Raw genomic sequence first — 144,179 nt, 5'->3', positions numbered from 1 at the left:
CCCTAGTATCCAAATGTTGGAAGTATAGTTGAATTCCAGTTCTTCTTGCTCTGAAATACCTTGACTGTGGTTGTTTGGTTTATTTGTAAGATGGTGTCTAAAAGTAGGGAGAATTGGCCAAAGCTTTCAAGTCATGTTTTTCTACCTTGAATCTTGAGCTAAATACTTAATCTTAAATTGCAACTTAAATGGGAAAATTAAAACTAATAGGATACATGGGATATAAAGTGCTGATATAAAAATTTTTTGTCATGTTTTTTAAATATCTGCACTATCTTAACTAGACAGATAAAGGGATTGGAAGGGCTAGATGTAGTGTCACAGGCCTGAGGATCACAAATTGGAGGCTGACCTGGGCAATTTAGTAAATCATTTCTCAAAATAAAAAGGGCTGGGGATGTAGCTCAGTGCTAGAGCACCCGTGGCTTCAAACCCTAGTACTGTGCCAAGAGGAAAAGACAAAGGGGCAGTTAGATGGGTTTGCCAATTTGAAGTTAAAATGAACATTTGAGGTAGTCAAGGATAAACAAACTGAAATCAATACCAGAATGGGTGCTACACTTTCAAAATTGGATACTGTGATTTGATGTAGTTAGGAAACAAATAAAGATGCACCTACATTTAATATAAAGTGTGATTTTTCAACGTTAGCTGGGCTTGGTGGCACATGCCTGTAATCCCAAGGACTCAGGAGGCTGAAGCAGAAGGATCACAAGGCCAATCTTGGCAATTTAGTGAGACCCTGCCTTAAAAAAAAAAAAAAAGTGAAAGAAAGAAAAAAAGTAAAAAGAAATGCTCTAAAGGTTGAAAATTTTCCTACTAAGCCCGGAAGAAAGCATACCTTAAGAAACTCGCGTAGTAGTCAGGCATGGTGTTACTTACCTATAATCTCAGTGAGTGGAGACTGAGGCTGGAAGATCACAAGTTCAAGGCCAGCCTCAGCAATTTAGCGAAGCCCTTAAACAATTTAGGGAGACCATGTCTCAAAATAAAAAGGGATAGGGATGTAGCTAAGTGTTAAATTGACCCTGGGTTAAATCCCCGGTAAACACCCCCCCCCCCAAAAAAAAAAAAAAAAAGAAAGAAAGAAAAGAGGCAATAACTGAGTAACTGAAAGGCAGGGATTAACAGGACAAAAGAAGGGACAGAGCTGAAAGTAGAAGTATAGCAAAGGCAAAGCTGATAATGACCTTTGGAGAGCTGTGTTTACCAGCATTGTGTAGCTCAGTGATAGAGTGTATGCTTGGAATCCTGGATTCAGTCCCAAGCACTGCAAAAACAAAAACAAAAAAACAAAAAACAATTGTTTAAAAAAATTGAAATGGGGAGCCCAGGATATACTCAGTGTTAGAGGGCTTGCCTGGCATGCACAAGAACCTGGGTTCAATCCCTAATACTACAAAAAAAAAAAAGAAAAGAAAAACAAAATTGAAATGGGAATGAGTACAGATTAGGCTATGTGTGTGTATAGTATATACAAACTGTGTAGCAGGTGCCAGGAAGTTAGGGAGCACTTCAACTATAGCTGAAAAAACATTCAGGACCACTTTTTAAGACTCTTGTGTCCCTGTAACTTGGGCTTTTTATTGTCAGAACATAATTTAGCAAGGATATCGGTTGATCGTTGGATCCACCTTTTTTTTTGTTTTTGTTTTTGTTTTTGGAGACAGTCTCATTGAGTTGTTTAGGGCCTAGCTAAGTTCTGAGGCTGGCTTTGAATTCAAAATCCTCCTGCCTCAGCCTCCTGAGCCACTAGGATTGCAGGATTGCACCACCCTACTCAACTGGATCCATGTTTTAAATTTTGTGTATGTATATATTTGTGTGTGTGTATATGTATGTATATATATATATATAATTAATTTTTATTCTCTAGAATGTCTCTGTGAAAACTATAAGCTGACCACAGACTGCTTTATGAATGAAAATGATGAATGCCAGTGTACATCCATTGGTACAAAAAATACTATCATTTGTTCCAAACGTGAGTAAGATATTCTTATTGCCTCTAAGCTTATCTTGATAAGAGTTTTTTAATTGATGTGCTTCAAGTTGGGAAGAGTTTTATTGGCTCAAAACTGAATTATGTTGTTTTGTCATAATTATCCTACATCTGAAGCTTCTTATCTTCAGTAAGTAATTAAGTGTGGGAAAATGGAGGTATGAAATAATCTTTGGCCTGGGAGTTTAGTGTTAAATTAAAAGCGTTTTTCCCTGTGCAAGTAAAACTACAGTTATTTTTCAGTTTGACATTAAACTTTCTTTTCAGTGGCTTCCAAATGTTTGGTGATGAAGGCAGAAATGACTTACTCTAAGTCTGGGAGAAGAGTGAAACCTGAAGGGGCAATCCAGGACAATGATGGGCTTTATGACCCTGACTGTGACGAGAAAGGGCTCTTTAAAGCCAAGCAGTGCAATGGCACTGCCACATGCTGGTGCGTGAACACTGCAGGGGTCCGAAGAACTGATAAGGACACTGAAATAACCTGCTCTGAACGAGTGAGGACCTTGTAAGTGGAGCTGCCAGTATTAGTTTCCTTACATTTCAGATTCATTTAGTTAAGTTTGTTTTTGAATATGCAATATGATTTCGTGGTTTAGAATTCAAAAGATAGGAAAGGGTGTAATCCTTTCTGTCCCATCCCAGCTCCTCATGTACCCAGTGTACTTACCTGGAACTGTTGTCATCAATTTAGTCCATCACCTTCCAGAGACAGTGTATGAATTTAATATGTAGACATATATATATGTTTTTGGTACTGGGAATTGAACCCAGGGGTACTTAACCACTGAGCCACATCCCCAGCCTTTTTTTATATTTTATCTTGAGACGGGGTGTTACTGAGTTGCTTGGGTTGCTGAGGCTGGCTTTGAACTCAAAATCCTCTTGCCTCAGCCTCAGAGCCACTGGGATTACAGGTGTTAAATGTATGTAACTTAAACTTTTTACATATTTGCTTATTTATTGTTGTAAAAGTGAGATACGAGGGCTGGAGCTCAGTGTAGAAAGGCTGTAGGTCCAATCCCCAAGAAAAGGTTGGTGGGGAGAGATGGTTGCCTCCAGGATTATTTAATGGAAAGGAATAGCAACACACTCAAGCTGGCTTAGGCTAACAAGCCTTTATTGGAAGGAGCTGGAACCTGGAAAGGTGTCAAGCCCAAAGCACTGACTCTCCAGTTCTGTCATGGTCAATTTTCTCGGGTTCTTTCAGTCCCCTTTTGTCTTTTTACTTGAATAGGGCCCGATACAGCTAGTTTAGCTTTCACTTTCATGTGACTTTATATGTTGTAGCCAGAAGTTGGGGGATCAATATTAGAAAGGGTGTTCTCTCTGGATGGGTGCTATATGAAGGATGTGTGAGAGTAAGGGAAAAAATTATGGGCATATTTATTTACTGTAACAATCCTTGTTTTGTGAGCTCCATGGTAATTCCACTTGGGAATTTTACTATTTTTTTTGCTTATTAGGAAATTAGTGTGGAAGATTAAGTTATAGACTGTTGTCACTGTCTTTTTACTTTACAGCAGGATCACCATTGAATTAAAACACAAAGCAAGGGAAAAACCTTACAATGCTCAAAGTTTGCAGACGTAAGTACAATTATATGGATCCTAATTCCTTACACAATTGCTTCTCAAATCTTTTCATTCTGCACCATTAGAAAAACCAAGTCTAAATGCCTTTTCTTATTTTCTTGAAATAAATTTTTGAAATAGATTTGTAATGATTGTATAGTAATTCCTGTATTCCCTTCACTCAGATTCACCAGTTAACATTTTGCCACATTGTCTTTTATGTGTTTGTGTGTGCGCTTTATATCTATCTGTACATATACAGATATTTTTCCTAGAACCACTTGAGAGCAAGTTGTAGGTGTCATGTCCCTGTCCCCTACTTTAGTGTATCTTTTCCTAAGAACAAAAGGCATTATCTTATGTAATAAGATCACTGTATAATGATCAAATTTAGGAAGTTGACCAAAATCTTATATCATGTCAGTTTTCCCATTGAAATTCTTTGTAGTAGACTCCCCCACTCCAGTCCTGGGGATCGAATCCTAGGGTACTTTACCACTGAGTGGTATTCCGATTTTTTTTTTTTTTTTAAATTTTGAGACAGAGTCTTGCTAAGTTACTCAGGCTGGCCTTGAACTTGGAATACTCCTGCTTTAGCCTGCCTGGTAACTGGGATTACAGGTGCCACCACACCAGGCAGGGTTTACATTTTTGATAGAAAAACTACTTAAGTGATCTCATGTCCTTTCTAGTACTCACATCAGGAGGTCCATGGTGTTAACCTTGCCCCTTCACTGGTAATGTTAACCACTTAAAGTGATGTCCCCAGGTTTCTCCACTGGTAGAGTTAACATTTTCCTCCTTGTAAGTAATAAACTATTGGCAGATACTTGGATACTCTGTGAATATTCTCTTTCTATTCAGACTGTTTTGTTAATAATGGATGATGCTAGCCAGAACCAATTATTATTGTTGCAGTAGTTGCAAAATGCCATGAAAATCTTAACACTGCCAGGCATAGTGGCTTAAGGCTGTGATTCCAGCAACTCAGGAGGCTGAAACAGGAGGATCACAAGTTTAAGGCCAGCCTGGGCAATTTAGCTAGACCCTGTGTCAAAAAATAAAAACTATAGGGGATGTATGTAACTCAATGGTAGAGCATCCCTGGTTCAATCCCCAGTACTAACCAAAATAATAACAACAACAACAACTTTGAAACAATGACCATAGACCTCAAGCTACCTGCTTAGTTAAAAAATTGTACACAATTTTTTTAAAAACACGGATTTTTTATTATTTACAGTGCACTTCAGGAAATGATGTCCACTCGTTATCTGCTGGATCCAAAATTTATCACAAATATTCTGGTATGATTTTTTTGATAAATGAGCTTTAGCTGAAAATTGGTGGGACAGTATTGTTTGGGCATAAGGGCAGTCAATAAATGCATTTGAGTAGCAGCAAAAGTCCTGGATACTTAATGTGAAATCCTTGTTGGTATTTACCTTCCATAGCTTTTGAAAGCCCCAGTTTTGCTGTCTTATTCCCTTGGATATGTTTTTCAGCTATTAGTGATATATTTACCTAGTAATGGAAAGGAACACTGGTACACGTAGATTACAGAAAACCAAACCCTAAATATTCTACTGAATGATGATATTTTTGTATGCCTTTGATTACATTAATAATTTTGTATTTTCTGATGTTTCCCTCAGTATGAGGATAATGTTATCATTATTGATCTGGTGCAAAATTCTTCTCAGAAAACTCAAAATGATGTGGACATAGCTGATGTGGCTTATTATTTTGAAAAAGATGTAAGTATAAACTTATTTTATTCAAGATCTTTATTACCTTTTTCTCGATAAACAGTTCAACCATATCTCTAAGTGATTCTTCTATCATAATGAAGTTTGTCCTCTCTGTCATTCACATATACTGTTCTTACTTGTTTGTATATTTTTATGTCTTTATCAGATTTTTCTGCCTAGATTTCTTCCTTTTTTTTTTTTTTTTTTTTTTTTTTTTGTAGTGCTGTGATCAAACCCAAGGCCTTGAGCACACCAGAAAAACAATCTACCACTGATCTATACCCCTAGGCCTCTTCTCTCTTATATTTATTACCTCCCTGGTAGTTACCTCGTGTGTATATTCTCCCCCATTCAACTAATAATTTGCATGGGCCAGAGTTTACATTTTTAAAAAAGCTATGTAACTAGTGTGATTGAAATATTTTGTTTACAAAAAGTTTTGTTTAAACTTTAATATGTGATAATGAGGTATTTCTATCGAATCTGAGATTTTGTTTGTTTTTTTTGTTTTGTTTTTTGTTTTGTTTTTTGTTTTGGGTACCAGGGATTGAACTCAGGGGTACTCAACCACTGAGCCACATCCGTAGCCTATTTTGTGTTTTATTTAGAGACAGGGCTTGCCAAGTTGCTTAGCACCTCACTTTTGCTGAGGCTAGCTTTGAACTCATAATCCTCCTGCCTCAGCCTCCTGAGCTACTAGGATTACAGGCATGTATCACCATGCCAGGCTTTTGTTTAAAATCTGGGCTTGAGTGGGGAACAGGAATAGAAGGATGAATACATGAAATAGGATTGGTTATATGTTAATATTTTTTAATTAGGGTGTTAGGTACATAAGCTTCATTATATGAATCTAACTTTGTATATGTTTGAAATTTTACTGTAATTTTTCAAAGATTTCAGTGGATCAGATAATTATTACTGGGACCATGACCCAGTAATAATTTGCTGCAGTCCTTTTGGTATATAATTGCATATAATTGTAAGTAACTGAAATTTGTTTTCTTAAATGTTTTTGTTTTTCTCCTTTTTATTATAGGTAAAAGGGCAATCCTTGTTCCGTACATCAAAAATAGACCTGAAAGTAGATGGGGAACAACTAGATCTGGATCCTGGTCAAACATTTATTTACTATCTTGATGAAAAACCCCCAGAATTTTCAATGCAGGGCCTAAAAGCTGGTATTATAGCTGTCATTGTGGTTGTGACAATAGCAGTTATTGCTGGTATTGTTGTGCTGGTAAGTACAGAACAAGTAAAATTTCATTTAAGGATATAGCCTTTTTTTTTTTTTTTTTTTCTCCCGGTACTGGGGATTGAACCCTGGGGGCTCTTAACCACTGAGCCACATCCCCAGACCTTTCATTTTTTATTTTGAGATATTATCTCACTAAGTTGCTGAGGCTGGCTTCTAACTTGCAATCCTCCTACCTCAGCCTCTCAAGTTGCTGGGATTACAGGCATATGCCACTACACCGGCAAGGATCTATTCTCATATTTTTGTACTGGGGATTGAACCCAGGGGCACTCAACCACTGAACCACATCCCCAGCTGTTTTGTTTCTTTTTTTTTTTTTTTTTTTTTTTTGCATTTTATTTAGAATCCAGGTCTAACTGAGTTGCTTAGGGCTATTATCACTATTGATCTAGTGCAAAATTGCTGAGGCTGGACTTTGAACTTGCAATCCTCCTTCCTTAGCTTCCTGAGCTGCTGGGATTACAGTTGTGTGTTGAGGCACCCAGCAAGGATATATTGTTTTACTTAATCTTTTGCCCCCAGTCCTGGGAATTGAACTCAGGGTCTCATGTATATGTTTAAGAATATATTCCTTTATTTTATTTTTTTAAGTACTGGGGGCACTTTACCATTGAGCTAGTCTCCAATCCTTTTTTATTTTGAGATAGGATTTCACTGAGTTGCTTAGAGTCTTGCTAAATTACTGAGGCTGGCCTTGAACTTGTGATCCTCCTACCTCAGCCTCCCAAATTGCTGAGATTACAGGTGTGCACCATGTCATGGGCTTAAGGATGTATTGTTAAAAATTATGAGCTATGCATGTAGCTTGGTGGGAGAGTACTTGCCTTGCATCTATGAAACCCTGGGTTCAATCCTTAGCATGGCAATAAAAGAAAAAAAAAAGTTAATTAAAAAAAAATACAGAGCATAGTGGCACACACTTGTAATCGCAGCACTCAGGAGGCTGAGGCAGGAAGATTGAGAGTTAAAAGCCAGTCTTAGCAATTTAGTGAGGTCCAAAGCAACTAGTGAGACCCTGTCTCAAAATAAAAAAGGGGCTGGGGACGTGGCTCAGTGGTTTAGTTCCCCTGGGTTCAATTCCTGGTACCCAAAAAAAAAAAAAAAAAAAAAAAAAAAATTGCATTCATGTTCTAAAACATTAAATGAAGCAAAGTCTTAATTTTCCCCCCTACTTTTATAATTCTGTAGTGAATGAATGCCAAGCAGGATGGTGCACTCTGTAATCCCAGTAACTTGGAAGGCTTGCTCAGCATCAATAAAGTTCAACACAACAGAATTCAGAAATAGATTTGAGGGTATATGGGAACTTATATTTTTAATTTTTTTTTTAGTTGTAGATGGACATAATAACTTTATTTTTATGTGGTGCTGAGGATTGAACCCAGTGCCTCACACATGTTAGGCAAGTGCTCTGCCTCTGAGCTATAGCCCTAGCCCTATATTTTTAATTCAGTGGAGTAACCATGCTCCATCTGAACAAAATAAAAGTTGAATTCCTGTGTCACCCCATCACTGTGTGTGACAGGTGTATCCAGAGCCCAGTAAGGTGAAAGGAATTTGGCAATGTACCCATGTTTATACACAAAATGTAAAAAGATAAGTTTCAAGAAAATCAATTTAGAAAATGCTTGTGTAACTTTGTGGTAAGGAAAGCCATCTAAGTCAAGAAATAAAAAATCTATAATAGAATATATATATATATATATATAAATTAAACGTTTTTGTTTTCTTTTTTTGATACCAGGGATTGAACCCAGGGGTGCATTCCCAGTCCCTTTTTCTTTTTCTCTTTTTAAGAAAGGGTCTCACTGAATTGCTTAGGCTAGCCTAGATTTTTTTTTTGGTGGCGGGGGGGTACCAGGGATTGAACCCAGGGGTGCTGAACCACTGAGTCACATCTCAGCCCTATTTTTTATTTTTTATTTTAAGACAGGGTCTCGCAAAGTTGCCTTGGACTTCGCTAAATTGCTCGGGACTGTCTTTGAACTTGGGATCCTCCTGCCTAAGCCTCACAAGTGCTGCATGCACCACTGCACTTGGCTGACCTGGAACTGGGATTGAACCCAGGGGCACTTACCCACTGAGCCACATCCCCAGCCCTTTTTTCTATTTTATTTAAAGACAGGGTTTCACTGAGTTGCTTAGGGGCCCACTAAATTGCTGAGGCTGGCTTTGAACTACTTCTGCCTCAGCCTCCCGAACTGATAGGAACCCTACAGAAAGGATGGCAACTGGTATGGACAGACATTTTATAGAAGAGTAATTTCAGATGGCAAAGTAAACACAGGAAAAGATTCATAGAAATCTCTTTGTCCTGTAGAAATGAAATTGCAAGTTGCAAAAAGGAAGCACAAAGTTGTCTTGCAGCACTTGTAAGGATGAATCGGGAAAACAACCTGAGTGTATATTAGCAGGAGGATGCATGAGTAAATAATAGTATATCCATGCCATGCTCTTTTGTGAATGAGTTCAGTCTAGACCTTTTGATCTGGAAGGTTCCTCTGATGTTGATCAGGCTGTTCCAAGATGGAACTGGTATCACATGATCTCATTTTTAGACCCCCAAACTTACATACATGTGTTTGTATGTTTGTTTTAATATGGAAAAAAGAAGAATGCACATCAGACTGTTAAATTGCATTAAAAGATGATTCTTTGTTTTCTTATTTATTTTTTGGTTTGTTTCAATGGTTGTGGTAGCCTTTTTTTAGGTTAGTAGTCAATTTTTTTAAGAAACATGACTCAGTGGTACAGCGCTTGCCTAGCATGCATGAGACACTGGGTTCAATTCTCAGCACCACATATAAATAAATAAATTTATAAATTAGTATATAAATAAAAGGTCCATCAACAATAAAAAATATTAAAAAGAAAAGAAGAAACATGTTTGTAGACAGGTTTTGAAATTGTTCAGATGGATTTATGGTACATTAAAAGCATATATGTCTGGGCTGGGTTTGTGGCTCAGTAGTGGGGTGCTTTCCTAGCATGAGTGATGCACTGGGTTCAGTTCTCAGCAGCACAGATAAATCAATCAATAAAAAATAAAGATCTGTCAACAACTAAAAATTTAAAAAATTTTTTTTTTAAAAAGCATATGTCAATTTAGATTTTAATGTGTGAGTAGCAGTTCTAAAGTAGTAATCATTTTTCTTCCATTCAGGTTATTTCCAGGAGGAAAAAAACAGCAAAGTATGAGAAGGCTGAGGTAAGTGGATTGTTTACATAGTAAAAAGGCCCTATTTAGTCTCTCATTCCTTAGTAATAACTGTTCTTTCCTGGACACAGATGTATCTCATTTACACTGAAGGTCCTTAGGGCCTTAGAGATAGTCTTAGAATAAAGTCAGTGTCAGATTGTTAGTGTGTTGTAGTCACTTGGAATTAGAATGGAACACATTTGTCCTTGAACTCTATCAATAACATTTTCTGCATACTCACCAGTTTTTGTATATCTATGTACTTATTTGTAATTGTAGAGGTGCCACTTACTAATATTTTATAAAATAACAAAAACAGAAATGTAAAAGATTATTAAAAAAAATCTAATAAAATCATTAAGTTCTAACATTTTCTTCCCATTCCATAGGAGATATCTGGCTTATCTGATTCGTGACCACAGGCCCTGGTTACTATCCCTGAACTGAATTTTAACATACAGGCAAAATGATGATATAGTATATATTTAAGAGCAATATAGACCTGAATTTGGCCACTTATTGGCTAGGCAGTACAATTTCTTTAAACCTCCATGTTTTCTCATCTGAAAATTGGGGCTTATAATACAGAGCTGCTGTCATTGTGTTTCAGTTCTGCCCCACAACTAATAGTGAGATCTGGGACAGGTCACTTAATTCTGAACTTCAGTTTCCTGCCAGACACAGTGGCATATCCCTTAATCACAGCAACTTGGGAGACAGAAGCAGGATGATTCCAAGTTTGAGACCAGCCGCAGTAATTTAGTGAGACCTTGTCTCAAAATAAAAGAAATTGGTGGGGGTAGGGGTTGACTAGGAAGGTAGTTCACTTGTAAAGTACCCCTTGGTTCAGTCCCCAGTATCCCTCCCCCCCTAAAAGAAGTTCAATTTCCTCACTTGTACAATGAAAGATTAATAATAGAAAATGATTTGATTCTTCTAGGTAAAAAAATAGCATGCATTTAGTAAAATCTATTCTTAAAGGTCTAGCATACTGCTATTCCCAGTCAATTTTGGCCATTTTATTTTTAAAACTATTTCACAGTGAACAAAATTTCTTCTGTACTTTCTCCCTCTGTTTCAGATAAAAGAGATGGGTGAGATGCATAGGGAACTCAGTACATAACTACTGTAGTGTGAAGATTAACTACAAGAAAGGAAATTATCAAAGGAACTCGGATTACATATGAAGATGGAACAAAAGGAAGACCTTTGAGGATTACTATTTTGTTGGTTAACATCATATATTTGTAATAATGAGCCCGTACTCACAATGTAAGCAGCTTGAAATTGGCATTACCAATCTTGAAATTTCACCAGTGTCTTATATGTGCAAATCTAATAATATAAAACCAGGAACTTTGGCTGCATAAAATTATTTATGCATAATATTGAAGTGTGCATTAAATATGCTTCCACAGTAGTGTTTGAATGACCACTGTCTCATTCATGACTGACGTTGCCTTTCCATTTACTTTAAGACTTGTACATAAAAACTTTTTTTATGAAGTGTGAAATAAAACATTTTGAATTTCCTAACTGTTTGAATCAAATTTTCTGGCATGCACATCAGATTTTAAAAATGCTCTGAGAGCTGGGGTTATAGTTCAGTGGCAGTGCATGCTTAGCATGCACAAGGCCCTGGGTTCAATCCCCAGCACCAATAACTAGAGCAAAACAAAAATGCTCAGAGTGCTAATTATCAATTAGAGTTCTGCACAAATACATACATGTATAATATATATAATGCATTATAATATAGAACTATTACATAGAAAAACAATTTTATTTTGAATGAATTTTAAGATTGTTTTTTGGCCTGTGCCCTGAAGAGGATTTGACAGACAGTGTTGTGAAATGATTTCTCTGGTTGAGTTAGAGTAGCTTTAAATACACCACTTTATCAGTCTATCTTTTATCTATCACCCAGGAGTGCCACATCCCTAGGCCTTTTTATTTTTTGAGACAGGAACTCACTAAGTTCTCTAGGATCTCACTAAATTGCTGATACTTGGTTTGAACTTGTGATCTTCCTGCCACAGTCTCAAGCTGCTGGGGTTACAGGCGTGTGCCACCATCTCCTGGCCACGTTATCAATATCTTAATAAACGATTATGGTACAAACACAGGCCTTCACACTAGCTCTAGGAAAGGATTCTTTCCTGCAGTGCCTCTCTAGTGCCCTCTGCTGACCAAGCTGCAGATTCACTTCCAGAGCAGGCAAAAAGGGTGAATTTGAAAGGGGTAATAAATAACTGGCAGTCTTCAACACTTTGCCTCCTAGTCTGTTTCTTCTGAAGATATTCTTACTAAGGTCAACACTGGCTAACTGGTAATGAATACTCTCCATGGCTGTCACTGCTAAATGTTCATATGATTCCACTGACCATATGATTTTTTTTCTTCATATTGATATGGCTATTCCCAGGATTTGTCCTTTTTTTTTCTGTCCTTCCTTCTAGAGAATTTCATCCATTCCCTTGCCTCAGTTACCATCTAAACCTAGATAATAACAAATGTACCATTACCATTTCTGTTCATCTTAAATTTCAGACTTTCATGTAGGTAGTGTTCAGTGATCTCACCTCTTCTACAAACCTATTTCATCTCTCCCTCTTTTTAAGAGAGGGTCTCGTGCATCTTAGCCAAGTGCTGTACCACTGAACTATATCCTCAGCCCTATTTCACTATTGTATTCTCAAAATCAGTTAATGCCGATACCATGAACCAAGTCCAAAATTCCTTTCCTTTTCAATTCCATTCTTCTAGTTGCCAGACCCTGTGAGTCCTCAGAAATAAATGTTTCTCTAATGTCTTTTAAACATTTTCAATGATCTCTGCCACCAATTATTCCTTCTCTCCTGAACAATACAGTGACCCCAAAATTATCTGCCTAAAGTTGATCATTTATATATTTATTTTCAATTCTGGACATAGAACCTCATGTGTGCTAGGCAAGTATTCTACACTAAGCTATAGCCCTACTCCCTTGCCAGTTATGTTTAGAAATTCAGTTTCCCAAGTGGGATGGGGAAATACATGAAACTTAAGTAAGACACAATTATTAACATTACATAGGAATTTATCATCAGCACTTACTACAGCTATATGGTTGAATAAACACGGTTTTAAAACAACTTCTTAAGGGGTTGAGATAGCTCAGTCGGTAGAGTGCTTACCTTGCAAGCACAAGGCCCTGGGTTCGATCCCTGGCACTGCAAAAAAAAAAAAAAAAAAAAACTTCTTAGACAAAATGATTACAAGCACATATCCAATTCTAATTTGAGCATGACAAATCCTCAATGATATTTTGTAGGAAAAAGTAAGGGTCATTGTTATTAATCTCATGAGAAGAATGGGAAACTCTGCTGGACTTAAATTTTTTTTTTTTTTTTAAGGTTACAGGTCATGTAATACTTGAGCGTACGTTTTCTATTGTGTATTCACAACAGCCTAGGAAGAAAAAAATGGGAACTGTTCTCATTTTGCAGCCTACAGTGACTGACCTAAGTCGTTAGGATTACGGCCTGAGCTGGGATATGAACTCAAACTCAAGACCACTGCTTTCAACAGCATCATAAGCACCTGCTCGGTTTGCATTCACAAAAGGAAAGGAAGCTGGATTGACATTTTACATGACTTTGGTGCAAGTTTAACTCCTGGCTATTACATTCATATTTCAGCCAGTGTGAAGGAGAACAGTGCAGAGGAGGCAAACTCTCTTAAAGCCTTCAGAACCTGGAAAGAAGTTGGCACTGAGCTGCTGAGGTCTGGTGCAATCCTGGAGGGCATAGCCCAGTATTTAGAGCTGCAACACAGAACTGCAACATGCTGCTGTATAGTAGTAAAGAGTCTGATTTTGCCAGCTGTGACCCTAGGAATTGATGCAGGTAGGCCTTGCTGTGATTAGCTGTTAATACTAAAGGGGCTTTCTCTGTTGAAGACCACATCCACCAGCAGAAGTGGAGAATGGAGTTTGTCTCAAACTCCAGTTTCATTACCACAGTCTCAGAAGCAATAGAGCCAGCTGAATAGGGAGACTGAAACTTCTAAAACTTTGAGCCAAAATAATCATTTCAACTTTTTAAGTATTTGTTACAGTGGCAAAAAATAACAGTATTCTTTTGAGTCTGTTTTCTTTGCTTAGTATTAACATTTCTGTGATTCATCTGTGCTATTGTATGTACCAACATTCATCCACCAGCATATAAATACACTACAGTTTGTTTGTTTGGAAAAAAAAGAATATTTGGAATCATCAGCTATCTTCTAAGTTTGGCTTAAAGGTCACTGACCTCTGTTAAGGCTAATAGCCAGCTGGATGAATTTTCTAGATTTTATGCCAATTAAAGTCTTATCAGAAATGTAACGACTTCCCCAAACAGGAACCATATATAAAAACTTAAGGCATTGGCAGGAGGATCCCAAGTTTGAGATGAGCCTCATCAATTTAGCAAGACCCTGTCTCAAAATTAGATAAGCAAACAAACAAACAAAAAGAATTGGGGATGTGACTCAGTGATTAAGGCTCCCTGGGTTAAATCTCTGGTACCACACACAGACAAAAAACAGATCCCAGGGGGCTGAAGCAGGAGGATCACAAGTTCAAGTCCAGCCTGGACAACTTAGCAAGACCCTGTCTCAAAAAATACAAAGGGCAGGGGATATAGCTCCTTGATAAAGTACCCCTGGTTTCAAACCTCAATACCATAAAAACCCCCAAAACAAAACAAAACCCCTAAATCAGTAGACGTTGATAAAATGTTTGCCAATATTATTAACTATGAATATTCCTACATAAGTATCCATTCCTGTCCTTTCCAGGTATTTGGTTAAGAAAGATATAGTCCTAAAACAATATGGCAAGTATTGTAATAAAAACTATGAATTAAGTGGGACCTTGAAATGCAACTAAATTACACTGTGGAAGCTGTGCACGCTTTCCTAAGATGTCCACAGAGGACAGAAGGAAGATCCAGAGTTGGCAACCAAAGGACAGAGAGGGTCAAGTGTGTGTAGAAGACACAAGGTACAAAGGAAAGGAAATTCATGGCCCCAGGTCTGAGGTGGGAAAAGAAGCCTGAGGTACTGCCAAGTTAGTCACCTTGCTGCGAAGGTCATGTGCAGTCAGATGGTCCAGATTTCCTCAATTCACCAAAGCATCTGAATTCTAACCCACAGGCCATTGGTTTCTGAGTTTAACTGATTATCAGGAATACTGAGGGAGTTTTTTGTTTTGTTTTTTGTTTTTGTTTTTTGGTACTTCTTGGGGATTGAAAGCAGGGGGCTTTACCACTGGAATTACATCCCCCACCCCTTTATAGAAATAATTCGACACAGCATCTCACTAAATTGCCCATGCTCGCATTGAACTTGGGATTCTCCACTAAAACTTCCAGGGCCGCTGGGACTACAGGCGCGCCAGTACCACTCCTCTGGGCCACAAAAGCTTTTTAAAAAAGACTGGAAGGATTTTCTCCAGAAATTACAACTCATTTATATATTACTGGGCATCAGAAATGTGTTTGAAAATTTCCTAGGGTGATTTTGCTGCTTAGTATTTGAGGGCTCCTTCTTTGGGGGAAGAGTTGAGCCATTAGGAGAATGCAACACTTTCTAAGGTAGTTAAGTCAGCAGGAAGAATACTGACTTCCTCCAGGTCATTGCTTAAGGTTTAAAAAGATTTTGAATACCTTCACCTCCTATATATTTCTTACCCAACCACTTGGCAACATTTAGGTTATCTAGTACATTATCTGAACCCATTTATTAGAATGTAAGCACAACAAAGGCATGAGTTTTCTACTTCCTGGTGATCCTCAGAACCAAGAACACAATGGCAATTAGCAGGACTCATAGATGTTTTCCTTCGCCCCGACCCCCGCCTTTCCGGCGTTGGGCATTGAACCCAGGGTCTCCCACATGCTAGTCAAACACTTTACCATCGAAAGATACGCCACGTCCCGGCCCCTAAATTAATTTTTTGGTGGGTAGCGGGGACTGAACCCAGAGCGCTTAACCACTACGTCCCCAAGCCCTATTTTTTGAGACAGGGCCTCGCTTAGTTGCGGAGGCTAGTCTTCAACTTGCTATCCTTCTTTCCTCAGCCTCCAGGCACTAGGATTAAAGGCATGAGCCACCCCGCCCGGTGTAAATCAATGTTTCTGAATGAATTCAACGGATGGGCTAATAGAAAAAATCTGGCTAACAGGGAGCAGTAAAAAGGTTGTGGAGTATAAACCTGTAATCTTGACGTGGCAGGTTTGCTTAGAGAGAAAAAGAGAGTCCGGGGAATAAGTTTAAAAAAAACATACTGAGAGAAGGCAGGCTAGGTTTTGTTTTCAAGCTTCTTAGGGATTTTATCCCCAAGCTTCACGACACAAAATGAACTCGACACCTGCCCGGAACTTCCCAGCTGGTCACCGCCCATCCTAGCTGCTCGCCCCACCTGGGCTGCAAGCCGGGCAGCCAGGAAGACCCGGAGGAGAGCTGATCTATTTTAAGGATTCGCTTCGGAGGGTCTGCGTACAACCTAGCGCAGGCCATGCGCAGTAAGCAGAGTCCTCAGCGTGCGCGGGAAGCTGGACGGCGTCCGTTTATGATTGGCTACAGCGGCGGACTCCCACCCACCGAGGCACAAGCGCTGGATGCTGATTGACGTGTCCGCAGAGTCCGGACGCCGCCGGGGGCCGAGGGAGGGGAGGCGGGAAACATCCTGGTGGGTGTGCGGGGGTCGCGCGGTTCTCTCAACCAGTCTGTAGAGAGGTTCCGAATGGCGGTGCAACCGAAGGAGGAGGAGCCGCTGCAGCTGGAAAGCGCGGCCGAGGGTCGGCTTCGTGCGCTTCTTCCAGAGCATGCCGGAGAAACCAACCACCACCGTGCGCCTCTTCGACCGGGGCGACTTCTACACTGCTCACGGCGACGGACGCGCTGCTGGCCGCCCGCGAGGTGTTCAAGACCCAGGGGGTGATCAAGTACTTGGGACCAACCGGTTGAGACTGGGCGGTGCGGGCTCGGGAGGACCGGGCTCCCCAGGCCTGTGGGCGGCTCCCGTGCCCGGTCGGGAAGTGGGCGGCGGGCGTCTTCCCTGCGCCGAACCCGGGGGGGCGCGAACGTTGCTTCCCAAGGCGAATTCCAGGTCCTACCGGTGCCTGCACGGCCAGGAGGCGCGGGCGCTCATCCCGAAACCCATTCTCCCCGCACCTGGACTCCTATCGAATCCTCCTGGAGTATTTCTTGAGCCAGCTTGTTCTGTTTATCCCCTGCAGTCTCGGCTTGGCGGGATGATAGAGCTCTTTTAATTACAGCCAACAGCCCGGGAAGGAGGTTTACAGTGGTGGCGGGAGGCGTTGGGAGACTTCTTTATGCTACCCACTTCATTTTGCTCACACGGACACTCCATTTTTTTCCGTTAGTTCCCGCTGGGGGACCTATGATGAACCACTTCAGTTGAAGGGAAGTATGGCGGAGCGCTCAACCTGGACTCCCGGCTCCCTGGATTCTAGCTGCGGCTCCCCCACTTCATGGCTGTGTGGTTTTTTGAGGGAGTCGTGGAAGCTGTGTGCTTCAGCTCGGCATTCAGTGCTCTTTTGTCTCCTGGCCGCACCTACGCAGCGTCATTTTCTTCCTGAAGGGCTACAAACTTCACCGTGTGTGGGCTGGATGTTCTGGATAGTTCATGCTGATCTCTTTCCTTCCTGACTTTCTTGCTTTTTTCTTTGAGTTATGATAACGGAAAGAAACATTCTGGGGGAATTAAGGATCTCTGTTCTGATCCTTATGCGCTCGGTTGCAAATGGAATGTTACTGAAAATGTTCGTTCCTTAGGTAGAAATTTATTGTTCAGTCAAGGTTATGGCGCTAGGTGAAAGACCGTCTTGATTTTCATAGAGCTCACTTTAGTGGAGGAAAAAGGCAGAAATAATTGCAGTTCAAAGTGAAGCTAAATAGAGGGTGGAAGTGAATGCCACAGTAAGTTGGTCAGGAGTCATAGAAGCAGGATCATCAAAGACTGGAGACAGCAGAAGAAGCATTACCCAATATGCCGAATTTCACTTGAGACTTGGTTTGACTGGGAGTTTGCTGGGAAAGAGGGCCTTGAGAGGAGGTTCGATTGGTCTTGCTGGTGTAGTAAATTATGGGTGAGGAACTGGTGCAGGTTAGATGGGATCAAGATCATGGACTGGGAATGTGCCTCGGTGGCAGGCTTAAGGCCCTGGGTTTGATCCTCAACACCAAAGTGAGGATCACAAAAGCTTTTTATTTATCTTTTTTTTGTGTGTGGTACTGGGAATGGAATCCAGGGCCTCTTGGATGCTCAGTAGGTGCTCTAACAGTGAGCTATATCCCCAGACCATAAAAAACTTTTGAAAATATCATAGGCAATGAGAGATGTGAAGACTTAAGTAAATACCCAGTGGAGTATTGGGTTACTTTGGCTGTGGTGTGAAGGATGGGTCAGAAGGGGGCAAGTGTAGAAGCATACAAAGAGTTAAAATACCAACCAGAAAGCTTACAGGTGGCTTCATAATTAATTAATGATGGTCCAAGATGCTTTCTAACTTTAAAGTAGCTATTTTATGCTTGAATTCCTTTTAAAGTAGTTTTTAGCATTAGATGTGAAAAGTTCTCTTTTTTTGTACATGGGATTAAACCTAGGGGTGCTTAACTACTGAGCTACATCCCTCGTCTTTTTTATTCTTTGAGACAGGATCTCACAAGGTGCTTAAGACCTCTCTAAGTTGCTGAAGCAGGCTTTTCAATTTGCAATCCTCCTGCTTTAACCTCCTAAGTGCCTGGGATTACAGGCATGCACTACCACGCCTGGCTCACCTATATGTGGCTTCTTAAAAAGTGAACTACAGGGCTGGGGATGTAGCTCAGTTGGTAGAGTGCTTGCCTTGCATGTACAAGGCCCTGGATCAACCACCAGCACCACCACCACGCACACAAAAAGTCAACTACATAGAAACAGTAGAATGATGATTACTAGGAGCAGAAGGAAATGGGAAGATGTAGATGTAGGTCAAGGGTACCAAGTTGTAGTTACACAGAATGAACTACCACTCGAGATCTAATGTGCTACCTCTAGACTTACTCTAGAGGACTATAGTTAATATTGTATTGTATCCTGCAGATTTACCAAGAGAGTAAATTTTAGGTGCTTTCCCCACAACGGTAACTATGTGAATTAATGGCTGTGTTAGTTGCTTGACTATAGTAAATCATTTCACTATGGATATGTATATCAAAACATGTTGAAACTCCTGTTCGTAATCCCAGCTACTCAGGAAGATCTGTCTCAAGTTCAAGGCGTCCTGGACAACTTAGACCCTGTCTCAAAATAAGAAAGAGATGGAGGGCTGGAGATCTGGCTCAGATGGTAGAGTGCTTGCCTTGCAAGCACAAGGCCCTGGGGTCTAATCCCCCAGCAACACAAAAAAATAAAATAAAATAAAAGCTGGAGATATAATTCAGTTGTACAGCATCTCTGTGTTTAGTTCCAGTACCACAAACAAGTGTTGTATACAATTTAACGATAATGAACAGAAGGAAATAGTTCTTTAACTTATGGCACCAAATATTTAAAATCCCTCCATACCTGTTCCACAGGAGACTGACTTCTCAATATATTTCTGCAACCCTCAATTCATCTAAACTTTCTGCTCCAAAGTCTTCACACTACTTTGCTTAAGCTCGTTCTCCCTCCTTGACTCCTAACAATTTTGTTGCTCTTTTTCTAAACTCTTCTGCTGTCTATGCTCAGTCTCAGTTCCTATTCCATGGATAACACTTTCTCTTACTTCTGGCCTCTCACTGACCATACCTGAAACCCAGTGCTCTCTTGAGAAAACTATTCAGTATCATACAGAACAGAGCATTAGCATCACTTGGGTGTTGTTAGAGCTTTGGAATGAGAGGTCCCACTCCAGACTTGCTAAATCAGAATTTTTATTTAAGGGTATCCTCAGTGGTTCCTATATATCTCAGTTTCTGAGGAGCCTTTCAGAGTACACTGATTAGCTGGTTGAGGCTGTATTTCCATTCTTAACAAAATCATAGACCTGTACCCTTTTCTTGTCTCTTCCTTCCTTCCTTCCTTCTTTCCTTCCTTCCTTCCTTCCTTCTTCTTTCTTCTTTCTTCTCTTATTTCTTTATTTCTTTCTTTCTTTCTTTCTTCTTTCTTTCTTTCTTTCTTTCTCTTCGTATCTCTTTCTTCTCTCTTTCTCTCTTCTTTTCTTTTTTTCCTTCCTTCCTGTCGTTCCTTCCTTCAAATTTTTCCTATGTTGCCCAGACTGGTTCAAACTCAAGATCCTCCTGCCTCAATTCTAGAGTAGCTGGTAGTACAGGTGCATGCCACCACACCCAGTTCTTTTCCCTTTTAAAGGGTACTGGAATTGACTTTAGGGCCTTGCTACGCAAGTACTCCACCCCTGGGCTATGTCCCAGCTTCACAGTAAATTTACAAATTTTCATCTTTAGAAAGAAACCCATACCCTTATTAGTTAGTCCTGTATCTCCCAAAATCTTCCCAGCCTAGGTAGCCAATAATCTACTTGGTGTGTAAATAGAATCATATAATATGTGATCTTTTGTTTAAAGGTTCATCTGTGTTATCAATGTTTCATTCCTTGTGTGGGGGGGGGATTGGGGATTGAACTTAGGGACTCTCTACCACTGAACTACACCCCTAGCTATTTTATTTTTACTTTGAGAGAGGGTCTTACTAAGTTCCCCCAGCTGACCTTGAACTTGGGATCCTCTTGTCTTAGACTGGAGTAGCTGGAATTACAGGCATGTGCCACCACACCTGGATGAATTTTTTTAAATATAATATTTTGTCATATGCATAATAAAATTTCAGTGGAGTTCAACTAGTTGGGTTAATGGAATAATCAGTCATTCTAGTTTGCCTGAGACTTATGGGTTCCTGAAACACAGGACTTTGTAGTAAAACTGGGGAAGGCTTAAGCAAACCCAGATGAGTTGTTACCTTATGTGCTATGCAAAAATGGAAAGCAATTTAAATGGGGCCTGCCAATTCTACTCTGAAGTTCTGGACCACAGCGAATGCTAGTTGGAATATTTAAATCTGCTGCAACCTAGATAGGCCTCTGAGAATTTGAGTACTGACTTTGCTGAATGAAAATCTAGAAAAGGTATTTGTAATTTTCATGTAGCTTGCTTTCTAAATGCAAGGTATAGAAATAGTAGATTTTTTTCAATTCCAAGAAAACATGAGTGTGTGATATTCCTGAGTTGAAAACTGATGACCTAAAAAGTGCCTTGACAAGAATTTGAATTAGTTGATTATTTTATAAATTGGGAGATTTCATGAAAAATTCATATTGTGAGTTTCTTTTGAAAAATCTGGGACTGGGGGGTGTGGCTTAGTGGTAGAGTGCTTGCCTAGTGTGCATAAGACCCAGAGCTAAGCACTGCAACAAAAATAAAAATCCACCAAGTTGGAAACTTTGGACAGAATATTCCTGTAGTTAAGCAGTAAAGTGGAACTGAATAGCTAGCTGTTCCCTGACCTAATGCGTCCAGAGTCTTCCTTTATCCCCTCTTTGTTCCAGGTCCCATCATTACTTAGGTCTTTCTTTAAGCTATTTGCCATCTCTCAGATCGTTACCTTGGGCCTCTATTGCTCATTTGTTACCTGCCTGTTCTGTAGATATTGCAATTTGCCAGACCTGGATTAGATTATAAGAAATGTTCTAAGGGAACTTCCAACCTAGAAATTTGAGATTTAGGCGAGTTTAGGATGTCTGTTGACAGTAGGGATTTCTGTCTGGTACTTAAAATTAATTGTTATGTATTTTCTTTTTTCTTTTCTTTTCACCTTTTTTTGGGGGGTGGGGTGGGATGAGGGGGTTACCAGAGATTGAACTCAAGGGCATACTCAACCACTACATCCCTGCCTTTTTTAATTTTTTGAGACAGGGTCTCTCTGGATAGCTTACATCTTTACTAGGTTGCTAAGACTGACTACCAATCTGCAATCCTCCTGCCTCAGCCTCCTGAGCTTCTGCAAATACAGGCACGTGCCAGCATGGTCACCTGCCATTTACTCTTTATTTATGCTTATTTATATTTGTTATTTGTATATTACACCCAGCCCTGCCATCATCTTTTTATTTGGGTGCAGGGGGGTGGTGGTAACAGGAATTGAATATAGGGAAGCTGACCCAGTGAGCCACATTCCCAGCACCCCCCCCCCCCCTTTTTTTTTTTTAATATTGAGACAGGGTCTCTCTAAATTACTGAGGCTGGCCTCAAACTTGTGATTCTTCTGCCTCAGCCTCCCAAGTCATTAGGATTAGAGATGTGCGCCACCAGACCCAGCTGCAAGTGATGCTCTAAATGAAGGATTGATATTATCTGTGTTTATGAAAATTGAACCCTTACCCCCCAATATTAGGATTGAACCAGGGACCCTCTACCACTGATCTACAACCCCAGCCCTTTTATTTTTTAGTTTGAGATGTGGTTTCACTAAGTTGCCTAGGCTGGCTTGGAATTTGTGATCCTCCTGCCTCAGCCTTCTGAGGGATTATAGGCATGGGCCACCATGTCTGGAGAAAATTGAGTCTTTATTTTACTTGATGGCGTGGGTGGTTTTATTTATTTTAAAAAGAAATTATATCTATCAATCAGAACCAATCATGGAAAACATTGATTTTCCATGTAAGACTGCTTCTCCACCTTGGAATGTTGACATTTAGACTAAACAAATAATTTGATGTTGTGAGGGGGTGTCAAGTGGGATGCTAAAGAACTCAGTGAGACCCTGTCTCTAAATAAAAAAATACAAAATAGGGCTGGGGATGTAGTGCTCAGTGGTTGAGTGCTCCTGAGTTCAATCCTGGTACTAAAAAAAAAAAAAAAAAAAAAAAAAAAGGCGGGGGCAGGAGATAAAGCTCAAAGCACCCCTGGGTTTAATTCCCCAGCACTAAAACAAAGAAAAGAAAAAACAAAACAAACAAAAAAAAAAAAAAAAAAAAAACTTTGAGATGGTGACAACAGGGCATTAAGTGCAGGGCGCTTCTACACACAGGTTCCTGTGAGATTGCACAGGTTGTGTGATCATTCAGTCGTCCTTGAATTCTAGAATAGGCAAAGTAATTTACTGTGGGGGGTGGGAATCAGAATTTGGGTGGAGAAGGCAGGGATTGACTGGGAAGGGGAGAATGGAACTTTCTGAAAAAATTAGTTATGTGTACCTTGATAGAAGGAATATGCATTTGTCAAAATCATTTAATGTTACACTTCAAAATTTTCTTTTGGGGCTAGAATGTAGCTCAATGGCAGAATGCTTGTCTCACATGCACAAGGGACTGGGTTTGATCCCTAGCACTGAAATTTTTTTTTTCTTTCTTAAAAGTTTTACCTCAAAAGAAAAACAAAAAGATTCTAAACAAATATCAATCTTTAGGTAATGATATACATACTAATGTATTTAAAGAGAAGTATACTGAGGTCTACAATTGACCTTGTTTTTTTTGTTTGTTTGATTTGGTACTGGGGATTGAACCCAGGGATGCTTTACCACTGAGCCACATCTTCAGTTTTTATTTTTGTTTTTTTTTGGTACTGGGGATTGAAACCTAGTGGGTTGAGCCACATTCCCAGCCCTTTTTTATATTTTATTTAGAGACAGGGTCTTGCTGAATTGCTGAGGCTGGCTTTACCTCCTGCCTCAGTCTCCTGAGCCACTGGGATTACAAGTGTACGCCATGGTGCCTGGCTACAATTGACTTTTTAAAAGTAGTTGTAGATGGACGACATGACTTTATTTTATTTATTTATTGTTTTGCGGTGCTAAGGATCGAACCCAGGGCCTCACTTGTGCTAGGCAAGTGCTCTGTTGCTGAGCTATAGTCCCAGTCCTACAACTGACATTTTTTTTTTCCCCTGCTGGTGCTGGGGATTGAACCCAGGGCCTCATGCATGCTAGGCAAGAACTCCACCATCTGAGCTATCCCCAGCCTACAAAAGGCTTCTAAGTACATCAAAATAATAAGACAGACAGGTAGGTACATGATTCAGCAAGTATGGGAAACATTATATGTATACTCATAGGTAGGTATACAATTTGATTTTAAAATTTTTTCAAATTTTCTCTACATTTGAAAAATTTCATAATAAATATTGAAAACATGTATACATCTAATGTAACAGTTTTGAAATACATAAACAAAAATCGATAGAACTGAAAGGGAAAATAGATTTGTTCATAATAAATTTGGTTATAATATCCCCAATTATAGTTGGATATTTAACATTCTCCTTTCAATTCTACTAACAGACAGAATTGGGCAGAAAGCTAAAAGATCTGAACAACACTACCAACCAGTTTGTCTCAGTTGGTATTTACCTAACACTCCACCTACCAAATATTCAGTGTCAAGTACATATGAAACATTAAACAATATGTACCATATGGTGGGTTATAAAACACTTTTTTTTTGGTGTTGGGGATGGAACATAGGCCCTCAAGCAAGCTAAGCAGGTACTCTACTTAGCTATATTCCAAGTCCCATAAAACAAGTTTTGATAAATTTAGGATTAAAATCACCCAGTTTGTTGTTGAAATTAATTTAGAAATCAATAGCAAAGATGTATATGGACAATCTCTAAATATTTGGAAATTAAACAACACATTATTAAGTGATCTATGGATCAATGAAACATCATAAAGGAAACTAGAAACCATCTGGAACTGGATGATGATTAAAAACAACATATCAAAATTTATAGGAAACAGCTAAAGTAGTGATATAAGCTTAAATGGTTAGGATATGGGGAAGAAAGGTCTAAAATCATTGTCATAAGTTTTCACCTTAGAAAGTTAGGAAAAAAGTTCAATCCACTGTAAAAAGAAGATAGAAATAATAAAAATAAGAGGACAGCGGGTATAGACCAGTGGTAGAGTGCTTGCTTAGCATGCATGTAGTCCTGGGTTCAATCCCCAGCACCAAAAGCAAGAAAATCCATGAAATAAAAACCGTGCACACCTGAAATACCAGCAGCTTGGGAGGCTGAGAAAGGAGGATCTTGAGTTCAAAGCCAGACTCACCAAAAGCAAGGTACTAAGCAACTCAGTGAGACCCTGTCTCAAAACAACAATTAATGAAAACCAATAAAATCCCAAATTAGTTCTTTTACAAAAATAATATAAAATTAGAAATCTATAACTAGATTGACAATATAAAGGAGGGGTGATACAAATTACTCATAAAAGGAATAAAAGAAACATGTACTTATTCAACAGATATTCAAAACACATTGGGAAATATTATGAACAATTTTATGCCAATAAATTTGAGAATTTAGACATAATGAAAAAAGTTTTAAAAACACAAACAGACTGGGCAGTGTAGGCTCTGTAGTAATGCACACATGCTTAGCATGTTCAAAGTCCCGGGTTCAATTCCCAGAACCAAAAAAAGTAAATAAACAAAATTCAAGCAAGCTGTTTTGAAGAAATTGATCAGATGATACTAAAATTAATATGGGAATACAAAGGACCAAGGATAGCCAAAACAGCTTTGAAAAACAACCACAAAAGGATTTCTATTATTTGATTATAAGACTCAGTGATCAACGTAGCGTAGTACTAGAGCAAGGACAGACATATGTGGATGAAACAAGAGTTCAGAAACAGACTTATAAAAGGTTAACTGACTTCTTTTTTGGTAGTGGGGAAATAACCACTGAGCTACATTTAATTTTGAGACAGGGTCTCACTTAGTTGCTGGGGGCTGGCTTTGAACTTGTGATCCTCCTGCCTCAGCCTCCTAAGCAGCTGTGATCACAGGTGAGTCCCACAGGTGCCCCTGGCTAAAAGCATTCTTTAACATTAAAGAGAAAGTCATTATCAATATCCCAAGTCTATTGCCTCCACACCCGGCTGGCAATTTTTTTTTTTTCTTTTGGTATTGGGGATTGAATCCAGGGCACTTTACCACTGAGCAACATCCCCATTTCTTTTTATTGTGAGACAGGATCTCACTGTTTTGCTGAGGTTGCCCAAGAGCCTGCCCTTCTCCTCAGACTCTCAAAGGCTGGGATTACAGGTGGTGCACTGGGTTGGCTTTCTAATTGGGTTAGTTGATGGACTGCAGAAGTTGGGGTAGAAAAGCTTAACTACAATATTTAATATTGTCATATTTATTTCTTAGTCAAATACTATTATCCAACTGCTATTAAAATTAAAAAACTACCCATAAAATCTGAGAATAATTTTTAAAATATATTTATTTATTTTATGTGGTGATGAGGATGGAACCCAGTGCCTTGCACAGGCAAGGCAAGTGCTCTACTACTGAGCTACAGCCCTAGCCCCTTGAGAATAATTTTAAGAGCATACTTAGGTAGGAAGTCCTATAAAAATATTAACAAATGTTTTAAGATATGGTGCTGGAATTACAAAATGTTCAAATCAAAGCATAGAATGAGAGCAATTTTCAGCAATGAATGACAAATTGAGAAGGCATTAAAGAGCTAAAAACAAACAATACCTAGGATGTTGTGAATCAGAGAATGATTAGATTTTCTCATTTAATAATCATGTTTACTGTCAGTTCACTTTATTGTAACAAATAATTTAGTAAACAGCTGTCAAATTTTAAGACGGTGAGTTTCTCCTTGATTAGGTAATTGATGTAGACCTGACAGTGGAACATTTTGCAAATAGAGCCAAAATAACTAGTTAGATTATTTTTGAGAAAAGTATGTGTACTTAGGAGCCAAAGGGTTCAACTTCCTTAAGTCATTACAAATTTAGCAGACAACAAAAATCTGTTAACTTGTTCCTGGTTTATTAGTAATATTCTTTTCATGGAAACAGCTTGCTCAACAGATCACAACGTTCCAAAACCAGATCTAGCAGTTCACTTTAGATTTAAAACACCGAACAGGATTTCCTTAAGATGTCAGCCATGGGGGGTGGCGGCACATGTCTGTAGTCCCAGCTACTTGGGAGGCTGAGGGGAGAGATAACTTGAGCCCACCAGGTAGGAACCTAGAAAGTGAAACCCCAACTAGGGAGAAAATGTCAATCATTTAAAAATTAGATAGTTTAATTAATGTACCAGGTAAAATTCAAATTACAGGGGTACTTATAACTGTAATTATTTACACTAATCAATTTTTCTTGCACTTCAACAGAATACAACTTTAGTTATTGTTCAATAAAAGCATAATCTTTGACTTAACATAGCTATATGAAAACTAATCAAATTTAGTTGAATCTTTAATTTGCTTTTTAATTTTTCCTCTTTTGAACTTACTCCCAGGATTTAAGCAGATAAAAAGTTTCTTTTCAACAGGTTATAACGATAGATAGTACAACTTTTAAAAAAAGTATTAAAAAAACCTATGCTTTAATAGTTATTAAAAACTTCAAATAGTACAATTAAGACTAATAATAGTTTGAATTCATTTGCATTGAAACATTATTGTCTTTTGTTTCCACTTTCCTAAATTTTTTTTCTCTAATATTAATCAAAACTGAAGCAATTTCGGTTCCCATCATTAGGCTCCAAGGGAATACCTTTTCTTATATCATCAAGAGCCCAAAATGCTTACGTGAAAAGGGATCACTGAGAGTTTTAAAGAACACACGAATTTGTCATCGTCAGGGAGCCAGGGAAATTCTTTGTCTAGTTTCAAAGGAGTACAATAAACCGCCAGGCAAAGCTCAAAGGTCATCTTTTTTATTGCGCTTCGGGTGGTTCTCCGTTTCCTCCGTATTCCATTTTAGTTTCTATGTCACGCTCCCAGTCCCCGCAACCCCCCACCCACCCCCGTTCTCAAGTACACAAAGGCTCCTTTGGACGAAAGGAGGATTTTCTAACCTACTCGGGGCCACCAAGAGACCTATCTTCTTTCGCAGGTGGGAAGCTCTGGGCAGCCGCACGCGGGGCACACTGGGGTGGGGGCCGCACGCCGACGGCCGCCGGGGCTGGGGAAGGGGAGCCTGCCGCTTTCCCCGCCCCCAGGCGGTGACTCACCTCCCGGTACTGGCGGACCAAGGTGAGCGGCCCCGGGAGGGGGCCGAGGGGCGGGGCCGCCAGGTCTGGCGGATCTGCGCTCCACCCCGCCCAGAGCGCGCAGTCCTTGGCGAGTTCGCACCTGAGTCCGGTCCATCCGCGCGCCCAGGCCTCGCGCCGCCCGGCCGTCCAGTGGCTTCCGGAGCCCCACTCCCTCCACCGAGCCTTCGGCGAGTCCCGGAACAACCCCGCGCCCCTCTAATCGGCGCGCACGCAACATGGCGCCCCCTCAGGTCCTCGCGTTCGGACTCCTGCTCGCAGCCGCGACGGCCGCGGCTCAGAAAGGTGAGGCGCGGACCTGGAGCGGAGTTGCGCAGTTGGGCCGGGCGGTATTGGGCCCGGAGGGGCTCCGCGGCCTTCGGCGCCGGACTCGAGGAGTGAGGAGGAGACCGAGAGCCCACGCGTTCCCGCCCGAAAGCCGGACGGCGCGGGCAGTGCGCGGGCCCAGGTCCTCCGCACCCAGGAGGCGGTGAGAAGGCGCCCACTCGCTGCGGACGGGAGAGAGAAGCCGCCCTTTGCACTTCTTTAGAGAAAGGACCCGGGTTGGGGCGAAGGGGCTGGCGGGGATCGGAGTGAGCACGTTTGGGGCTCCAGAGGCCGCAGAACCCGTACCTCAAGCCGGGGCGCGCCCACCTCCCCCGGCTCCAGCCGACTTTGGATTCGAAAGCTGTCGGGTTCGATAGCGGAGTCTTTGTGACCGCTGCTGTCCCGCCCGCCTCTCCCCCGGACACCTGCAGCGGGCCCCGGATGTCCCCGGGCCTCGGGCAGGGACAGGTAGCTGTGAGGGCCGCTATGCACCTGCGCGCGGGAGACGAGCCTTCTGGGACTTGACTGCCAGACGTATTTTCCCTTTTCTAAGAATCATATGAGCTTAGACCAAGTTTATTGTAGGGAATGCAGAAATAAAGGTGATTGTAAGGGGTAAAAGTCTCATAAGCCCACCACTTCGAGAATCCCATAATTAATAATTGAGTATACTTCTCCTTTAGACATTGCTCTAAACGCTGCCCTAAATCTAAACGTGTAGGTTTATATCTCCCCACCCCCCTCATAGCATCCAGAGTTTTCCATTTCCTTTAGACTTTAAAAGCAAGATTTCAATGGTGGGTGAACAATCTATAGCCCTAGTATCCAAATGTTGGAAGTATAGTTGAATTCCAGTTCTTCTTGCTCTGAAATACCTTGACTGTGGTTGTTTGGTTTATTTGTAAGATGGTGTCTAAAAGTAGGGAGAATTGGCCAAAGCTTTCAAGTCATGTTTTTCTACCTTGAATCTTGAGCTAAATACTTAATCTTAAATTGCAACTTAAATGGGAAAATTAAAACTAATAGGATACATGGGATAAAGTGCTGATATAAAAATTTTTTGTCATGTTTTTTAAATATCTGCACTATCTTAACTAGACAGATAAAGGGATTGGAAGGGCTAGATGTAGTGTCACAGGCCTGAGGATCACAAATTGGAGGCTGACCTGGGCAATTTAGTAAATCATTTCTCAAAATAAAAAGGGCTGGGGATGTAGCTCAGTGCTAGAGCACCCGTGGCTTCAAACCCTAGTACTGTGCCAAGAGGAAAAGACAAAGGGGCAGTTAGATGGGTTTGCCAATTTGAAGTTAAAATGAACATTTGAGGTAGTCAAGGATAAACAAACTGAAATCAATACCAGAATGGGTGCTACACTTTCAAAATTGGATACTGTGATTTGATGTAGTTAGGAAACAAATAAAGATGCACCTACATTTAATATAAAGTGTGATTTTTCAACGTTAGCTGGGCTTGGTGGCACATGCCTGTAATCCCAAGGACTCAGGAGGCTGAAGCAGAAGGATCACAAGGCCAATCTTGGCAATTTAGTGAGACCCTGCCTTAAAAAAAAAAAAAAGTGAAAGAAGAAAAAAAAAGTAAAAAGAAATGCTCTAAAGGTTGAAAATTTTCCTACTAAGCCCGGAAGAAAGCATACCTTAAGAAACTCGCGTAGTAGTCAGGCATGGTGTTACTTACCTATAATCTCAGTGAGTGGAGACTGAGGCTGGAAGATCACAAGTTCAAGGCCAGCCTCAGCAATTTAGCGAAGCCCTTAAACAATTTAGGGAGACCATGTCTCAAAATAAAAAGGGATAGGGATGTAGCTAAGTGTTAAATTGACCCTGGGTTAAATCCCCGGTAAACACCCCCCCCCCAAAAAAAAAAAAAAAGAAAGAAAGAAAAGAGGCAATAACTGAGTAACTGAAAGGCAGGGATTAACAGGACAAAAGAAGGGACAGAGCTGAAAGTAGAAGTATAGCAAAGGCAAAGCTGATAATGACCTTTGGAGAGCTGTGTTTACCAGCATTGTGTAGCTCAGTGATAGAGTGTATGCTTGGAATCCTGGATTCAGTCCCAAGCACTGCAAAAACAAAACAAAAAAAAAAAAACAATTGTTTAAAAAAATTGAAATGGGGAGCCCAGGATATACTCAGTGTTAGAGGGCTTGCCTGGCATGCACAAGAACCTGGGTTCAATCCCTAATACTACAAAAAAAAAAAAGAAAAGAAAAACAAAATTGAAATGGGAATGAGTACAGATTAGGCTATGTGTGTGTATAGTATATACAAACTGTGTAGCAGGTGCCAGGAAGTTAGGGAGCACTTCAACTATAGCTGAAAAAACATTCAGGACCACTTTTTAAGACTCTTGTGTCCCTGTAACTTGGGCTTTTTATTGTCAGAACATAATTTAGCAAGGATATCGGTTGATCGTTGGATCCACCTTTTTTTTTGTTTTTGTTTTTGTTTTTGGAGACAGTCTCATTGAGTTGTTTAGGGCCTAGCTAAGTTCTGAGGCTGGCTTTGAATTCAAAATCCTCCTGCCTCAGCCTCCTGAGCCACTAGGATTGCAGGATTGCACCACCCTACTCAACTGGATCCATGTTTTAAATTTTGTGTATGTATATATTTGTGTGTGTGTATATGTATGTATATATCTATATATAATTAATTTTTATTCTCTAGAATGTCTCTGTGAAAACTATAAGCTGACCACAGACTGCTTTATGAATGAAAATGATGAATGCCAGTGTACATCCATTGGTACAAAAAATACTATCATTTGTTCCAAACGTGAGTAAGATATTCTTATTGCCTCTAAGCTTATCTTGATAAGAGTTTTTTAATTGATGTGCTTCAAGTTGGGAAGAGTTTTATTGGCTCAAAACTGAATTATGTTGTTTTGTCATAATATCCTACATCTGAAGCTTCTTATCTTCAGTAAGTAATTAAGTGTGGGAAAATGGAGGTATGAAATAATCTTTGGCCTGGGGAGTTTAGTGTTAAATTAAAAGCGTTTTTCCCTGTGCAAGTAAAACTACAGTTATTTTTCAGTTTGACATTAAACTTTCTTTTCAGTGGCTTCCAAATGTTTGGTGATGAAGGCAGAAATGACTTACTCTAAGTCTGGGAGAAGAGTGAAACCTGAAGGGGCAATCCAGGACAATGATGGGCTTTATGACCCTGACTGTGACGAGAAAGGGCTCTTTAAAGCCAAGCAGTGCAATGGCACTGCCACATGCTGGTGCGTGAACACTGCAGGGGTCCGAAGAACTGATAAGGACACTGAAATAACCTGCTCTGAACGAGTGAGGACCTTGTAAGTGGAGCTGCCAGTATTAGTTTCCTTACATTTCAGATTCATTTAGTTAAGTTTGTTTTTGAATATGCAATATGATTTCGTGGTTTAGAATTCAAAAGATAGGAAAGGGTGTAATCCTTTCTGTCCCATCCCAGCTCCTCATGTACCCAGTGTACTTACCTGGAACTGTTGTCATCAATTTAGTCCATCACCTTCCAGAGACAGTGTATGAATTTAATATGTAGACATATATATATGTTTTTGGTACTGGGAATTGAACCCAGGGGTACTTAACCACTGAGCCACATCCCCAGCCTTTTTTTATATTTTATCTTGAGACGGGGTGTTACTGAGTTGCTTGGGTTGCTGAGGCTGGCTTTGAACTCAAAATCCTCTTGCCTCAGCCTCAGAGCCACTGGGATTACAGGTGTTAAATGTATGTAACTTAAACTTTTTACATATTTGCTTATTTATTGTTGTAAAAGTGAGATACGAGGGCTGGAGCTCAGTGTAGAAAGGCTGTAGGTCCAATCCCCAAGAAAAGGTTGGTGGGGAGAGATGGTTGCCTCCAGGATTATTTAATGGAAAGGAATAGCAACACACTCAAGCTGGCTTAGGCTAACAAGCCTTTATTGGAAGGAGCTGGAACCTGGAAAGGTGTCAAGCCCAAAGCACTGACTCTCCAGTTCTGTCATGGTCAATTTTCTCGGGTTCTTTCAGTCCCCTTTTGTCTTTTTACTTGAATAGGGCCCGATACAGCTAGTTTAGCTTTCACTTTCATGTGACTTTATATGTTGTAGCCAGAAGTTGGGGGATCAATATTAGAAAGGGTGTTCTCTCTGGATGGGTGCTATATGAAGGATGTGTGAGAGTAAGGGAAAAAATTATGGGCATATTTATTTACTGTAACAATCCTTGTTTTGTGAGCTCCATGGTAATTCCACTTGGGAATTTTACTATTTTTTTTGCTTATTAGGAAATTAGTGTGGAAGATTAAGTTATAGACTGTTGTCACTGTCTTTTTACTTTACAGCAGGATCACCATTGAATTAAAACACAAAGCAAGGGAAAAACCTTACAATGCTCAAAGTTTGCAGACGTAAGTACAATTATATGGATCCTAATTCCTTACACAATTGCTTCTCAAATCTTTTCATTCTGCACCATTAGAAAAACCAAGTCTAAATGCCTTTTCTTATTTTCTTGAAATAAATTTTTGAAATAGATTTGTAATGATTGTATAGTAATTCCTGTATTCCCTTCACTCAGATTCACCAGTTAACATTTTGCCACATTGTCTTTTATGTGTTTGTGTGTGCGCTTTATATCTATCTGTACATATACAGATATTTTTCCTAGAACCACTTGAGAGCAAGTTGTAGGTGTCATGTCCCTGTCCCCTACTTTAGTGTATCTTTTCCTAAGAACAAAAGGCATTATCTTATGTAATAAGATCACTGTATAATGATCAAATTTAGGAAGTTGACCAAAATCTTATATCATGTCAGTTTTCCCATTGAAATTCTTTGTAGTAGACTCCCCCACTCCAGTCCTGGGGATCGAATCCTAGGGTACTTTACCACTGAGTGGTATTCCGATTTTTTTTTTTTTTTAAATTTTGAGACAGAGTCTTGCTAAGTTACTCAGGCTGGCCTTGAACTTGGAATACTCCTGCTTTAGCCTGCCTGGTAACTGGGATTACAGGTGCCACCACACCAGGCAGGGTTTACATTTTTGATAGAAAAACTACTTAAGTGATCTCATGTCCTTTCTAGTACTCACATCAGGAGGTCCATGGTGTTAACCTTGCCCCTTCACTGGTAATGTTAACCACTTAAAGTGATGTCCCCAGGTTTCTCCACTGGTAGAGTTAACATTTTCCTCCTTGTAAGTAATAAACTATTGGCAGATACTTGGATACTCTGTGAATATTCTCTTTCTATTCAGACTGTTTTGTTAATAATGGATGATGCTAGCCAGAACCAATTATTATTGTTGCAGTAGTTGCAAAATGCCATGAAAATCTTAACACTGCCAGGCATAGTGGCTTAAGGCTGTGATTCCAGCAACTCAGGAGGCTGAAACAGGAGGATCACAAGTTTAAGGCCAGCCTGGGCAATTTAGCTAGACCCTGTGTCAAAAAATAAAAACTATAGGGGATGTATGTAACTCAATGGTAGAGCATCCCTGGTTCAATCCCCAGTACTAACCAAAATAATAACAACAACAACAACTTTGAAACAATGACCATAGACCTCAAGCTACCTGCTTAGTTAAAAAATTGTACACAATTTTTTTAAAAACACGGATTTTTTATTATTTACAGTGCACTTCAGGAAATGATGTCCACTCGTTATCTGCTGGATCCAAAATTTATCACAAATATTCTGGTATGATTTTTTTGATAAATGAGCTTTAGCTGAAAATTGGTGGGACAGTATTGTTTGGGCATAAGGGCAGTCAATAAATGCATTTGAGTAGCAGCAAAAGTCCTGGATACTTAATGTGAAATCCTTGTTGGTATTTACCTTCCATAGCTTTTGAAAGCCCCAGTTTTGCTGTCTTATTCCCTTGGATATGTTTTTCAGCTATTAGTGATATATTTACCTAGTAATGGAAAGGAACACTGGTACACGTAGATTACAGAAAACCAAACCCTAAATATTCTACTGAATGATGATATTTTTGTATGCCTTTGATTACATTAATAATTTTGTATTTTCTGATGTTTCCCTCAGTATGAGGATAATGTTATCATTATTGATCTGGTGCAAAATTCTTCTCAGAAAACTCAAAATGATGTGGACATAGCTGATGTGGCTTATTATTTTGAAAAAGATGTAAGTATAAACTTATTTTATTCAAGATCTTTATTACCTTTTTCTCGATAAACAGTTCAACCATATCTCTAAGTGATTCTTCTATCATAATGAAGTTTGTCCTCTCTGTCATTCACATATACTGTTCTTACTTGTTTGTATATTTTTATGTCTTTATCAGATTTTTCTGCCTAGATTTCTTTTTTTTTTTTTTTTTTTTTTTTTTTGTAGTGCTGTGATCAAACCCAAGGCCTTGAGCACACCAGAAAAACAATCTACCACTGATCTATACCCCTAGGCCTCTTCTCTCTTATATTTATTACCTCCCTGGTAGTTACCTCGTGTGTATATTCTCCCCCATTCAACTAATAATTTGCATGGGCCAGAGTTTACATTTTTAAAAAAGCTATGTAACTAGTGTGATTGAAATATTTTGTTTACAAAAAGTTTTGTTTAAACTTTAATATGTGATAATGAGGTATTTCTATCGAATCTGAGATTTTGTTTGTTTTTTTTGTTTTGTTTTTTGTTTTGTTTTTTGTTTTGGGTACCAGGATTGAACTCAGGGGTACTCAACCCACTGAGCACATCCGTAGCCTATTTTGTGTTTTATTTAGAGACAGGGCTTGCCAAGTTGCTTAGCACCTCACTTTTGCTGAGGCTAGCTTTTGAACTCATAATCCTCCTGCCTCAGCCTCCTGAGCTACTAGGATTACAGGCATGTATCACCATGCCAGGCTTTTGTTTAAAATCTGGGCTTGAGTGGGGAACAGGAATAGAAGGATGAATACATGAAATAGGATTGGTTATATGTTAATATTTTTTAATTAGGGTGTTAGGTACATAAGCCTTCATTATATGAATCTAACTTTGTATATGTTTGAAATTTTACTGTAATTTTTCAAAGATTTCAGTGGATCAGATAATTATTACTGGGACCATGACCCAGTAATAATTTGCTGCAGTCCTTTTGTATATAATTGCATATAATTGTAAGTAACTGAAATTTGTTTTCTTAAATGTTTTTGTTTTTCTCCTTTTTATTATAGGTAAAGGGCAATCCTTGTTCCGCTACATCAAAACTAGACCTGAAAGTAGATGGGAACAACTAGATCTGGATCCTGGTCAAACATTTATTTACTATCTTGATGAAAAACCCCCAGAATTTTCAATGCAGGGGCCTAAAGCTGGTATTATAGCTGTCATTGTGGTTGTGACAATAGCAGTTATGCTGGTATTGTTGTGCTGGTAGTACAGAACAAGTAAAATTTCATTTTAAGGATATAGCCTTTTTTTTTTTTTTTTTTTTCTCCCGGTACTGGGGATTGAACCCTGGGGGCTCTAACCACTGAGCCCACATCCCCAGACCTTTCATTTTTTATTTGAGATATTATCTCACTAAGTTGCTGAGGCTGGCTTCTAACTTGCAATCCCTCCTACCTCAGCCTCTCAAGTTGCTGGGATTACAGGCATATGCCACTACACCGGCAAGGATCTATTCTCATATTTTTGTACTGGGGATGAACCAGGGGCACTCAACCACTGAACCACATCCCCAGCTGTTTTGTTTCTTTTTTTTTCTTTTTTTTTTTTTTTTTTTTGCATTTTATTTAGAATCCAGGTCTAACTGAGTTGCTTAGGGCTATTATCACTATTGATCTAGTGCAAAATTGCTGAGGCTGGACTTTGAACTTGCAATCCTCCTTCCTTAGCTCCTGAGCTGCTGGGATTACAGTTGTGTGTTGAGGCACCCAGCAAGGATATATTGTTTTACTTAATCTTTTGCCCCCAGTCCTGGGAATTGAACTCAGGGTCTCATGTATATGTTTAAGAATATATTCCTTTATTTTATTTTTTTTAAGTACTGGGGGCACTTTACCATTGAGCTAGTCTCCAATCCTTTTTTATTTTGAGATAGGATTTCACTGAGTTGCTTAGAGTCTTGCCTAAATTACTGAGGCTGGCCTCTGAACTTGTGATCCTCCTACCTCAGCCTCCCAAATGCTGAGATTACAGGTGTGCACCATGTCATGGGCTTCTAGGGATGTATTGTTAAAAATTATGAGCTATGCATGTAGCTTGGTGGGAGAGTACTTGCCTTGCATCTATGAAACCCTGGTTCAATCCTTAGCATGGCAATAAAGAAAAAAAAAAGTTAATTAAAAAAAATACAGAGCATAGTGGCACACACTTGTAATCGCCAGCACTCAGGAGGCTGAGGCCAGGAAGATTGAAGAGTTCAAGGCCAGTCTTAGCAATTTAGTGAGGTCCAAAGCAACTAGTGAGACCCTGTCTCAAAATAAAAAAGGGGCTGGGACGTGGGCTCAGTGGTTTAGTTCCCCTGGGTTCCATTCCTGGTACCCAAAAAAAAAAAAAAAAAAAAAACAAAATTGCATTCATGTTCAAAACATTAAATGAAGCAAAGTCTTAATTTTTCCCCCCCTACTTTTATAATTCTGTAGTGAATGAATGCCAAGCAGGATGGTGCACTCTGTAATCCCAGTAACTTGGAAGGCTTGCTCAGCATCAATACAGTTCAACACAACAGAATCAGAAATAGATTTGAGGGTATATGGGAACTTATATTTTTAATTTTTTTTTTTTTTTTCGTTGTAGATGGACATAATAACTTTATTTTTATGTGGTGCTGAGGATTGAACCCAGTGCCCTCACACATGTTAGGCAAGTGCTCTGCCTCTGAGCTATAGCCCGAGCCCCTATATTTTTAATTCAGTGGAGTAACCATGCTCCATCTGAACAAAATAAAGTTGAATTCCTGTGTCACCCCATCACTGTGTGTGACAGGTGTATCCAGAGCCCAGTAAGGTGAAAGGAATTTGGCAATGTACCCATGTTTATACACAAAATGTAAAAGATAAGTTTCAAGAAAATCAATTTAGAAATGCCTGTGTAACTTTGTGGTAAGGAAAGCCATCTAAGTCAAGAAATAAAAATCCTATAATAGAATATATATATATATATATAAATTAAACGTTTTGTTTTCTTTTTTGATACCAGGGATTGAACCCAGGGGTGCATCCCAGTCCCTTTTTCTTTTTCTCTCTTTTAAAGAAAGGGTCTCACTGAATTGCTTAGGCTAGCCTAGATTTTTTTTTTGGTGGCGGGGGGGTACCAGGGATTGAACCCAGGGGGTGCTGAACCACTGAGTCACATCTCAGCCCTATTTTTATTTTTTATTTTAAGACAGGGTCTCGCAAAGTTGCCTTGGACTTCGCTAAATTGCTCGGGACTGTCTTTGAACTTGGGATCCTCCTGCCTAAGCCTCACAAGTGCTGCATGCACCACTGCACTTGGCTGACCTGGAACTGGGATTGAACCAGGGGCACTTACCCACTGAGCCACATCCCCAGCCCTTTTTTCTATTTTTATTTAAGACAGGGTTTCACTGAGTTGCTTAGGGGCCCACTAAATTGCTGAGGCTGGCTTTGAACTACTTCTGCCTCAGCCTCCCGAACTGATAGGAACCCTACAGAAGGATGGCAAACTGGTATGGACAGACATTTATAGAAGAGTAATTTCAGATGGCAAAGTAAACACAGGAAAAGATTCATAGAAATCTCTTTGTCCTGTAGAAATGAAATTGCAAGTTGCCAAAAAGGAAGCACAAAGTTGTCTTGCAGCACTTGTAAGGATGAATCGGGGGAAAACAACCTGAGTGTATATTAGCAGGAGGATGCATGAGTAAATAATAGTATATCCATGCCATGCTCTTTTGTGAATGAGTTCAGTCTAGACCTTTTGATCTGGAAGGTTCCTCTGATGTTGATCAGGCTGTTCCAAGATGGAACTGGTATCACATGATCTCATTTTTAGACCCCCAAACTTACATACATGTGTTTGTATGTTTGTTTTAATATGGAAAAAAGAAGAATGCCACATCAGACTGTTAAATTGCAATTAAAAGATGATTCTTTGTTTTCTTATTTATTTTTTGGTTTGTTTCAATGGTTGTGGTAGCCTTTTTTTAGGTTAGTAGTCAATTTTTTTTAAGAACATGACTCAGTGGTACAGCGCTTGCCTAGCATGCATGAGACACTGGGTTCAATTCTCAGCACCACATATAAATAAATAAATTTATAAATTAGTATATAAATAAAAGGTCCCATCAACAATAAAAATATTAAAAAGAAAAGAAGAAACATGTTGTAGACAGGTTTTGAAATTGTTCAGATGGATTTATGGTACATTAAAAGCATATATGTCTGGGCTGGGTTTGTGGCTCAGTAGTGGGGTGCTTTCCTAGCATGAGTGATGCACTGGGTTCAGTTCTCAGCAGCACAGATAAATCAATCAATAAAAAATAAAGATCTGTCAACAACTAAAAATTTAAAAAATTTTTTTTTTTAAAAAGCATATGTCAATTTAGATTTTAATGTGTGAGTAGCAGTTCTAAAGTAGTAATCATTTTTCTTCCATTCAGGTTATTTCCAGGAGGAAAAAAACAGCAAAGTATGAGAAGGCTGAGGTAAGTGGATTGTTTACATAGTAAAAAGGCCCTATTTAGTCTCTCATTCCTTAGTAATAACTGTTCTTTCCTGGACACAGATGTATCTCATTTACACTGAAGGTCCTTAGGGCCTTAGAGATAGTCTTAGAATAAAGTCAGTGTCAGATTGTTAGTGTGTTGTAGTCACTTGGAATTAGAATGGAACACATTTGTCCTTGAACTCTATCAATAACATTTTCTGCATACTCACCAGTTTTTGTATATCTATGTACTTATTTGTAATTGTAGAGGTGCCACTTACTAATATTTTATAAAATAACAAAAACAGAAATGTAAAAGATTATTAAAAAAATCTAATAAAATCATTAAGTTCTAACATTTTCTTCCCATTCCATAGGAGATATCTGGCTTATCTGATTCGTGACCACAGGCCCTGGTTACTATCCCTGAACTGAATTTTAACATACAGGCAAAATGATGATATAGTATATATTTAAGAGCAATATAGACCTGAATTTGGCCACTTATTGGCTAGGCAGTACAATTTCTTTAAACCTCCATGTTTTCTCATCTGAAAATTGGGGCTTATAATACAGAGCTGCTGTCATTGTGTTTCAGTTCTGCCCCACAACTAATAGTGAGATCTGGGACAGGTCACTTAATTCTGAACTTCAGTTTCCTGCCAGACACAGTGGCATATCCCTTAATCACAGCAACTTGGGAGACAGAAGCAGGATGATTCCAAGTTTGAGACCAGCCGCAGTAATTTAGTGAGACCTTGTCTCAAAATAAAAGAAATTGGTGGGGGTAGGGGTTGACTAGGAAGGTAGTTCACTTGTAAAGTACCCCTTGGTTCAGTCCCCAGTATCCCTCCCCCCCTAAAAGAAGTTCAATTTCCTCACTTGTACAATGAAAGATTAATAATAGAAAATGATTTGATTCTTCTAGGTAAAAAAATAGCATGCATTTAGTAAAAATCTATTCTTAAAGGTCTAGCATACTGCTATTCCCAGTCAATTTTGGCCATTTTATTTTTAAAACTATTTCACAGTGAACAAAATTTCTTCTGTACTTTCTCCCTCTGTTTCAGATAAAAGAGATGGGTGAGATGCATAGGGAACTCAGTACATAACTACTGTAGTGTGAAGATTAACTACAAGAAAGGAAATTATCAAAGGAACTCGGATTACATATGAAGATGGAACAAAAAGGAAGACCTTTGAGGATTACTATTTTGTTGGTTAACATCATATATTTGTAATAATGAGCCCGTACTCACAATGTAAGCAGCTTGAAATTGGCATTACCAATCTTGAAATTTCACCAGTGTCTTATATGTGCAAATCTAATAATATAAAACCAGGAACTTTGGCTGCATAAAATTATTTATGCATAATATTGAAGTGTGCATTAAATATGCTTCCACAGTAGTGTTTGAATGACCACTGTCTCATTCATGACTGACGTTGCCTTTCCATTTACTTTAAGACTTGTACATAAAAACTTTTTTTATGAAGTGTGAAATAAAACATTTTGAATTTCCTAACTGTTTGAATCAAATTTTCTGGCATGCACATCAGATTTTAAAAATGCTCTGAGAGCTGGGGTTATAGTTCAGTGGCAGTGCATGCTTAGCATGCACAAGGCCCTGGGTTCAATCCCCAGCACCAATAACTAGAGCAAAACAAAAATGCTCAGAGTGCTAATTATCAATTAGAGTTCTGCACAAATACATACATGTATAATATATATAATGCATTATAATATAGAACTATTACATAGAAAAACAATTTTATTTTGAATGAATTTTAAGATTGTTTTTTGGCCTGTGCCCTGAAGAGGATTTGACAGACAGTGTTGTGAAATGATTTCTCTGGTTGAGTTAGAGTAGCTTTAAATACACCACTTTATCAGTCTATCTTTTATCTATCACCCAGGAGTGCCACATCCCTAGGCCTTTTTATTTTTTGAGACAGGAACTCACTAAGTTCTCTAGGATCTCACTAAATTGCTGATACTTGGTTTGAACTTGTGATCTTCCTGCCACAGTCTCAAGCTGCTGGGGTTACAGGCGTGTGCCACCATCTCCTGGCCACGTTATCAATATCTTAATAAACGATTATGGTACAAACACAGGCCTTCACACTAGCTCTAGGAAAGGATTCTTTCCTGCAGTGCCTCTCTAGTGCCCTCTGCTGACCAAGCTGCAGATTCACTTCCAGAGCAGGCAAAAAAGGGTGAATTTGAAAGGGGTAATAAATAACTGGCAGTCTTCAACACTTTGCCTCCTAGTCTGTTTCTTCTGAAGATATTCTTACTAAGGTCAACACTGGCTAACTGGTAATGAATACTCTCCATGGCTGTCACTGCTAAATGTTCATATGATTCCACTGACCATATGATTTTTTTTCTTCATATTGATATGGCTATTCCCAGGATTTGTCCTTTTTTTTTCTGTCCTTCCTTCTAGAGAATTTCATCCATTCCCTTGCCTCAGTTACCATCTAAACCTAGATAATAACAAATGTACCATTACCATTTCTGTTCATCTTAAATTTCAGACTTTCATGTAGGTAGTGTTCAGTGATCTCACCTCTTCTACAAACCTATTTCATCTCTCCCTCTTTTTAAGAGAGGGTCTCGTGCATCTTAGCCAAGTGCTGTACCACTGAACTATATCCTCAGCCCTATTTCACTATTGTATTCTCAAAATCAGTTAATGCCGATACCATGAACCAAGTCCAAAATTCCTTTCCTTTTCAATTCCATTCTTCTAGTTGCCAGACCCTGTGAGTCCTCAGAAATAAATGTTTCTCTAATGTCTTTTAAACATTTTCAATGATCTCTGCCACCAATTTATTCCTTCTCTCCTGAACAATACAGTGACCCCAAAATTATCTGCCTAAAGTTGATCATTTATATATTTATTTTCAATTCTGGACATAGAACCTCATGTGTGCTAGGCAAGTATTCTACCACTAAGCTATAGCCCTACTCCCTTGCCAGTTATGTTTAGAAATTCAGTTTCCCAAGTGGGATGGGGAAATACATGAAACTTAAGTAAGACACAATTATTAACATTACATAGGAATTTATCATCAGCACTTACTACAGCTATATGGTTGAATAAACACGGTTTAAAACAACTTCTTAAGGGGTTGAGATAGCTCAGTCGGTAGAGTGCTTACCTTGCAAGCACAAGGCCCTGGGTTCGATCCCTGGCACTGCAAAAAAAAAAAAAAAAAAAAAACTTCTTAGACAAAATGATTACAAGCACATATCCAATTCTAATTTGAGCATGACAAATCCTCAATGATATTTTGTAGGAAAAAGTAAGGGTCATTGTTATTAATCTCATGAGAAGAATGGGAAACTCTGCTGGACTTAAATTTTTTTTTTTTTTTAAGGTTACAGGTCATGTAATACTTGAGCGTACGTTTTCTATTGTGTATTCACAACAGCCTAGGAAGAAAAAAATGGGAACTGTTCTCATTTTGCAGCCTACAGTGACTGACCTAAGTCGTTAGGATTACGGCCTGAGCTGGGATATGAACTCAAACTCAAGACCACTGCTTTCAACAGCATCATAAGCACCTGCTCGGTTTGCATTCACAAAAGGAAAGGAAGCTGGATTGACATTTTACATGACTTTGCGTGCAAGTTTAACTCCTGGCTATTACATTCATATTTCAGCCAGTGTGAAGGAGAACAGTGCAGAGGAGGCAAACTCTCTTAAAGCCTTCAGAACCTGGAAAGAAGTTGGCACTGAGCTGCTGAGGTCTGGTGCAATCCTGGAGGGCATAGCCCAGTATTTAGAGCTGCAACACAGAACTGCAACATGCTGCTGTATAGTAGTAAAGAGTCTGATTTTGCCAGCTGTGACCCTAGGAATTGATGCAGGTAGGCCTGCTGTGATTAGCTGTTAATACTAAAGGGGCTTTCTCTGTTGAAGACCACATCCACCAGCAGAAGTGGAGAATGGAGTTTTGTCTCAAACTCCAGTTTCATTACCACAGTCTCAGAAGCAATAGAGCCAGCTGAATAGGGAGACTGAAACTTCTAAAACTTTGAGCCAAAATAATCATTTCAACTTTTTAAGTATTTTGTTACAGTGGCAAAAAATAACAGTATTCTTTTGAGTCTGTTTTCTTTTGCTTAGTATTAACATTTCTGTGATTCATCTGTGCTATTGTATGTACCAACATTCATCCACCAGCATATAAATACACTACAGTTTGTTTGTTTGGAAAAAAAAGAATATTTGGAATCATCAGCTATCTTCTAAGTTTGGCTTAAAGGTCACTGACCTCTGTTAAGGCTAATAGCCAGCTGGATGAATTTTCTAGATTTTATGCCAATTAAAGTCTTATCAGAAATGTAACGACTTCCCCAAACAGGAACCATATATAAAAACTTAAGGCATTGGCAGGAGGATCCCAAGTTTGAGATGAGCCTCATCAATTTAGCAAGACCCTGTCTCAAAATTAGATAAGCAAACAAACAAACAAAAAGAATTGGGGATGTGACTCAGTGATTAAGGCTCCCTGGGTTAAATCTCTGGTACCACACACAGACAAAAAACAGATCCCAGGGGGCTGAAGCAGGAGGATCACAAGTTCAAGTCCAGCCTGGACAACTTAGCAAGACCCTGTCTCAAAAAATACAAAGGGCAGGGGATATAGCTCCTTGATAAAGTACCCCTGGTTTCAAACCTCAATACCATAAAAACCCCCAAAACAAAACAAAACCCCTAAATCAGTAGACGTTGATAAAATGTTTGCCAATATTATTAACTATGAATATTCATACATAAGTATCCATTCCTGTCCTTTCCAGGTATTTGGTAAGAAAGATATAGTCCTAAAACAATATGGCAAGTATTGTAATAAAAACTATGAATTAAGTGGGACCTTGAAATGCAACTAAATTACACTGTGGAAGCTGTGCACGCTTTCCTAAGATGTCCACAGAGGACAGAAGGAAGATCCAGAGTTGGCAACCCAAAGGACAGAGAGGGTCAAGTGTGTGTAGAAGACACAAGGTACAAAGGAAAGGAAATTCATGGCCCCAGGTCTGAGGTGGGAAAAGAAGCCTGAGGTACTGCCAAGTTAGTCACCTTGCTGCGAAGGTCATGTGCAGTCAGATGGTCCAGATTTTCCTCAATTCACCAAAGCATCTGAATTCTAACCCACAGGCCATTGGTTTCTGAGTTTAACTGATTATCAGGAATACTGAGGGAGTTTTTTGTTTTGTTTTTTGTTTTTGTTTTTTGGTACTTCTTGGGGATTGAAAGCAGGGGGCTTTACCACTGAATTACATCCCCAACCCTTTATAGAAATAATTCTGACACAGCATCTCACTAAATTGCCCATGCTAGCATTGAACTTGGGATTCTCCACTAAAACTTCCAGGGCCGCTGGGACTACAGGCGCGCAGTACCACTCCTCTGGGCCACAAAAGCTTTTTAAAAAAGACTGGAAGGATTTTCTCCAGAAATTACAACTCATTATATATTACTGGGCATCAGAAATGTGTTTGAAAATTTCCTAGGGTGATTTTGCTGCTTAGTATTTGAGGGCTCCTTCTTTGGGGGAAGAGTGAGCCACTTAGGAGAATGCAACACTTTCTAAGGTAGTTAAGTCAGCAGGAAGAATACTGACTTCCTCCAGGTCATTGCTTAAGGTTTAAAAAGATTTGAATACCTTCACCTCCTATATATTTTCTTACCCAAACACTTGGCAACATTTAGGTTATCTAGTACATTATCTGAACCCATTTATTAGAATGTAAGCACAACAAAAGGCATGAGTTTTCTACTTCCTGGTGATCCTCAGAACCAAGAACACAATGGCAATTAGCAGGACTCATAGATGTTTTTCCTTCGCCCCGACCCCCGCCTTTCCGGCGTTGGGCATTGAACCCAGGGTCTCCCACATGCTAGTCAAACACTTTACCATCGAAAGATACGCACGTCCCGGCCCTAAATTAATTTTTTGGTGGGTAGCGGGGACTGAACCCAGAGCGCTTAACCACTACGTCCCCAAGCCCTATTTTTTGAGACAGGGCCTCGCTTAGTTGCGGAGGCTAGTCTTCAACTTGCTATCCTCTTTCCTCAGCCTCCAGGCACTAGGATTAAAGGCATGAGCCACCACGCCCGGGTAAATCAATGTTTCTGAATGAATTCAACGGATGGGCTAATAGAAAAAAATCTGGCTAACAGGGAGCAGTAAAAAGGTTGTGGAGTATAAACCTGTAATCTTGACGTTGGCAGTTTGCTTAGAGAGAAAAAGAGAGTCCGGGGAATAAGTTTAAAAAAAACATACTGAGAGAAGGCAGGCTAGGTTTTGTTTTCAAGCTTCTTAGGGATTTTATCCCCAAGCTTCACGACACAAAATGAACTCGACACCTGCCCGGAACTTCCCAGCTGGTCACCGCCCATCCTAGCTGCTCGCCCACCTGGGCTGCAAGCCGGGCAGCCAGGAAGACCCGGAGAGCTGATCTATTTTAAGGATTCGCTTCGGAGGGTCTGCGTACAACCTAGCCGCAGGCATGCGCAGTAAGCAGAGTCCTCAGCGTGCGCGGGAAGCTGGACGGCGTCCGTTTATGATTGGCTACCGCGGCGGACTCCCACCCACCGAGGCACAGCGCTGGATGCTGATTGGACGTGTCCGCAGAGTCCGGACGCCGCCGGGGGCCGAGGGAGGGGAGGCGGGAAACATCCTGGTGGGTGCGGGGTCGCGCGGTTCTCTCAACCAGTCTGTAGAGAGGTTCCGAAATGGCGGTGCAACCGAAGGAGACGCTGCAGCTGGAAAGCGCGGCCGAGGTCGGCTTCGTGCGCTTCTTCCAGAGCATGCCGGAGAAACCAACCACCACCGTGCGCCTCTTCGACCGGGGCGACTTCTACACTGCTCACGGCGAGGACGCGCTGCTGGCCGCCCGCGAGGTGTTCAAGACCCAGGGGGTGATCAAGTACTTGGGACCAACCGGTGAGACTGGGCGGTGCGGGCTCGGGAGGACCGGGCTCCCCAGGCCTGTGGGCGGCTCCCGTGCCCGGTCGGGAAGTGGGCGGCGGGCGTCTTCCCTGCGCCGAACCCGGGGGGCGCGAACGTTGCTTCCCCAAGGCGAATTCCAGGTCCTCCGGTGCCTGCACGGCCAGGGAGGCGCGGGCGCTCATCCCGAAACCCATTCTCCCCGCACCTGGACTCCTATCGAATCCTCCTGGAGTATTTCTTGAGCCAGCTGTTCTGTTTCATCCCCTGCAGTCTCGGCTTGGCGGGATAGAGCTCTTTAATTACAGCCAACAGCCCGGGAAGGAGGTTTACAGTGGTGGCGGGGAGGCGTTGGGAGACTTCTTTATGCTACCCACTTCATTTTGCTCACACGACACTCCATTTTTTCCGTTAGTCCCGCTGGGGGACCTATGATGAACCACTTCAGTTGAAGGGAAGTATGGCGGAGCGCTCAACCTGGACTCCGGCTCCCTGGATTCTAGCTGCGGCTCCCCCACTTCATGGCTGTGTGGTTTTGAGGGAGTCGTGGAAGCTGTGTGCTTCAGCTCGGCATTCAGTGCTCTTTTGTCTCCTGGCCGCACCTACGCAGCGTCATTTCTTCCTGAAGGGCTACAAACTTCACCGTGTGTGGGCTGGATGTTCTGGATAGTTCATGCTGATCTCTTTCCTTCCTGACTTTCTTGCTTTTTCTTTGAGTTATGATAACGGAAAGAACATTCTGGGGGAATTAAGGATCTCTGTTCTGATCCTTATGCTGCTCGGTGCAAATGGAATGTTACTGAAAAATGTTTCGTTCCTTAGGTAGAAATTTATTGTCAGTCAAGGTTATGGACGCTAGGTGAAAAGACCGTCTTGATTTTCATAGAGCTCACTTTAGTGGAGAAAAAGGCAGAAATAATTGCAGTTCAAAGTGAAGCTAAATAGAGGTGGAAGTGAATGCCACAGTAAGTTGGTCAGGAGTCATAGAAGCAGGATCATCAAAGACTGGAGACAGCAGAAGAAGCATTACCCAATATGCCGAATTTCACTTGAGACTTGGTTGACTGGGAGTTTGCTGGGAAAGAGGGCCTTGAGAGGAGGTCGATTGGTCTTGCTGGTGTAGTAAATTATGGGTGAGGAAACTGGTGCAGGTAGATGGGATCAAGATCATGGACTGGGAATGTGCCTCGGTGGCAGGCTTAAGGCCCTGGGTTTGATCCTCAACACCAAAGTGAGGATCACAAAAAGCTTTTTATTTATCTTTTTTTTGTGTGTGGTACTGGGAATGGAATCCAGGGCCTCTTGGATGCTAAGTAGGTGCTCTAACAGTGAGCTATATCCCCAGACCATAAAAAACTTTTGAAAATATCATAGGCAATGAGAGATGTGAAGACTTAAGTAAATACCCAGTGGAGTATTGGGTTACTTTGGCTGTGGTGTGAAGGATGGGTCAGAAGGGGGCAAGTGTAGAAGCATACAAAGAGTTAAAATACCAACCAGAAAGCTTACAGGTGGCTTCATAATTAATTAATGATGGTCCAAGATGCTTTCTAACTTTAAAGTAGCTATTTTATGCTTGAATTCCTTTTAAAGTAGTTTTTAGCATTAGATGTGAAAAGTTCTCTTTTTTTGTACAGGGGATTAAACCTAGGGGTGCTTAACTACTGAGCTACATCCCTCGTCTTTTTTATTCTTTGAGACAGGATCTCACAAGGTTGCTTAAGACCTCTCTAAGTTGCTGAAGCAGGCTTTCAATTTGCAATCCTCCTGCTTTAACCTCCTAAGTGCCTGGGATTACAGGCATGCACTACCACGCCTGGCTCACCTATATGTGGATTCTTAAAAAAGTGAACTACAGGGCTGGGGATGTAGCTCAGTTGGTAGAGTGCTTGCCTTGCATGTACAAGGCCCTGGATTCAACCACCAGCACCACCACCACGCACACAAAAAAGTCAACTACATAGAAACAGTAGAATGATGATTACTAGGAGCAGAAAGGAAATGGGAAGATGTAGATGTAGGTCAAAGGGTACCAAGTTGTAGTTACACAGAATGAACTAACCACTCGAGATCTAATGTGCTACCTCTAGAATTACTCTAGAGGACTATAGTTAATATTGTATTGTATCCTGCAGATTTACCAAGAGAGTAAATTTTAGGTGCTTTCCCCACAACGGTAACTATGTGAATTAATGGCTGTGTTAGTTTGCTTGACTATAGTAATCATTTCACTATGGATATGTATATCAAAACATGTTGAAACTCCTGTTCGTAATCCCAGCTACTCAGGAAGATCTGTCTCAAGTTCAAGGCCGTCCTGGACAACTTAGACCCTGTCTCAAAATAAGAAAGAGCTGGAGGGCTGGAGATCTAGCTCAGCTGGTAGAGTGCTTGCCTTGCAAGCACAAGGCCCTGGGGTCTAATCCCCAGCAACACAAAAAAAATAAAATAAAATAAAAGCTGGAGATATAATTCAGTTGTACAGCATCTCTGGGTTTAGTTCCCAGTACCACAAAACAAGTGTTGTATACAATTTAAGATAATGAACAGAAGGAAATAGTTCTTTAAATTATGGCACCAAATATTTAAAATCCCTCCATACCTGTTCCAACAGGAGACTGACTTCTCATATTATTTCTGCAACCCTCAATTCATCTAAACTTTCTGCTCCAAAGTCTTCACACTACTTTGCTTAAGCTCTGTTCTCCCTCCTTTGACTCCTAACAATTTTGTTGCTCTTTTTCTAAACTCTTCTGCTGTCTATGCTCAGTCTCAGTTCCTATTCCATGGATAACAATTTTCTCTTTACTTCTGGCCTCCTCACCTGCCCATACCTGAAACCCAGTGCTCTCTTGAGAAAACCTATTCAGTATCATACATGAACCAGAGCATTAGCATCACTTGGGTGTTTGTTAGAGCTTTGGAATGAGAGGTCCCACTCCAGACTTGCTAAATCAGAATTTTTATTTAAGGGTATCCTCAGTGGTTCCTATATATCTCAGTTTCTGAGGAGCCTTTCAGAGTACACTGATTGCCTGGTTGAGGCTGTATTTCCATTCTTAACAAATCATAGACCTGTTACCCTTTCTTTGTTTCTTTCCTTCCTTCCTTCCTTCTTTCCTTCCTTCCTTCCTTCCTTCTTTCTTTTCTTTTCTTTCTTTCTTTCTTTCTTTCTTTCTTTCTTTCTTTCTTTCTTTCTTTCTTTCTTTCTTTCTTTCTTTCTCTCTTTCTTTCTCTCTTTCTTTCTCTCTCTCTCTTTTTCTTTTTTTCCTTCCTTCCTTCGTTCCTTCCTTCACATTTTTCCTATGTTGCCCAGACTGGCTTCAAACTCAAGATCCTCCTGCCTCAATTCTAGAGTAGCTGGTAGTACAGGTGCATGCCACCACACCCAGTTCTTTTCCCTTTTAAAGGGTACTGGAATTGACTTTAGGGCCTTGCTACGCAAGTACTCCACCCCTGGGCTATGTTCCCAGCTTCACAGTAAATTTTACAATATTTTCATCTCTTTAGAAAGAAACCCATACCCTTATTAGTTAGTCCCTGTATCTCCCCAAAATCTTCCCAGCCTAGGTAGCCAATAATCTACTTGGTGTGTAAATAGAATCATATAATATGTGATCTTTTGTTTAAAGGTTCATCTGTGTTATCAATGTTTCATTCCTTGTGTTGGGGGGGGGATTGGGGATTGAACTTAGGGACTCTCTACCACTGAACTACACCCCTAGCTATTTTTATTTTTTACTTTGAGAGAGGGTCTTACTAAGTTCCCCCAGCTGACCTTGAACTTGGGATCCTCTTGTCTTAGACTGGAGTAGCTGGAATTACAGGCATGTGCCACCACACCTGGATGAATTTTTTTAAATATAATATTTTGTCATATGCATAATAAAATTTCAGTGGAGTTCAACTAGTTGGGTTAATGGAATAATCAGTCATTCTAGTTTGCCTGAGACTTATGGGTTCCTGAAACACAGGACTTTGTAGTAAAACTGGGGAAGGCTTAAGCAAACCCAGATGAGTTGTTACCTTATGTGCTATGCAAAAATGGAAAGCAATTTAAATGGGGCCTGCCAATTCTACTCTGAAGTTCTGGACCACAGCGAATGCTAGTTGGAATATTTAAATCTGCTGCAACCTAGATAGGCCTCTGAGAATTTGAGTACTGACTTTGCTGAATGAAAATCTAGAAAAGGTATTTGTAATTTTCATGTAGCTTGCTTTCTAAATGCAAGGTATAGAAATAGTAGATTTTTTTCAATTCCAAGAAAACATGAGTGTGTTGATATTCCTGAGTTGAAAACTGATGACCTAAAAAGTGCCTTGACAAGAATTTGAATTAGTTGATTATTTTATAAATTGGGAGATTTCATGAAAAATTCATATTGTGAGTTTCTTTTGAAAAATCTGGGACTGGGGGGTGTGGCTTAGTGGTAGAGTGCTTGCCTAGTGTGCATAAGACCCAGAGCTAAGCACTGCAACAAAAATAAAAATCCACCAAGTTGGAAACTTTGGACAGAAATATTCCTGTAGTTAAGCAGTAAAGTGGAACTGAATAGCTAGCTGTTCCCTCTGACCTAATGCGTCCAGAGTCTTCCTTTATCCCCTCTTTGTTCCAGGTCCCATCATTACTTAGGTCTTTCTTTAAGCTATTTGCCATCTCTCAGATCTGTTACCTTGGGCCTCTATTGCTCATTTGTTACCTGCCTGTTCTGTAGATATTGCAATTTGCCAGACCTGGATTAGATTATAAGAAATGTTCTAAGGGAACTTCCAACCTAGAAATTTGAGATTTAGGCGAGTTTTAGGATGTCTGTTGACAGTAGGGATTTCTGTCTGGTACTTAAAATTAATTGTTATGTATTTTCTTTTTTCTTTTTCTTTTCACCTTTTTTTGGGGGGTGGGGTGGGATGAGGGGGTTACCAGAGATTGAACTCAAGGGCACTACTCAACCACTACATCCCCTGCCTTTTTTAATTTTTTGAGACAGGGTCTCTCTGGATAGCTTACATCTTTACTAGGTTGCTAAGACTGACTACCAATCTGCAATCCTCCTGCCTCAGCCTCCTGAGCTTCTGCAAATACAGGCACGTGCCAGCATGGTCACCTGCCATTTACTCTTTATTTATGCTTATTTATATTTGTTATTTGTATATTACACCCAGCCCTGCCATCATCTTTTTATTTGGGTGCAGGGGGGTGGTGGTAACAGGAATTGAATATAGGGAAGCTGACCCAGTGAGCCACATTCCCAGCACCCCCCCCCCCTTTTTTTTTTTTTAATATTGAGACAGGGTCTCTCTAAATTACTGAGGCTGGCCTCAAACTTGTGATTCTTCTGCCTCAGCCTCCCAAGTCATTAGGATTAGAGATGTGCGCCACCAGACCCAGCTGCAAGTGATGCTCTAAATGAAGGATTGATATTATCTGTGTTTTATGAAAATTGAACCCTTACCCCCCAATATTAGGATTGAACCAGGGACCCTCTACCACTGATCTACAACCCCAGCCCTTTTTATTTTTTAGTTTGAGATGTGGTTTCACTAAGTTGCCTAGGCTGGCTTGGAATTTGTGATCCTCCTGCCTCAGCCTTCTGAGGGATTATAGGCATGGGCCACCATGTCTGGAGAAAATTGAGTCTTTATTTTACTTGATGGCGTGGGTGGTTTTATTTATTTTAAAAAGAAATTTATATCTATCAATCAGAACCAATCATGGAAAACATTGATTTTCCATGTAAGACTGCTTCTCCACCTTGGAACTGTTGACATTTTAGACTAAACAAATAATTTGATGTTGTGAGGGGTGTCATTTTAAATTGTGTGTGTGTGTAGTATTGGTGAAACCAGAGTTTCTCCACTTCTGCTGGCGGGCGTGGTCTGCGTAAGTTGCAGGCCTCTGCAACCCAGAAAGCCTGTTTCTTTTCCATTGCCATTAAGTGACAAGTTGCACTCTTAATGGCGAACTGTGTTCTCCAGTGTTGCAGCAGATCCCAGCAGCTTACTACCAATTTCTTCTTCCTGGGTTTTTATCTCACAAATAGGAAGAATGAAATCCTCAGACTAGGATGAGTGAGTTTAAGAGTAGGATTTATGTAAGTGCGAATAGAAACAACTCTGGCAGGGCAGTAAGGGATCTGATAGGGGTTGCTGCTTGAGTATGCTAGTCTAGGGGTTTATATATCACTTGGGTCAATGCTGTTGGTCCAGATTTATGCTAATCAGGTTTTGGAAAAGTATTTTAGGCTCTTGCTTAACCCTTGAGTGCGAACTTCTCCTGAAGTCTGCTCCACTTCTGTGGCTGCTCACCTGCAATCCCAGCTTCTCAGGAAGTTGAGGTCGACAGATTATGAATACTTGGGGGTTTGGAACTGCAATGCTGTGTGGAGCGGATGTCCACACATAGGCAGGCTGCCACAGGTAACAGGTTGTTTACCCTGGCTTGCCAACACCGTTCCTCAGGCACTCCTGCCTTGCACTCCTGCCCACCCTAGCCAAAGTTCCTGGACCAGGACTTGGCTTCACTGGTCATTGAACCCAGGGCCTCACCCATGCTAGCCCTGCCACTGAACTACAGCCCAGTCCAGTTTTGTGCTGTTTCGTTTGTTTGTTCATTTGGTGATACTAGGGACTGAACCCAGGGCCTTGTACTGCTTAAGTAAGTGCTTTACCACTGAGTTACGTCACTCAGCCCTCCTATCTTTACCCTTTAGATTCCATTAGTATGCCCTGTTCCCCTCTTGTTGCAACCCATGTTTCCAGACATCAACAGATATCCACCAGGGGAGAAAAATTGCCCCTAGTTAAGAAAAAAAAATTTTTTTGATACGGGGAATTGAAAACTGAACTACATCCCCAGCCCTTTTAATGTTTATTTTTAGGCAAGTTGCTTAGGGCCTCAAATTGTGATCTCCTGCCTCAACCTTCCTAGTTGCTGGTATTATAGGCTTACCAGAAAGTTTGAAAATTCTTCACGTTGACTATGGAAGGAGAGTAGGTATACTCATAACCAAAGGGAATAGTCTGGGAACATTTATCAAAATCATGTGTCTTTAATAAAATTGAGTTTTATTTAATTGAGGACTTTACAGATGTACTCCACATTTGGAGAATGAAGCATGTACAAGGTTATTCAAGTAGCATTATAATAACAAAAGACTAAACAACCTATATATTCATAACAAGTAGGAGGCTTATTAAATTATAAAACATTCTTATAGTCATTGAAATGTTTGCAGCTATAAACACAAAGAAGCAAATTATATACTATTGGAACAATTTTCAAAATGTCTTAAAGTTAAAAAAAATACGTAATAGTATGTGTAGCATGCAACTATTTATATGAAAGAGGAAAAACAAATACTTTATATTTGCAGCGTATGTAGAGTATATATGGACTATGGTCTATAAACTGATAAATTAGGTTGGTCACCTGGATATGTAGTAGACAGTGATGAAAGGAAGACTTTGCTGTACTCCTTTGAACCTTTGAATTTTGAGCTATATGAATGAATAATGACTTTTTTTGGTAATGGTGGTGGTGGTTTCACATTTGCCAGAAAAGTGCCCTGCCACTGAGCTACTTCCCAGCTCTTTTTAAAATTAAAATTTTTAGACTTTGCGAAACAGTCTTCTGTTGCGTAGGCAGGTCTTGAACTTGAAACCTGCCTGCCTCAGCCTCCCAAGTAGCTGGGATTGCAGTTGTAGGCCACCCCTGCCCGACCAACTTTTGGTGTTTTTGTTTTAGTACCTGGGTTTGAACCCAGGAGCACTTAACTATTGAGCCAAATCCCTAGCCCTTTTTGTTTTATTTTGAGACAGAGTCTCGCTGAGTAGTTGAGGCTCGCTTTGAACTCATAATCATCCTGCCTCAGCCTCCCACATCACTGGGACTAAGGTGTCTACAATTTAGCCCAGTAGCTTTTGGTTTTTATACTTTTATCAATACTTGTGAAAAACAAATTATAAGAAAGGACACGTGGCTGGGCATGGTGGTACACCCCTGAAATCCCAGCATCTCTGGAGGCTGAGACGATCATGAGTTCAAGGCCAACCTCATCAACTTAGACCCTGTCTCTCAAAATAAAAAAGGGCCAGGGATGTGACTCAGTGTTAAAGTGCTCTTGGATTCAATTCCTGGTACAAAAAAAAAAAAAAAAAGTTGGCTATCTGTGTTTACTGATTATTTGGTCTTTATTTCTTTTCCAGAATTTAAATTCGTAAACTCCACAAGACCAGGGGAGTTGAGTCTCTTCATCATTGTATACCCTTCATCTGCTATAATCCTTGGGGCATACAATAGGTCCTCCATAAGCAATTGAGTGATTGAGTTCCTGAGACCTGGAAAGATTGTGTTAGGTACTTGAACATTTATCAAAACTATAAAATTTTAATTTTTTGTTTTTTAGGAGCAAAGACTCTGCAGAGTGTTGTGCTTAGTAAAATGAATTTTGAATCTTTTGTAAAAGATCTTCTTCTGGTTCGTCAATATAGAGTTGAAGTTTATAAAAACAGAGCTGGAAATAAGGCATCCAAGGAGAATGATTGGTATTTGGCATTTAAGGTAATTATCTTCCTTTTAATATACTTTTTTTTAAAGAGTAGAAAAAAATGTAAAGAATTCAACTAGATGTTTTAATATTTTGGCCAGGTTGTGAGAGTAAAATCTTCAAGAAACTTTCATGAAATTAAGCATGTGATTGTTAAAAGGTTACAGTTCATGTTTGAAAATTTAGTTGCTCCTCATTATAAGAAGGTGTTTTTGAATACTCTGAACCTTGTCACTGTTCCTCTGAACCTTGTCGCTGTTCCTTAAAACTATTGATATTATCCTGTACATAAAGTTGAATTCCAGCATTAAACAAGGATTTTATTTTACTATAATTGAAGAATAACAATTTGCATTGCCTCATTTATGCACACTTGTTACACGTTTGTATCTTTATATTTACCTTCTGTTAGAAGGTATATTTATATAAGACTGGGACTTTTTTTTTTTTATTGTAAACAAATGGGATACATGTTGTTTCTCTGTTTGTACATGGCATAAAGGCATACCATTTGTGTAATCATAAATTTACATAGAGTAATGTTGTTTGATTCCTTCTGTTATTTTTTCCCTTCCCCCCACCCCTCCCACCCCTCTTTACCCTCTATACAGTACTTCCTTCCTCCATACTTGCCCCCCTCCCTAACCCTAACACTAACCCTTCCCTCCCCCCCATTATGTGTCATCCTCCACTTATTAGCGATATCATTCGTCCTTTGGCTTTTTGAGATTGGCTTATCTCACTTAGCATGATATTCTCCAATTTCATCCATTTGCCTGCAAATGCCATAATTTTATCATTCTTTATGGCTGAGTAATATTCCATTGTATATATATACCACAGTTTCTTTATCCACTTATCAATTGAAGGGCATCTAGGTTGGTTCCACAGTCTGGCTATTGTGAATTGAGCAGCTATGAACATTGATGTGGCTGTATCTCTGTAGTATGCTGATTTTAAGTTCTTTGGGTATAGGCCAAGGAGTGGGATAGCTGGGTCAAATGGAGGGTCCATTCCGAGTTTTCTAAGGAATCTCCACACTGCTTTCCAGAGTGGCTGCACTAATTTGCAGCCCCACCAGCAATGTATGAGTGTACCTTTCTCCCCACATCCTCGCCAACACCTGTTGTTGCTCGTATTCTTGATAATCGCCATTCTAATTGGGGTGAGATGGAATCTTAGGGTGGTTTTGATTTGCATTTCTCTTATTACTAGAGATGTTGAACATTTTTCCATATGTTTGTTGATTGCTTGTAGATCTTCTTCTGTGAAGTATCTATTCATTTCCTTAGCCCATTTGTTGACTGGATTATTTGAATTCTTGGAGTAGAGTTTTTTGAGTTCTTTATAGATTCTGGAGATTAGTGCTCTATCTGAAGTATGATTGGCAAAGATATTCTCCCACTCTGTAGGCTCTTTCTTCGCATTGCTGATAGTTTCCTTTGCTGAGAGAAAGCTTTTTAGTTTGAATCTATCCCAGCGGTTGATTCTAGCTTTTATTTCTTGTGCTATGGGAGTCCTGTTAAGGAAGTCTGATCCTAGACCAACAAGGTGAAGATTTGGACCTACTTTTTCTTCTATAATCTGCAGGGTCTCTGGTCTGATTCCGAGGTCCTTAATCCATTTTGAGTTTAGTTTCGTGCATGGTGAGAGATGTGGGTTTAGTTTCATTCTGTTGCATATGGATTTCCAATTCTCCCAGCACCATTGGTTGAAGAGGCTATCTTTTCTCCATTGCATATTTTTGTCACCTTTGTCTAGTATGAGAAAATTGTATTTATTTGGGTTTGTGTCCGTGTCCTCTATTCTGTACCATTGATCTACCTTTCTATTTTGGTACCAATACCATGCCGTTTTTGTTACTATTGCTTTGTAGTAGAGTTGAAGATCTGGTATTGCAATACCCCCTGTTTCACTCTTCCTGCTAAGGATTGCTTTAGCTATTCTAGGTTTCTTATTCTTCCAGATGAATTTCATAATTGCTTGCTCTATTTCTGTAAGGTATGTCATTGGGATTTTAATTGGAATTGCATTGAATTTGTATAGCACTTTAGGTAGTATGGCCATTTTGACAATATTAATTCTTCCTATCCAAGAACATGGAAGATCTTTCCATCTTCTAAGGTGTTCTTTAATTTCTTTCTTTAGTGTTGTATAGTTCTCATTGTAGAGGTCTTTCACCTCTTTTGTGAGATTGATTCCCAAGTATTTTATTTTTTTCGAGGCTATTGTGAATGGGGTAGTTTTCCTAATTTCTCTTTCTGAAGATTCATCACTTATGTATAAAAATGCGTTGGATTTATGGGCATTGATCTTGTAACCTTCTACTTTACTGAATTCACTTATGAGTTCTAAGAGTTTTCTGGTGGAATTTCCAGGTTCCTCTAAATATATAATCATGTCATCAGCGAACAGGGATAGTTTGAGTTCTTCTTTTCCAATTTGTATCCCTTTAATTTCTTTGGTTTGTCTAATTGCTCTGGCCAGAGTCTCAAGAACGATGTTGAATAGAAGTGGTGAAAGAGGGCATCCCTGCCTTGTTCCAGTTTTTAGGGGGAATGCTTTCAGTTTTTCACCATTTAGAATGATATTAGCCATGGGCTTAGCATAAATGGCCTTTACAATGTTAAGGAATGTTCCCACTATCCCTATTTTTTCTAGTGTTTTGAGCATGAAGACTGGGACATTTTTAATAGTGATCATATTCCTTGGTGTGCCTTGGAGAACCCACTGTTATTCATGCTACTAATTCCTTCAAGGAGATAAGTGCAACTGATTGTTTTATTTATTTATTAGCTGTTTTCCCTTTTTCCTTACTGTTCTGTAAGATCATGTTTTTATGCACACACAATATCTATATAAAGTATGTTCTCAAATACTAGAATAAATTAATGGTTAAAATGTGGGGAAGGTGAGGTATATTCTTGAAAGGAATGAATGTGTGATAAGAGGAACAGTGTTCTGGGTTCATAGCAGATTTCATAGCAGATTTGACCGTCTCAAATTCTCCAAACTTCTATATCTGTTTCTCATAAATGGTAAAATTACAAGTTTTTGGTTTTTTTTTTTTTTTTTTTTAAGATTTTTTTAAATATATTTTTTAGTTGTAGGTGGACATAATACCTTTATTTTATTTTTATGTGATGCTGATGGTCAAACCCAGGGCCTCATACATGCTAGGCAAGCACACTACTATTGAGCCACAACTCCAGCCCAAATTACAAGGTTTTTAAGATATTTTCTGGCTTCAAATTTCTGTGAGGGTTGGGTTCTTTTTTTTCATTGTGATATATAATATTTAAACATTTGATGGAGCTGCTTCAAATTTAGTGTACTTTGATCTTCATTCTATATTCTCCCACTCCCTTGTAAGTGTGCATTTATAATATCTGGTAGAACTTAGTATCCCACATTATAGATTTTGCTAGGTTTTTTTGTTTGTTTGTTTGTTTGTTTTTAAGTTTTGTGGTGTTGGGGATTGAACCCAGGGGTACTTTACCACTGAGCTACATCCCCAGCCCCTTTATTTTTTGAAACAGGGTCTCACTAAGTTGCCCAGCGTGACCTTGAACTTGTTATCCTCTTGCCTCAATTTCCTGAGATTATATAGTCTTGTGCCACCATGTCCAGCTTGGTCCAGATTTTAATTAGCAATTCATAATTGTAAGGAATAAAGAAATATGAAAAGATAAATGAGTATCACGGTTATGATGATAAAGACATTAAAAGACTATTTGTGACTACTGGTTACTTACATTTGGCTGTTACTGTGCTTGTTTGAAGAACTGTTCATGTCCTGTGACTATCTCATATGTAATACAGATTGAGTATCCCTTATCTGGATGTTTGAGACCAGAAATGTTTTAGATTTTGGAATATTTTCATATAATGGGATATTTTTGGAATAAGACCTAATTCTAAACTCAGTTCATTTATCTTTCATACACGTATACTTTTTACACGTAGCGTAAAGGTAATTTTATACAAGATTTTAAATAATTTTTTGTGTAAAAAGTTTTATGGTATGAAATTTCCCACTTATGGCACTGTGAGTGACAATGCTCAAAAATTTGGGATTTTGGAGCATTCTGATTTTGGATTTTTGATTTGTGAGTATTAAACCTGTACCATGACTATCAGTTGCCCCTGAAATGCCTGATATTAACAGCAGCCTATCAGCTTCTGATGGGATTGAAGTATGTAGAATCTTCCACTGGCAAATAAACTAGACCATTAGTTAGCAGATACAGTCTTTTTTTTTTGGTACTGGGAATATTGAACCCAGGAGTGCTTAACCATTGAGCTACATCCCCAGTCCCTTTTTTGTATTTTATTTAGAGACAGGGTCTCACTGAGTTGCTAAGTGCCTCTCTAAGTTGCTGAGGCTGACTGTGAACTCATAGTCCTCCTGCCTCAACCTCCCAAGCTGCTGAGATTATAGGCATGGAACACTGTGCCCAGCTAGCTGGTACAATCTTAGAGATTTTTAACCTTTTTGAAATATTGAAAATAGATCCAAATCCTTTATTTGGAAATCATCGATCTAGGAAAATCTCTGCCTTTTACACATAAATAAACTGATTTAGTGAGGCAACTTTCTAAGGTCAATACTTAAGCTAGTGATACTGCTCTTTTATATTATATAGCTATTTTGTAGAAATACCAGAATATGTAACTTTGACATATACTGGTATTTTTTTTTCTACACTTTGACAGAGTGTAGAAATTTAAGCACAGAATTAAAAGGTTACTAGTTTGGGTACCTTAACAACTGTGTATATAAAACTAGCTGCTGTCACACTTAAAATTGAAAATCACTTTTGAAAGAATTATTTTTAAATGTACCCAAGTGTTGTGAAAACAATTGGAAAAAGAGGGATGTTACTTTATAGAAAGTGTAACAATAATTTGAATATGTGGTGATAAATTATTTTTTGTAAGAAAATATTAATAAAATTCATCAAGTTTGGATAGTTCTTGTTTGCAGGTAAGATTTTAATGTATTGAACAGTTTCTTACAATTTTTCTTTATTTTTGTATAGGCTTCTCCTGGCAATCTTTCTCAGTTTGAAGACATTCTGTTTGGTAACAATGATATGTCAGCTTCCATTGGTGTTGTGGGTGTTAAAATGTCCACAGTTGATGGTCAAAGGCAGGTTGGAGTTGGGTATGTTGATACCATACAGAGGAAGCTAGGACTGTGTGAATTCCCTGATAATGATCAGTTTTCCAATCTGGAGGCTCTCCTAATTCAGATTGGACCAAAGGAATGTGTGTTACCAGGAGGAGAGACTGCTGGAGATATGGGGAAACTGAGGCAGGTAAGAAATTGGGTCTAGTTATAGGGAATCCAAGCCTAGGAAATGTTCCTCAATTCACATCATACTGTTTTGTTTTGGAAAAACAATTAAAAAGTCCACTTTTATGGTACCAGGGGTTGAATCCAGGGTCACTTAACTACTGACCCACATCCCCAGCCCTTTTTATTTTTAATTTTGAGTCTTACAAGTTGCATAGGGCCTCACCTAGTTGCTGAGATGGGCTTTGAACTCGTGATCCTCCTGCCTCAGCCTCCTGAGCTGCTGGTATTACAGGCATGCACCACCTTGCCTGGCCCATTTAGATATTTTTAAAAGGATGTTTTCCTCAACGACTTTTTTCAGTTTATAGTCCTCAAATACCATAAGAACTTTTAGGATGTAGCAAATCTATGATGAACATTTTTAGCACAGATAGTACCTAAAGGGATTTTCCATAAGTAATTATATCTTTTAAGTTTGTACTTTGGGTTTATATTTTGAAAATATTATGTCTACATAACTTCAAATTTCAATTAAACTTTATATATTTAAAAAATTTGTTATTAAGCAACATTGCCAATGTCTCTCACATTGTATAAGAGTTTAATATGGGACTGGGAATCTAACTTAGCTGTCTTGTGCTTGCCTAGCATGAACAAGGCTCTCTGTTTGATTTCCATACTCACCTCCCAAATTAGTATGGATTAATGATCTTTTAAACTCTTGTCGCTTTATATTTGTCAGTTACAACTTTCCTTTTCTCATGGTAATTTATATTTCTTATAAAATAGGTTATTCAGAGAGGAGGAATTCTGATCACAGAAAGAAAAAGAGCTGACTTTTCCACAAAAGACATTTATCAGGATCTAAATCGGTTGTTGAAAGGCAAAAAGGGAGAACAGATGAATAGTGCTGTCTTGCCAGAAATGGAGAATCAGGTATGTTGATTACAAATGTGAATTTATTCTTAAATTATAATAGGCGTTTTTAGAAAGCTAACTCTGTGCACTTATATCGAAACCTAAATTGTATATCATTGATATTAAGCTAATTTTATCTTTGAAGTATGTGAAAAACCAAGAAAATGGCTAGAAAAATTTAAACATAAATCTAAATATAATTTAATTATATTTAAATGATACATATCCTTGGGATTTGGAAGGATTTTACTATTTCCATATGAGAGAGCCTTATCACTATGATTTAAGTGATTGGAGGGCCAAAAGTGTAATATTTCCCCTCTCAGCTTTATTATTTACCATCTCTTAATGTCTTTAATAAATTACTTCTCCTTTCTGAGAGGCAGTTTCATTATCTGTTAAATGAGGCTAAAAATCCCTGCCTTAAAGGATTGTTTATGGAGATGAGTATGTAGCAAGACTGAAAGTTTGTGCAGCACATAAAAATTGCATAATTAATGCTGCATCTGAGCAATTCGACCCCAAAATTGGCATGAGTTGTGTATGTACATTGGTGAAAATGAAAATGCATACAGTGTAACTCTCAATTGGAGTTTATCTTGCTCGTCAGATCTTAGCGCTGTATATGACTTGAGAGATGTATTTTTAAGGTAAAATACTGGAAACTTTTTACTGGATATTCGTGGATCACTAAGATAACACAATAAGAGATCCTTGTGACAGCCTATGCATTAGTTATAGACTTCAGCAAGAATAGATTAATTTATTATCAAGTAGGAAAAATGGGTACTTTAACAATGAAGCAGCCAGGTGCACACCTATAATCCTAGTGGGTTGGGAGGCTGAGACAGAAGGATCATGAGTTCAAAGCTAGCCTCAGCAAAAAGCAAGATGTTAAGCAACTCAGACCCTGTATAAATAAAATAAGGCTGGGAATGTGACTCAAGTGGTCAAGTGCCCCCAGAGCTCAATCCCTGTTTTCCCCACCTGCCCCCAGAACAAAACAAAACAAAACAAAAAAAACAAGCTAGTGTCAAGTATATTTTACTTTCTTTGATTTTTTTTTTTTTTTTTTTTAATGGTGCTGAGGAGGGATTGAACCCATGGTGTCATACATGCTAAATACTCATTCTACCGCTGAGCCACATCCCCAGCCCCTCAAATATATTTTAGTAAGCGTAAGTTGTCATTTGCTATCAGTTTGATGTCTTCAACTTTTCATTTTATGTTATAGTAATAACTTAGGCAAAAGGATATGTAAAAATAATTCCACTTACTTTATTTAAATATACATATGGAAAAGTACTTATACCATAAGTATATAACTGAATTTTCTTAAACTGAGAGTACGTATATATAAAACAGAATAATATTGGGACCCTACAAAACTCTTCTTAGGCTTCCTTACCCCTCCAGGGATAACCCTGCTTCTGACCTCTGATGGAATAGGTTAATTTTGCCTTTTTTTTTTTGGTGGTAATGTGAATGGATTGAACCCAGGGGCACTTAACTACCAAGCCATATCACCAGCCCTTTTTATTTTTATATAAAAAAATAGGGTCTCACCAAGTTGTGAAGACTGGCTTTAATCTTGTGATCCTCCTGCCTCAGCCTCCCAAGTCATTGGAATTATGGGCATGTGCTACCTCACCTGACAGTTCTCCCCACCACCCCCAAAGGCATAGAGTGGTTTATTTAGGAAAGTAGAGACATATTCAAGGAAGAATGGGGGCAGTCTCAAGAGAGACACCTTTGGGGTAAAACAAGGAGTACACATTCTTTAATAACAGGCTATCTCCAGAGGGAGAGACAACCTACACCTGGCAGTTTTGCTTATTTTTGTAGTCTATATAAAGGGAATTATATAATATTCTTTCAAGTCTAGTATTTTCTAGTCACTATTATGTTTGTAATATTTATTCATACTGTTGAGTATTATGGATTGTGTTTTGTTTTATTGTGTTGTATTCCATACTGTGAACATGCCAGCATTTATCCATTTTACTATCAATGGGCATTTGGGTAATTTCCATTTTTTTGCTATTTTAGTTTTTATGGTACTGGGGATTGAACCCAGAGCCTCATGCATTCTTGGCAAGTGCTCTACTACTGAGCTACACCCCTGGCCTCTCCCTGTTTTAAATCATGCTGTTATTTCAAGTAATTTTCATTTTCTAAAAATCGCTTTCTAATTTTCAGAGATATATTTAAACTTTGATTTTCTTGGTTCCGATAGGAAAGAAACACCAATGAAAATGACAGTGTTCAGAGTTTATTTTCATTCTTCATTTGTTTTTGTTTTTGTTTTTTATCCTCTAGAATTAGTTCTAGTTGTATAGGAATCTTTTATTTTTAATTCTCAATTTTAGGTTGCAGTTTCATCATTGTCTGCAGTAATTAAGTTTTTAGAACTCTTATCAGATGATTCAAATTTTGGACAGTTTGAATTGACCACTTTTGACTTCAGCCAGTACATGAAACTGGATATTGCAGCAGTTAGAGCTCTCAACCTTTTCCAGGTAAAAAGTGTGGGTTAAGTTATTGAGTAGCTATAAAATTTCCTTATGTAAATACTGAAAAAATCTTATTAAGAAACTTGAATGTTTTAAAATACTATTATACTTGGAATAGATAAGTAGTTTTGAATTGCTGTAATTTATTTCTCTACTTCCTAGCTATATATATATATATATGTAGTAATTTGTCTTAGCATTATGAGTCATTTTGTATATTAACAGAAGTTCTTTAAAACTTCATTTTTGCAACTGCATTTTTGAGATATCTTAGGTCTAAAACTGCAGTAATTATGGCTTGGGGAAAAATATATAACTGAAAATGCAGAAAAACATATTGAAAGTTGATCCCAGTAAGAGGAATTATTTTTAGAAATTTCTCATTTTATATTTGAAGTGTACTACGTGTTTCTTCCCAGAAATTGTGTAAGTATTTTTCATGGCATAGTAAAATTTTCAGTAATGAAGTGCCATTATTTTAATTTTAATTTTCTTTCATAAGGGTTCAGTTGAAGATACTACTGGCTCTCAGTCTCTGGCTGCATTACTGAATAAGTGCAAAACTCCTCAAGGACAAAGACTGGTTAACCAGTGGATTAAACAGCCTCTCATGGATAAGAACAGAATAGAAGAAAGGTATAACTAGTGTGCCCTTGTGTCACCTTTAAGTAACTTGGAGTTATTTCATATGAAGCTACTTCTCACGTGCAATTTCGTACTTGTTTTTTATCATTCAACTGTATAGAAGGCTATTTAGCAATAGAATATTAATCGTTTAGATTAAAGAACTTATTTTCTTACAAGTTTTTTAAACTCTAAAAACATAAAAATTTATTAGATGGTTTTTTTATTTTATTTTATTTTTTGCCATGCTGGGATTTGAACCCAGGGCCTTGTGCATGTGAGACAAGCACTCTACCAACTGAGCTATATCCCCAGCTCAGGTGGTTTTTTTAAAGCATGAGATCCAATTTTGTTCAAACTGTGAATTATAGGCAAGTTATTCAACCTTATTGTTATAGTCTTTTTGCTTTAAGGATGTTAGGATGTGTATTCAAGACTTTCTTTTTAAAATTATTTTTCAATTTTTGTTCTTTTTGTTACACACAACAGTATTTGACACTGTAGAATGTATTCAACCCTTTCAGTTGGGTCTGGCACAGGGAAGCATTTACTCTTCATTATTCTAGAAAGGATTGGTGACCTAAACATGTATTTGAAAAATATCTTTGAAGCTAGGGATATAAGTTCAGTGATAGAGTACCTAGGATTTGGCCTAGGGTTTGATTCTAGCACTGGGTTGGGGGAAGGAAGAAGTCTTTGAAAATGAAGAAAATGAAAGGATGATTCTGCTACTCTAATATGACTGGTGCTTGGATATATTTTAGTCTTCGTTTTAGATAGACATTTAAAAACTTTTAAACGAAGTATAATATAAATAAGAGGACAAATCCTAAGTGTATATCTTGAATTTTCAAAAAGGGAACACATCTGTGTAATAGCCCAGAAGTCAAGAAAAAACATAATTAGCATCCCAAAACTCCCTCACTTTTCATGTTAGTTACCATCCTTCCTTACTCCAAAAGTAACCACTGTCCTGACTTTTGCTATCACAGATTAATTTTGCCTGTTTTCCTTAAAATCTTTAAAGTGTCTGTTCTCCCTCTTTAAAATTGTTTTTAAAGAAAATGGTCAGTAATCAATTTCCAAGATACTGGTCATTGGTTATATAGGGTATTTAAAAAGGGGAAGCATCAGTGGTTCCCTTCTGGCTTAATAACTACAGCAGGTGTGTCTATAGATCCATGAGAAACCTGAGATGTCACTTATATATTATTACTACAGTAACATTATTTAGAAGATAAGCTATTACAATTTTATTACCCACCCTCCTGCAAGTAAGGGTTACTGAAAACAAAGTAATAATTTCCAAAATCTGATAGTCTTGTTTTGCAGTGCTGTGGATTAAACCCAGGGCCTCTACATGCTAGGCAAGCATTGTACCTCTGAGCCATACACCCTACCCCGCTCCAAATCTGGTAGTCTGACGAGACTTATTTATTAGAAATAGCATCTAGGAGGGTGGCTTTATGAATTAGCATTTTATCTGCTGGATAACTCAACTATATGATTTTAAAAACTACTTTTCATTTTGGTGAGTTTTTTTTGTTTGTTTGTTTGTTTGTTTTTTTACATAAGAGCAAGTAGGAATGCCTGTGATTTTCAAGACTGAGTATGGAAATTCCACAGAGTAGGAAGGTAAAGTTACATTCTTTGTACAGGTTGTTTGGACAGTCTGTTTTTATCACCCTTCCACAACTCTACTTGCTGTGATAGAGTTGTTTTCTAGTTTTCTAGTTTAAGCCATCCTGGTATCCTCAAGTCAAATCTGTTACCTTTTTTTTTTTTTTTTTTTTTATTGTAAACAAATGGGATACATGTTGTTTCTCTGTTTGTACATGGCATAAAGGCATACCATTTGTGTAATCATAAATTTACATAGAGTAATGTTGTTTGATTCATTCTGTTATTTTTTCCCTTTCCCCCACCCCTCCCACCCCTCTTTACCCTCTATATAGTATTTCCTTCCTCCATACTTGCCCCCCTCTCTAACCCTAACACTAACCCTTCCCTCCCCCCCATTATGTGTCATCCTCCACTTATTAGCGATATCATTCGTCCTTTGGCTTTTTGAGATTGGCTTATCTCACTTAGCATGATATTCTCCAATTTCATCCATTTGCCTGCAAATGCCATAATTCTATCATTCTTTATGGCTGAGTAATATTCCATTGTATATATATATATCACAGTTTCTTTATCCACTCATCAATTGAAGGGCATCTAGGTTGGTTCCACAGTCTGGCTATTGTGAATTGAGCAGCTATGAACAATGATGTGGCTGTGTCTGTAGTATGCTGATTTTAAGTTCTTTGGGTATAGGCCAAGGAGTGGGATAGCTGGGTCAAATGGCGGGTCCATTCCAAGTTTTCTAAGGAATCTCCACACTGCTTTCCAGAGTGGCTGCACTAATTTGCAGCCCCACCAGCAATGTATGAGTGTACCTTTCTCCCCACATCCTCGCCAACACCTGTTGTTGCTCGTATTCTTGATAATCGCCATTCTAATTGGGGTGAGATGGAATCTTAGGGTGGTTTTGATTTGCATTTCTCTTATTACTAGAGATGTTGAACATTTTTCCATATGTTTGTTGATTGCTTGTAGATCTTCTTCTGTGAAGTGTCTATTCATTTCCTTAGCCCATTTGTTGACTGGACTGTTTGAATTCTTGGAGTAGAGTTTTTTGAGTTCTTTATAGATTCTGGAGATTAGTGCTCTATCTGAAGTATGATTGGCAAAGATATTCTCCCACTCTGTAGGCTCTTTCTTCGCATTGCTGATAGTTTCCTTTGCTGAGAGAAAGCTTTTTAGTTTGAATCTATCCCAGTGGTTGATTCTAGCTTTTATTTCTTGTGCTATGGGAGTCCTGTTAAGGAAGTCTGATCCTAGACCAACAAGGTGAAGATTTGGACCTACTTTTTCTTCTATAATCTGCAGGGTCTCTGGTCTGATTCCGAGGTCCTTAATCCATTTTGAGTTTAGTTTCGTGCATGGTGAGAGATGTGGGTTTAGTTTCATTCTGTTGCATATGGATTTCCAATTCTCCCAGCACCATTGGTTGAAGAGGCTATCTTTTCTCCATTGCATATTTTTGTCACCTTTGTCTAGTATGAGAAAATTGTATTTATTTGGGTTTGTGTCCGTGTTCTCTATTCTGTACCATTGATCTACCTTTCTATTTTGGTACCAATACCATGCCGTTTTTGTTACTATTGCTTTGTAGTAGAGTTGAAGATCTGGTATTGCAATACCCCCTGTTTCACTCTTCCTGCTAAGGATTGCTTTAGCTATTCTGGGTTTCTTATTCTTCCAGATGAATTTCATAATTGCTTGCTCTATTTCTGTAAGGTACGTCATTGGGATTTTAATTGGAATTGCATTGAATTTGTATAGCACTTTAGGTAGTATGGCCATTTTGACAATATTAATTCTTCCTATCCAAGAACATGAAAGATCTTTCCATCTTCTAAGGTGTTCTTTAATTTCTTTCTTTAGTGTTGTATAGTTCTCATTGTAGAGGTCTTTCACCTCTTTTGTGAGATTGATTCCCAAGTATTTTATTTTTTTCGAGGCTATTGTGAATGGGGTAGTTTTCCTAATTTCTCTTTCTGAAGATTCATCACTTATGTATAAAAATGCGTTGGATTTATGGGCATTGATCTTGTAACCTTCTACTTTACTGAATTCACTTATGAGTTCTAAGAGTTTTCTGGTGGAATTTCCAGGTTCCTCTAAATATATAATCATGTCATCAGCGAACAGGGATAGTTTGAGTTCTTCTTTTCCTATTTGTATCCCTTTAATTTCTTTGGTTTGTCTAATTGCTCTGGCCAGAGTCTCAAGAATGATGTTGAATAGAAGTGGTGAAAGAGGGCATCCCTGCCTTGTTCCAGTTTTTAGGGGGAATACTTTCAGTTTTTCACCATTTAGAATGATATTAGCCATGGGCTTAGCATAAATGGCCTTTACAATGTTAAGGAATGTTCCCACTATCCCTATTTTTTCTAGTGTTTTGAGCATGAAGGGGTGCTGTATTTTATCAAATGCTTTTTCTGCATCTATTGAAATAATCATGTGATTCTTGACTTTAAGTCTATTAATATGGTGAATTACGTTTATTGATTTCCTGATGTTGAACCAACCTTGCATCCCTGGGATGAAACCAACTTGATCATGGTGCACTATCTTTTTAATATGTTTTTGTATGCAATTTGCTAAAATTTTGTTGAGAATTTTTGCGTGGATGTTCATTAAGGATATTGGTCTGAAATTTTCTTTCCTTGATGAGTCTCTGTCTGGTTTAGGTATCAGGGTGATATTGGCTTCATAGAATGAGTTTGGGAGGGTTCCCTCCTCTTCTATTTTATGGAATACTTTGAGAAGTATTGGAATGAGCTCTTCTTTAAAGGTTTTGTAGAACTCGGCTGAGAACCCATCTGGTCCCAGACTTTTCTTTGTTGGTAGGCTTTTGATGACTTCTTCTATTTCAGTACTTGAAATTGGTCGATTTAAATTGTTTATGTCCTCCTCGTTCAGTTTAGGCAATTCATATGTCTCTAGAAACCTGTTGATGCCTTCAAAATTTTCTATTTTGTTGGAGTATAGATTTTCATAATAGCTTCTAATTATGTTTTGTATCTCAATCCTGTCTGTTGTGATATTTCCTTGTTCATTCCGAATTTTAGTGATTTGGTTTTCTCTCGTCTTCTCTGTTAGTGTGGCTAAAGGTTTATCAATTTTGTTTATTTTTTCGAAGAACCAACTATTTATTTTGCCAATTTTTTGTATTGTTTCTTTTGTTTCAATTTCATTGATTTCAGCTCTGAGTTTAACTATTTCCTGTCTTCTACTACTTTTGGTGCTGTTCTGTTCTTCTTTTTCTAGGGCTTTGAGCTGTAGTGTTAGGTTGTTGATTTGTTGAGTTTTACTTCTTTTATTAAATGCGCTCCATGAAATAAATTTCCCTCTAAGTACTGCTTTCATAGTGTCCCAGAGATTTTGATATGATGTTTCTTTGTTCTCATTTACCTCTAAGAATTTTTTAATTTCCTTCCTAATATCTTCTGTTATCCATTCATCATATAATAGCATATTGTTTAATCTCCAGATGTTGGAATAGTTTCTGTGTTTTACTCTTTCATTTATTTCTAACTTCAATCCATTATGATCTGATAGAATACATGCTAGTGTCTCTATCTTCTTGTATTTGCTAACATTAGCTTTGTGGCATAATATATGGTCTATTTTAGAGAAGGATCCATGTGCTGCTGAGAAGAAAGTGTATTCGCTCTTGGTTGGATGGTATATTCTATAAATGTCCGTTAAGTCTAAATTATTGATTGTGTTATTGAGATCTATGGTTTCTTTGTTCAATTTTTGTCTGGAAGATCTGTCCAGTGGTGAGAGAGGCGTGTTAAAATCACCTAGTATTATTGTGTTATGGTCTATTTGGTTTCTGAAATTGAGAAGGATTTGTTTGACATACATGGATGAGCCACTGTTTGGGGCATAGATGTTTATGATTGTTATATCTTGCTGATTTATGCTTCCCTTAAGCAGTATGAAATGACCTTCTTTATCCCTTCTGACTAACTTTGGCTTGAAGTCCACATCGGAAATGAGGATGGATACTCCAGCTTTTTTGCTGAGTCCATGTGCATGGTACGTTTTTCCCCATCCTTTCACCTTTAGTCTATGGGTATCTTTTTCTATGAGGTGAGTCTCTTGCAGGCAACATATTGTTGGATCTTTCTTTTTAATCCAATCTGCCAGTCTATGTCTTTTGATTGATGAATTCAGGCCATTAACATTCAGGGTTATTATAGAGATATGATTTGATTTCCCAGTCATTTGGTTCATTTTTTAAATTTTATTTATTTATTTGTTTGACACAACTTGTTTCCTCCTTTATTTGACAATTCCTTTAGGATAATTCCTCCCTTTGCTGATTTGCTTCTTTGTTTTTCATCTCTTCCTCATGGAATATTTTGCTGAGAATGTTCTGTAATGCTGGCTTTCTTTTTGTAAATTCTTTTAGCTCTTGTTTATCATGGAAGGATTTTATTTCATCGTCAAATTTGAAGGTAAGTTTTGCTGGGTATAAGATTCTTGGTTGGCATCCATTTTCTTTCAGGGCTTGAAAAATGTTGTTCCAGGCCCTTCTAGCTTTTAGGGTCTGGATTGAAAAATCTGCTGATATCCGTATTGGTTTCCCCCTGAATGTAATTTGGTTCTTTTCTCTCACAGCCTTTAAAATTCTGTCTTTATTTTGTATGTTAGGTATTTTCATGATAATGTGCCTTGGTGTGGGTCTGTTGTAATTTTGTGTATTTGGAGTCCTATAAGCCTCTTGAACTTGATTTTCCATTTCATTCTTCAGATTTGGGAAATTTTCTGATATTATTTCATTGAATAAATTGTTCATTCCTTTGGCTTGTTTCTCTAGGCCTTCCTCAATCCCAATAATTCTTAAATTTGGCCTTTTCATGATATCCCATAGTTCTTGTAGATTCTGTTCATGATTTCTTACCATCTTCTCTGTTTGTTCAACTTTGTTTTCAAGGTTAAATATTTTGTCTTCAATATCTGAGGTTCTGTCTTCCAGGTGTTCTATCCTATTGGATATGCTTTCTATGGAGTTCTTAATTTGGTTTATTGTTTCCTTCATGTCAAGGATTTCTGTTTGTTTTTTTTTCAATATCTCTAACTCTTTATTGAAATGATCTTTTGCTTCCTGTATTTGCTCTTTTAATTGTCGATTGGTGCGATCGATCAATGCTTGCATTTGCTCTTTCATCTCATCATTCAGTGCGTGCATTTGCTCTTTCATCTCATCGTTTGCTTCTCTGATCATTTTAATTAATGTACATTCTGAACTCTTTTTCTGTCATTTCTTCTGCCATGCTGTCACTGGGTTTTATTGATGTAACATCTAGATTTGTTTGCAGCATTTTCTTTCCTTGTTTTCTCATATTGTTCAGGTATCAGAGGACCGCTGAGATATTGCAGATTTCCTCTATTGACTTACAATGTCCCTGAAGATTTCTATATATATCCCCCTTAGCCTTCAGTAGGCTGAAGTCTTGGAGGAAGTTGATAATGCGGTGCTCCACAAGGAAGCTGCCTCTCTAGGAGTGGTGGCCTTCAGGTGGGGTATATTCCCTGCTAGTGGGCAGAGGTGCCTCCACTTGTTGACCAATGGTCATCCAAAGGGGACCTAGGCTGTGGGCTGAGGCAAGGCCTGTTTGGGCCTGAGTCTCTGGTTTTACCGTCCTTGTGGGGAAACCTCACCCAGCAGGGAAGACTCACCCGGTGGGGAGGTCTCGCTGGTCAGTTCCCTCCTAGAGGTTCCCCTCAATTTACAGCTACCGCCTGAGCTGGGCTGCCTTCCTCTGCAAAGTTCCCAGGGGCCCAGCCCTACCTCCTGGGCCTGGGAGCCTCACCCTTTGCAGATGACTCTCCTTAGGCTGCCCTTCCTCAGAGAATCTGCCCGCAGGCCTGGAACCTTCGCTCCGCCCTAAGCCTGTCTCTGTGTGGCTCTTCCACCAAGAAGCCTCCTAGATCCTGGGACCCTGCTCTGCACCTAATCGCCTGGCTATGCGCCCCCTCCTCTGAGCAGCCACCTGGGGCCCTGTACAATCGCTCTGAATCCCAGAGACCCGCCACACGCCTCTTCCTCCAGACAGCCGCCCAGTATTCCGGTGCGGTCACTAGGAGTCCAAGAAACTCACTGCGTGCCTCCACCTCCACCAACCACCCGTAGCCCTGGGCAATCAATCACTCCGAGTCGAAGTGACCCTCCCCGTTCCTCCTCCTTCTCCAGATAACCCCCCGGGTGTTCAGGAGCGGTCGCTCTGAGTGGCTCTCAGTCCACGTGACCTGCAGCACAGGTCCTCTGGGCAACTGCCCGGAGCTCTGGTGCGGCCACTCAAGACCAAGCGTCCCACCACGCTTCTCCTCCAGGCAGCCCCCCTGTGTTCAGGAGCTGTCCCTTTAAGTCCAAACAACTCACCACTCGCCTTCTCCTCTGAGCAGCCGCCTGGAGCGCTAATGCAGTCACTGCGAGTCCAAACGACCCGCCGCTCTCCTCCTCCTCCTCCTCCTACTCCTCCGGGCAGGCCCCGGGGTTCAGAAGTGGTCTGAGTCCAAACAGCTCGCCACGCAGCCCCTTCTCTGGCAACCGCCTGTAGCTCTGGTGTAGTCACCCCGAATCCAAGCGGCCGTGCTCCTCTTCCTCCTCCTCGTCCTCAGGGCAGGCCCCGGTGTTCAGAAGCGTCGTTCTGAGTCCAAACAGCTCGCCGCGCAGCTTCTCCTCTGGCAACCGCCTGTAGCTCTGGTGCAGTCACTCCGAATCCAAGTGGCCACGCTCCTCCTCCTCCTCCTCAGCGCAGGCCCCGGTGTCCTGAGTACACGCAGCTCTCCTCGCCACTCCTCCCCTGGGCAGCCGCCGGAGCCCTAGTGGTTGCTCCGAGTCCCAGCGCTGTGCCGAGCGGCCTCCTTTACGATGCTCCCAGTTGTCCGATGTTCCCTGCTCCAGGGGGGGAGGGGCGTCTCGCCGGCAGTTCTACTTCATAAAGTTTCCTGCGTTCCGGGACCACCGTCCCATTCGGGACGCCTTCCCAAGGGGTGAGAGTCACCCGGCTGCTTTGAGTTGGTCCCAAGCGTCTCAATATCTCCTCTTTTGAATCCTGAGTTCTGGAGCAACATGAAATGCAGCCACCCTCTAGGCCGCCATCTTGAAACCCCCGGTTACATTATCTTAATAGCACTTTCTTTTAAAGGGTAGACAAAGAAGAAAGAAAAATAAATGTCTCCTAAATGGGAATAGCACTAAGGAGCAAATGTACATGGTCAAAGCTAAAGTTGGATGTATCTAGCCTCTGTTGTGATTTATATAATGAATGTCCACCAAATGCCCGTGTGCTAAAGGCTTGGTCCTCAGCTTGGTGCTATTCCAAATCTGTTACCTTTGTGTCTAAATCTTTTGGACTGATCTTCCTTCAGGATTACAGAAAAAAAATTTCTCTTTTCTCTCTTCTCTCACAATCCCTCCCTTCCTCCTTTCCTGTCTTTGCTTTCTCTTTCTCTTTCTCTTTCTTTTATTAGAGCAGACATTGAGACAGATGTGAGTAGATTTTTGAGTTTAGTGGATACATCTGGCCAAAGACAATAGCCAGTAATAGGTTCAGGAATAATGATGAAAATGTAATTACTTTAAAATCATTATTGTTATAACTATTACTTTTTGCAATATTGGGGATTGAACCCCAGGGGCACATTGTCACGAGCTGTATCCCAAGACCTTTTAAAATTTTTGAGACAGGTTCTTGCTAAGTTTCCCAGGGTAACCTTGAACTTACGATCCTTCTGCCTCAGATCCTTCTTTCTCAGCCTTCCACGTCTGGGACTACAGGTGTGCACCACCATACATGGCACTTTTAAATTACTGTAAAGAGGTTAGGATTTTTTTAGTGAGGCCCTAATCAACCTAGTGAGACCCTGTCTCAAAGTAAAAATTAAAATGGGCTAGGGATGTAACTCAGTGGTTAAGTGCCCCTGGGTTCAATCCCTAGTACCAAAAAATAATAAAAAAAAAAAAAAAGAAAGAAAAAATAGATTAGGAGGAGGTATAGAATGATGATACTGGAATTTACTGTGATTGTGCTACTTTATCAAGCACCCCAGATTTGATTTTAATGTAGAGTAGATTTAAATATCCTGGCTGATCCTAGAGCCAGCCCATCCCTTAATCTTTGTACTATATTGCTTCTATCAGTTCTATTTAATTTGATTCCAGTTGGATTGTTTTTTTTTGCTCTCAGCCTTGTAAATATGTTGTTATGTACTTTCAGGCAACTCTTATAACGATAGATCAGGTATGCTGGTTTTAAAGAAATGACAGAACATTGATTTTTAAAATACCTAAAATTTTATGATTAATTTCATAATGAGTTCTGTTAAAGTTTTAGGGATTAACTGACCCTAAAATTTTACCTTGTATTCCATTCAATTCGCAAATTAGTATTTTTTCAGTTTGTGTACAACTGAGAAATTTCATTCGGTAAGATTGACAGGTATACTATATTGTGCCAACGGTAACTTTGATACTTCTGAAATTGCGATTTAAAAGTGACATTGTCATGGAAACAGCCGAGCAGTCTTCATTTTTCTTTCTTTTTTTTTTTTTTTTTTAATTTCTTTTAGCTAAAACATAAACTGACACTGTAATTATTTCTAAAGTGGTATACTGAATAGACTTGTGAAACTAGCAATTTATTAGACATTTCATGATACCTGCATCAAAGACTGAAGGGGAGGAGTGTATATTGCTTTGTGCTATTTTTTTTTAGAAGCTTCCGTGATTTCTTTGCTTTAAGGACTAGAGATATAGCTCAGGGACAGAGCTCTAGGTTCAATGCCCAGCACTGCAAATAAATAGACAAATAAAAGACAATTTCTTTGCTTGTTTTGCTTCTTTCTTAGTACTCTTATTGGAACTTTATAAATGAAAAATGGGAAATAACTTGAAGTTCATTTTTTTGTTAGAAATTACCCAATATGAGGCTGACATGTTCCTTTGAATATTGTAATTATTATTTGGTTTTTAATTTGGTGACTTAGGAAGGAGAGAAGGAGGATGTTTGTGAAATTTTGAAAATTGTTAGAAAATTAACTTGGATATGTGAAGTCCAGTTTAAAGAATTTGTCCATGGCAAAGGAAGACTTAAGGTCAAGATTTATTCTGGATAAAACATTTGAATCATTTGGAAGTGGTTTGAATATATTTAAGATCAGTTAGCGTAAGCTAGAGGCATCACATTTATTCATGGGCTTTGGAGAAATATTACAGGAAAGAGGTATGTATCTTCAGTACAGAGTTTTTGTTCTCAGAAGTACTTGTTAGTGTTGCATCTCTTTACTTTGTTAGTTTTCTATTTATTTCGTTTTTAAACTCCTTCTCTCCCCATTCACAATACCATCCTGTTGGTTTTTTCGAACCCCTCTCCCATTGGTTTTCTGTTATTCAAGTTTACTTAGTTTTGGGCTTTTTTAAAGATTCAGATGAGAAGTTATACTGTTGTTGCTTGAGAGTTTATAACATTGTTGGCAAACAGATCTGTAAAAGTATAAAAGTGCATTTGTGGTTCTTTGTTTAGGGCTCCTTATCATTGCTGTCTCAGAACTTGTTTAAGTATTATTTTTTAGGAGGGCTGCTGGGGATTGAACCCATTGGTGCTCGATCACTGAGTTCTATCCCCAGCCCCTTTATAGAATATTTTATCTTGAGACAGGGTCTTCCTAAATCTCCTGGGCTGTCCTTGGAGATCTTCCTGCCTCAGCCTCAAGCTGGGATTACAGGTGTGTGCCACAGTGCCCAGCATTCAACTTTTTATTTACTTAGAAAATACTGTACGGTCATTGTTTTTAAAAGTCAAACAAGAAAATAAACATTCACTCTACTTGATCCGTGGTGGTAGTCACTGTTAACAGTTTTATCTCTTTATCTTCCAGGTCATGCACATGTGCATACACAGAGAAGATAGATACCTTAACAACAATATGGGATCATATTAATACAACTTGCTTTTTTCTTTTCTTTTTTGTGGTGCTGGGGATTGAACCCAGAATCTCATGCATGCATGTAGGTAAACAGCTATATACCCCTACCCAAAACGTGAATTTTTTAACCTAAACAATACCTACAGAATTTTTTGTTTGTTTTTGTAGTACTGGGAATTAAACCCAGGGTTATATTTTACTACAAGTTATATCCCCTGCCCTTTTCATTTTATTTATTTATTTATTTTTGGTACTAGAGTTTGAATCCAGGGGCACTTAACCACTGAGCCACATCTTCAGCCCTTTTTTCATTTTGTGAGAGGGTCTCACTAAGTTTCTTAGGACCTCCCTGAGTTGTTGAGGCTGGCTATGAACTTGTGATCCTCCTGCCTCAACCTCTCTACTCACTGGGATTACAAGTGTGTGCCAGTATACCCAACTTTAAGGTTTATTTGTTTGTTTTCCATTTTATTATGTATCTGTTGCATTTAAAATAATTTTAATTTTCAGACAGACACTTCTTGAGTGGGGAAGCTATCACATGGTATACAGTTCTGAGAGGCATAAAATTGACTTTTTTTTTCCCCACACAGCTGTTTCAATTCACAGGTGGAAATATACAAGGCTCTTTTTTTATAGAGGGAAGAAAAGAATATGTATTTATATTTACTTCAGTGGTATTCATTACATATCTAATTTCTGTTCATTTGAGAGGAAATAGTGATAATTAGAATGGGAAAGAAGCATACAAAAATTCTCACCGGAAATTCTTTTTGGCTTTTGTTGTCGTTGAGGATAACCTAGAGTTATGGGAGTTTAAGGAAAGAAGAGGAAAAAAAAAAAAAAAAAAAAAAAAAAAAAAAAAAAGATGAGCATGTGGGTCAGCCAGTATCAGGTTTCTTTCATTCATTTTTTTTTTTTTTTTTTTTAAACCTCTTACCCTTGCTTTGTTATGAGAACTCAGGAATTCCCTGTGATTTTAAAGCTCATATTTTTGAATGCATAAAAATCACTTGAGAAGCTCATTGAAGTGTAACAACTGAATCCTACTTCCAAGGATTGTTATTACTATTATTGTTTATCTCTAAATAAGTTTGATACTGGTGATCCTTGGATCAAACTTGGAAAAACCCAGTTAGAGCAGTGGCTTAGGTAGGAATTGGATTATGTGACTTGATCGCATCCATTACTTGCTTTTTTTTATTTTTTGTTTTTTTAAGTCTAAATGCCATTGTGCCATTGAAATCTTTTGGAGAACTGGGTATGATCCCTAGTTCTGATCCCAGCTACTAGGGAACCTAAATCCAAGTTCAAGGCCAAGCTTATTAGCAAGACCCTGTGTCAAAATAAAAAGGATTGAAGATGTAGTTCAGTGGTGCAGTGTTTGACTAGCACATACAAGGCCCTGGGTTTGATCCTCAGTATTACAAAAACAGAAAAGAAAAACCTTTTTTTGCTTTTGGTATAAGGGATTGAACCCAGGGGTGCTTAACCACTGAGCCACATCTCCAGCCCTCTTTTATATTTTATTTAGGGAAAGGGTCTCAATAAGTGACTTTAGGACCTCACCAAGTTGCTGAGACTGGCTTTTAACTGGCAGTCCTCCTGCCTCAGCCTCCTGAGTCACTGGGATTATAGGCATGTGGCACCATACCTGGCTCAAGTTCCTTTAAACCAATGGTTCTCAAAGTGGGGCAGTCTTCCCCGCAACACTACAGGAGATATTCACAAATGTCTACTGATATTTTTTGTTGTCATGCTGTGGAGAGAGTACATAGTGGATAGAAGCCAAGGATGCTGTTAAACAAGCATAGAACAGGCTGTTACAACAAAGAACTAACGAGCCTGAATTGCTGAGAGTGAGAAACCCTGCTTTCAGATGTATGGTCATTGTGTGATTACTCTGAGGGTAGCATATTTTTTCCCTCACAAAACAAGCTGGCATGAACATTTTGATGCAGGAATTATAAACTGATGGAGAGATCAATAAATAGTTTAGAGATTATAAAGCTGATTTGTTTCCTTTTCCTGTGGTTGTTCATCTGATAGCATTTGGAATCTTAAATCATCCACTGTGCTGACCTCCAGAAAATTTCTCTAAAGCCATTGCTAGAGATGCTAGAGATATATAACATGTATACGAATATTTTTCTTTTCTTTTTTCTCTTTTTTTTTTTTTTTTTTTTTTTTTTTTTTTTTTTTTTTTCTCTTTTTTGGTGGGGGGACCAGAGATTGAACCCAGGGCCAGTTAACCACTGAGCCATATCCTCCTGCCCCAGCCTTCTGAATTGCTGGGATTACAAGTGTGTGCCACCTCCCCTGCTTCTTTTCTTATTCTTTTTTCCCTGGGTACTTGAGTTTGAATCCAGAGCCTCTTGGATGACTAGTCAGTTGCTCTACCACTGAACCCAGCCCCAGGAATAATTTTTCCTGTCTTCTGTTGTTAACAATTTGCCTTTCATCTGTTAGTTCAGTAATATATACAACATTGTTTTTCAAATGGCAAATTGTGACTCAGAGGTGGGTTGGAAATTTGGCATAGTAGTTGATAAACTTTTTTTGAGTGCTGGGAATGAACCCAAGGTCTTAAGCATGCCTCTAACACTGAGCTACATTTCAACCCTCAACAGCATTTTTAAAAGAAAATAGAAAATAACCACACATTACAGTAAAAGTAGATACTGTTTAGTGAAACCTATTTTAATTATATATTCATGCGTGTGCTGAGTAGGTAAGATTTCTTGCTGTGGGATATAATGAAAAAAGTGGAAAGCCTCTGGTTTCCAACATTTCAAAAGCAATATGTGCTACATATTCTAGTTTTAAAAAGTATTCTGAATATTTTATAAGAGCTTCTGATAAAATATAGGATTTAACAATACTGCTGAACTGTAATTTTGTTTAAATACCACTGTTCACGTATAAAACAATGTGTCAGCAACAGCCCTGTCCCAGTAATGAAATTCTTTCATTAAGAAATGTCAATTGAAACTGGGTGTATTGGTACATGCTATAGTCCCAGTGACTCAGGAAGCTGAAGCAGGAGGATCCCAAGTGTGAGGCCAGCCTTGGCAATAGTGAGACCCTATCTCAGAATTTTAAAAAGAACTGGAGATATAGCTCAGTAGTAAAGTTCTTCAGGGTTCAATCCCTAGTACCTGGGGGTACAAGGGGGAGTTAATTGGATGAAAGTAAAACAAAATTGGATATATTTCAGTAGCTTATGATATTACTTGACAATTTGTTAGCTTACCAGGAAATTCTTGACTCGTAGTCCTATGGAACCTTTTTATCCTCTTTTTAAAAAAAGCAAACATTTTAGAATAGATTTCAAGCTTTTTATATGAGATTTTTTTAGTTTATTTAATTTAGAATTAGGAGCCTCATTGACAGAATTTTTCTTTTTTTCTTTTTGGTGGTGCTTGGGATTCAACCCAGGGCTTCACACGTGAAAGGCAAGCAGTCTACTACTGAGCTACATCCTTAACCCTAGGTGACAGGTTTAATTTTACATGAAAATAATTACTGTTTATTCTTGTAATTAATTTCAGATTAAATTTAGTGGAAGCTTTTGTAGAAGATGCAGAATTGAGGCAGAGTTTACAAGAAGATTTACTTCGTCGATTCCCAGATCTTAATCGACTTGCCAAGAAATTTCAAAGACAAGCAGCAAACCTTCAAGATTGTTACCGACTCTATCAGGGCATAAACCAACTCCCTAATGTTATACAGGCTCTGGAAAAATATGAAGGTAACAATGATTTTGGTTTTTGTTTTCCTTAGTAAATGTGCTATCCTTACAAAAGTTGGTGCTAGTGACTCCCACTTACCATGCATTGTTTTTTCTTTTTCTTTTTAATATTTTTTTTTAGTTGTCAGTGGATCTTTTATTTATATGTGGTGCTGAGTATCGAACCCAGGGCTTCACACATGCCAGGCAAGTGCTCTACCACTGAGCCACAACTCCAGCCCCATACATTGTTTTTCTGATAGGTTTGTATTAATGTATGCTTTGTGGCAGAAACCAGGAGTCAGAGACAAGTTAGAGTTTTTGTTGTTTTAAAAGTAAATTTTAGGGCTGGGGATATAGCTTAGTTTATAGAGTGCTTGCCTTGCAAGCACAAGGCCCTGAGTTCAATCCCCAGCACCGCAAAAAAAAAAAAAAAAAAAATTAAATTTTAAAATACTGAATTTATTATTAATGGGTTGATTGCACTAATAGTGGCAGTTAAAAAATAGGATTTGATTGCTAAAGAAAACCCAGGACTCAATGACAGTACTTAGAACTCTATAGTTTACAGTATTATGGGGAAAGGATAAAATCCAGCAGCAACATTAAAGTAAAGCTGAATATCACAACTAAAAGCTGTCACAGCCAGTTGTCTTTCCTTTTGAAAAGTTCCTGGTGGTGTGCACTTTCTCAGGATATGTATGCAGAACACCTCGGAACCAGGGATCCCCAAATGGAGTCTTGGCTAGATTTTATTTTTTTGCTGGTCAAGGGTGTATATTCTTATCTGGGAGCTAGCCTGTATAGCAGAGCCCTCTGAAGGGGGACCTTATTGAGACCAGGTACAAATCATTAATCACAATAAATAATGCTGATAAACCAAACAAACCACTCCGAATATCCCTGGATCCATAATTATAAAATAGTCATATTAAGCAGTGTTTCATCCCTTGACCACCAGTCCTTGCCATGAAAGAACCTTAAAATACAAAGTAGGCAAAGCCAGGCAGAGTGGTGCACACCTGTTGTCCCAGCTACTTGGGAGGCTGAGGTGGATGACTTAAGCTCTGGGGTTTGAGACCAGCCTGGATAACACAGCGAGACCCCATCTCAAACCCCTGCCCCACCAAAAAATCCAGTAGACTGATTTCAGACCTGCTAGAATTAACCCCCACAGCACAACTATGACAGAAAGTTATGGCCAAAGGTCTTGGTGCTCTCTTAGCAGTAGAAGTTGAAATGAACTGAAGTGAGCAAAGTCACTCTCTTTAATCAACATAGTTAAATATATTATTGGTGAATAAAATCAATGTTGCTTGACAAATGTAGCTCCCCTCACCTCCTTAGTTGGGCATCAAACCTAGAAGTGCTTTACCACTGAGCTATGTCCCCAACCCCTTTTATATTTTGAGGCAAGGTCTCGCTGAGTTGCAGAGACTGGCCTCAAACTTGAGAGCCTCCTTGACTCAGTCTCCAGAGTCATGGAATTATAGAAATGTACTACTTTAGACAAATGAATATTTTAAGTTGGTAAATATGAGTTTATGGAACAATTTTAGCTATTATTATTTAATACATTACAGCATTTTAAGTTTTTAACAGTCAGCATCCATTAGAACTATTAAAACATACCTTTTGGGACTGGGGATGTAGCTCAAGAGTTAAAGTGCTTACCTAGCATAAGTGAGACCCTGGGTTCATTCCTTAGAGCCACAAAACAAAACATCTTTCAATGTTATGGGGATGTTTTGTTTTTCTTTTGCAGACAAACTTAAAGAAATTCAACTTATGATTGCAGAATACATAACTATAGATTCAACTTAAATTTTATGGTAACCTTTTCCTTTATCTAACATAAATGGTAGCTGAGTGCTTATCCTCTCAGAGGACCTGTGATTTAAAGAATATTATTATTCTGGTCAAGAACCTTCATTAGACCGGTAAGACTTGGAGTCTTTGCATTTAGTTGCACCAGAGTTGAGTTAAAGAAAATGGGTCTTGGGGCTGGGGAGATAGCTCAGCTGGTTAGAGTGCTCGCCTCGCAAGCACTAAGGCCCTGAGTTCAATCCCCAGCACCGCAAAAAAAAAAAAAAAAACAAAAAAAGAAAAGAAAAAGAAAATGGGTCTTGAAACTTTTCTGTTTCCACATTTCTTTAGTTTTGGCTTAGCCAGTCATTTACCTTTTTTGTGCCTGTGCCTCAATTTCTCTATCCTTTAAATGAATATCTTTTGCTTTGCTTTTTTGATTTCATGATCTTTCATCTGATTACAATAGGATCAACTGAAAATACAAGTATATTGTCAAGTATTAGGGGTAGAATTGGTGTGTAATGAAGATAGGCTCTCTAGACAATGCAAACTCACAACTGAAATCAGCTATTTTGAACCTTTTCTTGTTTCATATCTCCTTCCTCACACAGTAAATAAATATCTTTTTTTTCCTGAGAAAGTATTGGCCTTGAGTTAAGAACTCTCTTTAATTTCCTATTTCTCCTCCTGCCTCAACCCACAGAGCATCAACAAAGGATTCTTGAGTAAGGATGACTGGAGATAGAGGAAAACACAGAGACATTATCAAGTAAAGCTGGGACCAGGTGGAACACTGCACTCTGTAGGACAGTGACACAGAACTAGCCCTGCAAGTTTATTATTTAGAGTCTCATAATCAGGAAGTTAAACTATGTAGGGGCATTGTAAGTTGTTTAAGGCTTGTGAGTTGTCAGAGACTTCTTTGTGCACTGAAAGTTACAGAGATAGAAACATTTCTTTGCAACTATCCTGCTCTTGCAGTGCTACAAACATTCTGCTGCATCCAGGAAACCCATTGTCCTGGAATGTCTGATCAGAGAATCAAGGCTGATAACTTCCTCACCTTTGTCAAGGAATATTTTCCAGGGCTTTTGCCCCCCAAACCCGGGGCTCATCCGCTCTCCACACCCTCCCTTCTCCTTTCCTTCTGTATTCGTTGACGTTTTTAATCACTGTGGTGAAAAGTCCAGACAAAAACAACAGAAAAGGAAGAGTACATACACACAACTGACCTCAGCATTTTCATTTTTATAGCAAACATTCAGGATGTCCCTGTGCATTGACTTCTTTTTTTTCCCAGTACGAGGATTGAACCAGGAGCACTTAACCATAATCCCCACACCTCCCCTCTTTAAATTGAGACAGGGTCTCACTGAGTCGCTAAGGCTGCCTGGAACTTGGAATTCTCCTGCCTCAGTCTACCACCACATCCAGCTACATTGACTTATTAAGACTTTCAATCTCAAACCTTCCTCTTCCAAGTATATTTACCCTTCTGGAATGAAGCATTGGTAGAACTGTTTCGTAAATAAGATGGTTACTACTTTTGCTTTCTGATTATGCTGATAGAACATGGGAAAATAACTTTTGTTTTTAGGACCTGGCTTTACTGTATGCCACACATTGCCATGTAGTACCAAAGTTAAGCTGTCCTTCCATGTTTTATGCTTTAGGGCCTCCATTATACTTTGAAGATAGATTCTGTTGTGCATCTTCTTCCTGAAGAACCCAGTTTCATTGCAGTTGAAGACCATCTTTGAACATTATTCTCTTCTTCAACTGTGTCAGCAGTGTGGTAGCAACTTCTTCATCAACAGATGTGACCCCTTCATTTCCTTTCTGAATTTATCCCTCAATCTGTAACCATCCCTTACTTGTAGTTAAATGGTTTAGTGTCACTCCTTTCAGAGGATCCCTTTCTGAAGTCTTTGTGTAGACTCGGTACTTTCTTGGGTAACATGATGTTGTCAGTTGAGCAAATTCTGTCCATGTCTTCCACCCACAAACTCAGTGCCTTTTCCTTCCTAAGTACTTCCCATACAGTGTGGCCTTACTTTTGCAGTTTGAGATACAATATCAAAACTATAATTTCTTGTATAGAAGGTTCATTCGTAAGCTAGATCTTACTCACCTCAACAAATGACTTTTTTAAAGCTAAGAACTTTCACCTTTCCACTTAAAAGAAGCACTTTATTTCTTATCTTTGGCATATCTGAACTGCCAGCATCACTTCTCTTGGATTTTGGTGCCTAAGAATTGTAAAATAAGATCGCAAAATAGAATTACTTGAACTTCACAAGTTTATCTGATAACTGAGATGACTACTAAGTGACTAATGGGCAAGTAGTTTGTACAGTGTGGTTAAGCTGGACAAGGGGATAATTCATACCAGGGACAGAGCGACACAGCATGAGATTTCACACTAAGAATACTGTGCCATTGGGGACTGAGGTTGTGGCTCAGTGGTAGAGCACTTGCCTAGCATGTGTGAAGCACTGGGTTCGATTCTCAGCACCACATTAAAAAACAAATAAAATAAAGGCATTGTGTCCATCTACAACTTAAAAAAAAATTAGAAAACAAGAATACTGTGCAATTTAAGTCTTACATATTATTTCTGGAATTATCCATTTAATGTTTTCAGACCATGGTTGAACTTGGGTAACTAAAACAAACAAAACCACGGTAGGAGAACTACTATATACTAACGCTTATATAAACCCACTCCACGACTCCCAGAAGGGAAGACATACTGCTATGCATATTTGTGTGATTTTCCTTGCTCTCTGGGATAATTTTAGGGTTAGGGATCGGGGCTGAGGGTAACTTGACTTTCTTCCTCACCTTCCTAAATACCTGCATGGCCTATTACCTAAGTTTTCTAACAGGTCAGTAATTCTCTTCTTTTGGTGTTATACTTAAGTTGTATAAATTTGTGAGAGATCATAACTTCTAAATCGAATGCTGCCCAGTGTGGGTTTGGCAGCTGATGTCCAATTGAGGTATTTGAAGCCACTTAGTCTGGGAAGCATTAGAAGGGGAAAACCGGGTGTTACGGTGTTAGAGCTTTCTTTCTCTTCTTCCTGTTACACAGAATATTTGAGAATTAGGTGTACCTCCAGTCATTGGGAAATTAATCCACCTCAAGTTTTTTTTTTTTTTTTTTTTTTTTTTTTTTTTTTTGCGGTGCTGGCAATAGAACCCAGGGCTTTGTGCTTGCAAGACAAGCACTCTACCGACTGAGCTATCTCCCTAGCCCCACCTCAAGTTCTTTAGAAAAAACATGTAGTGGCATGAGCTCAGCATAGTTCCTTAGCATATTTATTTCATGGAAAAAACCCAAAATGGGACTAATTAATAAAATAAAGCAAGTGTACTTTCTTTAAAAGTAAAATTATGATTTAAAAATTTTTGATATATATTAGGGATGTAGCTTGGAGGTAGAGTACTTGCCTTGCATGCTAGTGGTGCTGAGTTCAATCCCCAGTACTGGAGATATATAGTACTGGATATATATAGTTAGGAATTGAGTGTGTTGTTCTGCCATTCTGTGATGTTCTTGGTTTTTGATTAACTTTAGGCTTAATGTTATTCCAAAAAAATACCCCAGAACAAAAAAAATCTTAAAGTAAGGTACTTTCTCAGACAGCAGGGGGCAGCAACAGTATTGAAAGTAGATTTGTATTGAGTGACTGAAGCTCTCCTATTAATGTTTGCCCTGTAAGAAATAGCTATTTGAGAATAGGTTTGGAGGTTCTGGAAGGGTTATCCAGCTACTTATATACCCCTAATTGAAGAACAGTCCTCTTTTTTGTGAGGGAAGGTCATCCTCTTCCACTGAGCACATACAGCTTTGCTTCAGATATACGTGAAACAGTGAGAAAGAAAACACCTGCCTAAGCCAACCAGATTAACTGAACTGACTATCAGCGAGGTGGTAGATGTTGCAGCCAGATCACCCTCACATCCAGAAATAGCTATTTGAAAAGATACAGACCTTTATTCATCATTTCCTTTTCCTACCCCACTCTGGAGATTAAACCTAGGCCTTGCACATGCTAGGTAAGCACTTTCTTGAGCTACAGTCCCAACCCTTTTTTAAATTTTCTTTATTTTTTAAATTTATTTTATTTTATTTTATTTTGCGGTGCTGGGGATTGAACCCAGGGCCTTGTGCTTGTAAGGCAAGCACTCTACCAACTGAGCTATCTCCCCAGCCCTTTTTTTTAAATTTTGATATAGGATCTCATTAAATTGCTTAGGCTGGCCTTGAACTTGTGATCCTCCTGCCTCAGAGTAGTCGGGATTATAGATGTACCATTGTGCCCAGAGTTCATATCTCTTAAAATTAAAAAATCTAGAACAGGGCCTAAAATAACAATATTCTACATAGGGCAAATTTCTGATGGTACTTAAAACAACTATCCAGATTATTTCATCAATTAATTTTAATAGCTATTATACTATGGCATAGAACCATTCTCCTCCCATCTCCAATTGTTTTTCTGTTTAACATATTTCTTAATTACCTCCTATTTGCTGTTTCTATTCCCTGGTCTGTGCCTCCTCTTCATTGAACCCAGATAGTTTTTGTTAGCGTGTATCTGATCATGTCATTTCTCCTTTTCAGTCTAAAGCACATTAATTACTTCCATAATTTGTAGGGAAAGGCCCCATTTCTTCACATGGCCAAGCCTCTACTTCCCTGTACTCTTTTCCTCCCTTGTATTCCTTTTTCTTTACCCTTTGTCTTAGTAAAGTACTATCAGTCACCAGATATGGCACCACTTTTATGCTTTTTGACTCCTTTGTCCCCTTGATACCACCACCAAGTAAACTTTCTAAGATTGAACCATCTTTTCTTATGAGGCTATTCTCATGCAGAGTTAAAGATTTCTTTCTCTAATTTTCTTAACCTCCTGTGTGAATCTCCACTGCTTTTCCTCCTTTCCCTTTCTCCTTTTTTTTTGGTGGGGGGAATGTTACTGGTTTTTGGACCCAGGGCCTAGTGTTCTATTCTGACCTACATCCCTAGCCCTTAATCTCCATTGTTTCTTAATCCTAAATAACAATGATGAGGCAGTATAAGTAATCACATATTTTACTTAATTGCTAGGAAGATAAATATAAGAGTGTATTGACATTTCTGGAATGTAGGTGATAAAAGGCATCTGTTCTTGCTTAGCACTAGCACTTTTTAAACTTTAGCCTGTGGATTTTATATTTTGGAAATATTTTCTTTAAATTTCATCTTTTTCAGTTTATAAAAAGCAACATAAGTTCTTTGATAGCATCCAGAGGTAGTCATCATTAATATTTTGGTATATTTTGTTTCAGTCTTTTTTTTTTTTAAACTGGAGTCTGAACCAAAGAGTCCTCTCTCACTGAGCTATATCCCCACCTCTGTCTATCTGTCTGTCTGTCTGTCTATACATCTTATCTATCATCTGTCAGTACTAGAGATTGAACAGAGAGATGCTTAATCACTGAGCCACATTCCCAACACCCCTCCCCGCCTTTTTTTTTTTTGGCTTGTGGTGCTGGGGATTGAACCTAGGGCCTTGTGCATGCAAGGTAAGCACTCTACCTACTGAGCTATTCCCCAGCCCTTAGTTTTTATTTTGAAACAGGGTCTTGCTAATTTGCTGAGGCTGACCTGGAACTTGGGATCCTCTGCCTCAGACTCCCAAGTTATCAGTATTATAGGTATGCACCACCATGCCTGGCTGCTGTTTTAGTCTTTTGTGAGGGAGGAGAGTGGGTAACCTGGGATTGAACCCAGAGGTGCTTATATGCTGAGCCACATCCCTAGCCCTTTAAAAAAAAAACAAAAAACAAAAAAACCAAAACATTTTATTTAGAAAGAGGTTCTCACTGAGCTGTTTAGGTCCTCACTAAGTTGCTGAGGCTGGCTTTGAACTTGCAATCTTTCTGCCTCAGCCACCTGAGCTGCTGGGATTACAGGTATGTGCTACCTCGCCTGGCAGTTATTTCAGTCTTTAAGCAAAATTATGTACAGTCAGTTCTGCAACACTTATTTTGAAAACACATTTGCTCTAATGTAGTTGATATGTTGGAGAACAACTTGAGCATAATGTAAATTTCATGTTTGTTTATGCATAATTTCAGCCTGGGATATACTAGATGAATGTAGAAAATTACATCCAGCTGAATATACAAAACAGGACATGTATACCCTTCATATATTTACGTCAGTTCATTGTATGTTATGAGTTACATCACAAATGTCCTTTCACCATCTCACAATAATTCAAGCTCTAGACCTTCAGAAGTTCTACCTCCACAAGCAAACCTTACATCCTTTGCAGGGTATGTTATTTATTGTAATTGTTCTGAATTTCTTATTCATTTAACTTATATGAAGATACACTAACATTTTTATTAGGTTCCTTTTTCTCACTCTCTCTTGGGGATGGGACTCAGGGGCACTCCATCACTGAACCAAATCTCCAGCCTTTTTACTTTTTATTTTGAGAGGTTTCAAAATAGAAATTGCTAATACTGGCTTTGAACTTGCTTTCCTCTTGCCTCATCCACCATGCCTGTCTCTGATAGTAATTTATGTTTAGCTAACACTATTGCTGTTTTTATGTCTCAGGAAATTGTTATGCAGAAACATTAAAGGTTTGTTTTTTTTTTTTCTTATGGTAGTAAATTATTAAAACTAGACTTTCTAGGCCAACCAACTTTAATTATAAAAGTTCTAATTACAAAACTTAAAATTATCAATACTCAGTTTAACTCTAGAATAGTAAATAGTGTTGTTTTCTTATCTTTCTAGACTTTCCTCCTCTGTGGTCTGCATTTTGAAGTCAACTATGTATTGATAAAACTAGCTTGTCAGGAAGCTTTAGTCACAAGGTTTACAAGCAAATTCCTTTGCCTCTTCACTGACAGTTTGCTTTTTATCTTGGTGGCTGGTTCATTTTGTTGGGAATGTTTAGTGAAATGTGGTTGCAAGGCCACTTGAATGAAGGGGTGGTAATTTAGGGATGACTTTTGGCCCAATAATATAATTATAATGTGAAAGTATTTATCGTTTAAGATTAAGATTGAAGATAGTGAATGAGAACAGAGGAAATATGACATTTGAATTGTAAGATTTTAGATAAGAAAGGAAGGAAAAATAATTTTGTAGCATTGAGTCTAACAAGTGACAGTACACACAAAAACAATAGAAGCAGCAGGAAAAGTCAGCTTAGGGGAAAAAAAGTGCAGTTTTCGTGAGAATGACAATAGCAATAAATAAAAATGAATGATGGTGTCACTGAAACATTACTTGCAACCCAGGAAACTTGACAAGTGCCTGGGCTTAATAAAAATATGACATTAGCTTATAAAAAAGATAAAGGAAGAGGGCAAGAGATGAGGACAGATGAAGAGGACAGTACTATTCAATGTCTTAACAGAAAGAACAGACAACCTGTGTTAAAGGTCATTACTCAAAATGACTGAATTATTTTGATACTTTATCATAATTTAGCTGCACTTTTACTGTTCATTTTTTTTGCTAATATGGCAATTTGTTAGATTTGGTCCCATACTCCTACAATTATTTATCAGTAACTTAAGTGCATTTATGCCATGAACTTTTATTACCCGTATTTTATCAGCTTTTTCTTCTTGAATGGATTTTTAAATTCATATCATAAATATACTAAAAAAGGTCAGGCAAAGTTTAATTATACTTAAGACTTTTGCATTGGAATTAATAGTACAAAAAAATCTTGTCCTATCTGACTCTGTTCTTGTCTTTGGATTTTACCTTAAAAATCATTTCCTTGAGTAAGCCTATCATGTCTTTATATTTGTGTAAATTTCTGTCCTGGTCATGTTTCAAAGAACCTATATTTCCCTATTATCATATCTGATATCCCCCTCCCTAACTCCCCATCTCCTATACTGAGGATTGAACTTGGAGGTACTCTACTACTGAACTATATCCCCAGTTCTCTTTACTTTTTTATTTTGAGATGGGGTCTTGCTAAGTTACTGAGGCTGGTCTCAAACTGGTGGTCCTCCTGCCTCCCATGTTGCTGGGATTATAGATGTGTGCCACCCACCCAGCCACCACTCTTCTTTATAATTACTTGTTTAATGGTTGTGTTTCCCCCCATCCACAAGAGTATAGTAGCAAATGCATGAGGAGTGAATATTCCAGCCCAGTTGCTGACACGTAGGAGACACACAGTAACTTCTTTTGGGGGAATGAGATGGTACCTCTTAATGTAGGAGGGAATGTTGAGTGGATATATTAGAGCAGAAACTGAAACTTTACAGTAATGGGAAACAGCTTAGTTTATGATGAATGGTTGTGCCAGGAATTCAAGATGGTTTGTCTTGTCATTGTTATTTAAGAGATCTCGAAAGTTTGCATGTTTCTACTTTAGTCTCTTTATAGGTAAAAGTATATCAGCAAAAGTATATTTAATTCATTACTTACATTCTTACATTGTCCCAAAAGACTAGTGTTCAGAGCTGTTACAGAAGATAAATAAAGAGGTCTGTGGGTATAACTCAAGAGCTCTGGGTTTAATCTTTAGCACTGAAAAGAAAAGGCAAGCAGAAATGTGAAGAGGTTCAGTGAACATTTGTCATATTCACCATGCTCCAGACATAGCTGGTTACTGATCTGTGATGGGGAGCAAAAACAGTCTCATCTCTGCCCTTAAAAAAATCTAAGGGAAGCTGGGTACTGTGTTGCATACCTGTAATTCTAGCAATTTGGGAGGCTGAGGCAGGAGGATTGCAAGTCTAAAGCCAGTTTCAGCAGCTTACTGAGGTTCTAGGTAACTTAGCAAGACTTTCTCAAAATTAAAGGCTGAGGATGTAGCTCAGTGGGGTTTAATCCCTAGTACCTCCCCCGCCAAAAAAAAGTCTAAGGGAAATAGACATTAAAGTATTCATAGGAATCAATATAGTATGTGTTAGGGGGGTGGGTGCTGGAGGTCAAACACAGGGCTTCATGCACGAAGAGGTACATTGTATTACAGGGCTATCTCCCAAGTCCAAAAATATAATTTTGATAGTTGTTATGAAGGAAAAATTCAGAACTGGTATTGAGAAAATGCTCTCCTCTATATGTATATATGTATATGTGTACTTTTGGTGGGGGTGCCAATTACAAGGTAATCTTTTTAAATTCACTAGAAGCTGGCCTGGCAGCATTCCAACAGTGTATCACTCATGGGCTTTTAATTTATCCTGAAATTTGTTAGTTTTTCTCATTGTAAGTGATGGTGAAATTTTTTAGTAGTGATTAAGTTGTGTTTTAGATTATTACAGATGTTACTACTTATGCTTATTGACTTGTTTATGAAGCACACATTTCCCTCCCTACAGTGCTAATCCAGGGCCTTACACATGCTAGTTAAGCCTTCTGTCAGAGTTACACCCCAGCCTCTTCATTTTAAAAAATCAAATCTTCAGGGAGTTGTAAATGACTTTCTGAGAGTGAATCTGAAATTCTTATTAAATAAAGTAAATTAGTTATTAACTTGATTACTTGGACTTTTTAAAGTCCTTACTAGATAAATGTACAAAGTGAATACCAGTGAGTGCTTAAAGTTGTTCATTCAACAAATTTTTTTTTTCTTCTTGTGCCAAACATTTTTCTGGGAGATAGAATGTTGCATCTGACAGATGAGGTCCCTGTTTTGAGGAGATTCTGTACAGAGAGACTGTAAAGACATAAATGAGCAGGAATTTCAAATATGTAGTTAAAAGTGAAATGAGGCTGATAGAGTAACTTGACAAAGGACCGACTGAGTGGACACAGATGGGATGGTCATAGAGGGCCTCTCTAAGGATTGAGTCTTGAATGATGAGAAGGAGCTAGCTGTTAAGATGAGAGGGGCTAGACAAGCTAGTATAATCCAGCCAGTTCAAGTACCTGAGGCTGACCTGGGTCTTGACTTGTTGAGGCAGTGAAGAAAAACTGGAATGGTCAAGCACATAGTGGTAGAAAATAAGGGGGAGAGGCTGTTTGCAGTTAGGAGGTGCAGCAGAGAGGTGAGGCCTATCTGATGTTTTTAATCTTTTTTGTGTCTCTATACACATGCACCATGAACCCTTTTTGCTTCTAATATGGTCTATGAACCTTTCTCAGAATAGTGTTTAAGTAGGTGCACATGGAGTAATAAGGGAAATAACTATGTTGAAATCTGCTTATCAAAATGTAAGACGATCTGTGTGAGAGTGCTCTGCCCTTCAGCTACATCTTTTTTTTTTTTTTTAATTTTTTTTTTATGTTGATAGACCTTTATTTTATTCATTTATTTTTATGTGGTGCTGAGGATCAAACCCAGTGACTCACACTTGCTAGGCAAGTGCTCAACCACTGAGCCACAACCCCAGCCCCATACCGTTGTTTTTATTTCTAATTTTGAGACAGCCTTGTGAGGTTGCCCGGGCTGGCCTCCAGCTTGCTATCCTTCTGCCTCAGCCTTCTGCGTCGTAGCTGGGGTTACAGGTGTTCAACACTATGCCCAGCTAAAACAAACTCTTGATATAGAAATATGTCTTTTTATTAATGCATTAAAAAACTGACAACCTGGGCATGGTATAGTATGCCTGTAGTTCTTGCTACTTGGGAAACTGAGGCAAGTAAATCACTTGGACCCAGGAGTTTGGTACCAGTCTGGACAACATGCAAGACCCTGTTTCTTAAAAAAAAAAAAACCTTGACAGAAGGTCTACTACCCAGAGATGCTTTACTGCTGAGCTACATCCCCAGCCCCTTTTATTTTTTATTTTGAGACAGTTTCTTTGTTGCCAGGCTGGTCTCAGATTTGGAATCCTGCTGCCTCAGATTTCTGAGTCTTTGTTTATAGGCATTCACCATGCACCTGGCTAATTCTTTCAGTTTTGTAGCAATAATGAGCTTAAATGATATCTCCAAAAACTATAATAGGATATGAAAATATAGTTTGTATTTTGATTGGAAATAATGACTCAGATACTGATAATACTACTGAGGTTTATTGCCTACATGAATAGTGGAAGGAAATGTTAAATTTTAGTTAGAGCTTAGGAAAATAAAGGTGGAATTGACTTCTCTTTTGTGCTTACGTACTACCTTGAATTCAAGGGATCCATGGATCTTGTTAGATTATGTAGATATTTATAGGCTCTGGTAACTAGTGGAGAATGTGGTTTTCAAAACCCAGGTGAAATTTGGCAACAAGGGTTCAGCAGAAGTTAACAGTTAAGAGAAGGATTCTCAAGGTTCTAGTGAAAGCTTGCAGGAGGCTGTCAGACATGGAAGGGGAAACAGACTCTTTGAAGAGTTGCAGCAAAGTGGGCCTAGATGTTTGAGGGGCTAGAGGACATGGTGAGAGTGACAGATTCTGATGTTTTACAGGCATTTTTGTAATAATAACCACGTGTTTTCTTGGAAAACCTTCAGTCATGAGCTAGAAAAATAAGGGAGTTATGGTGAAAAAAAATAGGGTTGAAGCAGTCCTCAAAATACACAAAAATTTTAAAACCACTACTAACAAATATATTAACAAACTTCAATAGAAACATGGCATTCACTGCATTTGTACTCAACATTAGCCAACTCTTTGTAGCCTTAGAATCTGAGGCTCTTGTTTCATCCTGTTTAAGTTCTTGAGGGCATTTGCTTCTAGCAGAGGTCAATTTCATCAGAATTATAAATTTGTAGCAAGGGATTGAATTCAGTTTTTTAACATTAGCAAATGTTTTTGCATACTTCACCCACATATCTTAGTACAGTGGAAAGTACAGTGGCCATTAAAGTCTTCATTGCTATAGCTTATTCTTTGTGTGAGTTTGTCCTGATGATCTGAAAACATTAATAGGCAGGGGAAAAGAAATCATTCCTGAACCAATGACACCACTGTTTTTTGTTGCCAGCATTCTATTTACCAATAGTGCTTAAGCTAACTGGGAATAAAGGACCAGACATTGTAGCACAACAGACATTATGTGGGCAAAGTGTTGTTTATAATCTGTCTGAAATGTTTCACACTTATGTACTCTTTTCTCAATATGTGTAGATGCTGTTGTGATTAATAATAAAACATGAATTTAAAAAATAATTTTACTGAGTTTATAGTAGCTTTTTATTTTGTCATTCAAGAGCTACTGAAATTTCTGGAAGTTTGAAACAATAGCTTTGGTGCAAAATGTAGTATGTTAGAGATTAGAATTCCTCTAAGGGAATTTATTGGCAATGGGCTGGGGGAGTCCTTGTTTTACACTAATAATAATGTACAGTAACTGTTGTTGAGCGTCTTTTAAATGTCCAGCACTGCACCAGGTGTTGTATATCCCTCATCTGGGTAACTTGTTATTCGGTTGTACAGAGAAGCAAAGTTGGTGTTAAGAGCAACCTGTTACAGAGGACAAAGCCAGTGAGCAACAAATCTAGTCCTGGCACCCAGGTCTCTACTCCTTCTTTTCACACCATCTACTCTGTTGCTTTCCTTATTCCTCCCCAAATAATTCCCCAGCATGTACTCTTAAATATCATTAAGCAAAGTTCCAGTATTTAAATGTTTGACTTGATTTAACCTCTGTTAATTGGAATATACTATGTTAATTATGGAAATTATGACTGTAGGTTAAGGGTCTTATTTTAAAGGCTTTGATTTTGGATTATTAGATCTTCAAGAAATGTAATTTAGTTGTAATTAATGTTACATTTCTGCATCTCTAGCATTCCTTTGAAGAAAATGACAGACATGCAGAGGAGGCATTGTTTTATTAGTGGGAAACTTTGGGTGCTAGATCACATCAGTTCCCTGTCTGTAAAATAAATTGAATGCTAATTTTGAATTAAAACACCTAAATAAATAGTAACTTTGGAGACGTGCTGTACTATTCATGCTTTTTGATCAAATGATGTTTATTATCTCAGTCAAATTTTTATGCTCTGTAGTTTTGTATTTTTAATGAGATGTTTTTATTTATTTTTTATTTTTGCTTTCTTTTAGGAAAACACCAGGTATTGATGTTGGCAGTTTTTGTGACTCCTCTTATTGATCTTCGTTCTGATTTTTCCAAGTTTCAGGAGATGATAGAAACAACATTAGATATGGATCAGGTATGCAATATACATTTTAATTTAAGCAACAGAATATTTTCGAAAAGTAAAAGACAACCAAAAACAAAAAAATTAGAGCACGTTAGAAAATATTTCAGATTTCTCTTTTAGTATCTAGTTTGGGCACAATTGTGTGGCATCTTTGCAGACAGTGGATATGAGATTAAGTGACAGAAAAGCATTTTGAGCAGGGGCAGGGGAGGGGTGGCAGTGCTGGGGACTTAATGGAGGGCCTTGCACATGGAAGGCATTGCCACTCTACCACTCTCCTATGTCCCCAGGAACAAGATTTTTCTTCTTAACAATTGTTTCAGTAAATGAAAATAAAGATTAACAGAGGAAGTGATTATTGAGTGAATATATGTGGTCTGGTTAAAGAAAATCTTAAAAGTAAGTGATTTCACGTATGCAACTGAATTTAATTCCAAGAGAGAAAGAAAATTGTAGTCCTGGAAAGGATGTAGGACACAAGAAAACTTCCCTTGGGCTGGGATGTAGCTCAGTTGGTATAGTGTTTGCCTCGCAAGCACAAGGCCCTGGGTTCAATCCCCAGTACTGCAAAAAAAAAAAAAGAAATAAAACTTCCCTTGTTTATTTTCCCTGTAGAGAAGTTCTTTGTGGGAGATGATTAATTTGTATATGAACATAAAATTGAAACAGTTTCTGAAATAGGAGAAAATATTCTTATATGCAAATGAATTTCAAAGCAAAATTTATAAAATTCATAAAAAGTTTTTAAATTTTTGTTTAAATGAACAACTTAATATACTGGAGCCCTATGATGCCTTTAAATTGCATGACTTTAAAAATAGTATTTTGAAAACTTCTAAACTAAATTTCATGTTGAAATGATAACATAGGGAATATATGCTTTAATTATTCATATTAAGGTTAGCAGTTTGGTTTGTTAATTGTTAGATTCTTTGCTTTTTTTTTTTTTTCTTATCTACATGTTTGTTTCTGTTAATATTTGCCTTATATGACTTTGGTTTGTTTTTACTATATCATTATCTGAGACTTTAAAGAGGTTAAATCCCATTGCTGTGTCTTCTCTGGTTTTTAAAAGTACATGAGTGTATGCATGTACGCACATGCATTGTGTGCTTGTGTGGGTATAAAATGCTTCAGTTTTATAATACATTTCACTAATTTTTTAATGTATGTTTCCATTTACTTGTCAGTTAAGCAACCAAAAAACATATAGTTTACCTGTTTTATTGCTTCCTCTGTAATGTTCCTATTAGTGGAATGATTTTAGGTGCTTCACTTTTAGATCATTGGGAGTTAAAAATGCTTTTGGAGCCATCTGGGTTCTTAAATGTGTTTTACACTTTCCTTGTTTTTTTTGCCTTGTCTTCAATTGGATAAAGTTGGATATTTGTAAACATTCCTTTAATGGAAAATGTAAAGATACTCCTGATGGTTACAGAAACTTGACTATATTAGGGAAGTGAACAGCAAGTTTTGAGCTTTTTTAGTGTCACTGCAGCTGCTCTCAAGCGCTCACGCTCGCTCGCTCTTTGTATGTGTGTGTGTGTGTGTGTGTGTGTGTGTGTGTAATTATATGTATAAAACAGAGCCAGAGCCTAGGTAAAGCTCTGCTGAAATGCGGCAGTTAATTTTGCCACCCTAGCCACCTTTGTTCTTAAAATTTGTTATAATATTGCCTCAATATTGTGGGTCTCATACTTAAGCGGATATTAAAATCTCCTAGAGGGCTTATTAAAAACTAAATGCCAGACCCCAGGCCTTCAATCAGATTCTTTAGGTCTACAGTTGTGGTAGAAATTTTGCATTTTAAACATGTACTCATGTTTGTTGATGCTACTTTTCTTGGCTTTGCACTTTGAGAACTACTTGTTTTTAATAAATAATGCAATTGACCTCAAAGTGAGGGTGAATATAATTTTTCCACCAGTTGGTAGCCTCTATGAAATGCTGCACACTTAACTAGTCAATGGGCAATTTCTAGCCCAAAATTATGTTGTGTAATTGAGATGTTCAAGAGCTTGTTAACATTTGTAGACATTGTGTGTTCTTTGCATTCCTGAAGCTCTAGAGTCAACCCCCAGCAATACCGTCTGCCCTTAGTTTTAGCCCTTTTACCAAGAGTACAACTCTTCTATTAAAGATCTCCTGCAGCTATCTTGGGTTTCATTTGTTGGTACTGGGGATCCAACCCAGGTCCTAGTGCCTGCCAAGGAAGCCCTCTACCACTGAACCCCAGCCCCAACCCCATTAGTTTGTTTTCTCACTCATTAGTGATATTGTTACTGTAGGTTAGAAGGTTGCCTGACTTCCAGGACTCCCAACAGATCAGGTTGACCACTTGGCCCCAAAATCAAGTGGAAAAGTATTTGAGCCAGGAGCAGGGTCACTGTAGGTGGTCAGATAAGAGTGTTAACTCACTAGTTCCTCAGAATTATTAAAGTGAGGATCCTTATAAAGGGTCCTTTCTGAGGGAGGGAAGGCTGAAGTGGGCTGTGCATTGTCACTGTTAGGAGAAACTGGGCTGAGCTAAAGCCCAGGGATGGAGTCAGGTTTATCACTGTGGCAGTTTTTCCAGGCAGGGATGAGGTAATGAGTGATGAGGTGATGGGATCAATGTACCCCTGTATCATTTTAAGTGCCTCCTCTTTTATTTCATGTGAGGGAGTTACATGTGGTAAGGCTGATAAGCTCATGAGACTGGTTTTACATTTATGCTTCTGATTTAATTTGAGAAGTTCACAGGTGGTCTGCTTTTATTAGCACCATAAATTTATTAGTTGCATTTCTTTTTGTTTTTTTATGGTGCTGGGGCTCGAACCCAGAGCCTTGCACATAGAAGGTAAATGTTCTGCCACTGAGCTACGTCACCAGCTAGCACGAGTAATTTATCAGTTTGTGCTTTATGATTGTGCTGTGCAGCTGGGGATTATTCTTTTTGATGAATTCTGTATATCTAACATGTGGTTGTTACCTCTGCCCAGACAAGTTACCGAGTCATTCTGCCTTCACAATTGTGCTCAAAATGGAGTAGCTCAAGGCTAGGCAAAGCTGCTGTTTTGGTGCTGAGTGTGGCACCTGTAATCTCAGAGGTTCAGGAGGCTGAGGCAAGAGGATTGAGTTCAAAGCCAGCCTAGTGAGACCCTGTCTCAAAATCAAAAAACGACTGAGGATGTGGCTCAGTGGTTCCTGGGTTCAATCCCCACTGCCAACAAACAAACAAACCACTATTCTGTACATGACAGAATGATTCAGAACCGGGCCAGCTTGCTCCCCACACTGTTAAACTAGAAGTTACCCTTACTATAAAACAATGGTCAGTGTTAATTCTTGAATGATGCTGTAGGCTTAGAGTATTATTAGATTTTATAGGTATCTGGAAAGAATATGAATTTTGGGAGTAGACAGTGAAATTAAATGAATAAAGTCTGAAAATCAGAAGCTAGTTGACTTAAATTTAATTGTTACTACCACTTTAGATATTATAAACTTCAATTTCTTAATCTGAAAGTAGGACATTTAGTATTTAATGGTGTCAGGGAAGTAAAGGTTTTCTTTTCTCTAAGGTTTAGTGGTTGGGTGCAAATTAAATTGACAAAAGGTAATTAGCAAGAGAAATGGCTTTTGGAACTTGGGGCTTATATGCTGTCTTAATAGGGAAAATGGAGGGGAAGAAAGAGCAATATAACTTAAGAAAGGCAAATAGGCCCTTAAGAGAATAGAAGAAAGAGAATGATAGTTTTGAGACATGTCTGTTACTTCTGTGGTAGTTACTTCTCTCCTGGTGAAGAGTCTTTGGTCGTTAGAGGTGATTTCTGACAATTTAGTTTTTTCAACAGACTCTTGTAAGCAGTAGTAATTGGGGGAGTAGTGCTATTCTCAGATACTTGCAGCTTAAAATAAATTTTATGCCATCTTGATGTATACGGGGACTCCTTTGACCTTAACATTGTGACAATAAGATGTAAATTGTGGGTTTCTCTCCCATACCCCCCAAAAATTAGTATTGACTATCTGAGGTTAAACTTATTATACTTAGGACTTTGTTTTGCAGAACCCAAAACTGAAGTCTGTTCTGAATCATGTAATTAAAAGTTACTAAATGGGTTATGTCTTATTTTGGATTGCTTGGATCCAACCACTTAGTGATGCCATCCAGAAGATCTGATTTCTTAATCTTCTGTCTGTGGGGATTTTAATTTCAACTTGGTGCAACATCCCAAGCAAGAGCCATTTAAACAGTGATCGTGGCCTGGAAAATTAGAGTGCGGTGATTGATTGAGATAACCAGGGTGGGCTGTGGAGTCAGTTTCCCCACAGAAGGAAAGAACTGTTGTACAGACCATCAGTATCTACCCAGGACTTTATCCTATGAACTGTAGACTGTCATGGTTTATAGTAATGTGTTACTGTCATTTAAGTAAATCAGATTCCTAATTAAACCTGATCTAAATTCTCTTGGGAGTTGACCTAGTATAGTATCTTCTTTATTCTCAGTTACAAACCTTTTGAACTTGTTTGAGGTTATAAGGTGAATTCAACCCTTCATTGTCATTATAGGTACTGTAATGAATTTAGGCATTTAAATTACATGATTCAGAACCACTTTAAGGAGATCTCCAGGGAATATCAGTTGTTTCACAGATGATTTCTGAAAGCTTCGCTGTTTTCCAGCTGTGCACTTAGGTGTCATGTGAAGTTTTGCTCCTGTACAGGAGTGGTTTAGTCTTCCACCCCCTGGGTTCAAAGAGAGAAGGGAGGGAGGGAGCTCTGACACTGAGTTTTCTCAGTAAGTGGTCCCTGCTGGCCTGACACTGGGATCCTCCTGCCCTAGCCTCCTGAGTTGCTGAGATTATAGTCTTTTCGCCACCATTACTGGCTAAATTTTAGTATTTTACATAGTTTTGTCTTTCATTTTGATGGTTTAAATTTTTTTTCCCTTCTTTGCTAGCTTTCTGTAATTTGATTTTAATTCCTTATTTGTACATAGTTCATTTTGGGTATGTGAAGGTATGCTCTGATTAAGTAGGTAATAGAATCGGTTTATTTCAACCTCATTAATTAAATGTTTTTGTCATTTCATTTTAGAAATTGACTCACTTTCTTAATTTTATATATATTTGTCTATTCAGTAGTTATTAATGCCTCGTAAGGATAGACTTCATTTTTTTTCCTTAGTGTTCTTTTATAATTTTGTTAGTTTTAGTGATTTGTTTTGTTTCAAAAAAGGATTCCTATTAAACAACCACTAGGCATGAAAAGCTATTACTATTTGATTTAGTTTTCTCAGTTACCAGTTCTTTTAAGATTTCTAGTAGATTGTTTTAATAAAAGTCCTGTATAATCAAGAATTTGTTCTAAATATTTTGTGTATGTTTTAGCTATGGTAAATAAGATGTACTTTTCAGTTTGGTTTCTTGTTGGTTAACACTGGTAGGAATTTAGTAAAACAAGGTGCTTAAGAGTATGTTTAGATAAAGTTAACTTTTTGAGATTCTCAAGATGGATCTTTGATTTGAGTAAAGCTGCACACTTTATTATAGGTTTTGAACATTGAACATTGTTTAGGGAAGATATAAATAAGTAAAAGTGAAGACTATTGGGGTCCTTTGGATCATTAATACTGTATTTAACTTCATATGACTCATGTTTCATGATTTCTGTCTTTACCCATTGTTTATATAATGTAGCTACTCTTATTTATAGGTGGAAAACCACGAATTCCTTGTAAAACCTTCATTTGACCCTAATCTGAGTGAATTAAGAGAAGTAATGGATGACTTAGAAAAGAAGATGCAGTCCACATTAATAAGTGCAGCCCGAGATCTTGGTAAGAATGGAAGTTCTAATGTTTTTTGTTTGTTTGTGTTGGAGATCGAACCCAGGGGCACTTTACCCACTGAGCTGCATCCCCAGCCCTCTTTGTTTTGTATTTTAAGACAGTCTTGCTAAGTTGCTTTCTAAGTTGCTAAGGCTGGCCTTGAACTTGTGACCCTCCTGCCTCAGCCTCTGGAGTCGCCACTGCACCTGGCTTGAATGATCTTTGGTCTATGCAGTGGTGCCAGAATTATATTACTAACTTCCCCCAACTATCACCCCACATTCCTGCCAAATGGAATTGCCCAAAAGGCTCTTAGTTTAAATGTCGGCTCCACTATAAGCCCGATTCTCCTGGGAAATAAGCTTGTTGATTTGGCTTGAGATTTACAAACTCTTTATTAATCATTTTTTTTGTTTGTGGTGTGTGTATGTGTGTATTTTTTTCTTTAAATATCTGACAACTGAGCACAGTGGAATATGCCCTTAATCCTGCTTGCTTGGGAGGCTAACACAGGTGAATCACAAGTTCAAGGCTAGCCTGGGCAACTTAGCAAGACTGTTTCTCAAAATAAAAATAGGTAGGGATGTATGCATCTCAGTGGTAGAGCACCCCTAGGTTTAATCCCCAGTACCACAAAAAAATAATAAAAATAAAAATATGACTCTCTTCCACATTAGACTATTAATGCCCAAGGGGTTTACGCTGCTTTACTGTGGATATTAAAACCTCTTTGCGCTGAACATCTTGTGCATGTTTGTTGAATAAATAAATGAGTCCTAGACTACTAGAATGAGAAAACCTCTTGGGATATAGTTCAATACTTAAACTTTGGAGAATCTGATGAAAATTACTGATTGTTTTCCCAGATATAGACTCATAACTACAGACACAGAAAAATTTGCATAGTTTTCATGAAGAGTCATATGTGGATTAGCTCCCAAACTAAGAACCTTTGACTTAAACCTATTGAGGTCTACTTTCCTCATTTTATAGCTAAGGATATTGAGACTCTTAAGCATCTAGAGTTGAAATTATTATGTTGACTTACTGGAAGAATAAAGTACCTTATGGCTTCCTGTGTTTCACAGAATGTTGATTTGGTTGGTTGGACATTTTTCTGTTGATATCTATATCTAGTTCAGTGGTTAAATGCCCTTGGGTTCAATTCCTGGTACCAAAGGAAAAGGAAACACTTTAAATATAGCATAAGGAGCATTAGAGTGGGAAATGGAAAATGTAAGTTCAAGTTTTGATTTGGAAACTTTTCTTTGGGAAGCTTTTTACCAAGTTAATTTTTCTGGTCTTCAACTACTTTGCCCCGCTCTCTCTTAAAATTGACAGATCAAATTTAGTGCTTTGGGTTCTTTTTGGGCAGGGGGGTGTTACCAGGGATTGAACTCAGGGGCACTCAACCACTGAGCCACATCTCCAACCCTATTTTGTATTTTATTTAGATCAGTGTCTCACTGATTTGCTTAGCAGCTCGCTTTTGCTGAGACTCGCTTTGAACTTGAAATCCTTCTGTCTCAGCCTCCTGAGCTGCTGGGATTATAGGCATGTGCCACCTTGCCCAGCTCTGTTTTGGATTCTTAAATGCACTTGCCATCAGAAATACCTCAACACTTTTGAGGTTATATGCCATTTAAGTTGTGGTCTAAATGATGTTAAAAATATGCAAGTGTTAAGTCAATATACCATTTATTACAAAAATATCATTGTCTTTCATATTTAAGGATGTGCTATTAATACTACACTACAGTACATATGTGAGCAGCAAGCAGTATCACATCTTCTTGAGTGGTCCTTGGTTTGAGACTTTGATTACTGAATTATTACACTCTTTCACTGTGGAACTACCACTTCCCTTTGAACATTTTGAGACATTCCTTTATTCATATCTGATTTTATTTTGGCATGGGTCTCTACTGTCCTTTTTCTCCCTGGTCAAGTGAAGCCTGCTCTTAGTTGTTTGCCACTATTAACACCTAATTGTTGTTCTTCAGTAAATGAATTTGTAGATATCATTTTTCTCTTCTAATTTGATGTCTAAAGTTGAATTTTAAAGAGAGGGTGTAATTATAAAAATCTTAGGTTTGTAAAATCTGATTAATTACATTGTTTGCTTTGTGAAGTTTTCTACACTTAACAGAAAATGTATGTTTCAGTATCTCTACAGTTTTGTTGTCAGGATCCTACTTTTTGTTTGGAAATTGCCTTTGGTCATCTTACTTATTTTTATTTTTCGCAATACTGAGAATTGAATCCTGGTCCTTGTACATGGTAGGCCAGCACTCTACCACTGAGCTCTATCCCTAGTTTCCCCCCATCCCCTTTATTTTAATTCTTTATTTTAAGACAGTATTTCACTAAATTGCCCAGGCAAGCCTCAGACTTGCTATTCTGCTTCAGCCTCTCAAGTAACTGAGATTATAGGCATGTACTACTGCTTATGGCAGTATCAGATCACTTTAATTATACCCTAATTAATTTTAAAGAAATGCTTTGGTTGAGAAAAGAATTCTCATGAGTAATTCCTCAAGGGTGGGGTAGCCCTTACACGTCTTCATACACCTGTAACATCTGGTAGGTACAGTGTGTGCTGCCCCATGCTGATGCGCTGCAGTCTTTGAGGGTTTACCGTGAAAGCAATTACCATCAGAAACTAGCACTTATAAGGAACTTTAAGGATTTTTATAGATACCTTATATATTTTTTTTCTTTTTTGTATCGGGACTTGAACCCAGGGACACTTAACCACTGAGCCATATCCCCAGCTCTTTTTATTTTTTATTTTTGAGACAGAGTCTTACAAAGTTGCTTAAGCTGGCATTAAACTTGGTGATCCTCCTGCCTCAGCCTCCCAAGTCACTGGGATTAAAGGTGTGCACCACCACATTCAGCTAGATATCCTCATTTCATGTAGTGTCTTCAGTGAAGTGAAATTTCTGTCTTTTCCAGTATGCTAATACTAATAATTTGTAGCATGCTATCACATAATAAATGTGTATTTCACTATTTAGATTTAATGATTTTAAACATTTACACTGAAAAATGGCTATAGGAATTTCTGACATACTATTCTTTTCTTTTGATCTTAAAGGTTTGGACCCTGGCAAACAGATTAAATTGGATTCCAGTGCACAGTTTGGCTATTACTTTCGTGTAACCTGTAAGGAAGAAAAGGTTCTTCGAAACAATAAAAACTTTAGTACAGTAGATATCCAGAAGAATGGTGTTAAATTTACTAACAGGTTTGCACGTCTAGATTATATTTTTAAGCCTTCAATACTTGCATGAATTCTCAGATGAAAAGTGAATACTCTATGATAAGGAGATTTTGCCTTAGTTATTGTTCATTAGTATAAATCATTAAAGTAAGAGTCAAGTTTTACTTTTCTTCCGACAGGCTAGTCAAATGTCCCAACACCATTTGTTGAGTAATTCTCTCCCTCATTGACTGAAGTGGACCTTTGGATTTATTTAAGACTTATTTTTTCCCCTTAACTGTCTCACCATTCTTTTGTCAATACATTATAAATAATCACTTATTTACATTAGGTTATCATATCCATTAGAGCTAGTTCCCCCTAATGCCTCTCATCTGTTATTTTTTTTTTCCAAGAAAACTTCACTATCATTTGTCAATTTGAAAGGTGCTTCTGGTATTTCAGTTGAATGTATAAATTAGTTTAGGGAGCCTTCACAAGGCCATTCACTAAATTATAGCTTTTTTTATGTTCCAAGTTGAAAAATTCTTTACCAGTTTTTTTGCCTTTTCACTTGCTGCTTTTGGGAAGTTTCTGATGCAAATCATTCACAGAACAAAAAAATAATTACATTAAGAAATCTTCCATGACTTATAGGATACCCTCTCACCCATTTAACAAGTATGTTGTTTGTCTGTTATATTCAGACATATAGGTGTTTAGACACCACAGTAATAAAAGCAATCTAGTTTGTTCCTTATAACATCTTTCCAAAGTAAATGGACCAGGTATATTGCTTTCATAGATTTCAGTTCCCCAGGGTTAGATGGCTAATATTAGTGGATATTGAAACTCAGGTCTTCTATTGCAAAATCTAGTTCTGTTATTTTTCCAGCACACTATATCCCTCCTGGTTCAAGAAATATATATATTTTAGCTTATATAAGACAGAATTTTTGGTGTCATAATCATCTTTAGATCAACCATGGGTTAGTTATATAAAAGGAATTAAACTGGGTAGCCAAAGTTGTGAAAAACTTTTTCACTCATAAGGAGTGAGCAATTGAATGCTTCCTGTGTATGCAATTCTTTGAGCAAACAGTTTTTCCTTCTCTAAAACCTCCAGTGCCTATCCACCATTCAGAATAAAATCAAAAAAGTTCTTCATATGGCCTATGTAATCTGGTCCCTGCCTACTTCTGCCTTTCTATCTTACAACTCATTTCTTCACTCAGTAGTTCTGCCTTTATAATGTGTTTACCTCTTGCTTTTCTTCCTTATTTCACTTGCCCTTTACATATTTGTGTGTGTGTGTGTTTCCAACTTACCCATTCTTGAGCCCATTCTTGGTCTATTGCTGTGCATTTGACCACATTCATAATCATTGCCTTGAATGAACAGTTCCCTTCCACTTCAGACACTTACTCCCTCTCTTTTATGTCCCTTCTTTTGGTGATTTCATTCTCTTTCTTTCTTTCTTTCTTTTAATTTATTTTTTAGTTGTCACTGAACCTTTATTTTAATTGATTAATTTACTTATTTGTGGTGCTAAGAATCGAACCCAGTGCCTCACACATGCCAGGCAAGTGCTTTACTACCGATCTATAACCCCAACCCTCATTCCTTTTCATTGATGCCAGTGAATAGTTTTCCTGTCTCATCTTTCTTCATTTTTGTTATTTTAATCTCTAATTTTATATTCATATTTTTAATTACTCAATAAGATATAGTTTTCAAAGCGTTATCCTTGTAGAACATTGGTAGCAAAAGACAGTTACATACAGTATTGAGAAAAAAACATGTATGTGTGTTTTAAAATGGAGCATGGCCCTCATCCTAAGTAAGAATTCCATTTAAGTTTTTACAAAAGTTCACATGTCAGAATTTTAATCAAGTGATTGATATTTTAGCAAAAACTATGCCGACATGCTATTCCAAACAGCAGAAAAGAACCAACAATTCCAGCCACAACTGCATCTCACAAGTTGCCCATTTTCCACTTGTATTTCCATTTTAATTATCAGTTTTGTTGTTTCATAGAACAAGTACTTGATGTGTTTCATGTAATGTACATTACTTCTAGTAAATGTTTCAATATTTTTAATGATACCATTATCTTGATTTGCAGTAAGTTGTCTGCTTTAAATGAAGAATACACTAAAAATAAAGCTGAATACGAAGAGGCCCAAGACGCCATTGTCAAAGAAATCGTCAATATTTCTTCAGGTAAATTTAATAAGACCATTATGTTAAATGTTCTGAACATGACCTGGTTTTTGCTGATAGAAAAGAATCAGGGTGTTTAAAGAATGTTTTGTTTTGTGGGTGTTTTGTTTTGTTTTGTTTTTAAGCCATTATCTATGGGTTCATGCTGTAGGTTATAGAAATGTAAATTAGAAATGAAAAGCCATTTTGAGTTCTGTGCCATTTTGTAGATTTTCAGAGTCCATTCCAGATCCATTGTTTGAAAAGATTTTTTCATAATTAAAGGGACAGCATGACTTGGCATTATGTTGTTGCCTTTGGAATACAATCAATGTATGTTACAGGTGACAGTGTATTCCACTGAAAGGTTTGACCACCACTAAGTGTATATTGACCTTTATTTTGCCTTTCAGAAATGTCCAAGTGATTAAAGTTAGCATCACCAAACATTGGAACAATTGACATTAAGTGTTTGCTGATATGCTACAGAGAGGCTATACAGTCACCTAGTATCACCCCTCCCCATACCAGCTTGAGATCAAACCCAGGGCCTTGTACACAGTTGGCAAGCACTCTACCATTGAGCTACATCCTTGGCTCTTTGTTTGTTTTTGAGATAGGATCTTGCTGAGTTGCAAGGCTAACTTCAAACTCAAGATCCTCCTGCCTCAGCCTCCTGAGTAACTGAGATCACAGGCATGTACCACTGTCCCTGGCCACCTATATGGTATTTTTAGCAAAAAATATTTAACTCAGTTGTAACTAAGGAGAAAAATTATGGGACTTCTTTTTTAGGCCTGAACTCTTAATAAAGATGTCATGGTCTTTTCACATCAAAGTGAAAAGAGGAATGGACAGATCTATTCTCCACTAAAGGAGATATTGCGGGGCAAGGTGGTGCATGCCTGTAATCTCAGTGGCTCAGGAGGATTGAATTCAAAGCCAGCCTCAGCAACTTACCAAGACCCTAAGCAACTTAGCAAGACCCTGTCTCAAAATATTAAAAAGGGCTGGAGATGTGACTCAGTGGTTAAGTGCCCCTACATTCAGTGCCTGATACCAAAAAAAAGGAAATGTAAAGAAACAGGACCGCCAAATGCAGTGAGTGGATGGACAGTCATTTACTGGATAGGGGTCAGAGTTGGGGAATATCTTTATAGGACACTATTGGGGCAAATTGGGAAAGTGTAATATGAAACCGTCTGGTATCAGTATCCAACTTCTTGGGATATATTAATGGCATTATGATTAAGTAGGAGGATATCCTTGTTCTCAGGATATGCATACTGAATTATTTGGGGTAAAGAGGTTTTTTTTTTGTTTTGTTTTGTTTTTTTTTTAATTATTTGAAGGTATAATTTTTGTAAATTGAATTCAGTGGCATTTGTCTGTATCTCAGCTACTTGGGAGACTGAGGTGAGAGGATCCCAAGTTGAAGTCCAGCCTAGATAACATGGAGAGACCCTGTCTGAAATAAAAAATACAAAGAGGCTAGAGATATAGCTAGTTGATAGAGCACTTGCCTCACAAGCCCAAGACGCTGGGTTCAATCCCCAGCACCACCCAAAAAAAAAAATAATAAAAGTACAAAGAGCAGAGGGTGTGGCTAGCATGTGTGAGGCTCTGATTTCAATCCCTAGTACCGCCAAACATGAAGTTGTAGATTGTTATATTGTTATGAATGTTCATAGTGAATCAGGAGATATAAAACTTAAAAGGTTTTATTTTAATATGCTTTATGTATTGGTACTGAGATGAATGGGATTGATTTATAAAGTTTATATTTTGCTTGATGATATCAGCATAGCACAATAATTTAACTGAATTATGTTCCTGAACTTAGTTTGCATTTTTAAGAACCCATGTAAATACTGTGATTTTTCTTAAAAATAAAAAAGAATATTTATCACTTAACTGGTGAAAAGGTCTAGGTTTTAACATTTAAATGGAAGGTTTTTATATTTAGAGTTAACCTGAATTGAAACAGAACCTCCTCTTGTTCTAACATACAAATTATAAGCTATTGTTTATTTAAAAGTGTACTGGTTAATTTTTATAGTTTTATCATACTATTAAACCAGAAAGAATGGTATTATTAATAAGCCACATATATATCTGTCTAAAGCCTTGTAGACTTTTTGTTAAGATGTTTTCTAAAAAAATATAAACTTATTCTCAGTATATAAGAAATCTTATGAATTTGAAAATAATTATAAGGACTGGGGATGTAGCTCAGTGGTAGAGTGCTTACCTAGCATGTACAAGGCCGTGGGTTTGATCCCCGGTACTGCAAAAACTAATTATAAGTATTCCACTGTTTCCAAGAAATTTCTACTGCTACATGATAGGTAGTGTGAACTCTTCTTTCCTTTCTTTTTCTTTTAGAAGGTCTGCTAGAGGAAAATGGAGTTAAAAAAAAAAAAATTAAACCTCGGTCACTTTACCACTGAACTACATCCCTATCCCTTTTTATTTATTTTGAGACAAGGTCTCACTAAGTTGCTTTAAGGCCTTGCTAATTTGCTGACGCTATCCTGTCTCAGCCTCTCAATTTGCTGGTATTTCGGGTGTGTACCACTGCATCCTGCAAAAAAAGGAGTAAATTGTGAAAGTATGAGAAAACAGAATTATTTGTACTTAGCCATTCATATGTAAATTTTTATTGTCAAAACATTTTATCACTTTTATGGAAACAAGGAATTAAAATAAGTCAAACTTATCATTTGATTAAATTCATAATGTTGGGTTTTCCTATAATTAAATACACTTGAATGACTACTGAAGGATTTGACATGATTGCTATCTGTGTGATAGTCTGTGTGACATGTGAGTCTGTCATACTGTTATACCACCCCTCCAATCTATTGACATTTAGAACGTATTCTGAAAATTTTGACCATTGCTATACTGTCTTCACATTTTGTCTAGCCTGGGTCAGGGGCTTTTTAATGTATATAATAGCTCTTAGTTTGAATGCTCTAGTGAATAGAATCTTGAAAGTGTTTTAAGTGGCAATTATGGATCTAAATTTATGCTGAAATTCTCTGTATGTGGTACTGATTGAAAAATATAAAAGCTCATCTAGCAATCTCACAGTCATTGGTTTGTGTTGTATATGCATAAGCCTTAACAGTCTTATTACAACTTGCTACTGAGTACTTGCATATTTCTTGTTATAATTCCGAGATGTCATCCTGTTTTCAGATTTTTTAAAAAATTCTAATTGGTTATACATGACACTGGAATGCATTTGACGCATTGCACACAATGGAATATAACTTCTTATTCCTCTGACTGTACGTGGTGCTGAGTCACCACATTCTTAAAATTTAGGAAAAAGTATGTCTTTTTAAAATATTTTGTTGGATTTTGGTAAAGAAAAGCATCACACTTTCTTTTTTTTTTTTTAACAGCACTGGACATTGAACCTAGGACCTTGCATATGCTGGGCATGTGTTCTATCATTGAGCTGTGACCTCAGCCTTTTTTCTCTTTTGTTTTTTTGGTGGAACAGTCTTAGTATGTAGCATAAGGTTGTCTCACACTTGCAGTCCTCCTGCCTCTCCCTCTAATAGCTGGAATTATGGATGTGCACCCTTGTGCCCAGCTTCAGGCTCTATATTTGAAATGGTTTTCACAGTGGGGAAGTATATAGCAAAATTTTAACCCCATGCTCTGTTAGGGTATTCTTTCAAGATTCATTATAGTAAAATTTTGTTTTAAAAAAATATGTTAGGATAAGGCTGAACATAGTGGCACATGCCTGAAATCCCAGTGACTAGGGAGGCTGAGACAGGAGGATCTTGAGTTCAAAGCCAGCCTCAGCAATTTGACAAGGCCAACCCTAAGCAACACAGCGAGACCTTGTCTCTAAATAAAATACAAAAAGAACTGGGGATGTGGCTCAGTTGTTGCATGCCTCAGGGTTCATTCCCCAGTACCAACAGCAACAAAGTATGTTAGGATAAAGAAAATGTGGCGCATATATATGTATGTGTGTGTGTGTGTGTATGTGTGTGTGTGTATGTATATATATATATATATATATAAAATGGAATATTACTGAGCCATAAAAAAGAATGCCTTCATGACTTGCCAGTAAATGGATGGACCTGGAACCTATCATGCCAAGTAAAATAAGTCAGTCCCCAAAACAATATCTCTGATATGCAGATGCTAATACAATAAGGGGGGTGGGGAATAGAAGTTCATTGGATAAGACAAAGAGGAATGAAGGGAAGGAACAGGGGATGGGAATATGAAAGACAATAGGATGAATCATATATAACTTTACTATGTTCATATATGAATACACCACCTGTGAAACTCCACATCATGTTCAACAAGAATGGGATCCTAATTAAGTTACGTTCCATGTATGTATAATATGTCAAAATACACTCTACTGCCATGTTTATCTAAAAAGAACAATTTTTTTTTAAAGATCAAAGTATCTTAAGAAATGGGTTTTAAATTCCCATATGGGGGAGTTAAATTTATTCTTTTAGCTTGTGTCTTTTTTAAAAAATTATTTGATATTCCTGTGTACATTTTCTTGTTTTTATTTTTATACAGGCTATGTAGAGCCAATGCAGACACTAAATGATGTGTTAGCTCAGCTAGATGCTGTTGTCAGCTTTGCTCATGTGTCAAATGGAGCACCTGTTCCATATGTACGACCCGTCATTTTGGAGAAAGGACAAGGAAGAATTATATTAAAAGCATCCAGACATGCTTGTGTTGAAATTCAAGATGAAGTTGCATTTATTCCTAATGATGTACACTTTGAAAAAGATAAACAGATGTTCCACATCATTACTGGTATTTAAAAAAAAAAAAAAACATAGTTTATGGACTTTGGGGCGGGTAACATTTTCCTTTTATGTTAGAATAGAAATATGTTTTAAATTTACAAAGAATATTCAGCCCTTGACATTAGAAAAAGAGTGTGTTCATTCTGGTTAGTAATAGATTCAATTTAGATTAGAGGGAAGATTTGGAAAGGGAGATTAAAGCTTATGTGAAAATATTGTATTCTATTCCAACAGTTCACAGCATTTAAAAACCAAGTCACCCTCAAAGCGTACATTGGAGTCAGTACTTTCAGTAGTTGAGGTCATTGGAGAAGAGGCAGAAATTTGACAGCTAGAAGAACCTCAGCTTAGGGTAGCAGTTCTTTTAAGACATAGCATTCCTTGCAAGCATAAGGCCCTGGGTTCAATCCCCAGCACTGCAAAAAAAAAAAAAAGACATGGTACTACATTTGTGTGTGGGGCGGGGGGAAAGTAGCCTTGCATATAGCCTAATGTAGCATGTTTAAGCTGAGGTGTTTTGCGAGATCTTAACAAGATTCTAGAAAACAAAAGGGAAGTAGGGGTCTTTTGGGAAATAAGATTGTATTTTATTTCCCCAAATATGCTTTTTTTAAGTTCTGTATTTAATCTAACCCTATCAAGTAGCAGATTGCCAAAAGAGGAGTTATATCTTAGAGCTTTAGGGTGAATTTTAAGTGATTTGAAGAATTTTTCCATGCTGATCCATTCACTAGTAGTCCCATTTATTATTATTTATGAGTAATAATCTTAAGTAATCAATTAGACCTTGATCACTTATCTATAAATCAGTAACAGGCATGTCTGTGAGCTGCAGGGAGATAGTATATGTGGTCTTTTTAAGCCATAGTCAAATTATAGGTAATATATATTTATTTTTCATGCTCCTGATGAAGGACCCAGTGTTGGTTTTTCTGAAGAAATAATAATAGCATTGACTTAAGGGATAGGATGGACAGTGACTTGGTCCATGTCTTTGAGTGGCCTATAGTCTTCTAATGTGCCATGGGACTTAGATGATTAATCATCAATATACAACTTAGGACTAGCAGCCTACTTATTAACAGAAAGAAGTTAATAATCTTGTTTTTTGATATAATTTGCTTTATAGGCCCCAATATGGGAGGTAAATCAACATATATTCGCCAAACTGGGGTAATAGTACTCATGGCCCAAATTGGATGTTTTGTACCATGTGAATCAGCAGAAGTATCCATCGTGGACTGCATCTTGGCTCGGGTCGGGGCTGGTGACAGTCAGTTAAAAGGAGTCTCCACATTCATGGCTGAGATGCTGGAAACTGCTTCTATCCTCAAGTAAGTGCTTGTTCTAGTCCCCTGAAAGTGGAATGAATGTCCCCATCTTGTAAGACAATACATTTAAAGACTTATCCATAAAATATCTAAGAACATTATCACAGTCTAATGGTTGTTTTCCTGTAAACTTTATGCACTGTGTATTGTATCAAAAGGGTATGTTTATCGCTGGGTACTATAACTTGTTCCTCTGGTCCTAGCTACTAGAGAGGCCAAGGTGGTAGGATCACTTGACCCCAAGGAGTTTTGAGATCAGCTTGGGCAACATATGAGACGCTGTCTCAGAAGTGGGGATGGGGAAGGTATAATTGGTGACGTTGTAGAAAACTTAGATTTTGCTTTTTGCTTTTCATTATTATTATTTATTTATTTTTTAAATTTTGAAACAGTCCTTGCTAAGTTGCTGAGATTGGCCTCAAACTTATGATCCTACTGCCTCAGCCTGCCAAGTCGCTGGGATTACTGGTGTGTACTTTGATGTCTGGCAAAACTTTGGTTAATTTTAAAGTCATTTTCTTACAGTTTCTGGTAGTAGCCCCTCCTTATAAATCTCCCTCCCTACCCTGCTTTTGCTTCCACTGTTTGGACTACCTGGAATAGTCCTTGCCCTTTACCCAAGTCCTTTCCAGTCTTTAAGGTCCTAATGATGAAGATTCTACTTCTGATGAGTTTTCTTGTCCTAAAAAACTAAGATCATAGGTATAGCTACTACTATTTGATGCCTGCAATTTATTAGATTTTTATTTTTTTTAGAAGTTATATGTTGATGAAATTTCTTGGAGGGTCTGTTGTTTGTGAGAAATTATAAAAGCAATACAAATGTTTGGCATAGTAGTTAGATTAATATTCATAACTTGAAAAATTAGAAATCTGGCAACTTACAGAGAAATGAAATAACTAATGAGCAACTGAAAGGCTGGCAAATTCACTAATTAAAAAATTCTCCTTCATATTTGGGTAAAGATAGGAAAGAATAGTAACATCTGGGATACATCTGGTCTGTGGCAGGCACACAATTGACATGAGGTATATGAATGTCCATCTCATCAAACCCTGCTCCCATCTTTATTCAGTTTTATTTTTTAAAAATCTTGGGTAATTTAGCTGTAATCCCAGCACTTTGAGAGGATCGTGATTTCTTAGGCCCAGTCTCAGCAATTTAGATCCTGTCTCAAAAAAGTGGGGGGAAGATTTACCACTCAGTGGTAGAGTGCTCCCAGATTCAATCCCCACACAAAATTTCTTGGAGACAGGGTCTCACTGAGTTGCTTAGCGTCTTGATTTATGCTATGGCAAATTTTCATGTAATTATGTGTTTTAGGTCTGCAACCAAAGATTCTTTAATAATCATAGATGAATTGGGAAGAGGAACCTCTACCTATGATGGATTTGGACTAGCATGGGCTATATCCGATTACATTGCAACAAAGATTGGTGCTTTCTGCATGTTTGCAACCCATTTTCATGAACTTACTGCCTTGGCCAATCAGATACCAACTGTTAATAACCTACATGTCACAGCACTAACCACTGAAGAGACCTTAACTATGCTTTATCAGGTGAAGAAAGGTGAGTATATATTGCTGATGCACCTTAAATTCAGAATGTGACAATGACAATGAAAAACTTACTACATTTAAAATCATCAGTAAAGCCAGGTCGTGGTGGCGCATGCCAGTAACCCCTGTGACTCGGGAGGCTGAGGCAGGAGGATCAAGAGTTCAAAGCGAGCCTTAGCAAAAGTGAGGTGCTAAACAACTCAGTGAGACCCTGTCTCTAAATAAAATACAAAACAGGGCTGGGGATGTGGCCCCTGAGTTCAATTCCTGGGTACTCTGCACCCTTCCCCCCAAAAAAAAATCATGTGTAAATTGCCTTTTTTCTTCTAAGTATCAATCATGGATGTTTTTGTAGAGCACGTTTACTTCTAACTTTCCAGTCTCTGGAGCCAGGAACGTTGTATATTATCTATATTTCTGTATCTTGAAATAGGACCCCTTATTTCAAACATAGAAACAATAATCTCTCAAACATCATCACGGAGGGATTTACCTACCTCTATAGCAGTGTTTCTTGTCAGATTAGCTACTAGCTAGTAACAATATGCTTTGAATTTCCAAGGCTCTAGGTATTATTGTTAATAATTATTTAGATTATCTGACTTTTTTCCCCCCTGGGCATTGAATACAGATCCTTGGACATGTTAGGCAAGCACTCTTATCACTGAGCTGCATCCCAGGCCATATCAGATTGTATTTTTAAGGTTATGTTATAGGTTCATTTAAACCCTAGGGGAGGGACGAGTTCTAGGTACCATGAAATTGTTAGTGATGATTGGTAGAATGGCTTACCTGTTGGTATTTCATCATTTAAGAAAAGCTTGTCCTGTATGGATCTGCAACCTACGCAGATTACTGAATGATGAGATTAACATACCAGCAAGTTTTATGACATTTGTTTTTGTTTATCATATTGTATGGATTGAGTATACCAATTGTCAAACTTCTTCATTTGTTTTGCTTCCCCATGAACATATTTTTCTGTGTTGGTTGGTTTTACATTAGTCTTGATTCTTTCATTCTGTGTTATTTTTGCTTCCATAAGAATTCTTTTGAGTTACTATGTTTACATTATTTTTGGTGATAGTGGTGTTACAGAATACAGGTACTTGTGTGGTAGATCCAGCATTTAGCATGAAATTGTGGTTCTGCTTTTAAATCACTGTTTCTTGAGCTATAGAAAAAACTTGAGTTTTGTTTGGGTTTTTGTTTTGTTTTGTTTTTTGAACTGGGGGTTGAATCTAGGGGGTTTACCATGAGGTACATCCCTAGTCTTTTTATTTTATATTCTGAAATGAGGTCTCACTAAGTGACTTAGGGCTTCACTAAGTTGCTGGGCCTGACCTCAAACTTGTGGTCCTTGTACCTCAGCCTCCTGAATCACTGGGATTATAGGTATGTGACACTGCACCCAGCTTTTGAATATTTTTTAAAGGCCAGATAAGTGTGAAGATAGAATGTGAATGTGTATCAGATATTTGTTTTTCTTCTTTGCTTCTCACTTATTTTTGTTTGTGTCTCTTAATTGTGCAAAATATCAAGATCCAGAATGCATGGGATAAATAACAGGGCTAAAAATTTTTTTTTAAGTTGATAAATAATGCAGGCAAAAATAGGAAGTCTGTAATAACTTTGCAATCATCATTTATATTAAATGCTTAGAAAGAATGTCTCAGTTCACTTTATTTTCTATAAATGGGAATGAATATAAGCTACCTACTTGTCAAAAATTCCATTATCATTTGTTTCCACTATTTCAGACTCAGAATAAGAGGGTAGAAGAATGGTGAACAACTTTTTTAATAAAAAATACTATAAATTTTTCAGTACATTCGTCTCACAATTTTCTTGAGTGACTCTGGAAAATGATAGGGATAGATCTTGAGTCTAAAACCATTCAGTAGTAATGAGTCAGTACGTCTTGAATTTAATGCTCCTCTTAATTAATGTATCCCTTTTTTCCTTAATACTTGAGTTTTTTCCTCATAAAATGAGAAAACCACAGAGATGGTGGGGTTTTTTTTGTTTGTTTTTCTCCCTCTGGGATTTAGATAATAGGCCTCTGAGAATTATCTATCAAACTTTTCCTCTGCTATTTTTATTTTTCATGTTATATTTGTCAAGGATAAAATGTAGTACTATATGTCAAATCAGAATCCCTTCTCCCTGGAAGCTTGACTAAAATCCTTTTATCTAAGTTACTCTGAAACATTTGGCTAATGTATTTGAAATAATCTAAAATTAAGTTTCCTAATGATAAGAAGGATAAATTCATTTACATAAATTGCTCTCTTTCACCCTCACACACTCACTCTCCCTCCCAATTTCTTTTAGGTGTCTGTGATCAGAGTTTTGGAATTCACGTTGCAGAGCTTGCTAATTTCCCTAGGCATGTAATAGAGTGTGCCAAACAAAAAGCCCTGGAACTTGAAGAGTTTCAGAGTATTGGAGCCTCACAAGGACATGATGAAACAGAACCAGCAGCAAAGAAGTGCTGTCTGGAAAGAGAGGTTTGTCAGTTTGTTTTTGTAGTTATTTAATGATCTCTGTGTTACATAAATCAGGTCACCAAGATGAGTTAGTTTCTTTCCTGTATAAATGATTCCAGTGTTTACTTTCTCACACACACACACACACACACACACACACACACACACACACACACACACACACACACCCCTCCCCCCCCCATAGTGCTTTTTAAATTTTGGGACAAGGTCTTGCTAAGTTGCCCATGCTAGCCTCAAACTTGTGATCCTCCTGCCTTGGCCTTTGCAGTCACTGGTTTTGCAGACATTTGCCACTGTTCCCAGGCTCTGATCATTCTTATTGACTTTCACTTATATTTCTTTGCAAGGCCAAGAATCCATCTCTGTTATTTTGATTTCTGCAACACATAAATCTGCATGGTGAAAAAATAACATTTTGGGGGGGTGTGGGCAAAAAAAGATAGCATTTCAGGGTTGGAATATAGCTCAGTGGTAGATAACATACTTAGCATGGACAAGGACTGATTTCAATCTCTATTAACAAAAACAAAACAGATTTTTAAAATTAGAAATTCTAAATCTAAGTTTAAAATTAGCTATTCAAAGGAGCTAAAGATGTCCAGTTAAATTGCATATTTACTTAGGTAAGATAATGGCAAAGACCTCTAAAAATATAATTATTCATTTCTGTCTGCCAGTTATTTACACTGTCATTAAAGGGATTAGAATAATGAATATATTCATAAAGTATAAAGTGGTATGTGACAAATGTTCATTAAAGAAAGTTGTTTGTGGGCAGGATGCTTATTCTAATGGGAGACATGGAGCTTATTTTGGGCCTTCTCTAAGGGGTCAAATTTAGAGCTTCACACAAAAAGGCATAACATATGTCTAACTTGTTTTTTGTTTTGTTGTGTTGTGGTTTTTTTTTTTTTTTTTTTTCCCCTTTAAGCTAAAGGCTTGCATGCCTGTAATCTCAGCAACTCAGGAGACTAAGGCAAGAAAATCAAAAGTTTAAAGCCAGCCTCAACAGCTTAGGGATGCCCTGTCTCAAAATAAAATAAGAAAAACGGCTTGGGATGTAGTTCAGTGGTTGAGCTCCCGGGTTTCAATCCCTGGTACAATTTAAAAAAAAAAAAAAAATTATTTGAAGCTTTTTTTTTTTTTAATTTGTGTGCCATGAAAATATTAAGTTAAAAAAAAAAATCAAGCTGTACATTTTTTATAGATGCAACATAAAAGAATCTTAATTGATGCACTGCCTAGTCCTGTAACATTTATTACAGTATTCATTGTGACAACTTTTTACTTGGCATAATTTTAACTTTTACTCAGTGAATTATTTGTTGTTTTTAATTACTTACAGGATAGATGGTTGCTACAATAATAGATGATGTGTGTGGGGTTTTTTAGCTTAAAAGGTATCATTTTATCTGTTCTACCTATACAAGCTGAAGAGGGATGATGTCATAACTTGCCAATAATTTTAGATAGGGAAGGTTACCATCCTCAACATAAGTGGTTTTTGTATCAGCACCTTATTTAATTGTTTGAGAGGGAGTTTCCTTTTATTGCCCAGACTGACCTATAATTCCTGGGCTCAAGCCATCCTCCTGGCTCTTCCTTCTAAGAATTGGGACAAGTATGCACTACCACACAGCTCACATGAGCACTGTAATATCAAACTTGCAGCTCTTGGTGATCTTGGATTGGAAAAGTTCTTATATGAAATCCTTGGTTTCCAAGTAGGGCAAGAGTCATTTGCTTTTGATGTTACTTATAATATGTTCAAAAGTTTTAAAGCTTTATTTATTTATTTATTTATTTATTTATTTTCCCAGTACTAGGAATTGATCCCAGGTCCTCATGTATAGCAGGCAAACACTCTACCACTGAGCCACAACCCTAACCCTAACACAATTAGATGAATACGATTTTTATTTTTATTTTATTTTTTTGGTACCAGGGATTGAACTCAGGGGCACTTAACCACTTAACCACTGAGCCACATCCCCAGTCCTTTTTTATATTTTATTTAGGGTCTCACTGAGTTGCTTAGGGCCTCACTAAATGCTGAGGCTGGCTTTGCGCTCACAGTCCTCCTGCCTCAGCCTCCTGAGACCCTGGGGTTACAGGCATGCACTACCACACCTGGCTGCCATTTACTTTTTTTTTTTTAATTTATTTTTATTGTACACAAATAGGATACATACTGTTTCTCTGTACATGAAGTAAAGGCATACCATTTGTGTAGTCATACATTTACATAGGATAATAGTGTTTGATTCATTCTGTTATTTTTCCTTCCCCCCTCACCCCTCCCACCCCTCTTTTCTCTATATACAGTCCATCCTTCCTCCATTCTTACCTCCCTCCCACCCCCTGCCATTTATTTTAAAATACTTATTACCAATCAGTTCCCTAGTATGAAAAGCATCCTATTTAGTTCTGCTTCACATGCAGTAATACACATTTATGTGGTACTTACACTTTGTCAGGAACCTTTCTAAACAATTTACAGATATTAACTTTTTATTCTTATAACAGATGTGTGAGGTTGGTAATATTAATATCTCATTTTGTAGGTGAGGAATGTGAGCTAATGAATTTGTCCAAGGGTCACATAGCAAATAATAACCATGTTCTTTGAAACAGCAATAACTGGGCAGTAAAATAAATAAAACAGAAGCATTGTGTGCTTGTGTGTGTGAGAGAATTTCAGTTACTATTTGTCTTAACTGTAAACCTTGAGTCCTTTTCCCCCCAGAAGATTAAGTTTATGTATGGATTATAAAGGCAGAGGGACTTGAAAACTACTAAAAATTCCAATTCCTTATTACCCACAACTGAACATAAATTTATAAGTCTTTTTAAAGATTTTATTATGTATTCTAGACATTACACACACAGTAATAAAAATGTTCTTTAAATAGTAGGTAGTATGTTTAAATAAAAATTTTTGAAACAATTCATTGCTAACTAATGTGACTTAAAAAGATATCTAATGACTGCTGGGTTGTTCTTGTTTTTCAGCAAGGTGAAAAAATTATTCAGGAGTTTCTATCCAAGGTGAAGCAAGTGCCTTTTACTGAAATGTCAGAAGAAAACATTACAATAAAATTAAAACAACTGAAAGCTGAGGTGATAGCAAAGAATAATAGTTTTGTAAATGAAATCATTTCACGAATAAAGGTTACTACATAAAAAAAAAAAAAAAAACCAATGGAATGAAGATAGTGTTGATAAACTGTAGTCTGTAAGACTTTTGTATTGTTTTATATTAACCCCTTTTCCACAGTGTTTGAGTGGTTGACTAATGGTGCCCATAGGATATCAATTTAATAAATACGTAGTGATAGTACATTTTCAAAAATCTTTATTTTGGAAATTGAGAGCTGTAACTAAGGACTATTTAAATGGACACAAGTAATAGTAAGCAATTTGCTGAATTTTATAAATAAAATCATGTAGTTTGTGGAGTTTTGAATGTGTCGTATTTCTTTTTTTTTTTTTTTAATTAAAATATTTTTTATTTTTCCAGACACATTTTGATTCATTATACACAAATGGGGTACAACTTTTCATTTCTATGGTTGTACACAATGTAGATTCACATCATTCATGTAATCATAGATATATATAGGGTAATACTGTCTGTTTCATTATACTGTTTTTCCATCCCCACCCTCTCCCACCCCCTTTTCCTCTATACCATCCAAAGTTCCTTCATTCTTCTCCCTCCCCCCCCCGCCACCCCCCAACGTTATATATCATCATGCACTTATCAGAGAAAACATTCAGCCTTTGGTTTTTTGTGCTTGACCTATTTCACTTAGCATGATGTTTTCCAGCTTCATCCATTTACCAGCTAATGCCATAATTTCACTGTTCTTTATGGCTGAGTAATAATCCATTGTGTATATATACCACAGTTTCTTTATACATTTGTCCATTGAAGGGCATCTAGGTTGGTTCCACAATGTAGCTATTGTGAATTTAGCTGCTATGAACTTTGATGTGGCTGCATCACTGTAGTATGCTGACTTTAAGTCCTTTGTGTATAAACTGAGGAGTGGGATAGCTGGGTCAAATGGTGGGTCCATTCCAAATTTTCTGAGGAATCTCCATACTGCTTTCCAGAGTGGCTGTACCAGTTTGCAACTCCACCAGCAAATGAGTGTGCCTTTTCCCCCACATCCAAACCAACACTTATTATTGCTTGCGTTCTTATTAGCCATTCCAATTGGAGTTAGATGAAATCTTAGGGTGGTTTTAGTTTGCATTTCTCTAATTACTAGGGATGCTGAGCACTTTTTCATGTATTTGTTGATCACCTGTATATCTTCTTCTGTGAAGTGTCTGCCCAGTTCCTTAGCCCATTTATTGATTGGGTTCTTTGTATTTTGGGGGTAAAGTTTTTGAAGTTCTTTATAAACTTTGGAGATAGTGCTCTGTCTGAAGTGTGTGGAAAAGATTTTCTCCCACTCTGTAGGCTCTCTTTTCACATTATTGATTGTCTCCTGTACTGAGAAAATTTTTAATTTCAATCTATCCCATTTATTGATTCTTGCTTTTATTTCTTGCGCTGTGGGGGTCTTGTTAAGGAAGTCTTGTCCTAAGCCAGTGTAATGGAGATTCGGGCCTACTTTTTCTTCTATTTGGTGAAGGGTTTCAGGTCTAATTCCTCGATCCTTGATTCATTTTGAGTTGAGTTTTGTACAGGGTGAGAGATAGGGGTTTAATTTCACTTTACTGCATGTGGATTTCCAGTTCTCCCAGCACCATTTGTTGAAGAGGCTGTCTTTTCTCCATTAAGTTTTTGGCACCTTTGTCTAGTATGAGGTGTATGAGGTTACTGTACGTATGTGGGTATGTCTCCATGTCTTCTATCCTGTACCATTGGTCTGCCTGTCTATTTTGGTGCCAGTATCATGCCATTTTTGTTACTGTTGCTCTGTAGTAGTGTTTAAGGTCTGGTATAGTGATACCTCCTGCATCACTCTTCCTACCCAGGATTGCTTTGGCTATTCTGGGTCTTTTGTTCTTCCAGATGAATTTCATGATTGCCTTTTCTGTTTCTATGAGAAATGTCATAGGGATTTTAATTGGAATTTCTTTAAATCTGTGTAGCACCTTTGGAAGTATGGCCATTTTGATAATATTAATTCTGCCTATCCAAGTGTGTTGTATTTCTTTGCAGTAAGTTTTATTCATATTTGTTTCAATAAATAAATGCCCGAGGCCTTGTAAAAGTAAAAAATTTTAAAGCAGGAAGGCACCACAAAGATCATTTCCAATAGCTAAGCACAGTGGCACATGCCTAATCCCAGTGGCTCAGGAGGCTGAAGCAGGAGGATAGAGAGTTCAAAGTCAGCCTCAGCAATTTAACAAGGCTGTATGCAATTTAGCAAGACCCTGTCTCTAATAAAATATAAAATAGGGCTGGGGATATGGCTAAGTGGTTAAGCATCCCTGGGTTCAAATCCCCAATACCAAAAAATGTCTAGTGACTTCTCAGTGTCCATCTGTTGACTGCATGCACTATGGCCAAGGAATTTATTAATCCAGAATCTTGAGTGTGACCTTCACTCCATCTGCCATTCTCCACCTCTGTAATTGTGGTGAGACTTAGAAATCCAATTTTTACAAAGTGTTACTTTGTTTTACAGTTTAGTATTTTAGAGTAAAAAATTGAGGTGTAAACAGTGGTTGATTATACACAATGCAGGGGTCGAAGAACAGTCTTCAGTAAATGGTAGTGAGATGGAGATATCCACATGGAAACTATTGAAATTTGACTGGTACTCTATGTAATATATAAAAATCAAATCCAGTGAACTTTAGACCAAATATGCAAAACTATAAATCAAGCTTTTAGTGTTTTGGTTCATAGTTTTATAGAAGATAATACTTAACAAATACTTTTATATCTTTAGCTTTGGGGAAAATTCCTTAAGTACAAAAAATGTCATCAATAAATTTAGCACATTTAGCTATATTGAAATGCAGAACAAAGGTATCAAAGTGAAAAGATAAGATGCATTGTGGAGCTAATGAGGTTGCGTGCCTGTAATCCCAGTGACTTGAGGTAGGATTGTAAATTCAAGACCAGCCTTGGGAGCTTAGTGAGAACTTACAATAAAAAATAAAATTGGGCTGGGGATGTAGCTCAGTGATAGAGTGCTTGCCTCACATGTGAGAGGCCCTCTGTTCAATCCCTAATATCACACATGTACAAAATCAAAGACCTTATATTCAGAATAAAGAATCAAAATCACTAAGGAACGGGACATTTAAGAGTCTCTATACAGCTCAAAACCAAAAAAAAAAAACCAATTTAAGAGTGGGCAAAAGATCTGAATGAATTTTTTTCCCAAGGAGGATATGTAAATGGCCAATACACATGACAGATGCAAACAAGGGAAATGCAAGTCAAATCTATGAACTACCATTTAACAATTTGTGTAATTTAAAAGTCAGATGATAAGCATTGGCAAGGATGTGGAGAAATTGGAACTCCCATACACTAGTGGCGGGAATGTAAAATGGTGCAGCTGCCTTGGAAAACAGGCAGGTCCTCGCCTCGATTAAGACCCAAGCAATTCCTCACATGGGTACTTATCACAAATTAAAATGTGCACACAAAAACTCACAAATGTTTATAGTAGAATTGTTCATAATATTTAAGGTGAAAATAACCCAAATGCCTGTCAGTGGATGAATGTATAAACAAAATATGGAATATCCATACAGTGGAATATTATTCTGCCATAAAAGGAATTAAATTGTGTTAAGTGAAAATATCACAAGAGACTACATGTTGTATGATTCCATTTGTGCAACAGTTCAGATTGTGGGGAGGTAGAGACAAGTAGATCTGTAGTGGTTTAGGGCTGGAGAGTGGGAGTCATTAAAGGGTCCAGTGGTTTCTCTGTGAGATGAAGGTTCTCAAATTGATGACTCTGCATATTCACAAATAGAAACCATTGAATTGTGTACCTTAAATGGATAATCATGTTTTTTGGTTTAATGTTTCAAATACTTCACCCAAAAGGAAATAAGTGGTTCTTAATCATGAAAAGTTCTTCAGTCACTTGACAGAAAAATTAAAATAAAAACCATGCCAAGCCACTCCCACAACCCCCTCTTTTACCCCTTCCCACCCGCCAGTTTGACAACCATTTTTTTCCTCCATTCATATAAAGTTTAAAATGAGTGACATTCAGGGGTCTGTTCTTAGGGCATGACAACTATGAAGGAAAAAGTAATTATGTAAGTCATGAGTGGTTGCTGATGTCTAAGGTGGGGTGCTGATGGAAAGAAAGCGAATCAGGTCTCCAGAAGGCTGCTGCATCCAAACCAAGTGGTGGTTTGGAGGTGCTTGCTTTACAGTTAATAAGCTCTGCAATTTTGTTTGATGTGAGAACAAGTTGAAATTTAAGCTTAATGAATGCTTTAAAATACTTAATGTACTGTGTTATTTTTCTTCATCATTGATCGTTTATAGTCACATTTGTTTTTCTTTTTTTGGATACCACAAGCTTGGGAAGAAGGCAAACTTACAGAGGAAAATTTAAAATGTGGAAACCTTCCCTTATTGGTTTACAATATCATTTAACCGCAAGTGGAAAACTTTTCATATGATTCAAAAAGCAGTTTTTAAATTCCAGTGAAATATTTCATCCCTTGGCTGTGAAAGTGTTTTTAGATTGCTGCATAAAAATATTTAAAAATGGAAATCAGCTCATGATTTTAGTTGTTAGGGCTACAAGAAATGGGGCGAATCAGTGTTGATTCCAAGGTAACATGTTGCCTCAAGCTCTAGAAATCGGGCTACTTTCCCTTCTCTAACAGCCTTAGTGTTCAGTTCTGAGACGTTTTTGAAAATGAAGAAACAACAGATCTGCTTAATATATTCAACTTGGGCTGTTTTTATTACATGAATATGCTAATGAAACAACCAGGCCTTCAATTAGAGTCCCCTTCCTTTTGGAATGGTGCATGTAAAGCAAAATATAAACTAATTTCTGACCTGTCAAAGGAAGTTGCATTTAAATTTTTCCATTGTAATTTTTTTTTTTTTTTTTTTTTGGTCCTCACTCAAACATGGACATGGGAAATCAGAATAAAGCTGAATATATAAATATTATGAGATTTGGGCCTTAACCATCTGTTATAAAATCTGCTGGCCACAACTCTACCTTGGGGAAATTACTTGGTTTTTGTGTTTTAAAAAAGCACTAAGGGGGCTGGGGATATAGCTCAGTTGGTAGAGTGCTTGCCTTGCAAGCCCAAGCCTTGCAATCCCCAGTACCGCCCCCCCCACAAAAAAAAAGCACTAAGAATACATATAAAATGCAATTGTTTTATAATTTGAGTTTTTCCCCTTAAAATACTGTTTTGGGTTTAAAGGTTTGCAACAGAACAGGAAAGATGTCTTAGGGTAGACATGTTTAAGAATCTCCAGCTCTTCTAACTTAGCTAGCCAGGTGACCAGGGTAGATATATTTAAAGAATAACTTGTTCCCTTTGGCATCTCAGTCTTCCACACACTAAGCACATCCTGTTAGACTTCTTCAGTATTAAATACATCTTCTATCCTTGGTCTTTCTGCATTTAGCTTTTTTGGGGAAGTATGTTTTTACCCTCAGCATATGGTATGAGCTGCTGATTCAGTATTGAATGGCTCTTTAAGCTTGTTAGTTACATTCTGTTGATTAAAATATGTGCAGAATAGTCAGGAAAAACCAGTCCCTGATCTGAAATAAATTAAACATTGTTAATTAGCTTATGGGGAAGAACATATGAATAAAGAGAATTTTCATAACAAAGGAAATCTCTCCCTGCTTCGTCAATTCCGTGTGTTTGGGTTAAGGAACTAGGGTGTGGCTGGAGATGATGGAAGTGCCCAGAATGGTGCATGCATTTTTAGACTAAAACTGGAAGTGCAGCCAACTTTAAATAATAGTTTTCTGCCTGACGTTGTCCCCTCCCTGGGTCCATGCTACTCTCCTTGATAGACAGGACAGAACGTCTGCTTTCGCTTACTGCTCTACTTCAGAATGTACCTCTGGCCAGTTTTACACTGGGAACATCCTGGTGCGGTGCTGGGCTGTTGCATGGGAAATAAGCCTTGTAGACAAGGTGCAATGGTTGTGATGGGTGCTTCCTGACAAGGGTAGCCATAGTTAATAACTTGTTCCCCTTAAAATCTCTGTTCCACATACTGAGCACATTGTTAGACATCTTCAGTATTAAAGAATATTCATATTCAGAATATGATCAAATTTAATGTATGTCAGCACATTTTCACTTGAGTATGTGGTTTGTCCAAACCGGAGTATCCCCACACATCTGTCATCTAGCTGTGTGGGAGACCGAGCAGTACTGCGAACCACGTGGTGATGGCTAAACATTGGGTGTCTTTGATGACAGCCTTTTCTTTTTGGTTCTGGGGCTCCAACCCACGGCCTCTTGCATGCTATAGAAGTGCTCTCCAGGCAGCCGCACCCCCACCCCCTCTCTGCCCTAATCTTTATTTCTAGACTTGGCAACTAGAAGATCACATTTGCTGCCTTTGGTTCACCGTAACAAGGTACAGAGATATTAGAAACCTTTAAATCATCAAATTTAGGAAGAAGAAGAAAACTATCAGTGGACAGTTTCTGAATTCCAGCAAGAGGACAGTGGCATTCCTTGGTGTGCAGAATCCACCGGTAAACACGGCCTATATTATCACGCAGTTGTGTTTATTTCCTGGAATTTTGTTGACATTTTTCATTAAATTTTATGAACGATCTTGAATGGAGATAGCTTAAATCTAAAATAAGTGTACTTATTTGTAGTTCAGACACTGACCAGCCCTGGACATACCTTGTCTCTCCAGCAAGATGTATTTTAGCCGTTTTTTTTTCACATAATGATTAGGATTTAATATTTATTATCAATTGTAGTTTAATATTTTAAGGCTAAGCATTATCTGGCTCCAACAAATCAAACAAAAATAAGCCTACATGGAATCCTTAATGTGGATTAACAATTTTGCACATTACAAAAAGTACAAACTATTGTGAGGGGCTCCTCCAGAGACTCCTCTTAAACAGTATTGAAAGGTAGTCACTAGTATTTATTATTTACATTGTGCAGATGAAATCTAGGTTCAGAAAGTCAGTAATGTACCCAGGTCACACAGTAAGGGGCCAAGTTGGGATTTGAACCCCAGCACCCTATCTCCAGAACCCACATTTCTGTTATTTACAAACTTGAAATATAGTTAGGAATCTGAGATAGACACGTGATTTACTCTTTCTAAATAATAATAAGTGTCAAAATGAGTGATATAGGCAATGCAACCGGAGTTAAAAATAGAGGCATGTACCAGAAGATACGTATGTTCTGTTCTGCACCAAGAATGCTCCCCAACTTGTAAGGAATAACCCTGGGGATTCTTTTTATTACTGTGCTTTGAATATGTGCTGAGTAAATTTTGGATGACCCAAGTGTTCTGGGTTGTATATGTGGTTTCCTCCAAAAGCTCCTGTGTTAATGCAGGAATATTCAGGCATGAAATGATTGCATTATGAGAGCTGTGACCGACCCAATCAGCCCATCCTAGTTTCAATGGACTGACTGGGTGGTAACTGTAGGAAGGTGGGGCATGGCGGGAAGAAAGGAGTCACTGGGGGGCGTGTCCTAGAAGGGTGCATCTTCCCTGCAGTCAGCCCCTCTCTCTCTCTCCTCCTCCTTCTTCTTCTTCTTCTTCTTCTTCTTCTTCTTCTTTTCTCTCTCTCTCTCTCTCCCTCTCTCTCTCTCCCTCTCTCTCTCTCTCTCTCTCTCTCCTCTCTGTCTGTCTCTCTCTCTCTCTCTCTCTCTCTCTCTCTCTCTCTCTCTCTCTCTCTCTCTCTCTCTCTCTCCCTCTCTCTCTCTCTCCCTCTCTCCCTCTCTCTCTCTCTCTCTCTCTCTCTCTCTCTCTCTCTCTCCCTCCCTCTCCCTCCCTCCCACCCTTCTGTTGCCCAAAGCTCGGTCCTTGTCCCCAATGCCAATCCAATAATGAAGGCATGGTTTTAAAAAGAAAGTTTATTGTTTTGCTGGCACAGGACAAACCGAGGACTCCTGTTCCAAAGGCTATGATTCTGCCCATCGGCAGGAACAGGGCTTTTAAAGAGGGGACTCAAAGGATACATGCCTCCTGTTCTCTGTTGGAGTTCATTTGTTAATTTGGGAGGTAGTCCTTTCCGAGATCTTCTGGTGGCATCCCCAAAGTCTGGATTACTTCGTTCCTATGGTGGGTGTACACTCAAGGACAGATAACTCTGCCTAAAATGGGGACAAAAGGTAATCCTGTTTCCCTTGAGATTAGGGAGGGGGAGAGATTAGGGAGGAGCAGGGGGAGAGGAAGAGAAAGAAATGAGTTCAATTTAAAAATAAGTCGCAATGGCAGAGCAGCAAATATTTTATTCAAAGCATGAAGTGGACCCCTGCTATACTTCTGCCATGATGTTTTGCCTCACCTTGGATCCAGAGCCTTGGAATTGGCTGACCATGGGATAAATCCTTTAAATTGAGCCAAAATAAACGTTCCCTTCTCCAAGTTGTTCTTGTCAGGTATTTCAATCACCAAGATGCAGAGCTCAGTAACACAGTGAGCCACCTGGGCCTGGACACACACTGGAGTTAAAGTGAGCAAGCAGGCACGTGGTTTATTAGGACAACTGACTCGGGCTGGAGTCCTTGTCTCATCATTTAGCTGTATGGCTTGTAAACTGGTCACTACTCTTCCTTGGTTTTGGTGGTGGTGGTTTGTTTTTTTTCCCCTCTTCTTCTTCTTTTTTTTTTTCTTTGAAATTTAGAAACAAATTTTATTTAAGATCACTTTCCACGGTGGGGTCTGCCCGGGCCCTTTTCTTCCGAGGGGGCTGAGGTGCTTCGCTGGTACTGCCACCATCTCCATTTCCAGGAGTCTTCTGTTTGTTCTTTCTTGTCTTCCTCACGGATCCTGAAGGGGGGGTTTCTGCAGAGCGACCCCCCCATCTTCCTGGGAGAGCAGGCTCAAGATTCTTTGGCTGTGGACCAGCTGTCTTCTTTTCCGAGGGGGCCCCTCTCATCTTACTTCTCTGCATGTTGCTTCGAGTTGGTTTTTTAAAGTTGTCTTCTTCGGCAGATTGTTGTCCACGAGTTTGAGAACCCTGCTTTCTGGAACTCATTCAACCCTGTTTTTATTCCAACCAACAATCCTCCTTCTTTCCCTTCCAAGAACTCTAGTGATTTCCCAGATGGAGTCTTATAGATCTTCTGGGATGGTCTGGAAGGATGAAGTGGGTGACACGACCTAGGAAGGAAAGCAGGTATCCCAAATTCTGTAATCAGGGATGGTTCTGCAAACAGGATCAGATCTTCTGATCTTTACTGTATGGCAAACTTAGCTTTTCTGATGGTGATCTGAAACGAGAATCCAGTTCTTTCCAGCAGCCGACGTGTCTTTTCCCCTCTTCTGAAACTTAAGGGAAATGGATTATTAGAGTCCTCAAATGCCATACTTGTAGGGCCAAACAGGGTGCAGAATCCAGAGAAGAGTCGGGCTTCCCAACCTAAAAGCAGCGGCTTCCAGGCCTGAATTTGGTTGAAGATCGTAAGTTTTGTACTCTCTGGAATGTAAAGAGTTCATGTTTCTGTGAAATGATTTTTTTACTCACACTGAAAAGGAGCTCAAGCCTCTTTCAGATAGTCTGTGTCAGCATCCAAGTAGCCACCCTAAGGTGGTCTCCTACCTCCCTCCTCCTTTAAGTTTTAATAATCTAGCTCATATTTTTCTAATCAGCAATGGAGCAATTTGCTGCTTTATTTGTTATCTTAGCTATTATCCTAGCAGCCCAGGTCTGTTGAGGCACAGAAACATTCATCAACAATGTTTTCCCCTGAGGCCTTCTTGGTGGCCACTCTACAAGAATCAGACTAGGAGCCAGGTGGGGTGGCACACACCTACAATCCCAGCCATTCAGAAGGCTGAGGCAGGAAATTGGAATGCTCAAGGCCAGGCTGGGCAATTTAGCAAGACTCTGTCTCAAAAAATTAAAATTGTTGGAGGTGTAACTCAATGGTAGAGCATCCCTGGGTTCAGTCCCTAGTACTGAAGCCAGAATTGAGGACAGGCAGTTCATGTAGAATAAGAAATCTAGCCAAATAGAGGAATGAAGGCCAACCGAGTCTGGGAGATTGAAATATCTGTCTCTGGTGCCTTTTAGATCACCAAGGTTACCTGCCTAACTACCCCTCCCAAACAAGCTGCCAGCAGGGAGTTGCTAATTAATGGCCCCTGGGCCCCTACCTGCCTGAATCCTCCTGGTGGCCCTTCCCTCTGCCATCTGCTTCTCACCTTTTTTGCCATGTCACATGTCACATGTCATGGCATCTCCAGGGCCTAGTCAAGTAGGCAGGAAATAGAGCGATAAGCGGGAAGAGAACAGGAGAACAAAGGAGACCCTAATCTATAAAAGATGTAGGATGTGCTCACTTCTTGGGATTCTAGAACATCAGCCATGGCCCTCTTCTCCCTCCTGGGTGAAGTCTGTATTACTACTTTTGAATAAAATCTGCTTAATATATGCTTGCCTTGGTGTGCTTCTCTGATGTTATACTTTAACATCTGAGGAAGCAGAACTCATCACCGATAAACGGCGGTATCAGTACTGCCAAAAAGAAAATGGAAAAGACCTCATGAATTCCAAGCAGACAGGAACAGGGGCTGAGCGAGTGAACACCCTGTGATTAGCTGGTTATCTTAGGAAGAAAAGGCAAGACGGTTGGAACAAAGTAACACTTCCAAGCCTTTTGCAGCTCAATGACCTAAATCTAGGTTTTGGGGAATAAGGAAGTAAGTAGGACCCTTCGAAATCGGGTATGACTCAGATTGCAAGATTGACTAATAGAAGCTTAAACAGGACAGGTCCTCGGGAGGGATGAGGACAAGTTAAATGTGGAACAGATGGGTCTCTGAGTTTGAGTGTACCGAGAGGAGCTGGCGTGTGAATTAATAGTAACTACTAGGAAAACAAAGCAAGGGAGAAGAAAGGGAGGGTTCATTAACTCTAGGAACAATAAACTTTCTTTTTTTTTTTTTCTGCGGTGCTGGGGATTGAACCCAGGGCCTTGTGCTTGTGAGGTGAGTACTCTACCAACTGAGCTATCTCCCCAGCTTTTTTTTTTTTTTTTTTTTAAACAATAAACTTTCTTATGTCTTATTATGTTATTATGGAATTTGTTTTAACTGCTATATATAAACATTATACATCTTTTTTTTTTTTTTTTTTTTTTTTTGGTATTATATGGATTGAACCCAGGGGCGCTTAACCACTGAGCCACATCCCCAGCCCTTTTTAAATATGTTACTTAGAGACAGGGTCTCGCTGAGTTGCTTAGGGCCTCACTACATTGCTGAGGCTGACTTTGAACTCATGATCCTCCTGCCTTAGCCTCCTGGGCCACTGGGACGTGCACCACCATGCCCGGCTAACATTATACATCTTAATAGGGTAATAATGTTTGTTTTCCATTACCTGCAGGGTGATATTTTGATATATGTAAAAGTTTTGTAATATTCAAATTAGGCTAAACATAGCTATCCCCCTTAATATACATACATTTATTTATTGGTGCTGGAAATTAAACCCAGGGCCTCACGCATGCTAGGTATTATGGTTTGGATATGAGGTGTCCCCCAAAAGCTTGTGTGTTCATGTAGTCATGTTCAGAGATGAAATGATTGGATTGTGAGAGCTGTAACCTAATCTGTCCATCCTAGTTTGAACAGGCTGGTGGTAACTGTAGCCAGGTGTGGCATGGTGGAGGAGGTGGGTCATTGTGCACTATGTCCTGGAAGGGTGACTCTATTCTGTAGCCTCTTCTCCTTCCTTTTTTTTTTTTTTTTTTTTTTTTTTTTTGCGGTACTGGGGATCGAACTCAGGGCCTTGTGCTTGCAAGGCAAGCACTCTACCAGCTGAGCTATCTCCCCAGCCCCTCTCCTTCCTTTTCTCTGCTTCCTAGCCACCATGAGGTGGACTGCTTTCCTCTGCCCCTGCACTTAGGCCATGATGTTCTGCCCCACCTTGGGCCCAGATCAATGAAATTGGCTGTCTGTGGACTGAGATCTTTGAAACTGTGAGTCCCAAAGTAATCGTTCCCTCCTCTAAGATCTTTTTTTTTTTTTTTTTTTTGGTACTGGAGATTGAACCCAGAGGAGCTTTACCCTGAGCCACATCCCTGCCTCTTTTTATTTTGAGACAGGCTCTCACTGAGTTGCTTAGGATCTCGTTAAGTTGCTGAGGCTGGCCTCGATTTTGTGATCCTCCTGCCTTAGCCACCTGAGTAGCTGGGATTGCAGGTGTGCACTACCACACCCAGCTCTAAATATTCTTGTCAGGTATTTTGGTCATAGTGAGAAAAGCTGACTAATGTACTAGGCAAGTGTTCTACCACTGAGCTACATCATTTCTTTATGTTGAAAATATTTTTAAAATTCTTTCTTCTAACTCTTTTGAACGATCCAGTAGATAATTGTTTTGTATAGTCACCCTATTGTGCCGTAGCATGCTGGAACTTCTTATTTCTACCTGATGTAACTTAGTTCCCATTGGTTGACCTCTTCCTTCCTTCCCCCCACTCTTCTCCTACCCTCTGGGAAGCAGCATTCCCCTCTCAACTGGATGCTGTCAATTTTTTTTTTCTTCTACATGTGTGAGATAATGTGGCACTTGTCCTTCTGTGCCTGGCTTACCATAATGATCTCTGTTTTTTTAAAAGAGTATTTATCATGATGATGGAGTGATACTGCCCATCACTATTGTGAAGTTTATTCTGTAGTCATAACGATTTAAACACCAACAAGCTATTTAAGAAAAACGGTAGAACAGTTGGGATGGGGCAGAGTATAAGAAAGTAAACCTACTATTCCTTCCTTAAGATGATATTTTAAACTGGAAAATAAATAGCCAGATAGCATGTTACTAAAACAGAGAGAGAGAGAGAGATGCTAGGGGATTCTGCTAAGAATGGAAAGTGGCTGCATCTGGGACAGGGAACAGGGCAGCATTGGCAAGGGAGCCGCCATTTTTCATTAGAAGCCTCATGATAATACTATTTAGTCTTTTAAAAATAATTGCTTTGATAGAAGTCAATATTCAATTGAAAATGAACATAGGAAACTATCTAAATGTCTATTTAAATAGTAGTATTCATTTTGTACATTGACACCTTAAGAAAAATCCAACCAACAATATAAACAAAATTAATTTGCAGAGTTATTTGTGTGTGTGCGTGCACTTGTGTGGTGTTGGGAGTCAAACCCAGGGCCTTTTGCATGCTGAATGTGTGTGTGCTCTACCACTGAGCTGCATGGCTTAGATCACACTCAACATTGTGACAAACACCCACACCCATAGTTCAGTGGTAGCAAACTACCACTGTAGAAAGGAACAGGGCCCAGAAGGAATTTAAGCACAGCAAGGTTTCATTAAGTCTTCTGCTCAGCCTAAGGGGAGGTGACACATGGGGGACAGGAATCTGGTCTGACTCTGACAAGGACCAAAGTTTTACAACTCTTATGGCATCCACAGGGTAGGCAGGGACTCGGTCTCTAGATGTCCTCACAGGTAGAGGTGGGACTTCCCTGCACCAGAGCCCCTTAGCCATGCTTCGTCACTTGTCACATTGCTACCTTAAGCCCCCACCTGGGGGCGTGCATTTTACCAGGTAACTGTGGGTCAGATGCCTTTGCCCCTGACCACCTGCAGTTTTCCCTTATCATCTTGGGAAATTTTCTAATTATTTTCAGGATGGAGCAGCCCCTGCCTATCTGCCTTTAGCTGACATTTCCTCTGACCGCCCCGTCTCAGGACAGAACTCACTTTCCCAGCCGCCCGGCTCCTGGCCTGTTATACCACTCCCCTCGCCACGAAGGGTGATTCACCTTTTAGCTTCTAATTTTCTGGCCTGGCTGCTGAGCCTGGAAGACTGAGAGCTAGCTTAGCTGTCTAGTTTTCCCCCAGAGGCGTTCTTCCCTTAATTCTGAGGGATCTGGTTTTTCATGGGGTTCCCTATAGTTTGGTCAGTATTTGCCTAACACACCTGAGGCCCTGGGTTCCATCCCCAGCATTGCAAAGAAGAGAAAAACCAAAACCCATATCTAAGTTTGGGGAGGAGGAATAAGGAAATGCAGAATGACTGTTGTGGGGTACAATGTTTCCTCGGGGCATGCTAGAAATGTTCTAAAATTATATAATGGCAAGGATTGTAAAACTCTGTAAATATACTGGAAATCACTGAAGAATATGCTTTAAGTGGGCAAACTATATGGTCTGCAAATTATAACTTAAAGTTGTTTTAAAAATGTCGGATATGGGGCTGGAGTTGTGGCTCAGTGGTAGAGCACTTGCTTCGCATGTGTGAAGCACTGGGTTCGATTCTCAGCACCACATATAAATAAATGAATAAAGGTCTATTAACATCTAAAAAAATATTTTTAAAAAATGTCAGGTAAAACTTGACACAGGCAGCACCATTTTGAAACATATCCTCCATCTTTGAAAAACAGTCACCTCAAGGTCACTCTGACTCAGCCTGACCTAAACCCCAGACCGCACTCCATCATCATGCAAAAAAGCCCCAAATACTCTATCATCATAAGAAAGGAAATTGTTATCTGATACAGAAATCCTGAAAACACCTTAGTTCCTTATGCAGGTGACATACCAAGGACCCTTTCCTGAAAACTCCCTAGCAATGGCCTAATTCCCCCTCCCTATTCCCCTATATCTACCCCAAGCTGTAAGTGGAAGACAGGTGTCAGTCTCCTCTGCCCCCAGCATCTGCAGGTTTGTCCCAAATAAGTCTGTGTTACTGCTGAGTCTCAAATTAAAAAGTAAAAAGGACTGGGCATGTTAAAGTGCCTCTGGGTTTAGTCCCTAGTACAGAAAGCAGGAAGGAAGGAAGGGAGGAAGGAGAGTTCCTAATCCTTGGGCACCTCCTTCCGCTAAAGGAGCTGCCTTCCACCAATTTCCATAGAGAGCCTCTTCACAGGGTCATTGAGTAAAATAGAAAAGGATAATAAATTTTTATGTGCTCAGAAACTGTCTTTCTCCTCCCCTCCTCTTGGAGTTAATTAACTTGACTTGGAAATAATGAGCCTGGACTGATTTTTTTGAGCACTGAATCTAAGTGGTAATTACTGAGCGTGCACCTTGTTTATAGACTTCCTTTAGAAGACCATAATCCTTATTAATAGGATCCTTTTCTCTCTTCCTTTCTCTCAGTTTTTCCCTTTGTGTGAGAACTGACAAGCTGGAAAATAAATGAGTTGGAAGAAAAATAGTTCCTTTTTTCAAAGAGTTGTGTCACATTTTCAAAGGGCAGTCCTATACGTATGGTCCTCTCTTCCAAGGAAGAAGCTGTGTTTCAAGGACACCTCAATGAGAGCCAGTGCAGGGGGAAAGGCCAGTTCAGGACTTACCCGGACAGTTACTGGCCAAATTTATTCCTCCCCAGAATCTTTTTTTGTTTGTTTGTTTAATATTTTTATTAGTTGTTGATGAACCTTTATTTATTTATTTGTATGTGGTGCTGAGAATCGAACCCAGTGCCTCACACGTGGTAGGCAAGCACTGTACCACTGAGCCACAATCACAGCCCTCTCCCCAGAATCTTGCTGACAGAGGCCCTGTGGTCATCTCCAGGGGCATTTTGAGGCCCTTACCACTTGAGATTTTTCTCAGTAGACATTGGCATTTCTCTTAATGATACTCTGGCTCAGATCTGCTTGGACTCATTCCATGTCTGTGTAAGACCCCCAAAAAGGAGACCCTAACTCTGTCCCACGGATCGACGGCAACCCCAATCAACCGCAGGAGGCGTCACTTGATGCAAATCGCAAGAGGCTTTTATTCCAGCGCGCTGGGACCCAACTCGTGACTCACGCAGGAGTGGAGGAGTTGAGTCCCTAGCAGAAAATCTTACAAGTTTATAAAGGCAGAACCCACACATTGGGAGGGGTCGCACACGGAAGGGAAAAGGGGAACAAAGCTGCCGAGAAATTCCAAAGGGGGTCTGGGTTTGCTGATAACATACAACATGTTTCACAATGTTTTACAACAGGGCGTAGATTCTGTTCAACAGTTTCTGGTAATCTTATATCCTATATATCTTAACTGTCTGAGCACTGTCTTGCTCAATTTACCCTTTTACTCTCTATTTGGGGCTGTTTCCTGGAACAGCTTTAAGGGCTTTGTTCCCATCACTGGGAGGGAGACCTTGGGGAGTTGAGATAAAACAGACAGCTTAAAAAAATGTCCATTCTTTCATCTGTCTCTTGGTTTGTTTTTATATGACAGAGACACCTATTTGTCCTTAACTGGCTTGCACAGGCCTCAAAGGCAGCCCCTTCCTCAGAGGCTCAGGGGTGGGAGGGGCAGTGAGCAATTCTGCTATGTGATTTGGGACACTTGGCAGTTCTGAAGGGGCTAACATTCACAGGGTCCATTGTACTGGCATCAGAGGTGGCCAGTGACCCAAGCTGTGTCATTGGAGTTTATATGCAGATTCAGGAAGGAGAAGCTCTTCTTCCTCCACTCTGGTTTGACTTGGATGTTGCCAGAACTGTCTGTGGGCCTGTCCCCACACCCCACATCTCATGTGACCATCCCAGAGAGACCACCAGCAGGAAGAAAGAATGAGGTCAACACACAGAGAGAGGAGAGAATGCTAGGGGAAGATGGAAATCAAGCAAAAGTGAGCTGACCATGTTAATGGCATTCTTAGAGTTTCTGAGGTCAGCTCCACTTCTGGGCTTCTGATTCACAAGGTCAGTTCCCTTTCGGAGTAAGCTGCTCTTGTTGAGAACAGGGTGATATCTGTGCAGCTAACGTCTTAATCACCAGGATGCAGGCAGTTGCAACTGCACCCTCAAGAGCCAATACAGCACAAACAGGACTGCTGGGCCCCCGTGCTTACCGAGGTTGTTAAGAGAGATTTGTCTGAGGAATGTGCAGTTGCCTAGAAACCTTATCTATCAAGGACAGGGGCTCCTAACCCTGACCCATCTCCTGCAGAGTTCACCCCTTCCCTCCTCCCTTCTTCTTCTAGGACCATTCAGTTCTGGCGGGACCCAGTGAGAATCAAATAAATTGGCAGGACCCAACCAGAGGAGGACTAATGTTTAGCTGTTCAAATGTTACCCAATAACGTACACGTCTTTGTGTGTGAATGCTTGGAAATCTCTTAAATAGAGGGCTTTCTCGCCCCTCAGGGCCGCTCCCTCCCCCCAGCCATTGTATGGGTCTGAGGGGCTGGTTGCGGTCCAGGCTCGAGCTTGCTTTAATAAAACCTCGTTGTGTGATTTGCATTACCGTGTGTTCACTTTGACTCTCCGGGGATTAGTCGGAATGGGACCCTAACACTCTCTGATTCGCCAACACCCACTTGGTGTCCAACAATTCAATCTAATTCTGACACCATCTGGAGTCAACCCAGATCACATAGGGGTGGGTCAAGGGCTTAATCCCAAAAGACTGCTCCCATTTCAGATGCCAGCCACAAATAGTATCATGTGCCTTACAGGAGAACAGCCCCCTGGCAAGTGGGGCCATATCCCATCCTCCCTGCACCATGAGTCTTAGTGTGGAGCTTGGGCTGCTTGTAGCACCTCCTTTACATCATGCAGAAGCACTGTGGGAGCTAGCAAAACTCTGGGAGGAAGAGAATCTCTTTGCATTTAGGCATAAACAGCTAAAGTCCCTGAGCTCTGCTGGGCACAGTGGAACAGGCCTGTAATCCCAGCAACTCCGGAGGTTGAGCTAGGAAGAGCACAAGTTCAAGGCCAGTCTCAGTATTTTGGCAAGACTCTGAGTAGCTCAAGCAAGATCCTGGTTCAAAATAAAAAATAGAAAGGACCAGGGATGTGGCTCAGTGGTAAACCACCACAGGCTCAATTCCCAGTACCTAAATAAATAAATAAATAAATAAAATCCCTGAGTTCACCAAAGACCAGAGTTGTGAATATGAGTTTAAAGTCTCACAGTGGAAGTATGAATGGGATCATGAATTTGCTCTGGTGGCACAGTGTGATGAAGAGTTTTGGTAGATCATTCTCTAGGAGCCGGAAGCTGCTGAGCCTGGATTGGGTTCTCAGTGAGAATCAGACCCAGGCTTCAGAGGAGGTGGACACTATGCAGACGACCCTCTGCTTCCTGTCCTTAACCCAGGGGACTCTGCTGAGGGTGGATGGCAGATGTCTAGAGGAAGGAAACTACACCTGTTGAGACTAGTGTGTGCTAGGGATTCTGCATAGATAGCTGGCTTTACCTGGAATGTTTATAGAAAAGAACATGAGGGCTCAGAACTTTATTTGACCAAGGTCAGTGAGCTAATGGGAGGCAGGACTGGTTTCTCTCTGAGCCTCCTGCCTCCTATGAGTGGCTCATGGAGAGAGCATGTCACCATCACTGTGGCTCTAGCACTTGAGCTGTTACATAGGCAAGGCAGATCCTTTCCTGCCCACCCCCATCCCCCACCCCCACCACAGCCGAGTAAGTACAGATGGCCAGAGGGACCTCACCCAAACTCACCCCCTGGTTAGTGGCAGGGCTGGGTCTTTTGCCTCTAAATCCACCACATCAAACAGCTCAACTGGCAGCATTTTCTGAGTAATGTCTGCAGGAATCTGCAGTCCAAATTCCTCCTTCATGGGTCAAGGGTATATAGCTCAGTTGGAGAGTACTTCCCTACCATGCATGAGGCAATGGGTTTAAACCCCAGCACCCCACAAAAAGAAAAAATTTCCCTGTAGGGGTAATGGCAGCCTGTGGAGGATGGGGCAGTGGGAAGATTTCATTTAACATGTCAATGAGCCCTTGTTCCCCTGTGCCAATGAAATGTGTGTGATTTCTTTTTCTCCTGCATCAACTGTGAACTATGCTGGTAAACCAGCACATTTGTGGGAAATATTTTCCCCTTATTCTTCCCAGGATAGATCTGAAGTGAGGGCAGGACTCAGGAGGTGGGGAGAGGTCATTAGGGGTAGAAGTCACGGGCTGATGCTGCACGGCCCTTACCTTCCTACTGGCCTGCTCACTGTCCTGCAGGGAATGTCAGACCCTAAAAGTCCATCTCTAATGGATCCATCATCTCATTTAGATCATTTTGTTGGTTTCAAAATCCCTCGTGGAAGGTTCAATTAAATTCTTGGAAGAAATCTGGGCTCTGTACATTGCCCTCAGCGGAGCAACTAAGTGCTGAATACAGTAAAATGAAAAGCAAGTTGAAACCATTGCCCAGATTAGGATAATTAGAATTTGAGGCATTTTCCTTGTGTAAAAGGGAAAAAAATGTCCTTTGGATTTCTCAAATAAAATAAAATCCGGGCACTTGCCTTTGATTGGAGCTTGCAATCTCCCAATGCATACTCTGCATCTCTCTCATGACAATGTTCACTCCCTGCCAAGTTATTTATATCCAGGTTTGGATGTTTACTTTTTGCTTCTAGATTACATTGTCTCATATCTACTTCTGTGGACAACTGGCAGCAGTTCATGCTCAATAAATGATGTAATATAAATACACAGATGAGTAGGTGGATAAGTAGACGGATGGATGGATGGATAGATGGGTGGACAGATGCATGGATGAATGATGCTGAGTAGTCAGGTTAGGACAGGAAAAGCTAAATTGTGGGTTGATGAGAGAAGGGAGGAAGGGAACCGATATTGTACATCTGAGTTAAACACTGTGTCTGGCACTTTATAAACATCACTTCAGTTCATCCTCATACCAGTACAGTTTGGTTCATTTTTCTGTTTCAACATGTTGAAACTGATTCTTAGGGAGGTTAAGAATTTGCCCAATACGACCCTCATCTAGGTCAATGTGAATGAAAACACCCACTACACTCTAAAGGTCTACTGAGTGCCACACAGACACCAAAAAGTTGATTTCTGTCATGTGGTTTACCCAGAGGCATTGGCTCAGAACACACGTGACTGCAGGATTAAAGTGATGCAGGTTCAGACATGACTTAGGGTCAGTGGTGGAGACCAAGGAGAGTTGGCTGCCCCAGGGCCTGGGGACTCAAGTGTCAACCTTAGATACCCATTCCCCCTCACTGCAAGAGGAATCCTAGAACAGTTATAGTGAAACCTGCAACAGCCCTGTCCTAGAACACTGTGCTGGGGCCCAGGACACTGCCAGCTGGCCCTGTCTACTATGGCCCTTCTCCACTTCCATGTCCCTAGACTGGCCCTCCTGAGGGACTGCAGACCACACCCCTCTCTGCCTATTCCACAGCAAAGAAACTGAGAGCAGGTGTCACTTGGGTGAGCAGGCCTCAGAAGAGGAGAGAGGAGAGGCCTTGCTGCTGGAGCTGGGGCTGCTCATGCACTGTGTCTGAAGGCCTGACTTCAAGCTGATGTCACTATCAGAGGGGACAACTCTGGGGAGCCAGCAGTGTAAGAGTTTGGGGACCTGGAGTGTGGATGTGCTTCTGGATATGGATCCTTGGTGTGACTTTCTCAGGTTCCAAATCCTGTTCCCCACCCTGGCTGCAGGCCTGTCTCTCAGAATTGGTGTCCAGGTGAGCTTGTGATCCTCCAGTTTCAGTCTCCGGAGTCACTGGCATTATAGGCATTCATAGCCAGGCCCTACTGTACTAATTTTTGGTCATGTGATAAATAGTTCTCTGCAAGGATTCCATTATCAGTCATTTGCAATGTAGTATAACTGAAAACCAGAGTACCTCTCTCCTCCTCAAGGATTTATACTTTAGATCATTGTGGAGAAAAGCAAACAACCTCCCCCCAAACAAACAAACCTGTAATCCTCTTCATTTCTAATTGTATGACTTCCAAAAGTTGACACTATTTTTTCACATATGTCTTCTTTAGGGGATGGATTAACATAACCCCATTTTATTCACATCCCCATTGCTGGCACATTTACTTACATGAATGCTCTGGCAGGCCCAGGCAGTACTGAAATATGGGCTTTGGAAAGGATGCTCAAAGCTCCTAGAACACACCCCCAAGATGGAGGACAGAGATTGCCCCTTCTGATCCAAGATCGCAGACTGAAAGCGTCTGCATCAGACCTTGGCATTCTCTGGGAAGAGGTACTTGCTTGGACTAGCTGGTGCTGCCTTGTGAACTTCACCTTGCCGATCCTTCATTACCTCCATCTGCTGAGTCAAGAAAATGCTCCGTTGTTTGTCCCCCTCTGCCATTGCATTGTACAATGATTGCCTGAATCAAAGGGAAGTGAAATTTTGCTGGTATCTTACTACAGTTCCTGGAACTGTCGGGCATGATGGCTGAGAAAGGGATTCCCCTTCAACACCCACCACCCTAGCCCGAAGACTGCTCTGGAGTTCAGGCTTTCTGATCTTAGAGCTTTCTCTAGACCAGCACTATGACATAGACCTTTCTGTAAGGTCAGAAATGTTCTATGTTAGGGCTGGGGAGATAGCTCATTTGGCAGAGTGCTTGCCTGTCAAGCACGAGGCCCTGGGTTCAATCCCCAGCACCGCAAAAAAAAAAAAAAAAAAAAAAAAAAAAAAAATGTTCTATGTTTGTGCTGTCCAATATGTGGCTGTTAGTCACAGGTGGTTATTGAACACTTTAAATGTAGTTAGTGTAACTGAAGAGCTGGAATTTAATTTGAATTCATTTAAATGTAAATAGCAGTGTGTAGCTAGTGGCTACCTAGCACAACTCTAGAAAATAGAACTTTACATGTCCCCCAGGAAGCAGAAATTGTTGAAAACAAGAACTGGGGTTTGCAAAACCTTGTGGGGCAGGGTTTGTGTGTTGAAGATGCATCTTCAGAGGAAGATGGCCCATCCTCAATGGAGGACTTTTCCTTTCAGGCTGTATCCAGGTGGCTCCATCCTGCTCCATACAGTTCACCTGCCAATCTGGGTTAGGCAGTTGGCAGATGCTTGCTGAATGTGGTTCTTGATGGAAATCCCTGTGGGACTCTTACATTTCCGCCCATCCTTCCTTTCCCTTCAGAACCTCAGAGTGACAGAGCGCAAAGGTCAGACTCATTTTGCTTGTATGGAAAATAACCTGAATGCTTGTGATTAGCCTGAGAGGCAGAGCCAGGGGGTGTCTGGTGTCTCCTGGTTAAGATTTTCAATAATGAGTCTGTGAACATCACATCTGTGAACATTTCCCTCAGAATGGAGTAAGAACTCTCAAAAATGCCCCCAAATGGGCACAGTGGCACACTATAGTCCCAGCTATGTGGGATGCTTGAGGCAAGAGGATAGCTTGAGTCCAGGAGTTCAAGGCCAGGCTTGGCAAACATATCTAGATCCTGTCTGAAAAAACAAAACCCAAGACCATCCAACCAAACAAAAAACTAGCAATGTAACTTTTTTTTCCCCCAGACTACAGTTCTTACAGTAAGAAGACACTTTCTGTGAACTTGATGATGGCTAAGTTGTCCTAAAAGGATGGTGCTGTTAGACCTACAGTCTCTGAGCTCTGCTCTGTACTGTTCATGCTAGAAATCTGCAAACTCTATCTCCCATAATTTCTTGCCATTTTACTTCCAAATAAGTTTGTCAGTGGGAGTGGGGGAAGAGGGAGGGACTCAGTTCCTGTTTCCAGCCAGGGTCTGAATCACTCTTGCAGCATCAGGCAACTGTGACACCATCCTCACTGTGAGTCCACGGAGGCACGATTGCGCTGCCTGAGGTCTCCTCAGGGTCCTGAATATGAGCTGATTTCTACCCTTCCTGGGAGTATTAACTTCACTTAGTTCATGGCTACCTTGAAGAAAAACTACATTTCTCAGATCTCTTTGCAACTATATTAGGTCGTATGGCAAAAGTTCTGGCCAATAGCAAGGGAGAAAAGCTGATACGTATAATTTCAGTGCCAGGCCCATGAAAGGCTCACCATCTTCCCTTTCCCTGTCCTTTCTTGGCAACCTGAATGTCAATAGTGAATCATCTTGTACCATGGCAACTGGAATCCCCATCAAGTATGGTGGGGCAGTTAGGTAGAAGAGGCTGGGGAGCTGATATTGTGGAGCCTCCACACTGGACAGATGATGCTTGGACTCTTATAGAGAGAAATGAACTTTCACCTGTTGAAGACAGTTTTGTTCAGAATCTGTTGAGCACCACACATCTGTATTCTAAGGTGTGACCCCTGAAAATTGGACATGGCAGCCCCATTCCAAAGGAGCTCACAGGTGCCTGACCCTGCTCTTGCAGAGGCCACTGAGATCCTCTTCGTCACTAAACCCAAGAAGTTTTTTTTTTGACCCCTGTTTGACTTAGTCTTTTAGTGGCACTTGGCATTTACTCCTTCTCAAAATCCTGTCTCTCCCAGGCTCTCTGGCATCCATACTCTTGACTTCCCTCCTATATCTCTGCCCCTCTTTCCTAAGTGTATTTTGCCTATTCTTCCGCATGTCATTGAAGTGTTGGTTATGATCCTCTTTTTACCCACAGTATGAGTGATTTCATTTCACCATCTCAAGCCTGAGAACTTCTAGAATGTTGGTCCAACCTAGATCATTGCTTTGAGCTCTAGACTCTATGGCCAATTGCTTAATGGAAACCTCCCCTTAGGATTCCTCATGGGTACATTCAACCCAACTTCTCCCTCTTTGAACTCATCACATTTCCTGGCTAAGCCTATTCTTCCTCCTGGCTTCTCAGGCTGTGGCAGCCCCATTATCCACCCAGTTGCTCAGCCTGAAACTTGCAGTCATCTTGATTCTCAGTCTTTTGCCCACATCCAGGCAAAGTACTGATTCTGTTGACCTGCTCTTTGAGGTGTCTCTCAAACCTGTCCACATCTCCCCATTCTCTCACCGCCCTCACCCAGCCTGCCATTCCCTTATCTCCCCAGCCCTGAGGCCCAAACCATTCTTCTGTAGCACAAAGATCTCTCATAAACCTATACCAGCTTCTTAGTGTCCTCAGGATTAAACAAAACTACTTTGATTTACAAGGCTCTTTTATGGTCTGGCCCCTGTCACCTCCTTATTCTGCAGGTCCGGTCCTGTGGGACTGCACAGTTCTACAAACCAGTCCCCTCTCTGGTCTTCACACAGAGCTCTTTCTGCCTATGACCCTCGGGTTTGCCATTAGCAAGCTCCCTGTGGCTCCCTCTCAGGCTCAGCTTGGGCAACCTACTCCCCAGAACCTTCCCTGCCTGCAGAGTTGGGGTGGTTGTGTCTCCTTTCTGTGCCCCAGCAGCTCAGACTAGCCCAGGGTCCTCCCCGTGGTATTGCAGTACTTTGTCCCTTGTAGGGTGCCACCAGCCTGGAGTCCAGGGACTGCAGGACCAGTACTGTCCTTCCCACCTTTGTCTCTCTGATCTGTAACTCAGGGGTGCCTGATCCCAAACTGGACAAGTTACTTAACATCTCTGACCCAGGACAAAATAGAGGGATAGTACCAATTTCCCAGGGCTGTGTATTTATTTTTTATTTTATAAACGAAATAAATATGCAAGTCTCTTGTCCAAAGACCTGGCTTGGTAAATATAAGTTCCCTTTTCTTATCTCCTTATTCAGAAAACAGAAAGATAACTGATCATAGGAGGGAGAGGGCTGGCATCCAGATATTGCCCTGTGGATGTTGAAATGTCATTAGAATTACAGGCCTTAGAATGGAAAGGAAAGTAAGGACCATCAGGACAACTTCATGCACCCATCACACTCTTGGGCCACAGGTGGACACCCCAACAGGGAGGAGAGCTGCTGGCTGACCTGGACCCAGTCCCCTTCACTGTCAGAGCCTAGCCAAGGGATTTTGGCTGGAAGTAGGGCAATTGGAAGGCCTCTTTACAGAAACTCCATTGGCAAAGTGTTCTTCCAACTGCTGGATGGGGTTCATAGATAGATCATGAAATCAACTTAGTAGCTTTGTCTAGCATTAAAACAAAACAAAAACTCAAATGGAAAATGGTACAGTACACTGTACAGTGTGGCTTTATGAAACTTCTTGTTCCATTGTCTTACATGATATCAGGAAGGCCCCTGCTCTAGACAGAAGAGATGAGAGGCTGGTACCTTTGGGTGGCTTTGGCCAGCAGGGGAAAGTGAGTTCATAGATTGTAATGGGCGGGGCCCCGCATGTGTGTGACCCACTACTGTCTTTAGGACACCTGGAAGGAAAAGGATGATTCAGGAAGGGGATGTGGAGGAGAAAAGAAGGTTTTTGCGGGCTTGGCACGATTATGATGGTGATTAAGGTGCTACTGAAAAGAAGAAGTTTACAAAAGCACCTGGGCAGAGCAATCACCTGGAAGGAGCAGTTTCCCCTGCAGAAGCAAGAGGGGCGACCTGGTCCCATTATCCTCATGAAATGTCCTTCATTATGGTGACAACTTGCAACAGAGTTCCCACTTTCTGGAGTTCCCACCTTTGCTTACTTCTCCTAAGACTTCTGGGAGGTCAGGGGAGGGTCTCATTAACCCATATCAGAGATGGGGAAACTGAGGAGCTGAGCCATGACTGCCAGACTTCCTGTTTCTTAGTGGGCACCCTGCCTACCTGACTATAATGTGAGTGCTCTGTGTTTATGGTGCAGGTTCAAGACCTGACTGCCCATTAGAATTACCCAGGCAACTTTTGAAAAAAGTTCCCAGTGCCTGCCCAGTTTCTCCTCAGACCCATGATATCAAAATCTTCAGAATCTCTGGGGTAGGGCCTGGCCTCTTTCAAAGCTTCATTGGGAGAATCGAGTGTGCAGCAGCCGGTCTGGTTGAAGAGCAGGGCCATGGTCCCTCCCCCAGCCTCAGGCCACTCTGGCCCGGTTGGTGCTCAGTCTCAAATGGAGTCACTGTTTTGCAGAGAAATTCCCCTGTGGGGCTGCCACAAGTCTCCAGGGACCTCCGGAGAGGAGGTGTGAGCAGGAAGATGGGGAGGCAGGCGGCTCTGACAGGCAGAAAGCA

General features: G+C 39.2%; 2 protein-coding genes and 1 pseudogene across 3 annotated transcripts in view; all 3 read left to right on the top strand.

The window, feature by feature from the left end:
* LOC306644582 (epithelial cell adhesion molecule-like) overlaps positions 1–11,145 on the top strand; it is a 12,362-nt gene extending 1,217 nt beyond the window's left edge. Inside the window, exons 2-9 of the mRNA XM_079111641.1 lie at positions 1,877–1,984; positions 2,270–2,510; positions 3,526–3,591; positions 4,820–4,883; positions 5,232–5,333; positions 6,367–6,567; positions 9,749–9,793; positions 10,866–11,145. Coding sequence (XP_078967767.1) covers positions 1,877–1,984; positions 2,270–2,510; positions 3,526–3,591; positions 4,820–4,883; positions 5,232–5,333; positions 6,367–6,567; positions 9,749–9,793; positions 10,866–10,907 — 869 coding nt within the window. The 3' untranslated portion in view covers positions 10,908–11,145. The remainder of the gene's footprint in view (positions 1–1,876; positions 1,985–2,269; positions 2,511–3,525; positions 3,592–4,819; positions 4,884–5,231; positions 5,334–6,366; positions 6,568–9,748; positions 9,794–10,865) is intronic.
* Positions 11,146–27,940: 16,795 nt separating this feature from the next.
* Positions 27,941–40,164, top strand: LOC306644588 (epithelial cell adhesion molecule-like; annotated as a pseudogene). The gene is made up of 9 exons (XR_013766885.1): positions 27,941–28,125; positions 30,832–30,939; positions 31,225–31,465; positions 32,481–32,546; positions 33,774–33,837; positions 34,186–34,287; positions 35,316–35,514; positions 38,708–38,752; positions 39,825–40,164. The product of XR_013766885.1 is annotated as an epithelial cell adhesion molecule-like (transcript).
* Positions 40,165–45,422: 5,258 nt separating this feature from the next.
* Positions 45,423–118,515, top strand: MSH2 (mutS homolog 2). Its single transcript, XM_079111620.1, has 16 exons — positions 45,423–45,720; positions 54,129–54,283; positions 59,312–59,590; positions 60,361–60,507; positions 62,859–63,008; positions 63,505–63,638; positions 78,734–78,933; positions 93,705–93,814; positions 99,509–99,632; positions 102,724–102,874; positions 104,958–105,055; positions 109,610–109,855; positions 110,978–111,182; positions 112,504–112,751; positions 115,076–115,251; positions 118,264–118,515. Exons 1-16 carry the CDS (start codon positions 45,510–45,512, stop codon positions 118,432–118,434), a joined length of 2,805 nt encoding a protein of 934 aa, XP_078967746.1. The 5' UTR covers positions 45,423–45,509; the 3' UTR covers positions 118,435–118,515.
* The last annotated feature ends 25,664 nt before the right edge of the window (positions 118,516–144,179 follow it).

This window comes from Sciurus vulgaris, assembly GCF_902686455.1.
Source record: "Sciurus vulgaris genome assembly, chromosome: 14".
Taxonomy (NCBI): Eukaryota; Metazoa; Chordata; class Mammalia; order Rodentia; family Sciuridae; genus Sciurus; species Sciurus vulgaris.
Note: the sequence above shows the minus strand (reverse complement) of the source record. Positions and strands in the feature narration are given on the sequence as shown.

Coding starts and splice junctions, on each gene's coding strand:
- MSH2 (XM_079111620.1), top strand. CDS start 45,510: ATGGCGGTGCAACCGAAGGAGACGCTGCAGCTGGAAAGCGCGGCCGAG. Junction 105,056..109,609: donor AATCGTCAATATTTCTTCAG/GTAAATTTAATA, acceptor ATTTTTATACAG/GCTATGTAGAGCCAATGCAG. Junction 111,183..112,503: donor GAAACTGCTTCTATCCTCAA/GTAAGTGCTTGT, acceptor TATGTGTTTTAG/GTCTGCAACCAAAGATTCTT.